Source organism: Paramacrobiotus metropolitanus, unplaced genomic scaffold (assembly GCF_019649055.1).
Source record: "Paramacrobiotus metropolitanus isolate TYO unplaced genomic scaffold, Prichtersi_v1.0 Parri_scaffold0000082, whole genome shotgun sequence".
NCBI lineage: Eukaryota > Metazoa > Tardigrada > Eutardigrada > Parachela > Macrobiotidae > Paramacrobiotus > Paramacrobiotus metropolitanus.
Window position 1 is genome coordinate 421,246 of NW_026570302.1, and position 106,275 is coordinate 527,520.

The 106,275-nt window shown below is 42.4% G+C and overlaps 13 protein-coding genes across 22 annotated transcripts; 7 read left to right on the forward strand and 6 right to left on the reverse strand.

Annotated features, from left to right (window-relative positions):
* Nucleotides 1-7,401: 7,401 nt before the first annotated feature.
* LOC129595725 (uncharacterized) lies at nt 7,402-11,981 on the reverse strand. 4 transcript variants are annotated; one of them, XM_055492808.1, is made up of 6 exons: nt 9,803-9,978; nt 9,642-9,701; nt 9,324-9,510; nt 8,321-8,439; nt 8,165-8,228; nt 7,402-7,869 (listed from the first exon to the last, which is right to left on the reverse strand). In XM_055492808.1, the coding sequence occupies exons 3-6, from the start codon at nt 9,477-9,479 to the stop codon at nt 7,552-7,554; spliced, it is 657 nt and encodes a 218-aa protein (XP_055348783.1). In that variant the 5' UTR covers nt 9,480-9,510; nt 9,642-9,701; nt 9,803-9,978; the 3' UTR covers nt 7,402-7,551. The 4 variants fall into 4 exon arrangements, with proteins under 4 accessions (XP_055348783.1, XP_055348780.1, XP_055348784.1 ...); XM_055492805.1 differs by lacking the exons at nt 9,642-9,701; nt 9,803-9,978 and adding an exon at nt 11,886-11,981; XM_055492809.1 differs by lacking the exon at nt 9,642-9,701 and having other exon boundaries at nt 9,803-9,980.
* A 1-nt stretch (nt 11,982) lies between these two features.
* Nucleotides 11,983-22,843, forward strand: LOC129595724 (protein argonaute-4-like). 2 transcript variants are annotated; one of them, XM_055492803.1, is made up of 13 exons: nt 11,983-12,241; nt 13,759-14,306; nt 14,961-15,156; nt 15,783-16,139; nt 17,112-17,229; nt 17,302-17,487; nt 18,318-18,655; nt 18,995-19,159; nt 19,593-19,892; nt 20,240-20,408; nt 20,618-20,691; nt 20,986-21,191; nt 22,259-22,843. In XM_055492803.1, the coding sequence occupies exons 2-13, from the start codon at nt 13,771-13,773 to the stop codon at nt 22,389-22,391; spliced, it is 2,778 nt and encodes a 925-aa protein (XP_055348778.1). In that variant the 5' UTR covers nt 11,983-12,241; nt 13,759-13,770; the 3' UTR covers nt 22,392-22,843. The 2 variants fall into 2 exon arrangements, with proteins under 2 accessions (XP_055348778.1, XP_055348779.1); XM_055492804.1 differs by lacking the exon at nt 11,983-12,241 and adding an exon at nt 12,454-12,777.
* A 478-nt stretch (nt 22,844-23,321) lies between these two features.
* LOC129595737 (calexcitin-1-like) lies at nt 23,322-26,158 on the forward strand. Its single transcript, XM_055492825.1, has 8 exons — nt 23,322-23,642; nt 24,111-24,130; nt 24,226-24,283; nt 24,777-24,865; nt 25,111-25,215; nt 25,338-25,365; nt 25,457-25,554; nt 25,736-26,158. Exons 1-8 carry the CDS (start codon nt 23,585-23,587, stop codon nt 25,904-25,906), a joined length of 627 nt encoding a protein of 208 aa, XP_055348800.1. The 5' UTR covers nt 23,322-23,584; the 3' UTR covers nt 25,907-26,158.
* LOC129595736 (uncharacterized) lies at nt 26,030-27,917 on the reverse strand. Its single transcript, XM_055492824.1, has 7 exons — nt 27,752-27,917; nt 27,635-27,663; nt 27,349-27,572; nt 26,874-27,051; nt 26,774-26,804; nt 26,641-26,707; nt 26,030-26,539 (listed from the first exon to the last, which is right to left on the reverse strand). Exons 1-7 carry the CDS (start codon nt 27,805-27,807, stop codon nt 26,288-26,290), a joined length of 837 nt encoding a protein of 278 aa, XP_055348799.1. The 5' UTR covers nt 27,808-27,917; the 3' UTR covers nt 26,030-26,287.
* Nucleotides 27,918-29,135: 1,218 nt separating this feature from the next.
* On the reverse strand, nt 29,136-32,399 carry LOC129595772 (uncharacterized). Of its 2 annotated transcripts, none has more exons than XM_055492878.1 (8): nt 32,179-32,399; nt 31,778-32,082; nt 31,561-31,639; nt 30,864-31,274; nt 30,354-30,607; nt 29,741-30,138; nt 29,524-29,660; nt 29,136-29,460 (listed from the first exon to the last, which is right to left on the reverse strand). In XM_055492878.1, the coding sequence occupies exons 2-8, from the start codon at nt 31,794-31,796 to the stop codon at nt 29,268-29,270; spliced, it is 1,491 nt and encodes a 496-aa protein (XP_055348853.1). In that variant the 5' UTR covers nt 31,797-32,082; nt 32,179-32,399; the 3' UTR covers nt 29,136-29,267. The 2 variants fall into 2 exon arrangements, with proteins under 2 accessions (XP_055348853.1, XP_055348852.1); XM_055492877.1 differs by having other exon boundaries at nt 29,741-30,141.
* Nucleotides 32,400-34,379: 1,980 nt separating this feature from the next.
* Nucleotides 34,380-38,198, forward strand: LOC129595792 (uncharacterized). The gene is made up of 8 exons (XM_055492902.1): nt 34,380-34,541; nt 34,668-34,982; nt 35,250-35,328; nt 35,634-36,089; nt 36,672-36,925; nt 37,034-37,424; nt 37,710-37,846; nt 37,919-38,198. Exons 1-6 carry the CDS (start codon nt 34,415-34,417, stop codon nt 37,312-37,314), a joined length of 1,512 nt encoding a protein of 503 aa, XP_055348877.1. The 5' UTR covers nt 34,380-34,414; the 3' UTR covers nt 37,315-37,424; nt 37,710-37,846; nt 37,919-38,198.
* Nucleotides 38,199-38,625: 427 nt separating this feature from the next.
* On the forward strand, nt 38,626-41,437 carry LOC129595739 (72 kDa type IV collagenase-like). The gene is made up of 8 exons (XM_055492827.1): nt 38,626-38,873; nt 39,115-39,244; nt 39,300-39,505; nt 39,567-39,715; nt 40,034-40,338; nt 40,415-40,620; nt 40,690-40,831; nt 40,887-41,437. Exons 1-8 carry the CDS (start codon nt 38,769-38,771, stop codon nt 41,156-41,158), a joined length of 1,515 nt encoding a protein of 504 aa, XP_055348802.1. The 5' UTR covers nt 38,626-38,768; the 3' UTR covers nt 41,159-41,437.
* LOC129595738 (uncharacterized) lies at nt 41,328-48,469 on the reverse strand. The gene is made up of 5 exons (XM_055492826.1): nt 48,226-48,469; nt 43,855-43,902; nt 43,692-43,775; nt 43,074-43,552; nt 41,328-42,853 (listed from the first exon to the last, which is right to left on the reverse strand). The coding sequence occupies exons 1-5, from the start codon at nt 48,260-48,262 to the stop codon at nt 41,603-41,605; spliced, it is 1,899 nt and encodes a 632-aa protein (XP_055348801.1). The 5' UTR covers nt 48,263-48,469; the 3' UTR covers nt 41,328-41,602.
* A 756-nt stretch (nt 48,470-49,225) lies between these two features.
* On the reverse strand, nt 49,226-54,264 carry LOC129595743 (prostasin-like). The gene is made up of 13 exons (XM_055492843.1): nt 53,815-54,264; nt 53,272-53,362; nt 53,122-53,204; nt 52,096-52,156; nt 51,955-52,029; nt 51,755-51,867; nt 51,402-51,494; nt 51,258-51,306; nt 50,864-51,048; nt 50,350-50,508; nt 50,119-50,243; nt 49,867-49,959; nt 49,226-49,538 (listed from the first exon to the last, which is right to left on the reverse strand). Exons 1-13 carry the CDS (start codon nt 54,058-54,060, stop codon nt 49,247-49,249), a joined length of 1,665 nt encoding a protein of 554 aa, XP_055348818.1. The 5' UTR covers nt 54,061-54,264; the 3' UTR covers nt 49,226-49,246.
* A 172-nt stretch (nt 54,265-54,436) lies between these two features.
* Nucleotides 54,437-58,315, forward strand: LOC129595775 (kelch-like protein 12). Its single transcript, XM_055492884.1, has 7 exons — nt 54,437-54,768; nt 56,282-56,471; nt 56,541-56,784; nt 56,862-57,143; nt 57,291-57,484; nt 57,561-57,688; nt 57,764-58,315. The coding sequence occupies exons 1-7, from the start codon at nt 54,531-54,533 to the stop codon at nt 57,958-57,960; spliced, it is 1,473 nt and encodes a 490-aa protein (XP_055348859.1). The 5' UTR covers nt 54,437-54,530; the 3' UTR covers nt 57,961-58,315.
* A 1,175-nt stretch (nt 58,316-59,490) lies between these two features.
* On the forward strand, nt 59,491-63,026 carry LOC129595767 (probable G-protein coupled receptor No18). The gene is made up of 2 exons (XM_055492870.1): nt 59,491-60,523; nt 62,062-63,026. Exons 1-2 carry the CDS (start codon nt 59,491-59,493, stop codon nt 63,024-63,026), a joined length of 1,998 nt encoding a protein of 665 aa, XP_055348845.1.
* Nucleotides 63,027-63,664: 638 nt separating this feature from the next.
* LOC129595733 (trehalase-like) lies at nt 63,665-68,730 on the reverse strand. Of its 5 annotated transcripts, none has more exons than XM_055492818.1 (11): nt 68,531-68,730; nt 68,009-68,110; nt 67,494-67,833; nt 66,623-66,816; nt 66,250-66,560; nt 65,242-65,427; nt 64,947-65,182; nt 64,726-64,846; nt 64,553-64,659; nt 64,286-64,442; nt 63,665-64,160 (listed from the first exon to the last, which is right to left on the reverse strand). In XM_055492818.1, exons 2-11 carry the CDS (start codon nt 68,104-68,106, stop codon nt 63,973-63,975), a joined length of 1,938 nt encoding a protein of 645 aa, XP_055348793.1. In that variant the 5' UTR covers nt 68,107-68,110; nt 68,531-68,730; the 3' UTR covers nt 63,665-63,972. The 5 variants fall into 5 exon arrangements, with proteins under 5 accessions (XP_055348793.1, XP_055348792.1, XP_055348791.1 ...); XM_055492817.1 differs by lacking the exon at nt 68,531-68,730 and adding an exon at nt 68,293-68,524; XM_055492816.1 differs by lacking the exon at nt 68,531-68,730 and having other exon boundaries at nt 63,666-64,160; nt 68,009-68,524.
* Nucleotides 68,731-80,563: 11,833 nt separating this feature from the next.
* LOC129595768 (uncharacterized) lies at nt 80,564-85,060 on the forward strand. Its single transcript, XM_055492871.1, has 4 exons — nt 80,564-82,826; nt 82,891-84,701; nt 84,761-84,904; nt 85,043-85,060. The coding sequence occupies exons 1-4, from the start codon at nt 80,564-80,566 to the stop codon at nt 85,058-85,060; spliced, it is 4,236 nt and encodes a 1,411-aa protein (XP_055348846.1).
* The last annotated feature ends 21,215 nt before the right edge of the window (nt 85,061-106,275 follow it).

Below are 106,275 nucleotides of genomic sequence, written 5' to 3' on the forward strand. Positions count from 1 at the left end.
TTGCGGTTAGTATACTTCCATTGTACTTACAGCAACGTTACTTACTGTACTTATTAAACTTACTTACTGTACTTATACTTACGGCAACGTTAGTATTTTCTTGGAGGCGATTTTTGTCAGGTAGTCAACCCTAGAAACGCCCAGTAGCTTCCATATCTTTCGCAGTTTCGCTAGCATGAATCGAATGTGCCATCCTCGTCATGAATGACTGTAGGCCTCTTTACTTTAGGATACCCTCTTTACTTTATCGTCAAAAATCCAATTAGTACGTATATGATTGGCGGTTATTGCTTGATTACGGTTTAGGTGGTGAACGAGTTTTTTTTTAATTTTTTTTATAGCTAGATACGTTGTACATACGTTACATATCAACCGAAATGACCGCTAACTGGTATTAATTTTATCTTTAAGCATTTTTCAAAGTTTAACGCTGTGCTGTTACAATAAATCATTATGAATGCCCACATGCAGTGTATGCAGACAGACATCCCTAATTGTCGCGTGTTCAAAAATATAAGAATCGATTTTATTTGCTGCTTGCAGCGTGTAGGGATAATAAAACCAGTGTAAGTATTCTATAGATTTTATAAAATAAAAAAAACACTGCGCATTTGCTTTTCATGTGGCTCGGAGCACTGTAAGTATCTGAATATTGAAATTACGGCTTGCCTCCAAGGCGCGCGCACCATGTTCTGCCGGTGGATATGCGGCAGCACTTGGCGTTACCCTCACAGAAAGCGTCATCGCGACACGAATTCGAGCAACTGTCGACGTAAATATTTTCCGGTTTAGGACACTTTCCGGATCGATTAATTTCTGTAAATTTTTTGCGTATCATCCATTATTCAGGACTGCGAGATTGTGTTTATATAAGAATACCATTGCACTGGGCCTTCACGGTGCAGATGCCTTGTGCACCACACGAATCTTTGACCTTCACGCAACGGGTACCCGGATGGCAGACTTGTCCCTATGCAAAGGGTTTATTGTTACTAAATAAAACTGGAACCACGGGGAATCCGGGAAGCCATTATTCTTACCACGCAAGGGTCTGAAAAAAGTTTGATGTCACGAATATTTAATGTAATACGAACACGAACACTTGTAATACAAGTTGTTTGATGGTTACCGTTTATTAAGTTTCAGTACTTAGTACCGTAATCTTCGCATCTGGCCAAGGGCGGAAGTGACACTCCGCCAAAGTGATGTTCACTCCAGTAGCTGGCGTCAGACTGGCAGGCCACTCCATTTGGGCAGGTCACGTTCTGTAATATTTAAATAGCATCAGAAATGGTTCATTTACTTCCGTGTACTGCATTAACAAGTAACGTTACATATGTGCACGTTAACAATTAATAACATTTCCGTTACAAAATAAATAAAGTTTTAGATTGTTGTGTTAATTCAGCCGAATAAATTCTTTTTAAATTACCTTGCACGCATCCGGGATAAGAAGCCTGCAGCTCTCTGCAACGGGAGAAATTAAATCGGTGTATTGTACTTACAGTTAGGTTGCAGCATGCAATACTGGAAGTGCGCAACATAAATTTATCCGTTCGTACTCTTTATCTCCGGAAATAGAAAATATCCATATATTTTTACAAACTTTGCGCGTTATACGCACCTCACTTGCATACAATTACACACTTCTTACAGTTAGTGGGTATTAAACGTCAGCACACGGGCCCGAGGAAAACTTCCAGGAAAAACAAAAGTTAAACGTTAGTTAACGGCCAAAATTGAAACACATCCGTTCAGCTACTCTAGCGGTAGTAACACGCTTAACTAACGTTTATCCTACAAGCTGTTTCACTCGGCCAGCGGGAGGACAACCCCTTCCACAATTCACTATCACAAAAAATAATCTGCCGATTACCAATTTAAAAGAGCAAATCGATACCGAAAATATAATTATACCACTTACCAGCCTGGTGACCAAGGAATGCTAAGAAAGAAACTGCCAGAATCCACGCAAGGATGTTCATGGTGCCGGTTTTCACCTAATCTTCGAAATTATTATAACGGAAGCCCAAAAGTAACACACTGATTTTGATAGTGTTCGCTGCTGACCTTCCAAAAAATCACTTATCAATGGGCGGGTGCCTGATTATTGCGCATACGTTTTACAAAGGTACTTCGATATCCCAAAGGTCAAGTGTTACTGGTGTTGCAAATTGCCGCTGGTGAAACAATTCAATCGAATAAATGTAGTAATCGGTCGATTAGAAATTCTGTGCCAACAGCTCCGTATAGACGACATGATAGAGCAGAAGACTTTTTACCTGGACCGGATGTTTGACAAAAGCGTACGAGTAGTATAAAATGAGGTTCCGTGTTAAAGTCGTAATAATGTTTTGTTTGAATTCCGTTATCTGCGTGTGCGCATAATAAACAAAACCGGTATTTGTGCTGTATTCATACGCTATTGTGTAGTGCATGCTGTGCATCTTATTCCCATTATATTTATATGTACTATGAGCAACGTAAAACGTAACGTAAAACGTAACATACTATGAACAACTTAAAACGTAACAACGTAAAACGTTGTTTACGTTGTTGTTACGTACGTTTTACGTTTACAACATTGTTATATGTACTAAGAAAAGCCAAATAACGTAAAATAGTCGACTGTGATATGTTTAGCGGAGATAACTGGTATAACCTGCAGAACTCAGTAAACTTATTCATGCCACTTCCATAGGTTTTTCTAGAAAAAAGCGCAATAATATTATGATGAAATCGTAATTTAATAACTGTTCTGTCAAGAAAATCTAGCGACGAAGCGCATGATAATTGAGCAGATCGATTAGTACATTTTCCGGTACATTTAGCGGTAATAAGTCCGCGTTTGGTGCTAGGCTGGCAAAGCGCTTCATCTGAAACCGTGATAAAGAGTCAGCAATGCTGTTGTTAATACCAGTTAATGTTACCGCTTCCGAACTCCACTGGGGGCGCTGGAGCCCCGGCAGCTGGGAGGCTGGTGCTCTCGGTGATCGGCTGTGTGCGGTGACCGTGGGTCAGCGAAAAGCCGGCCGACCGGAGTCGGCGGAAGAGAGCGACCAGTGCCCTGCGCAACCGAAGGCCCCTTTATTGAGCAAGTGCGAAATAACAGCAGAAGAAGACAGTAGGGTGTGGCGGGTGGTAAAAGAACAGTGATCACTCGCGCGCACACGACTCGAAGGAGCAGAGACAAACAGCAATGTAGAAATGCAAAACCAGTGCGAGCGCACGAACAGTGCCAAGCGCAAACAGCATACCCGTGCAAGACGGCGGCCGCTTTGATCTAAGCGCCACGGCGACGCGCAGCGCCACCAACAGACTCACGTAACTTGCTACACGTGGGGAAAGGAGAAAGAGCGGGGGCGCATGTCCTCCAGCTAACATTAACATCAATTAACTCGTTAATTGTCATATATATGCTTAATAGTAATAAAAAAATTAAGTTGAGCTGCGATGGCCACCATCCGACGCATTATTTCGAGGACAATTCGGCTACGGGATTTGTAGTTTTCCCAAGCTTGAGAAGCACCCAGGTTATCGCAGTGAAAAATTACTTTGCGCCTGCTCAACTTTAAACCCCATAGTGTTAATAAAAGCAACAAGTATGGGAATCATCTCAAGGCACTCTATAGATAATTGTGCATCCCATATATAAGCTGGCCAGCGATACTGAAACCATGAACCATTAAAACAGCCGGCACAGCCGATGGTAGCTGATGCATCGGTGTATAGCTGGATCGTATCACAACGAGTCCAATCTGGTTCCAAAAATTTAGCCGTACCATTCCACTTTGAATAGTGTAAATAGTTTAAAAAGGACGTATTTACACTATGTTATTACGTATTTACATTATATATAATATGTACTATGAACAACAGAAATACGTTACATATAAAATTGTTGAAAGGTATGTACGTATTATAATGCAATGGCAGTTATGCAATCTGATTTACGGTACTCGATCACATTTCTAGGGTGTAAAGTCAAGAATTCATCTTTTAAAAATACTCGTAGTATACAATATTATTGATTTTGTAATTTGCATACTCGTAGTCGTGTCTTGTTGTGAACACATACATTTCCTCACAGTAAATGCATCTACAGTGCTTCACTTGGCCACTCATTAATAAGGCACCTTAGTGAAATGACTCTAAATTAGATGTTGAACAGTACAGATACAAATCTTTTGGCTACAGAATTTCATAAAGCAGTAGAAAAAAGCGTTGGGGAGTGCGCGACAGCGATAGTTCGCGCAGATGGACGCGAAGTTGGCTCTATATATGTACCGGGGCACACCCCTTAACAAAAACTGACCGATATTTCACTTTTCTACAACTTTGCTGCCGGAAGTTTTGCCGAAATTATTTCATTGACCGACATGTTGCGTATCTGTTTGGTTTCTAGGTTTGTTTTTTGGCGTTCGGTGCGTTTTTTCTTGGATTTCTTATGTTTCTCACTGAGAATTTCTCCGTGTCTTCTACGTTTAACTGAGCTTCTTTGAGTGCTTAAGTTTCCGATGCATACTTGTGTGCCTGGTATCAGTGGTATGGTTTCTCTGTTATTTTTGCGTACGTGTTTCTTTTGTCTTCCCAGTCACCTATCATAATGGTCCAATTAAGTGTCACTGCGAATGGTACGGGCAATCAAATTACCGAATGACGAAAAACAAAAAGAAAAGTAAGGTTTTAATGACTCCATTGTTCAAAATCGTCGCAACAGCCATGTGGCACGTCCCTTGAATGCTAATAAAATTAAAGCAAGAGCTTCCTAGTTTTTCTTCCTCTTGCACGGTAGCCGATCTTGTGGTGGCCGAAGGGTTCTTAATAGGAATTTTCCTGAGCATGATCGCATACGGTAAGTACTCAGCCTTATGCGTCGCATAGCAACCTGACCTTTGAGACGATATTATCATACTGAACAGCGTGTTTATTTTTAATCGGCGTAGTACATAATTCAGCAACCGGAAGTTATGCGCACAACAATTTTTTGGCCGATGAATATAGATACAGTATACAGATCACTCGACTTAAGATACATGTATAACACTCGTATGATGGTGGATCTACGGAGAATCCACGGACAGAGACAAAAACGGAATCTATCCTGCTGAGTGAGCAGTGTTGTATACTACGAGCTATGCGGAAATGCAAGACACCCGACAATCAACTGCACACTTTTATATCCCATTCACATGACACTACAGATGCTCCCGCAGCAGAATGCTGCGGGGCCAAAAGTACAGCAAGTTACTCAGACGACGATGGCTAGCAACTGAAGAATCTACCAGATTGAAGATCTGGTAGATGAAGAAAGTTTACATCACAATACAGCAAAACAACTTAGCACCCGCACCAGTGCGGGTGTGCGGGGAGGCCACTCCTCCTCACACTCGTATCGAAAAAGTGAGTTGGGTTATATGAAAGCAAATATTGCGTTAAACGAACACGGATGCTACCCGCACCGTGTACCACGCCGGATGGCGATTAACGCGAGGCATCATTCCAGTGTTCCCACACCAGAAAACAACCATGACAGTGCTGAATGTTGAGCAAGTTTTACAGTACGGTTCTTGATGCATGATTCGGCTTGCAGAAACGAGCATATTGACTAACGTAACCGATGTTGCTGTAACGGCAATGTTGCCGCCACGAAAGTTTAAAACGGTAATATTATCAATGACCTTCTTTGCGAAACAGTGTTTCTATCAATGAACAGCTTCCGATAAAAAGTTCGAAGATATTGTACTTAACAACAACAGAATGCGCTCGTCAACACGGGCATTTAACATATTCAGCATGTAATTAAAGGCCACACATCAAAGTGACCTGAGTGCTAACGGTTATTTTCATTCATGATTCAGCAGTGAGTCTTATGGTAAGTTTATCAATGTGATATGAGAACAGCGTGGAAAAGCGCGGAAAAAAGTACGATTCACCTAAAGAACTGTTAAGCCGGTTGCATCGTGCTCTCTGGAAAATCAGTTACACTTAAACAAAAACAATAGCGCCAGCTAGTAATAACCGGTTACGCAAGCGGCATGTAATGGAAGTTCCCGTTTCTCAAAAGTGCGGATACTTATTTGTGAGCCGGGCAGAAGGTCTAGGCGCGGTATATAGAACTAAGGACCTCGCTTAACGATCATTGCTGTTTACGACTACCTTCGATTACTGTATTAGGATAACTGTGGACTCAGTAGTCTCCACGGCTTACGTTCTTGCTTCCACCATGAACAGTTTTCTTCGCTGGTTTTTACTCTTCGTGGTCGTCCTGTGTTCTCTAGTAAGTTGCAGTAATACAAGAACCATTGGTTTCTGTAAACCATTTCACCAGTTCAAGTGGATATACTTTAGTGTTCATTCGACAATTATTTTTACGCACGAAATTTTGTTTTTCCTACACTGAGTTTTAGTTCCCATCTATTTGCAGGTCGCTTCCACGCAAGCCGGGTCTGCAAAGAATGTCGGCGATAAATGCGACAGCAAGACTCAGTGCACCTACCCCAATTTCTGCGTTAAGGGCAAGTGCGAGTGCTGTACGTGGTAATGCAGCAGATGTGATTGGATACTCCGCCACGTGTTAATTTTTGCGATAACGCGAAGGATGGAATTAGTCGTCTCTCGTTTAGTTTTGAAGCTGTCACGTCTTGTTTTGTCGCTGTGGTTATGACAAACTGAAGAAACGAAACTTACGTTTGTATTTTTTGCTAGCATCAAAAGGATGGACGCAAATAGTTTCCCAGTTATTAATGTTTGTACGATACGTTAACTGTACGTTTTTTTGTATCTTGTGTATCCTGGTGACGGAATATAGCAGTACAGTACGTAAAGTGACGGCTTTACTCGTACATTCTACTTTCTGGACGTTTCTCTTTTGTTTTCGGATTTACTTTTGGTTGTTTCTACACGGATGCGCCGTGTCTATATAAGTCCGTGAGTGGCAGTACTTTGGATCATCAGTTCTCTCATTACGAGTTTTGGCAGTTTCGGAGTTATGAATTAAAATATCGTCGGAGATGCAGTTCTCGCTTCGCTTAGATTCGTAGACTTAGCTATGCCACATTGCGATTATTAGCTCATTCTCTGTCGTTGAGTAGGTCGGTAGGATAGATTATTACGGTAATTATTCCTATCGTACTGATCTCTCCGTCACTGGTTCGAGAAATGTGGAAAATGTGAAATTAACGAATAAACATGCAGTTCGGAATCTCAGATCAGAGAATGCTTCGGAACTCTTGCCGTGATTCAAAACAATGCACTGTAGTGTATTCTTTTTGAAGAACCTAACGTACAGCAAGGACGCAGCCGCTGAGTTGGCTTTAGCGTACCTTTTTTTCCAGAACGAGTTCTTGATTGGTTTCACGCGCTTGTCACGAAGTACAAAGTGTTGCTGTGTTTAGTAAGTCTCCGCAGCGTTCACTTTAATATTCCATAATGCGTTACTTATGGGTATTAGACACTCTTATTACGTCTCATATTTGCAAAACATTTATAACGACAGGAAGCTGCTTGCTGGCATGCGACATCGTAACGGAAGCGAACATTAAAAATAAATCACTTCTTCTTTGAACAAATCTCCTTGAGCGCCTTCTCACCGTCGGGCGACAATCGGAACTGCGTCTGTCGTCGTCGTACGTCCATTAATCCACGGAACGTCCTAGCAAACCTACCCTCGATTTCCTTGATGACTTTAGCATCCTTCTTCTGCTGTCCCTTGGATTTGGCCGGTAACACTTGAGCGGCGGACGAGTCCGCCGTGTGGCCGATGACCAGATATTTGCCCTCCAGCGCCTTATTCTGCAGCACGTCCACCACGGCTTCCGGTTTCATAACGAATAACCCATTGGAAGTGGTCTCGTCCAGATTGGCAGTCTAAGATGTAAGCATTAATAAAATGAAATTTCAAAAATGTATTATAGCGAAAATACACAGTACTGCAAGCTTAACCTTTAGAAAAAGTTTGCTGACGTTTGGAACATTTGGAATATTATTATAATAATATATTATCGTTTAAAAAAGTAAGCTGCTTGAAATAATAGTTAACCATATTTCGCGTTAACGAAGAGCAAATACCTAATGTCGAAAAATACAGAGTTCTAGAAAGGTCGTACAAATTATTTTCCAACAAAAAATATGACTGTGTTTCGCAGTAGTTTTTGCTTTTTACCTGCTTTCCGGTTACGGGATCGCACACTACTCGTTGGATATCCTGCTCTGTCAGTCGCTTAGCCCTAAGAAACCATAGCAAACGGAAGGAAAATTCAGTGCCAGGCTTATTAATCTGGTATTGATTGGGTGGTATAAGTATCCAAGCATGCCTTACTCTTGTGGATCCAGGAGCTGATTGCGAATCTCCTGCAAGCGACGGGCACATTTGCCGGCATTACCGCTGGTGTCGGCTACGACAATATTCAAATCGTTTTTCACCACGTGATCACCAGCCTGAAAGGTAGCATGTTGTAAGTTTGTAACTACTGTTTTGCATACTACCATAATGATTTACGAGTGCTTAATGGCGAAGTTTTTTAGCATCTTCGACTTTTTTCGACATCGATTTAATTTTTCGACATCGATGCAGCATTTTCGACATCGATTTCAGTTTGCCAACTTGCGGCGAATTTCAATGACGAATTAAACAGAACAGCTCCGTAATGTTTTCCACGGTAACTACAAAATATTTATTCGGGGATGTTGGTAAGAGAAGGAACTCGGTACATGTAACCAATTTGGGCACTAGCACACGACAATTTACTTTCCCGCACTCATGAATAAGTTTTTGCGCTGTTTTAAGCTTTCTGAACCAAATGATTCCGGTTCTTGGGGGGAAAAACAACTTGTAAGCGCAACATCCGGTTGCCGAAATAAAGTTACTTGTAAACTTGCTGTAGTTCCCAAAAAGATTAAACGCAAAGTGGTGCCCCGAAATTTTTATTATAATTATATAAACCGATCTTTTTCATAACTTTTTACATAGGGGCACATAGGTTTGTAAATAATCGTTCTACAGACGTACATCGAGCTAGATCTCCGTTTAGGTCACTCCTTTTAACACAATGTCAGAAAACTTACCCAATCTGCGCATAATCGCAATACTGAAGCGCTGAAGCACAGTATTACAATTATTTTTGCGACCAAATGCGATCGCATAAATTAATTACATGCACTTATGCTAGGGACATCCTTACATGGACATCCTATGAGAATGCAGAATAATTTGTGCAGCATACATTCGACGCAATGTCCAGCATCTCCACCATCTCCTTTCGGACATTACAACTGCAGTTATTATGAAACAATAAAGGAGCAACATCATCCACGATTCATACCTGTACCGTGGAATCGCAGAGAAATGGCTGTGCTACACCCATCCATACCCCGTACACCTCCTCCGGGGTGGCTCCCATCGCTGCGGCATACTTGGTCACCTTGTCGCCGAAGTCCGTGCCCACCAACTGACCGACATTCATCGTGTTTTGAGCCATTGAGTGGACCAACGCTGCCAGAGCCTCGAATCTAGATAACATCAGTACGATTACTCGAATATGCGTGCAAAGCAAAGGACTTCGGCAAATGAAAATGCAACCGTTACCGCTAGCAAAATTTTGCCTGAATTTGCTAATAATAATAATTTTGCAGGCTCCCACCTTGCGTTTCGCCTGACAGTTGTAAGGTACACTCTCGGCGTTGAAATAAAAGTATCGAAGCTAGAAAGGATCAAAAATTAAAAAAAAAACTATCGAGGCTAGCAAGCAGTTAGGTGATAAAAATTCAAAGCAAGTTAGTACTCAGTACTTTATATACGTACATACAGTGCCAGGTGGAATCCAAGAATTGTTTTAATAAGTAAAGCAGTCTTTGCACACGGCGGTGGGGCGGAAGTAAGTATGTATGAGTACAACGTTACACCGGTGTCAGCACTACAGAGTATGGTACAGCTACAGTACAGTATATAGAACACTCCATAGCACCCACTGTGGCGCCATCTTTAGAGTTTTATAGGTACTGTGATGTACACTCCGAGTCCGCGCAAAGTGGAAACACAGTACGAATGCTTTAGTAAGTTTATATACAATAATACAAGTGAATCCTTTATAGTTTTAACGGCGCCATGACATTTGGGCCACCTGACACTTGGGCCACCGGACATTTGGGCCACCTGACACTTGGGCCACCGTACATTTGGGCCACCAATACTTTCAAAACAGGAACACGTAATAAAATATTTCCGATACGAATGATAGCTTTTTTATTTTTACTGCAAGTAAAAAATTAAATATTGGCTTAATAATAAAAGTTCTGCAACTTGCAGCATTAAAAACGTACGAGTAAGTACACAAGATTCGAAAACGAGCGTGCATTAATATTATGGAGTGTTTGTAGGCATACTGTATAGCGGATACACAGGGCTGCATGGGTTCGATCATTGTACTCTGTAGCAGCATAAGTAAATCGAACTCATGCACTGACGATGTTAGCAGTTGCCGTTGAATTTACTCCGCATCCTTTTACTTATCAAACATCTTCCGGATCAGATTTCTATTTGATCAATATTTCAATTAATACATGGCGCTAAAAACCTAAGAAACCTAAGAAAACTGAGAAACATAAAAACTACAGGGAAAGAAAAGAGTTACAAGAGACCGTAATGTGCGTTGGCCCAAGTGTCAGGAGGCCAAAATGTCAGGTGGCCCAAATGTCAGGTGGCCCAAGTGGCAGGACACCGTTTTAACGGCTTCCTATTGTTTCGTCCACCATTCATTTTGTCCACCATTCATTTTGTCCACCGTTCATTTTGTCCACCATTCATTTTGTCCACCATTCATTTTGTCCACCGTACGTTTTGTATACACTGTAAGCGTACTGCAGTGCAAATCGAATTCCTTGACGTGATACGTCGCGTCAACGAGTTCGATTTATGCGGCCCACAGCGCACACTGAACTGCAACTGCAAACTTACAGTCTAGTGTCTTAAGTCAAACTGGCTTCTTACAACCAGTAAGGATTAAGGGACACGTTGTGAGCGGATGGTGGACGAAATGAATGGTGGACAAAATGAACGGTGGACAAAATGAACGGTGGACAAAATGAATAGACACGGTTTTAACAGGATGGTGTTTTACTGTTCGATGCAGTTTTTTGCCGAAAAACTGGAAAAATAACAGTGGTAAAAGAGCCGGCAAGCGTTACAGTTATCGTAGCGCAGGCAATTATTGCATAATTACCGTACGGTAAAATAACACTCAATAAAAGTAATTAGTTTTGCCATCCATTCTGCTTTCTGCAGTAAAATAGTCAAATTATTTAATCAAGCAAGCCAGCTATATAAACAATATTTCGACACAGATGCATGTTCATAATGCTGTTTCTATTAATATGGCAAAAATTTACACACATTGTATTATTATTTAAGTTGCCAGTATTTATTTACTTTGAATTACTTGCTACTCTGGTATTTTTTGTATGAAATTATTTTGATGTATCACAGTGAGGTACTTATTAAGGCACCAAAAGACCGAAGCGAAGCCCCACTTCAAACGTTCAAATAAGTTGAACGTCCAAACTTTGCAGCCAGATTTATTAAATAATAGCAGCTGAAATTAATTTTAATTTTTAAAAATTAGATTTCAGAATATATTATTCATGTTTTTAATTCAAATAAAATTTACGAAATTACATAATCAAAATATTTTTTTTTTAAATTTTGTGCGTGACCGACGTGAGGACTTCGCGTCGCTTCGGTCGATTATTTGCTTGCTAGTATGAGTTGTACTAATTGCATTATCAACTGTGCTGCACTGCGCTGTATGGTTCGATACTCGGAATCTGTATGGTTCAAACTTTAAACTCGGAATTTTAGTTTAAGCGAATCGTGTAAAAATTTTTCTCACCGCCATATTACAGCGTACAACTGTACATCACTGATACACAGCGCGCTGTGACTAACGTTGCCAAGCACCCGAATGATGCAGTACTGCAGTGACATCACGTCGTTTTGCCGGCTTGAACGCGCAGGTGACGCAGACAATCTCACACAGGAATCGGGAGTCTGCAGTTTGCATCTGTGGAGAGCTCACCTGCATTCTGCATCACCAATCGAACTACCAGTGTGCACGGCGTTCGATTGCCGATAGTTTCAAGTTCCAAGCAAATCGTTTTTCGGGTTCTTGCTGTTTGTGTAGTCCTGTGGCCGGTGACGTTGCTCGTGGAGACGAAGGAAGAAGACTCGTGGATTCGTTGGCCAAAGGTAAGAAGAAGCCGTAAAAGGGACATTCCGTTTTTTAGTCTTCGGTTAATGGTGATGATCTGATGATGTAGGTGATAAAAGTGATGTTAGTAAGCAGTATAATAGCATAGTCGGTTTAGTGTGAAGCAACGTGGCAGTCTTACTTACGCACTGTAATCCGTCCTGCTTTCCCATTTAACCTACCAGTTTAAAGTTTTCATTACGCTGTTGTGGTTGTATCATCAACTTGTATGTAGAACATTTTATTCTGACGGTTAGCCGACGGTGGAAGTTTAACCGTTTACTGGAATACTGGTGTACAATACATGATGTTTCGAAAATCTCGACCATGCAAACGCTTTTCAGCTGCGCTCGTAGTCGATTGCTTTGCTTGATCTCCCTGACAATGTAATAAGCGCATAACCTGTGCTTGGAAACCTGGAAAAGCAACAGAACAAGTGAAGCTATACGGACTACAGTAAATACTTCGGTTGCAAGCGTCGTTCTCGGTTCTCCTGCGAGTACCTTTCGCCCGCGCAAAGGATAGGAAAGGCTTGGTACTTGGTAGGACTCTGGGTGCTTCTCGTTGCAGTTCCATCCTGAATTCTTCACGATCTCGTGGCTGTATCCCTACAACGCTCTGCTTAACCTGTGCTCCACCAAATGGTAGAACATTAAATACTTGGAAAATAATCTTACTGAAATTAATAACATTCAGTTTTAATTAAGTGAAAATTTGATAGGAAAGGCTACCATTTGGTGGAGCACAGTAAGCAGAGCGTTGTAGGGATACAGCCACGAGATCGTGAAGAATTCAGGATGGAACTGCAACGAGAAGCACCCAGAGTCCTACCAAGTACCAAGCCTTTCCTATTTTCTCTGTACCATTCTAATAATGGATCGCTAATTTTGTTCAACAAATTTGTACTATCTTTTTTACGTAATATTGATCAAAGATTGAACAAAAATTTACGTGAAAAAATTTGCTTATGAAAGTACATAAATATGCTGGTAAAGCTTTTACCACTCTCACGATCCGCTAAACTCTGGCATTTTGCATCCACTACACTACGTTCGCTGCGTTGTTTGCGTTTCGTTAGCAGCTGGCAGGCTTAATATTCGAGAAAAAAAGCTCCGTTAATGATAATAAAATTTTCTAATGTAGGTTTTAATTGTATACTCGTACTGTGTATATATGCACTTGAAGTTTTGTTAAAAATGGTAGAGTTTCCAAGAAGAATAAAAAACGGAAGTTTTTATTTTGGAGAAAATTTTTTGTTATATTTTGGTAAAACGTTTGTGAATAATAAATTAATGAAAAAGTAAAAGTTTCACCTGAAATTAATTATCTATTATTAAAATAAGGTCAATTCTATGCGCCCCAAATTTCCGGTCTAAATTAAAAAGCCAAAAATATATTGTGTTATACGTAGTACGATAAAACACGGTGCGCCCAATATCTACTTTTTCGTCTTACCGAAATACCGACGATTACAATTTTGAAATTATACCGATCATTTATACCAATCATTTTTCAGAAATCGTGAAAAATGGAGATGATCTCCATCAGTCGCCCAGGCGCGGGCAAACTGGGCCGGCCCATCCGCCTCCTGGCCAACCACTTCAAGCTGGAGCTGCCCACCGAGGGCTTCTTCTACCATTACCACGTGGAGATGGAAGCGCTGGTGTGGCGCGTCCCGGAGACCGGGGGCGGGGACCGTGATCGCAGCCGACAGCGCAGCGTCGCCGATGACCTGGCCCAGCTGAGCGTTGGCGACCGGAAGGAGGACCGCCCCGAGCGGGTGCTCGTGGAGCTGGGAAAGCCGGTGCAGAAGGACACCCGGCGGCGCGCCATCACCCGGCTGGTGGAGGAGCACCGCGGCGGGTTGTTCGGGGGCAAGGTGCCGGTGTTCGACGGTGAGAGCAATCTGTTCTCCGTAGAGGAGCTGCAGGATCCGGCGCTGCTGTCGTCGAAACGGGCAGACCGCAATGTGGAGCTGATTGTGGAACTGCCCAAGGAGGGTCAGTACCGACGCGCGACGTTGCGGGTGACCTTGCAGGAGTGTAATCCGCTAAAGATTTCATGGTATGGGTTTCGCGGTTAATACAAATTGAATAAAATGTTTTTCAGATTTAGAAAAAAATGGTTTTAGATTTAGTAATATCAGTAAATTTGCTATATCTTTTTTCTGAATTTAGTGGGTTGATTTTTCGTTAATTTATTTAGTCAAATAAATTAATTTTGCGTTGGTATCTCAGATTTAATTGACACCAGTTGATCTAAAATTTATCAGTAGGTGAATTTCGGTTACAGTATCTGCAGAGTAGTACTTAATTATTTATCAACAAAATTCGAGCAGTGTTTTATAACCATGTTGTTTATATCTGGCCGTATATGTAAATGCTACAATATCATAAATGCGTAGGTTTTTAAATATTCGAAAGGCGGCTGAGTCTAGACTATTTGTTGTTTAATCGTTGGCGAGAAATAAAATTAATAAAAAAAATGTAATCCGAAAGCTGTACAAAATTTACAATTCAAAATCAAAATATTTAGCCTGTGCTTGTAGTAATAGTAAATACTAGTATTCGAAAAACGACCATCCAAAACAACAGCGACGCGTGCACTTTTTAAGTTGTACGAAACAATGTTGTTGATGACTGTGTAGAGGTTTACATAAGCCGGAAGCGGGTGACCTTTGCTAACACGGTTTTCATGGTGGCATCGTGTTTAATGCAGGGGTGTGTTACGGGAGGCCATGGAGGGGCGTATCACGGAGCTGCCGGTGCACGTTATCTCGTGCATTAACACCGTCCTGCGGGAAGCGGCCCTGTCCGTCAATCAGAACGTCCCCGCCGGCCGGTCGTATTTCAGTCACGACAAGAACGCCATCTTGCTGGGAGAGGGCCGGATGGCTTGGCTGGGCTTTTATGCGGTACGTATCTCAAGTAAATAGTACCGCAGATTAAATTAATCTGCGATTAATTAATTAATCTATACATAATTAATTATTTTAATTCAATAATTAATTTACATTTACATTTATTTTTCTCAACATATTAGCTACTGCATTGAAGCCTTTCTTTTGTTTCAACTCTGTAAAATTAATTTACACACTCATTTTTAACGCGGTTATTTCTTTATTGATTAGTTTTTTCGAAACAAAACTGTACATAGAAAAATTACGTAAAATGTTGGTGGGTAAATGGTTGGCTGCGTAATCAAATATTTTTGATGGACAATCATTCTTTAAAAAAAGATACATAAACTGTGTGCGTACGATCTATCCCTTTTTCTGAGTAGACGTTTTTTGAATAAGTGAGGATCATCGTAGAGTAGAGGCTAAGTGGGATCCATGTGAGTGGGTTTAGAGCGCCGCTAGCGAAATGCTAGTACGTACACATACAAATTTAGTAATTACTTTTTGATTGCTTCAAAAATTTTCTTAAATGTACGATACATTTAGATAATTGTTTAGATTTTTTAAATTTAGATTAAAATGTAATAAATTTAAAATTTTTTTTTAAATTTAAATTCTGTTTCAAAAGAATGTTTGTGCAGAGCGCGCGGCCGTGCGAGCTGCATATGTCGCTGAATCTGGACGTGGCACACTGCGTGTTCTACGCCAACATCCCATTACACCATCTGATTATGGCTATTGTGCGTCATCGGGAGAACGCCCCGCCGCTGTCCAGTATGAACGAGCAGCAGCGCCGCCAGGCCATGGCGGACCTCAAAGGCCTGCAAGTCAACACCGGGGTCGAGGGCAAGATGCGATACTATACCATCGCGAAGCTGTCGCGCGAGGCGGCCGACAAATGCGCCTTTGATATGAAGGGCGAGAAGGTCCTGGTGGCCGATTATTTCGCCCAGCAGTACAATTACCGGTTAAAGTATCCCGGACTGCCGATGGTGGAGGTAGGCAAGCGCATTGCATAGCAGCAACATAAAAAAATAAATCGTTTAAAAATTTATAACAAATAAAAACGTTAAAAGGTCAAGAAAACTATTTTTAATTTTTATTTAATTATTAGGGAATTATTAAAGATGATAATAATATGATAGACGAAAAATAAAACGTAGTATCGTTTTTGCAATAATATTTGTAGCGACGATGTAGCAATATCTTCCAAAGAAGGTTAGCAGCAACATAAAAAAAAGATTAAAAATTAATAGCATTAATAACGTGTAAAGGTGAAGAAAATGATATTTGGTTTTATTTATTAAATTGGTTGATGTTAAAGGTAACAATGAAATAAAATAGAAATTTACAATCTAGTGTCGTTTTTGCAAAATTACTTATAACGACGATCTAGCAATATTATTTTTTTAGAGGCAATAATTTTGTAGCAGCGCCTATGAATAATTTTTTCCTTTTTTCTTTTCTTTTTATAGTTTTTACAACCCTACGTAAATCATGGAAACTGTTTCAGTTGCCAGTGGGAAATTTGAAATTTTCAAAATAATTCTTTTTTATTTCCTTTTCTTCGTGGGATTAACGAAATTCCAATGTCATGCTGAAGTCAATTGTCGTTGCATATAGAATTATTTGCTAATTTAAATTCCCCCTTTTTATCTTTAATTCGGTTAAAAAATGTAAAAATTATGAAGATTGCATGCCATTATTTTTCTATTACATGTAAGCCATGAAAAAATACTACTACATAAGTTTTAAGCAGTTATAAGTTGAAGTACTTCATTTTGCTAAATCGATACATGGCAGCATGAGCATGAACTGGATTAATTAACAGAATCCACCATACTACGTTTATCCGCTGATTTAATGAACAGTGCCCATTTCCTGGTCGTTGCGATTTTCTTTTCCTTTTCCTGGTACAAAAAATGACACGAGTTTGGTTGCAGTGATAATTTGAGATTGTATATTTGCAGACAACCAGCAAGTGCTTCCTGCCGATTGAACTATGCACAGTAGTCGACGGGCAAAAGGTCAAGCGGAAACTGTCGGACCAGCAGACGGCCACGATGGTGCGCGCGTGCGCCAAGCCCGGTAATTTGCTTTCCGATTTTATCATATGCATAATAATTCCCAATAAATTGTTATAATATTTTTATTACTTAGCCTCGATCCGCAAGCGCCAGATCCAGGATATCCGGGCGCATGCGGTGGGCTATGACGGCAGCGAGCATATGCGGCAGTTTGGTATCCGGGTGGCGCCGAAGATGCATGCGCTGGAGGGCCGAATTCTGCCGGTGCCGAAGATTGGACAGCGTAACGACAAGACACTGAGTGTGGATGAAAGCCAGGGTATACTTTTACTTTAGTTGTATTTTCAATAATTAAATACATAAACGAACAAAATAAAATATTAAAATAGTACGAAACAAAATCAATAATACAGTAAAATAATATGGAAATAATATGAAATAAAACAAATTAATATTATGGAAGTTAACAGAAATTTAATTACAGTTACAGATTTAAACAAATTTTAGCATTGGTCGTATTTAAATTTGAACTACTTCGAAGTATAGATTAGTGTGCCATGTGCACGCACTGGCAGTGCTCGAAAGTTTAATGGTTTCGTTTATTAAAATATCTATTTTGACGGGTCAGTTGTATTTTCGCTAATGAATTCCGAATAATGTAAAAACAAGCAAATAAAAACCGCCGGTAATTGTTACATATAAAGTATATCAAAAAAGCAGCGAAAGTGCAACCCACATCGGCTGCACATAATCGCCATAAATATAACAGCAGTATTTACAAAAAGTTATAAAAACTGCGTAATAATTACTGTGTTAAATCAGCGATCGTTAGGTGGGAAAGCGTCGATTAAATGATTATTCCAATTGATTTTATTATCTGATGTTTTCCCTACATCAGTTCGCAGTAAAATTGCTGCAGTAAAAATCGGAAGACATTTTATATGATTTTAGTATGAAACCGGAGAAGCCATTTTCTATGATTTTAAACAGTAATATAAATTGTATTTTATTTAAAAACTTTATATAAATTATTTAAACATTTTATGTAAACTTTACATAAAATGTTTAAATAATTTATATAGTAAACTATTTAAAAATTTAAATGCACAAACAAATTATTTACACATTTTATTATCGGTTTTGCTGCAGGTACTTGGGATGCGCGCTCCACGCAGTTTGTTCTCCCCATGCCGCTGGAAGCGTGGGCCGTGGTGGTGCTGGATGACTTCCAGGAGAATCGCGTTCTGGATGACCTGTTACGCAAGCTGACGGAGCTGGCCGGTCAGCGCGGGATGAACGTCAAACCGCCGTACCGTTATCGCGCCGATTCAACGTTCCCGGATTTTATAAAGGTCATCGGGGAGATCGGTCGGCATTTTGGCGGGAAGGACCAGGACGTGCAACTGGTGATGGTGCTGGTCGGTCAGCGGAATTTGTACGCCGACATCAAGAAAGCCGGCGATGTACACTGGGGCGTGGCCACGCAGGTTCGTCTATTCGGCTAGTAAAATGCCATTGAAAAAATATTAACGAAAGAAAACTGGCAGTTTTCGGTACATTAATTCTGAAAAAATTCCAAAGCATCGAATTAATGTCTTCGGATAAAATATGTACAACGTCTGTTGCTTAGGTGAAATGTTCGTAATATCTGTAAATTCAAATTATATTACTCTGCCGAATTAATTTAATTTAAATTAAATGTCTCGCAAAATGTGCATATTTCGTTACGTTTTCCATACGAAAATACTTACAGTATAGTCGTATTTTAATGTAATGCGCGGTTATTTTTAGCTTTATTTGTATAGTAAATATGTTTTGTTCTGAAGGTGGTATTGATGAAGAATTTGATGGGCAGCCACCAGAAAGGGCTGGCACAGTATGCCGGGAATCTTCTGCTGAAGATGAACGCGAAGCTGGGCGGCATCAACAGCATTAATGACACACTGGATAAATGCCCCACCAGTTCTCCGCTGGCGTACTTTGTGGACAAGGTACAGTCTGTTTTAACATCGATCGGCGTGATTTAACTGATGTTACATGAAAAACAGTGTATAAGAATGTTAAAAATAATATCATATTTTAGTACTATGTATCGAATCATATTATAAAAATTTATTATTATTTCAAATAATTATGATTTCGTTCAAACCATAAAACAGCTTGTATCCTACGAAATAAATAGTAGCGACTAAAAAAGCATGATTTGAGTAAAGTTTGCTGATAATAGTAAACAAAATCATTTTTCCACTTTATTTCGTTATGAATAATAATTATAAAATTTTCGGCATTGCGGGGTCCGATTAAGTTATTAGTGTTAATATTTTATCAATCAAACAATAAATATTAATATATGTATTACAGTATATTTAACTTTGAAAAATTATGTAGAATTATAATTATTATTTATACAAATTATTTTTATAGCCGACCATCGTCTTCGGGGCGGACGTGACGCATCCGGGCATCGGTGAGGACGTGACCAAGCCGTCGATCGCCGCGGTGGTGGCCAGCTGCGACAACACCTTCACCAAGTACATCCAGCGTGTCGGCGCGCAGTACAAGCGCAATCCCAACTCGGAAAAGAAGTCGGCCACGCAGGAAATCATCAGCAACCTGACTGCCATGATCCGTGACCTTCTGGAGGAGTTTTACGATCGCACGAAGACCGAACCGGAGCAGATCGTGTTCTACCGGGACGGCGTATCGGAAGGACAGTACAAACAAGTACGCAGATATGTTAATTTAATTAGCATATTCTAAACTATTATTATCGCCAATATTAAATTAGTAACAGAAGTCTCATTATTATTTACTATTTTTAAAATCTGTTATTTTATTTATCATGCTTCTTTATCAGCAAACAGCATGCAATAATATCCCAGCACAATTTTGAATTAATTTTGTTTATATCAGTTTTATATGCAGTATTTCTAAATTATTATACATATTGTATTATTGAAATTTTTTTATTTGGGATATTGGTAATTTATTACTACAAATATTTTTTTTTGTTTTTGGAAATTTTATCGGGAGTTGCACGTAAAATACCACGATTGTTTGGATGTATAAAGGTCATGGAGCGGGAGGTGAACGCCATAAAGCAGGCGTGCCGCGAGCTGGTGCCCGACGGGAAGTACACGCCGCCCATTACCTACATCATCGTGGGTAAACGTCACCACGTCCGCCTCTTCTATGAGGATGAGCGCCAGGCTACCACGAAATCCGGGAACGTCCCGCCTGGTACGAAAACCTTAACAATATATATTTAGGGCTAATAAAATTATAATGTTTTTATTTATATTATATGTTGGTGCGTGCACTACTGTTTTTTCAGTTTTACTTGCTGAAGTTAATTTTTGAAATATTTTGAAATTTATAAAAAATTAATTTTGTAAGTGGATGTATTTCGTAGTTGTCGATTCTTTTGTTTCTGTATGATGTTTTTACAGGCACTATAGTCGACACCGGGATCACGCACTTTAAGGAATTCGATTTCTACATGGTTAGCCATGGCGGCATCCAGGTACGAGATCTGACCAGTTACCACTTGATTATAAATTTTATATTAATTTTTTATAAATTATGCGAGGCAATAAAACGACAGTTTCCGATTTTTCAAAAGAAATGTACACACACAATGAAATTACTCTAATTTGTTTTTTAATGTTGCTTAAATTTTAAATTTTAAATTTGTATAAATTTTTAATTTTAAACAAAAAAACGGAATTTTTGAAACAGTCATTAGCAGTTTTTCCCACAAAATATCCTTAATAGAATTTAAGCGCGTGACATTGAAGTATTTGATTTTTTTCTGCAGGGCACCAGTCGTCCGGCCCACTATCACGTGTTGTACGACGACAGCCGGCTGACGGCGGACCAGATCCAGCTATTCAGCTTTTATCTGTCCTTTGTGTTTGCACGGTGCAACCGCAGCGTTAGTATTCCGACGCCGGTGTACTACGCGCATTTGGCGGCGTTCCGGGCCCGCTACCATCTGCAGGATAGCGGCATGAATTCGGACAGGTCAGTTCCGTAAATATATATCTTGACAGCGTCAACCGAGGCGAAAACAGAATGTATTAAATCAGCGATAATTAAAAATTCAGAACTGTTTTGCACTTTTCCCTAGTTCATTTATAACTTCTTAAAAATAAATAAATAAAAAAATAGAAAACAGACAAAATAATATAAAAAACAGAAAAATACAAAATTATTAATAAAAATAGAAAAAGCAGTACGGCCTGAATGTACAAAAGCCTACTTTTTTGAATTTTAACTTTTTTAATCTCTGTTGAATTAAAATGCATGTTGAAACAACGGAAACTCAGTACATTTTGTTCGACACTGCACTCTGTAACACCAGAATGCCGATTCAGATGCAACTTGCAAGCATTTTGTACGGAAAAAAATGCGTACTTAAAAATAAAGGATTCAATGGATAACTGTCTGAATTACATAACTCACCATTTTCGTTTGCCGTGTGACGGCCCGTGTCATAAAGTACCTGGGCTATGACGTTAGCCGTTGTACTACATTTACCTGTAACTGTTATAAGGTTAGTCGAGGGGAAAATTAATATTCTTGAGACTTTTTGACCAGGCAATTTTATTACAGCAACACGAAGTTTATTTCGCTAAACTTTATGAGAATTATAAATCGAGTCTGCTGTTTAAGCCTTTAAAAAGTCAGTTAAGCCTTTAAAAAGCCTTTAAAAAGTGTAAAGTGTTTAAGCCTTTAAACTACATATTTGCTATTTATTTTAATTTTCCTAACCATGAAAGTCAGTATTAGTAATACTGAACTACCAATAATCTTTGTAACATAACATACGTAATTATTTTTTAATGCTTCTCAATTCTTTCTTATTTTATTTCGTATGTAAACAAAATCATCCATACATAATAAGCACTTTAGTAAAAATTTAAAGAAATTGTTGCAGAAATTAATTAAGATGAATTAGTTCAATAAAATGAAATTTTTTGCAGAAATGAAGCAGAATGAATCAGTTAAATTGTAAAACGACACGACAATTGTAACATACATAATAAATTATGTAAAGTTCATAGTACGATGAGTGTGCTTTTTTACAGTGTTAGCGAAGTGTCGTCCGGGCAAAACCGCGACCGTGAACGCGGGAAATTCGGTCCAGCGGCACCGGACCTGGACGTGATGAACAAGCGCATCCGCACCAACAAGGAACTGAAGGGGCTGTATTACGCCTAACTGCCGGTTATGTACAATTGTCCTCCATAATTTTTGGACGCCGGGAATGTTTTCGTATGCAGTAACTGTTGTTTAATATTTAACATTAAATTGTGCAGAAACTGCTTATTTATCGTGTTTAAAATTGCTAATGATTGCCCAGTGTTTCCCTGTAATTATGATTTTTGTCGGGTATAATTGTTATTCGTTTGGGCTTTTTGTCGAGAATATTTTCCAGTGCGTTTGTATCGCGCAGCCTTGATGTGTTTACTCGTTAATATGTAAATTATTTGTGAATACTGCATTATTAATTTATAATTCAAAATTTTTGTGTTGTTAATTGGACGCTTGTCCAGTGTACGTCTTTGCACGACGTTTGCTATAATTTTGTAATGTGTGTTTATTAAATTAATACAAATTATTTATACATAAATGAGTGTGGTATTTACTAGTCATAAAAATTACTGAGCGTGCTTGTTATAATTCTGCCCAGTAAAATAATAAAAATTATATATTAAGCAGTATGGTAAACAAATAAAATATTAAAAATTACTGAAGCACGCTGAATACACTGCCAGTGAATTCTGCAAGAAAGAATTGGCGCGCTTTCGACAAGCGTAAACAAATGTAGCCGTAATTGTACATGACGGCGGAATGAATGAAATCTGAGTAATAATTCCCGGCGCGCTCTAAACAGCAGCTGCTGATGACCGCAATTGCGGCGTTCACGCGCATGCGACGCAACTGTCTTTATAATAATAAGAAACATATAACTGGTTGGGAAAATCAGATGAGTGAGCTGCATAAATTAGCCGGAAGAATGTCGGCCAGTTGACCGATGAGCACGATACTTGTATATAAAAATATTCCGTATGAGTATTAGTTATTTTACGGTAGCGGCGTTATATTAGTCAGCCGGTATTTATAGCATACCACCACGGCGACAAACAACATTCAGAGCGGTCAACACCGCCGCAGAAATCATCCTCCCGCGTCAGCCGAAGTATCTTCACCGCTTTTAAACGTGCAGACACACAGTCGCTATTTAAATGCTGCATATTTGCTGTTTGGTCTAGATAATTATATACTGGGTAAAGGCAGAGGAAATTCCGTCTGTTTTCATGCTAATAACTTGCGGAATTATTTTTGGGGATTACTAATACCGTGTTTTATTTGGCTACTACTAATTTTTCATCAGTATCTCCCCATTCAATATGGCAGACGATAATTTCTTCCGTCACAAACATTTGTTTATTTTTCTGAAGCAGTGGGGTAAGTTATTAAGCTGCCATGGTTTCCTATTAATTTTTCATTGATAAAATTTTCAAATCATTTTCCAGTACAGACAGCGTGCGCACTGCTCATTAGATTTTATTCCATTTAAATACTCATTTATGCACTACTAAAAATGTGAAAAATTATTATGTTGACCTGCATTGGGCTAATTCTTTAGTTTTATCATTTTAAAATTTTAAGCGCTCACAATTTTCGCTATCTGAACCATTTTTAAATTTCGGCAGCTGTATAATTGTCGTTAGCCAATAATTGGATGATTTAACATGTATCCACATTACCCTGTGCATACGAAAATTGACAAAACTGCTTCTAATTTCCAAAGAATTTAAATATTTTGCAGATTGTAATGTAGGTTGACGGTAGATGCTCGAATTAAAGAGGTCACGACCCGCACAATTTCAGCAGTTTGATTATTATGTCTATGCTGTCTTTTTCTATTTTTAGATGTGGACTGCGATGGCGTGGTAGGTTTTTAAAAGTGTAAAAAGTGCTTAATAAAATTACACAAGTCATGCTAAAGAGACAAAGGCGAAACATTGAGAATCTAAACTCTTTCTAGCTCAGTTCCGAGGATTTTGATCTGTTAGCCCAAAGGTTTGCGGTCTATCAAAGACATGGTAAGTGAAGATTTACATTAGCAGTAATTTATTATTTTGACAATAATATTTGAAACCGTAGGGCAGTATTCGTATTATAAAAAACGAATACTGCCCTAGATATATTTCTAAATAAATTGTGCCTTATTTTTGCATTGTAGGGGCTTTTTATGACCCGCACAACTTGTACTGTGCTTTTGTACCGCAGTATTAATAACACTGTAATTTTGTTTAAAAATTTTAATATGACTTTCGTCTATCACATTACAGTACTGTACTTTATTTATCGTATATGTACGTACTTGTACAAGTATATGTACGTACTTGTAGTTGCTGTTAGTGTGTTTGATGTTATTATATTACTCGTATATTATACTCATATATTTTCAGATCAGGAAATTGCAAACAGAACTGTATGCATGTACATACTTTTACATATAAAGTTCTCTACGAAGACTTATATAAATACATATAGCATTATAAAAACTGTCGTGACGTGATATTTTGGTGGCAGGAAAATTCGAAAAAGATGTCGTGGATCGATGGCGACAAATTGTGGGCGGATGGTGGTCCAATTTTACCGGCGCCGCTGACGCTAATCAAGTGTGTACAATACCGTCTGCCATATTATAAAATAGTAATATGTGAAAATGTCCGTAACGTAATTGCTTCACACTTGTATATTTTTGTCGTTAATCACAGTTTGCGGCTACGCGCTGTACACATGCAAAATTAAGACTTAAATTTATTATTTTTGCATAGCATAATTTCAAATCACTGAAGATGCATACCTTATAAAATATTCATACTAGAATAGTTTACCTTCAGTAAAATAATAATAACTTTAGGACAAATCCATCACTTTCGAGGAATGGCTGGCCTTCTTCAACAATTTAGCCCAGACGACGAAATCCCATACCGAACTACCTGATTTCCTCAAAATGTACCTCAAGGTACGATAGTGTTGTCATCTAGTCGCACGCCTCGCCGGACTGGTGATGATATTATGTATTATTTATCCCCATTTTTTAATTTCGAATATGGCGCATAAACTGTGTTTTCGGTCGCTTTACAGATCTCCTTCACATACATCGATTTTAACAGTAAGTCAAAATAACTTCCCAAACTTTTGATAATACAATTATCAAATTGTATCATCAAAAAGTCATATTGTAACTGGTTGAAAACTTGCAGAAGACGGAATGTTTGATATCCGCGATTACCGCATGTTGCTAGCGTCATCCAACGGAGATCTGAGACGAGCGGATGCGGCATTCGATTCCATGCTTACGGTAAATTTTTTGTTAACATATTTTTTATTAATTTTATTGATGAGAAAATTATTATTTATTTTACATAAGTAGCAGTATCTTGCAAAACGCGTGGTAGTAATAAATATACCTGGCAACTGATATCAGTCGAAATAATTACCAGAAATTCAGCACTAATTTAATGTCGTACGTTTTCATACAGGAAGCTGAAAAGAAAAAGGGCACTTTGAGCAGTGACCGGTATTACGAGCTTATGTACGACTTTTGGACCAGCAAAAATCCTAATTCGCCAGGCCGATATATTTGCGGCATCTATGATTATTTGCCTAAAGAGAAACTGGACCATTATCACCAGTTGCTGACAGGCAAATAAGCCAAGTTTATTATTTTTGTTCGCAAATTTTTCTGTACGATTATTTCACCGTTTTTCTTATCCTCGTTGAATTTTTTAACATTATGATTATTATTTCAGTGTATCACTAATTTTGATGTTTTTTAATACTCATGCAATTAAACCATAATTATGTTATGCTTAATCTGTAGCATAATCTGTATGCATCACCAAATGTGCCTTTTTAACTAGAATTAGTACAACTAAAATCGAACTTGTTAACGTTTAGAATAAAAAGCTATTTTTTCAAAACTGAGAACATCGAAGTAGGTATCATCATTATTCGACATCAGTTTCGAACTGTAAAATATAATATCATTATGCAGCGGAAAATTTACTGCAAAATTGGCACCAGAACTTAACCTAAATTAACCGGTCGGTGGCGTACACGGGGCGACGTGCCGGCGCGTGTATCGGTACAGCTGCGGGTGCCTTCTGAGCGTAGCCGCGGTTGGACGGTGTACTCATGCGCAGCAGCTGGTCAAAGGGCACGGAATCATACGGACCTAGTAGATACTGCCCGTAACAGTTGGGGTCACGGTTGGTCCAGTATTCGAAGAAGAGCTCGTCGAAGCGCTGTCGTGTAAGGATGCTTTCGTTGCGGATGTCTTGACTCTGTTCACGAAATCCAGAATTCCTTAATAATATACTTTGCTTAAAATATTGGGAAATTATTTCACACATAAGAATATAATTCACGTTTTTTATAAGCTTACCGTTAGCATAAAGGCGAAGCAGTCGTTGGCACGCATAATATCCATATTGCTCTGCGCCAGGTACATTCTGCAGTGAATACCGGTAATAAACTTAATTTCAAGTACTTTCACTAGCCGATCAATCAAGATTTACCGGTAATCTTTGACGCAGATCAGTCCGTCTTCTGTAAAAGCAATTAATTCAAGAGCAATATGATCGTCAAGTAGTACTGTAAAGAAGCGTTTGAACGTACTGTTGCTGTCCATGCGGACAAACAGAAGATTAGCGTAGGCTCGAAGAAAGTCCGGTAGTTGGTCGTAGTTGTCCGATAAGATGCTGACTTTATTCAGAAAGCGCATCCAGTCTTCAAAGGACACCCGTACGCCCTCGTCGTCATTGGTCGCCACGGATGAACTGTCGGTGAAGCCGCGCTAAAAATGGACCAATGAACAAGCAGCTAACATTGCACTTTTATGAAAATATAGTCATTTTATTACAAGTTTATACAATGCAGCAAAAATGTTGGTATATGAACTGAAAACCGCACGGGGAATCGTTTTTAACCAACTCAGTATACTGTATTCAATTAAGAAGTATGGTGTGAAACTGGCCTGAGCCTGACGAAACAAACACACACCCAAAAAATGCAAGTAGTTAATTGACACTAATATTGGGCGGTAATGAAAGTAACGCACAACTGTTAGCGTAAGAAAATAGGTAACTTTTACCGGGCTGGATGTGCGTCGATGTTCCACGGGGCCGGAAACGAACCCCGGTGTCGATAGGGCGATGGGGCGTGTCTCCGACACCAAGATATCCCACCACCCACGCAGGTATTGCTTCCACCGTTCCACAACATCTTCCTCCCATTTCCCGTGACGCTGCAGTACCGAGAGTGTTTCCGCTGTATTATCAAAATCCTCCGCGCTCAACCACCCATCGTGATCCAGATCTATAGAAAACATCAGCCTAAACGTGTCTTCCTTCAAAACGTCTAACAAAACTACTCCTTACCCCAAACTTTATGGAAGAAATACAGGTGCCTAAAAGGGAATCAGAATGCGTTAGTTGTATCTTTTCTAAACAAGTTGTTGACATACTATACAAAGTAAAAAAATGTTATATACGAACCGGTGAGTGTATTTGTCGGGAAGCGCCATCCTTTGAACGAAGTACTCAGTTTTCATGCGACTAACCCAGAAAAGCGTTTATGACAGGTAAAAACTCCGACCGAACTGTTTCCCTCCGCACCGACTTTCACCGCGCGCCGCAGCGTCTGCTACTGATTTTTCCCACAAAGTCAACATGGCAAAACAATCATGTCGGGCTAGAAAAGCCAGTCAGCCTCCGCAATACTGTATGCATGCTGCCTGCTGTTACAACATTAATCATCGTCGGATTATGTAAGTGGCTTTAATGTGTCGGGTATTAAGACGGCTCATAGTTGCGCATCATTCACGTTGCACACAAAACAGGTTTCCGCCGACGTTTTGATGGCTTTGTAAAACGATGCAGTTGCAGAGTATTAAGCGAGTATTTAGCGCTAAGCGGGGAGCGGCGGAAATAAATTACCGGTGCACTGGTGAATGCAATCAGTGGTAACATACTGATGATAGAGCTGACAGTAATTTAATTTTCCAGATGGGACAAAAATGCAAATTGCATTTACCGGTATGTGATTTGATTAATGATGGTATTATGCAGAAGAACTTTAGCGAATGAAACACGCTGTATGGTTTCGGAAACTAAAGAACACAGTGTCCTTGCTGAAACTGGACTTTCCATTCCGCCAAGTAAAGCTCGATTGTGTAAAGTATGATTACTGTGCTTCAGGAACAAAAACCAAAACCATGACAAATCGGTCCATAAAAAACAATTTTCTTTAAGAAATTTCCATTAACAACATTAAGGAACGTATCCGTTTGTGAAACATGACTACATTTCCGTCGTCGGGAAAACAAACAAAAAATACTCGAAAAAGTATTTTAAAACCGCATGTCCAAATGGTGCATGGCAAGCTGACAACCGGAATTGAATTGACCAGCTGTAGGACACTTGTAGCGATTTCCCCTTTAGCCACTCAGAGTAGAGGCGGACCTTTGCACGTGGAATGTGGATTGCTGCTGGGCAGTATCTCTGCTCATAAACGGTCACACATAGCTGATCAGTTTTCTGTTCTCCCGGCATCTTTGTCCTCCCAAAAATTAGATGCGTGTGCTTTGGGCAACGCTCATTGTCAGATCTTGCTGGTAATAACAGTTTTCCAGTTAAGTCAGCTTACTACCTCTCTCACTTCTGTATCTGTACGATACGAGATTTTGTACCTCCTTTGTTAGAGACACTGCCTCGGTTCGCTCGGCGGAAGCTACCGAACAGTCGTGTCCGTCAAGATGGCCACGCGCGATGATAGACATTAAGATACACATATACGAGTACGTTCTTCAGCGTCTCGTGTGGGCACGCAAGGGCAAACCTCTACGATTACTGACGACGTTGTGAGTCAACATTACGCGTATAATCGTATTTATTGCACCGGTAATTACGGTATGAGTGCAACTGACACGTTTCTCTGCACAACTTACGGGAGTCATCAACCCTCCAGAAAAGAAAACCAGACCATAAATTTAAAGTTTACGCGTCGGAAGATTTATCCTTTGGTCAGCGTACTGTTTAGGCTGTCATAATAACTACTAGTGTCAATGATTGGATCACGTGCAACTTTAAATCTGATGGGATAGAAGGCCGCGTCCAGTTCGGCATCGGTTGGCATCTCGAAGATGCTCCACGACAATTTTGGCTCTTCCAAGAACAATCCAAATTCCAGTCGGACGGCTTCGTACCTGAAGACGACGAGAAAGTTCAAGATAGGGTTTTATTAACAACGCTTGAAAGCTTTTAATTACATTCGACTAGTGAGAAGCCCATCGGTGCAGGTTGTTAAGGTCACGTTCAAGATAGCATCGTTTATGACGACGGTGTTAACTTTGTTGAAGGCATACACGACTGCGTTCAGAAATTTATACCGTTGGTATTCATTGGCCTGCAAGAAAGTTTTCAATTGTTGTAGCAGAGGTATTAGAGTAGAATTTATCGACAAATCTTTAGAAGAGAACAACATACACAAATGTCTTTGCTGACGACGAAATGATCCGTATTGATCGGCACTACGCTCACTACCAGCGAACGTTTGCTGTTAGGACAAGTGTAGAAATCAGCATTTTTACATCGGTCCAAATCCAGCATCTCGGCGTCGGTGTAGAGACGCTTTCTGGGGACAATGGAGGATACAAGCTGGTGATTAATTTCATCGCGGAGCTGACTGCCATAAAGGATCCGTTGGATGCCGGCAAACAACGGCAGAGCGGCATTAAGCAGGAAAGCCCCGTTTGGATTGCTGGTTTCGGCATGCAAGGACACAGCAAGCTGTATGGTGTCAGTGCAATACGGAGGTGGTTCCATCATCAACGCGTTGACCGAGAAGGAGATCTTGCTGGCTCTCAAAGCGTCGGCTGTGCTGTCTGCTGCGGACAGCAAATAACTCTGGTCTCTGGGTACTTGTACAGTTCAAGAATAGTATCCTTTTTAACGTTCTTATTTGAGATCGATTTGAAGTCTTTTGACGATATTGTCATAAAAAGCCGATTACGGGATGCAGCACTAATTTCTCCCACGCTTATTACAGCTGGTCATTTATTACATGCCAAATAATTTTATGACAAGAAGATGTCAATACCGTTAAGCGGTTGTTGAAGGGCTTTTTTTATGTAATCTGCCGTTGGTGTCCAATAGCGGGGCGTTGCAAATTGCGATCCCATAAGGTAAGCCCAGAACAGTGTTGGGATGGGATCAATCCGGTACTGGTCACCGTGTGCAAATATAAGCTTCACTCCCGCCAGTCCATTGCCGTTGATAGTTTTGAACGGAAACGGTCCTTGGTACGTTTTATTGTTGACGGTAATTACGAACGCCACAGCAATGTCGTTGCCACTAAAATGTATCAGACTGATAACCGGCGGTGTCATGTACGTAAACTTTATGAACTGTGTACACAGAAACCGAAAACGGAACCCAAACTGAGCTTGAGAAATTTTAGAAACCGAAATTGAACTGGGAAATATTATAATGTTGAATAAGTAACATACAATAAATATCACGCATTTTTGCAGTAATTGGAATTGTGTTTACAGTAATTCCATCACATAAAGGAAATTTTGTGTGCTGCTTTATCCTTATTTATCCTTACTAGAGCTGATAGTATCTAGAGGCCTTCATATCACGCACCACCGCCGGATACGGATAGCCAAACTGAATATCAATTTGTTGGGCACTGGCTCCTCCGTTGTCCCTGGACGATGTGCACGACGAAGAACGGAGAAACGCCAATAAATAATCGCGTACCGGCGCTAGAACCTTGGAAGTATTGTATTCACTTGATTCCAAAGAAAATAGCCACGATACGTTGGCATTGCGAATAATCAGCGTGTAGCCGCGGAAAACCGGTCCAATGTGCACGTTGGCTATCTGACCGTCAGTTTTATCTTTCATTTGGTCCAGGCTTAGCGGCTCAATCGCCGGTAGCATTGTACCGTTAATAGTACGGTTGAGGATACTGTCATCCAGGGTCAGGGCAAAGACGATCGAGATAAGAGCATCCCTGCAACGCCAAACGGTAAAGAAAGTTAGCCATGTACGTAACGAACCGTTCTGTACAACAAAATGCCGGCTCTGCAAGCTAGCCTGAATCTACAAGCCGGTTCCCATTAATAAGAATATGACCATTCGAAAAACAGCTGTAGAAGGCACACCTGCCTGAGAAACCGCTTACAGTTGTTAAACATTGAAGAATAATAATTAAACCACCACTATTTCTTCGTAGTGATGCCATATTCCTTTATTTGCGCTTTTGAGCAAGCTATTATAACCGCAACCTGTGATATTACCCGGTTGAGGTAAACCAGTAATTTTCCACACAATCCGTAATGACGACACGAACGGAGGATGTGGAATAATTGGCTTTTTCTGCAGTTCAAAAAGTTAATACATCTTCTACTCTTCTACTCTTGTACACTACATCTTTTACTCGATCATTTCACACGAATCTTTAAGCTTCACAAATGGCAATCAGCAGTTTTTGCTGTCATTATTAATTTTATTAACCTATTTGCGGCTTCCACATCTCGTTGAGGTGTTGCTCCAAAATTTATTTCGGTCCAGGGATTGCACAGGCCGATCCTTGAGATTCACTATGAAAATCTCATACATGCCCAGTGTACCGGTAAAGTTGACCAGCGGACGCATATCCGGCAGCACCGCCGACATATGCCGGCTGTAGTATGTGTCGATCATGCGACTGTCGCGCGGCTGGTCAGCAGAATGGATCTCGGATGCACTTCGTGATACGCTGCATAATGCCGGATCTGTTGCGCCGGTGTACGGTGTCCGGTGGCGAATCACGGGTGGCACTGAAACCGGAGAGATTTAATTTTGTTCGGTACACAACTGCTATGGGCTTCGGCTGCGATATTTGTTAAATGTTGTTTCATCCAGTGCTTGTTTACCAGATTGGCGGTTTGCAGCGTTATCAACACCACGCGCAGCGCTGCTCGTTAACAGTGCACAACTACCATCACCAAGCGTGATGGCTACCAAGCAAAGTACTCTCAATAGAGAGCGCATTTTTTGTTCTCATATAATAAATCATAAAATAAAAAATAATATGCCTAAAAAACAGCAACAACTGACTTTGATAATCCAGCGCTATCGTGGCGTTTGGAATGCGGAAGTGTATTTGGCGATGGGCAATCTTTATCAAAAGAATCATCGCTGGGAAAGTTACAAAAGTTGTATCAACTTTTGCAATCAGGCTGACCAACTACCGGTTGTATCAACTTTTGCAATCAGGCAATCAGGCTGACCTGTAACTTCTGTAAGTACCATATTTATGCCAGTCACACGCGCGGAAGTTTTTTAAACGGACAAAGCATTTGGATAACGGACAGAGCATTTGGGCAGATTAAACATTACAAAACAGCTGATTTAATTTGGAAATTAGTTTTGAAAGCGCTCTAGAATTTTAAACCTTAACTTCTGGTCAGAAAAGTTTTCCTTCTTGAAGACATTCTGGGGTAAAGTTTCTAGAAGGTCGGTAAATAACGTAAGTCGTAGGAGTTTCGATCGTTTCCATTCGCCACACATCTAAACGGCTGGAAATGACGGGGTTTGCCGGAAACGCATGAAAAAATTGCAAGCAAATGAATAAATAGGATCATGTAGTGCACGAGACACCGTACAATAGTCACTAACAAAAATCGGCAGCGGATAACGGGCCGCAGTAGACCATTGTGTACTTTCTAGGTTCGGTCGCGCCGACGTGTTGAACATTTTCGGCAGCCTTGTTTTACTGGGATGTGCTCAAGATGTCACGCATACAACTATCGCGGCAGTCGACCGGCTGAGCTCCCGTATAGACCACCCGCCGTTAGTTATTTTCCTACAGTAGGGTCCGGATGCCGGTATTACGCACGTACGTGACATGACGTGCGTCTTGTTAATCTCTGCATGATCGTAGCGTCACACTAGTAACGGGGTCGTCGATGACAATGGTTACTAAGTCGCGCTGAACATGTGTATGGCCATGTTCATTATGTTCGGCCTTTGGTTGACACAAACCTGAAACCAGGCGCCTTTCTCTACTGCTTGTTGGTAGATGTGTTAATGAAGATCAGAATCCTAATTTTTTCACATCTTACCGCCCGTATCTCATGGTCAGAAACATCTTAAAATTGGACTTGCTGCAGGTTGGTCGGAATCCTGCCAATTAATTCTTGCTCCCGTTATCTCGCTATGCGCTTTCCGCTCTTCTTGCCGCTTGCCCCGTGCTTATGCACCTCTTATCATCAGCTTCTGTGCTCGCTGAACTTGACTCCTTCTTGTGCCGAGAAGTCTGGGATCAACTTTGAATTGCCTACCGTTGTCGAACTGAACGCGGCTGTTACTACTTTGTAGTAATGGATTTAAAATGATGCTTGACTCGATAATCGACACAAGAAGCTGTTACGCTAACCGCTAACGGAAGCAACATTCGCAGTGAAATATCCCCAAGCCTGTCACCGTAATCGTACAACTTTCGAAAAACTACGAAATGTGGTTTTCGTTTCTGCAGCTATTCAGTATCCCCACCACTAGTTCCAATTTCTGTTGGGATTGTTCCTTATTTAAATGCGCAAACATTACTTGTCTTTCTTAATTGTACATGCACTCAGTGGTTTACTCTGTTACCGAACTTAATTAATGTGACCGGCTTGGACTGAAAAATAAACCAGATGTTGAGTAATTGTGGTTAGATATTAAATCCGTTTTTCTTATTTTTCCAGCTTTATGACACAAACGCTAAGCGGAATGCTGAGTAAATACACCGTATTCCAGCTATGAACTCATAGTGTTCTGGGTTTGGGATGGCTTGTGAGAAAAATCAAATACACGTCCATGCCAAATTTCAAGAAATCCTCTTGCTTTATGGCAAAAGGGTGCAAATGAAACTGATGAAATTTCTTATCATTTATCAAATGTCTGCCACAGCTAAATGTGAATGGCAATAATATTATTGAGAACAAACTTGTGGATGTTACGATGCCCTTGATTAGATTTTATGACCAACCTTTCGTTTTACATTCCTCTACATACATATAAAAATAGCTGTTAACATCGGCCTCACGAGCGGAATTAAACTGTCGTTATTTTCACGTTTTAGGATTTCATTTCATAATATTTATTAGATAATTAAGAAATAAAAAAATGATGTGCCTAATAGTAACATGTTGTGCTTTAATTATTGGCTTCGAAGGGGGCAGTAATGCAGCACTGGTGAACAGCGCGAACAGTCCTGTTCAGGGATATGATGACGGTGCAGAACAATCGTCCGGTACAATTGCATAATACCGTGCCATAAATTCTTAATAATGCATTGATCCAGAAAATATACGCCTTTACAGAAAAGCCGCTTTATCATCGTTTAGATATTTAACAAGTGAGTCTTCTCTATTTTTAGCACAACCTGTGATTCGCCATCGGGCAGCATATGAACACGCTGCTGATGCGGCATTATGCAGCGAATCAGATAGCACGGAGACATCCGGATGGCAGCGGGCTGACCAGCCGCGCGACCGTCGCATGATTGACACATCCTACAGCCGGCATATGTTCGCAGTGCTACCGGATTTGCGACCCTTGGTCAACTTCACCGGCACTCTGGGCATGTATGAAATTTTCTTACTGGACATCCAGGAGGAAATCAGTTTTATGCGCCGTCCCACACCAGAGTCAGTGGAGCAACAACTCAACGATATGTGGAAACCCCAAATAGGTCAGTTAATTAATAAACAACAATTTTTCAGATTGCTTCACAATCGCTGCCGATTCCTGGGAACGGAGAAATTCCGTAGATATGTAATCCCTTTTTTGATGGGGCTGTATTTATCATTCAAGACTGCCTAATCTGTTAGCTAGAGTGAACAGAATTTGTAATTTTTGGAGGTTTTCATTGATTCTTTAGATTTTTTCGAATTTAACAAACGGAGGGAGATGTATTACGTATATCAATCCAATTAAATGAGCATTGCATGTTCTACAGAAAGCGCCAATTATTCTACATCGGCCGTACGTGTCGTTATTACGGACTGGGTGGAGCACTACTGGTTTTCAGCATCTGGGTAATGCACTCGTATTTGAACCAGGATACACCAGAACAGTGATTTTCTGGTCAATGAAATTTTGGCAGTTTGTTTAACAAGTTAAATTCTCGTTACATTGCTTATTTTCGGAAGGATTTAGGAATATCAAGCAGTTGAAATGCCAGTTGCCCTATGATTTCTTTCTGTGCATTTGCTCAGTGGTTGCAATAAAAATCTAAAAACTTGCAGTAAGGAATAACTCGATTATGCGATTACTTATGAAACTGTCGAGCTAGATCCTATCGCACAACCTAACATGTTTTTGGCCATATTATTATGTACAGGCAGCCACTTATCTCGGTAGTCTTTGCCCTGGCCCTGGACGACAGCGTTCTGAACCGTACAAGCAACGGTACCAAGATGCTACCGGCGATTGTACCACTCAGCCTGGAAGAGATGCAAGATTACTTGGAAAAAGCAGCTGCTGCTGCCGGAGTCAACCAATACTCACCCGACCGTGGTTGGTCAGCCTATACGAGTCTGTCGTACATTGGACCGGTATTCCACGGCTACACGCTGGCTATCCGCAATGTTTCCGCGTTGATGCAGGTTCACAAAATTATGTCTCCCGTCGAGGCTCCAGCGCTCCTACGGGATTATTTGCTGGGTTTTCTGAATTCTTCACAATGCGCATCATCTGGAGACAACGGAACGAGCACCGACCAAATCGATATTAAGTTCGGTTATCCGTACATGGCGATAGTGCACGATCAGCCGGCATACAGATTATACCGCTTATAGTAAGGACGCAGCGAAACCAACCAATAAAATTACTAATTTCATTAATTTCCATAATTATAATAGTTCCATATAATCAATATCTACTGCAGTTTGCTAAACAGTAATATTAAATTTGTCTCGATCTCTGCAGAGCTGCGGCATTTGCAGTATTTTTAAATTGTTTAAATTTTCATGTTTGTTTTCGGTAACTTAGTAATATCTTGTTTGGTAGTGTGCCGAAATTTTTGAAAGGAATGAGATTTGTTTATGAATACTCTCCAATTTTTGAAGATCTGTTTTCGCTTTTTTCCAAAAATAAATCGATTCGTGGTAGGAGTATGCCTTTCAGTGTCAATGATCAAGGATCTATCAGGGAAGGTGATCAATTTACTACGTCAACTGTTGGTTTTGTTAGCATGCAGGTGTTCAGCCCGGTTTTCGTTAAGTGCGAGAAACTGTTTTCGCACAATGAACTACTCGTAATAACTTACTGAGCCTCAATCGAACTTTAATAACCCTAATATAAACCACCTACAGATATATACGAGTATCTAAGAATTTTTACAATCAACAAATTTCTTTCGGTGACAATTTTTTTGTAGCAATAATGACCTGGCTGTCGCCTTCATAATTACTGTCAACAACAAAGCCTATCAGGGTCCCTATCCCTTCACGAAGATTAAGGAAAACGGATTAACCGGGGTCAAACTGATGTTTTTGCATGGCGACCGCTACCGGATTGATCCCTATTCAACGTTTTATCCGCTTAATTTCATGATGCCAGAGTTCGTCACGCCGCGCTATTGGGTCGCCGTTGCTAAACTCGCAGAACGGGCACTTCAGCAGAAATTAAAAGGTATTTATGTAGCAAGTATACTCGTATTATCATTCAGTTAAGAATTATTAAAGTTTAGACGCAGCTGTAAAACACTACAGTCTGTAAAAAGTTGGTAATGTATTGCAGAAAGTAATACCACCGCATCGGTAGCCAATGAAATCACATTTACGGTCAGCGCTCTCATGGTTTCCGCGCCTCCGGATGCCGGTGAAATGGTGCTGTCGGTGCATGTGACCACTTCCACCCCTCCCGGTGCTTTCCTAATGAATGCCGCTCTGCCTTTATTCGAACGCATCCAACAAATAATCTCCGGACTGCGCCGTGATATCCTATACGCCTCATATCAAGATTTGCTCTCTCTGGAAAGCGGCAATCTCTGTACACCTACAACGAGATGCGGAACCTGAGCACCTGTCGCCATATTGATTTTTATTCCTGCCCTAACACGAGCCGCACCATGGTTGTGAACGTGGTGCCGGCCGGCAGCGATGCTTTCGCCATTACAAAAGGAGTTTGCGTAGGTTGATTACAGTGTGTAATGCGAACGTATTCACTATAAAAATACTAATATATCATTAGAGTATATAAATTTTCAAAATTCGTCGGATGGCATGTAAAAATTTGTGCGCGCTTGCACCCCGGTAGTCGAGCAAAGGTCCGTGCTTGAAGTTTACGTCAGTTTACTATCAAATTTATTTTAGAGTCAAGCGGTCTAATGTTCGATAAACGTTTTTTAGTTTCTCGTATAGTGTTTTTGCTTAATGCTTGTTGGATATAGCGTACAGAGTTTGTCTTATTTCAGTCTAACAATTACCAAAGGCAGAATATAATGAACACAGTCATAAAAGCCTTCAACACAATCAACACCGTTATCATCGACGACGCCATCCTTAATGTGACGTTGAAATCGTGCACTGATGGACTTCTTACTAGCAAAATGTAAGTGCGAATCTTCTTCGGTTTTTAAAATTAGCATGGATTGATCTGTAAGCCACTGTATTTCTTCGGCAGGACGGAAGCTGTCCGACTGGAACTGGGACTTTTTCTACTGGAGCCTAGATTGTCTTGGAACAATTTCGAAATACCTACTGCTGATGAACTGAACGCGGCCATGGCTAGCAGTAACGGATTCAGAATGACACTGGACCCGATAATCGACACAAGAAACTACATGTATTATGCTAATGCGAGCGATACTCACAGTTAAACTGTTAAAAAGACTGTTAAAAGACTGTTAAAAAGCTAAAAATATTTTCGGGGTGATCAAGCATTCTTGTTTTGAGCCGAGGGCGAGCAGCAGGGCATTTGCCAGTGCCTAGACTACGAGCACGAGGCGAATGCGCTATAATTTTGGTTAAATAAAGTTTAATAAGGCACCTGTCGGAAAAAAAAGGTTTTCCGTTTACGTAAAAAAAAGAGCAAAGAAAAAAAATAGCGCCATCAACAGCGGCACTACTAGATAGTGTGTCAAAGGCCCGACGATGTAAACTGTAAAACACAAAACAGTTACTAATGACGTTGTCGCCGCGTAGTCTGATCAGCGATACAGATGCTCTGTTTATCACGTTTATGGTGTGGACTATCTATCACACAGGCTGATACAGCATTGCCGCTACTTCAGCGTCAGCCGATGTTACGACATTACCGCTTTTATCGTGCATGCGCATCTCTTCATGACCTGTACTGTCGTCAGCAGCCTGTCAGTCGGACACGTTGATCATCGCTGAGTATCTGACTACAGACTTATACGCTACTTTTTATCTTTCTTACTGGTGGAACATGCCGTGGACGTAATGCAAAATGTTCATTCTATCGAACTGCGATTTTTTGCTTCTTCTACCGTCATAATCTGGAATCAATAATGTACAAATTGTTGACGGTGCTCTTGCTAGTGGCATCAACGTCTGTGTTGATAAAGAAGTTCCCGATGGCATTTCCGATACATTCCGCAATATCCGAAAGCGAGGTATGCAGACGGCATTTTCTGGCAGCCATCGGTTGCAAGTAGTGGTAATTTTGCGCGAAAGCGCCGCAGTTGTATGGCTGACCTAAAGATATTTTTTTTACTTAATTGTCTCTTGAAACTCAGGGGGACGGCTGTACCGCTGCGCGTGTTCTCAAAACAAAAGCAGGCCGAGAAGCTAGAGTAGTAACAACGGAAAAATTATTTTGTCACTTACAAGAGTAACTTTGCCGGTTTTTCGTAGACATTAGATTATTTGCAAAAATTCGGGTATCTACCGTCATCGGATCATAAATCGGCTTCTATGATTACGGAAGAACAGTTCAACACAGCGTTAGCTCAGTTCCAACGCCTGGCTAATATTCCAGTAACTGGTAAGAGTGCACTTCCCGTTTGTGTGTTCTCTGATTAATACAACCGCATCTATAGGCGCAATGGACGCAGCTACGCAGCAAATGATGACCGTTCCGCGCTGTTCTGTCCCCGATATTCCAACTGAACCGTTGCGGCATCGCAGTAAACGCTCGCTCCACCGCGGAAAGTGGCTGCAACGAAGAATTACGTGGGCTGTTACACAGCCGACGGAACAGCTGCCGCTGGATGATATCGAGGACGAGATGGCGCGCGCGTGGCAGGTGGGTTCAACCGGATTGTATGATAAAATGCAGGTTTGATAAGATCGTAAGTGTGTTGCAGGTGTGGACCGAGCACACGGATCTCGATATCCGCCGGGCGATCAACGATAAGCCGCCGAATATCGACATCCGATTCGCACAGTACAGCCACTGCACCAGTGCAGCCTTTGACGGGCCGGGCGGAGCGGTTGCACATGCATTTTATCCAAAGTTAGATATTGTAAAAAAATACGAAATGTAAAGGAAGTTGATACATAACCAAAACTGTTAGTAATACGGACTGACTTAATCATGACATGACACAAAGTTGACCTTTAGAAATTTAGTGTTATTTCCCTGCATATTTTGATGGTAGCTGATTTTATATTTAATGGTATGCAGCTCACTATATTTACTATTAATCTTATAACCCAGATCATGGCTTATTTTGTTTTGTAGTTCTTATCTTCTGCTACGCAGAGGACTAAAAGGATTCGATCATGAATAGATGTCACGATAACTTTTGAAGGTGGTGATCGGTGGTTGCAGATTTGGCGGCGATGTCCATTTTGATGACTCCGAAACATGGTCAACCAGTGAACAACTGCGATTGCGACTGCAGTATCGCCCAGAGCGCCCCAACCGATTGTACTTAAACCAGCGGCCCGATCCGATCGGATTGAACCTTCTGTATGTCGCAGCGCACGAGTTCGGTCACGCCCTGGGATTGGAGCACCCTCGAACTCCATCCAGAGGACTGATGAGGCCCTTCTACCAACACTGGGTTGACAAGGTGGCACTGGCTGCCGATGATATCAAAGCACTACAAAATCTCTATGGACCGCCACCATTAGGTACCAGTGGTTTTGAATTTTAGTATTTATTGTGATGCTACCGTACAAGCCGCTTAACGGTTCGATAACTTGACAGATATCTGCAAAGATCCGGTCATCGATGCCGCAACAACAACGGCCGACGGGCGCACCTTCGTTTTTAAAGGGGAGTTTTATTATGAACTGGACGAGGACGGTGTTATGCCCGGATACCCGCAACGCATTAGCGAAGACTGGTGGAATCTGCCAGGAAATCTGGATGCGGCGTTTACATGGAACGACGGGACGACGTTTTTCTTCAAAGTACAGTATCAGAAAACTTTACGCACTGCTTACAACTGCATTAACGCAACTACTGCCCCGTGAATTTAGGATGACAAATACTGGAAGTTCGAGAATATGGTTCCGGAAAAAGATTACCCACAATTGATTAATGATGGATTTCCGGGAATCCCGAATAATATTGATGCAGCGTTTACGTGGAACGGCAATAACCACACATACTTTATTAAAGGTGACAAAATACACCAGTCACGAAAATTCATTGGATAACCTATAGGCGTCTTTAGGTAACAATTACTGGCGCTACGAACCGTCTAACAAAGCAACGTGGCGGTTTGGCCAGGATGCAAATATACGGCTACTTAAAAGCGAACATTATCCTCGCAGCCTAACGAACTGGAAGGGATTGCCGAGCAAAATCGACGCGGTTCTCCCGTGGACGAATGGTTACACGTACTTCTTTACCGGTGCAGTGTATTATAAGTTGAACGACGCTAACATCAGCGTGGAGAGCGGTTACCCACGGCCGACAGGATACGCGTGGTTGGGATGCGACTAGCTGGAATAAGAGAGTGCTGTGCATACAACTTCATGGTTCCTTAAAAAATGCCGGTTGGAGAGGTGCATTCTTTTTTGACTTGCGGAAAACTCGGGTGAAATAATTATTGATCTCATTGTATACTGTATATCCGATTTTCGGATCTGGCGACGTTTTCTCGTTTCTTATTTCAATGCTGCCAGGTTTCGACGCAGATTATGAAGCTTAAAATTAATAATACAAAGTACTAATCGAGCGAGCGTTAGGATTGCCAGTGAGACAGATTGAACAAAAACCAGTATCAATTTCCATTTACCAACCAGGAATAAGAAAATGCTTAATAATATTCATGCATCACATCGTACGATAACCTCTTGAGTGATTTACTTAAAAAGGAATCCAACGGAATCAGAATATGAGAACCAAAAGCGGAGATGCAAAAAATAGCTTTGTGATACTCGTATATTAGCTCCCTTCCATGTCACAGAACTGATCGGTATCGGTGGTTTCGCCCCATGTATCTATCGCGACCACCTCCTCTTTGCAGGCGCACTGCGGCTCGAGTGGAGCGAACTCATCCTCCTCGAATTCGCTGGCTTCGTTTATCGTGGCACACAACTGCTCCAACGACTGCCGTCGCAGCAACTTCTCTTCCTCCACAATTTCTTGCTTACTCTTCCGGCGACTGTGCGACACCACCGACAACCGAACCACGATATCCCGTAGTCGCGCATTCTCATCTTTAATCGCCAACCACCGCGGCTCCATATCGGCGGCGATCCCGGTCTGCTCCGCCAGCTGCATCTCAATCAGCGGGACATTTTGACGCTGCACGTGCATGACCTTTAATACTTTCGGGTCGATCTTCAAGATCTCCTTCCGCTCCATGTATTCCCGTATCAGACTGGCTAGAATATCCTCCCGTTGGTTGACATGCCACAACACTTCGGTATGGGTGTCATTGACGGTTTTCATATACTGGAATCCCGTTGCCTTTAAATTGCTCAAACTGAGTTCCATCTGTGATAGTCGCTTCACCGGGTTGGCTTTCTCTTCGGGGACCTGGACGTTCTTGGAGAGGTACGCCAGCGCCTCCGCTACTTGAAGACTGTGGTGTGAATTCCCGTCTTGGAAGACATACAAGCCGATTTCTTCGGATAGATAATTCATTTCTTGCCGGATCAGCGCTAAATCTTTCCGCCGCAGTTCTTCATCCTTCAGCGCTTTCTGGTACAGCTTCACGGACTCTTGAAGGAGCCGAAATGTTTTCTTGATCTCTTTATTGGCTTCGTACTCCTCTTTGCGGTATGCGTTATTTCCCATCCTCAGCTCGCGGTGGATACGCCGGTGTTCACGGAAGAGTTCCTCGCGCTGATCCAGCAATGCCGCCACGATGACCATTTTCCTACGGCTAGTATTCAGTTTATCTAACTGTCGCTTGGACGGGCGGGTGCGGTGTAAGCGGCCGTAGCGTTTCTCAGCTTCCGCGGCGATCGTCTCCAGATCCTTCACCCGGAAATAGGAATCCTGCTTCCGGCGTTTCAGTTGCAGGAGTTGAGTTTTCAGCGTCCTGTTCTCTTCGCACAGTTGGTCGTACTCACACTGGTATGCTTCTATCTGTTCGTCCATGTAGTCGATCAGCTCCTCACCGGCATCCAAATCCCAGACCAGGAGAAACTCTTCATCGTAGTCTTCGATCTTCTCGAAATCTAAATTCTAGCGATGAAACAAAATTTAGGCTGAGTACAGTTTAAGACAACAAAGTGGAAAGTGGCCAGTAAAATTGGTAGCAGAATTAGAATACAGTGTGCAGCAAAGCAGGAACTCATGCAGCGTATATAAGCAACCAGCACTGAATTCGGACAGACAAACGCTTGTTTGTGCAATATGCGTTAAAACGACGCACCTATTTTTGTTATTCTTAATATGCTTTTACCTGTAATATGGCGGCGTTCGTTGTTTTTGAGGACACCGCGAGTTTCTTCTCGGCCACCAAACGTTCTCGGTCGGTAAACAGTTCCAGCGCTGTGCGGTGTGGCACGTGCGGGTCCACACCGAGGAGATTAACAAAATCCCGAATGCGGAAGTCATTCTCGGTGAACTGCTCCGAATCGCTTTTGTCATCTTCATCCGGACCAACGCCTTCCGATACGTAGGTGGTGAGTTGCGCGTTGGACGGGACTTGGATGCCCACTTGATTGCCGAGCTCCTCCAGAACCGCCTTATCCAATTTGTGCTTGGTCACGCGGTCGATCTTCTTCTTCACTTGCTTCACGCGGCGCCGTTGGCGTATTCGTGATAGCAACCGCGTCACAAACCCCGGCTCACGCAGTTTGGGGTTATCGGTGCTGGCGGCTACCATTTCCGGTTTTGGTGTAGGGGGCGGCGTGGAAATAGAGGACGGTATCGGCGACACTAAACAAAAGCGTATAAAGTTCAAATGCAACCGCAATTTATGGAGAAGGCCAGTCGAAGCAACAAAAGTTGCAAAAAAAAAGAAAAACTTGCGAAAACAAAAAACGAAGAAATAAACGAAAAACGTTCTCAGTCGTACTGCTGTTTTGCCGGCAACGACTGCTACCCTTCTGGGCACCCCGCGATACAGTGCTTCGCCTTGGCATACTTTCTTTTCTGGTACCTACAGCCCCAAGTACACGATATTCAGTTTACAAAATCTGTGACGCTAATGCCAGGGCAATTTAGCTTAGAGAACGTACCGGCGGTAGATAGGGAGGAGCGTGGGAGAGACTTCCGCGCTTCATCGCCTAAAAAATAAACACATAGTCCACTACTTCTTTTGGAAATATTAGGAATTATACAGATACAAAGATTTGATTCAACGATTTGCTTGTTTTTGCGGCTGTTTGCAGCCCAGTGCGCTGTTGCAGATATGAATATTAAAATCAAGGTTTAAACAAATCAGTAAGGTATATATTTTAACACGAAAACTTTTAAAACGTAATGTACTGAACGATGCTGCAAAAGCTGGGCCATCTCACGCCGAACTTGATGTCTTTAATTTCGTGCTTGGCTTTTAGCTGAAGTAGCTTCGGAAAGAATAAAAAGCCGCTAGGATCGCCATTATCAAAATCGGAAGAATACCGGATCACAGGCTGATTTTATTAGTTAATACTCGTGCGTAGTGTGCAACCACAAACTACTGTACTGTATACGTTGCATGGGACGACCAAATTCTTGGAGTGCAACCTCACATCTATCCAAATTCAGATCGATATCGCTACGAACGGGATAAACCAGAGCCAACAAACCAGAAAAGACCGATCAAAACAAATATTATATTTTGAAAAGCCCCGGCAAGTCGGGCCAGATAGTATTCGTTTCCTACAAACTCTATGAGAGCTAGCGTACGAACTACCACTACTGTCCAGAGCACGGAGCCGGCTAGGTGAGTCTGCCTACTGTCCAGAGAACAAAGCCGGGTAGGTGAGTCTGCTCGAACTACCACTACTGTCTAGAGCACAAAGCCAGCTAGGTGAGTTTGCGGCCGAACTAGACGATTAGAACTTTCTAAAATGGAAAATGTAAAACGCTACAAGCGGCAATAAGTGGCCAACTGGTTAAAATCGGGATTTGGTAGTGTTCCCTTTTAGAGAGCTTACAACGGACCTTCCGGAAAATTCTCCAAGTGGCATTTTTTCATAGATTTCTTTATAAAATGTTGAGTAGCCCAAAAGGTATGTGATACGGGTTAGCGAAAAAATCTTGACTCATCGATGCTCGAAATGACCTCGAAATAACTTCTGTCTCCCAAAGACTTGCATGTTATAAGCAACCTGCGGAATGAAGTGGTTACCTAACGCAGAGACGTAGATAACCTTGAACCGATATATTCCGCCAATGAAACATTGGTCAAGTTACACCATTTTGGTGTTTCTATGGATATCTGCTACACGGGTAAGGAGATGAAAGTGTCGGATAATCGGAAGAAAAAACGAACAAAGCGAAAAGCAAAAAAATTTATATTAGTCGTTTGAGTTTTCCAAAGCGACCTGTCTCGCTTATTGTGCAGATGGCATTCGTGTCCCGTTTACAAAGCAAATTAGGTAATTAGAATTACAGGGGTGCTACGCCAAGTAAGGGCACTTTTTTCCAAAAATTACCATAGGGCTCTTGTCAATAATTACGAACTTATTAAATTTTTATATCATCATCGTACAATGGACGACAAAAAGAAGTTGAACCGATCGGTCGGTCCGCGGTTCAAAAATAACCTCGCAACGACACGCCACCAGTAAAACTTGGACGCTTACTTTCTTTGTTCGTCACTTTCAAACGCTCGCGCTCCTTGAATTTGGGAGTGAAACTATGCAAGTTGCATATCAAAAGGTGTAGAAAAAAATTCATAACTTTTTGATATTAAACATGTGGCTATTTATAGCGAACAAAACAAATTCTAGTCGTTGTGCTTTCTCGTAGGTACAGCATAGGATCTGTGCGCAGAACCGTTTGGCTTGCAATCTATGCTTAAGTCTATGAGAAAAACAAACACAGATAATTTGTTTCATTTCCCATGAATTGCCACTTATTTGGAATCAAAAATCTCGTAATTTTTTTCTGGATCTTTTGGGATATTGGTTGAGTTATTCTGTTTCGTAATTCAGGAGAAATGGGTGGTAGAACTGACTTTACGACACACGCATGAACGGAGACCAGTTTGCAACAGGGAAAACAGCCAGTGCGCACAATATGTTTTAAAACCGAGCCATCAACTTCTTTTTGTCGTACATTGTATGTGTCCAACATCGTTCCATGCACTTTTGTATTTCTCGCTTGTAGCGTCTTTAGAACTGGAGTGAATGCAAAATTGGAGCAGACCTGTATCAGAATATCTGTACATATCGTTCGACTCGTCTACCGTGTGAGCCTATAATGTGCTTAAAAATTGCAGTAAGGCCTTAATCCAAAGAAAACGAATTTAACGTTTTTGTCGTTCAAGGCTGTGGGGAGATGTGTCCAAGGTCGTTCGATTTCAACCAAACCTGCGCGACCTTTGCAAAATTACTGTGGGTGTTGTTAAAGTGGAGGTTTACCTCTTGCGCACGCTTGCCCTGAAACCGCGGGATGTTGTCAACGACCGATTTTCATAAAATTTCATCTTCAGGGAATTGAGCGTTGATTACCTGCGAATCCTGTAATTCTAATTACCTGTAAGTAATTAGAATTACAGCACTGTGTGCTGTAATTCCCCTGTAATTCAAGCACCCCTGTAATTCTAATTGCCTACTTCACTTTTGTAAATTAGACATAAACGCCGGTTAAATCTGAAAGTGCTAGAGAGTTTCTTTGGCCAAAGAAAACTTTTTCATGCTGTGACAGTCTTTCGACGGAAAGCGTTTAGAGAAAGCAAAACGTTCAACTGCTTTTTATCATTCATTTGTAACACGCGCATATATTTCACAGGAGCAGAAAAAATGTTAATAGGAATTTAGGAAATCAGATTTAGCATGTGTATAACACAAACGGAACGAAATGCAAACCTTACTGAGACTGACCCTATGATTGTTTCGGTCTCGGTCGCATACAACCTTTAAAATCTTTTAGGCTAATAAAATTAGGATATCGAGGAAGTAGATCTGTATTATGATCGGCCGCCCCGTGGAACGTGGCTAAAAAACCTCTAAACAAATTAAAAAACCGATTTCACCATTAAACTCAGCATGTTTTGAAAGAAGTCCCAAATGCATTGTGTTTGCGAAAATATTTGCCCTGGGATCATCGCTCGAATGTCGGAACCGGTACAGGCATTAGTTAAAGGTGACTTGAAAGACCCTTTAAAACATTCTTGAGTGGAGCAATTTATACTCAAATACAGCCCGGTGCGATAAAAAAAAACTTTTTTTTTCAAATAAACTTCAAAAAATTTTTCACTTCGTTTATTTCTACAAAATTCTCTATAAAGATGAAGAAAAATTCATTGGACAGCTCCCAGAATTGTTGTCAACAGAAACGAAAAACTGCAGATACAGTACTAGCTGTATGCAGCCCGTTTCATGGATCGTCTGTAGGTAGTACCGAAGAAACTAAACTCTGCAAACTTTTATCGCCCGGAAACCTTCACAGGGAGAAGTGTGCCGGTATATGGAGCCAATTGATGTACCGTATTTTACGTGCACGGAAACTTAAGATTTCCAGCGCTCTCATACATTGTCAGTTTAAAATACAAAAAACGTTGTTGAAGCTACGAGTGTAGTACTATTTACCGGCATAGTTAAGTTTAGCGTGCAGAAGACGAAAGCGGACTTCGTCCACTCGGTGGCAGAAGCCAGTACAAGCAGTGTCTGACCATAGTTTGCAACTAAACTTCTCATGCAAGTTTTTGCCATTGTGTGTTCAGTACGCGACCAGCTGAATAAACGGAAATTACAGGAACTGGTTCTGCTGTTCCTAAATTCAGAACATTATTATGAGAACGGAAGGGCTCGGTGCTAATAGGGTAGCTGAGCTGCCGAATGAACAGAACCGCGCAAAGCGTCACACAATCCACTGACCAAACGGTCCAAACCTACTCAATAACATGAAACGTACGTGTCCGCCGATATATCGGGCCTGTTGAGTTAACGGGAGTTTATGTTACGAGAAAGAGATAAAAGCGGAACCGTTATCATTGCCGCCCAGCGCCAAGTTTATAATTGTCCAGTATTATTGTCCACGATCAAAGTATGCTTACACCATTTACACGCAGCGGAGCAGATATCACATGTAGAAACTTAGCTCCGCTCTTCGATTATCAGTCGTGCTGCTAACACTTTATTTTACATAAAGTGAACCTATCAGCTGCTACTGTTTCCTGATCAAAAGCAGGCTAACTCAAGCCACGGTACGAAAAATTCCTACCAGTACTCATGTAAATATCATATAAAAGCGCACAACAACCAAGCCTGAAAATAAATTACCCAGAATATTTTTCCCGTAATTGACTGTAGACCACAAGAGCATCTAAAGCGAAGCCCAAGATGACTCTTGTATGTAAATATTTCAGTCTAGCAACTTCCTTCTTGTTAATCACGGCAATGTGGCTGTCGAAAATGAATTACGCTATTTATGGTACAGGAAACGTATGTCTTTACCGTTTGCTTGGGTGCGCCGTTTTACCGGTTCGTCCATTTGGGTAGAATGTCGTCTAGATAACGCAGGTTGGTATTCTTGGCAACTGCAAATTTGTCGACGGGGTCACATTTGCCAATTTTGACAAGTACTGGGTAGGGTTAGGTCAGTTCTAAACAACTTGTCGTACCAGTGAGTTTTATATTTTTTACTATACCATGCCATCAACAGTAGGTATATCACTAGAGTACTTACTATTTTGTCGTCAGAGATTTTACAAACCTTACAAGTGATGTAGAATGTAAGTGCTGTATTGTAGAATGTAAGCGGTGATGTCAAAATACAGTAATACAAAGTACTATACTTGTACTCTTGTTTAACTTTATAGTAATTTATACGATTTGTTGTGCCTATAAGCTGTTGCTATGCAGTTTGCAAATTACAGTTGAAGAGAACGTTTTGCACGTCTTGACAGCATCGATCACAGATCGACTGCAATATTTTGCATAAGTACAGAGTACTGTACTCGTACAAAAGCATGTTCGTGACTGTACGCCGCGTATCTTTGGTCGTAGATAAATTGGGATCCTATCGGATAAATTGGGATCCTATACATTGCAAAAGGACCGAATGCAATAATGGCATTTCAACATTCAAAATTAATCTTATTTATAGACAATCGAACGGTAATCGCTTGCGTGCATTCCCCATGGTTTCAGCTGCGCTCGTATATAAACACGAGTCCAGCTGTCACTTTCCATCACAAACTAACGTCAGCGTTTTTAGCTAGAAATTTAAGGGTAAAACGTCGAGAAATAATATGACGCGCTTTCTTACTCTTGCGGAGTTATCCCACCCACTCCCTCTCAAATCGCTAATGCTCAAAGGAAATTCTGGTTAATGAAAAGCAAAAACCGGGCAGTTTCCGCGTAACGCATTAATTTTTATATTTACCATGAAATTCCGTGAACTTGAAATTTATTTCACACTTGTTTCTCTACCGTCAATCGGGAATACTGTTAGTTAACCGAAACTTCACATTTATCAACAGTGGTTATTAGCAAAGAAACTCAGTACTGATATTGCCACACCGTAAGTAAGCAAGTTTATGAGTAGTCCTTGAGGTGCGCTGCGGTTGACGTAGATCTCTTTGGTCTTCTTGATAATAAGCTCATATTCACTGACCGCCGGCTGCTGAACAGTTTCCCAATTGATTTCCGGCACGGTTGTGTCGCTGAACCAGCCTTCTCTTTTAAAGTCATACAGAACATCAGCCACGAAAGCCAGGGCAGTGCGGACCCGGGCGTATACACCGGGTGTTCCGCTGGCGCAGCCACTAGTTAAACAACCGAAAGTGCTTGGTTATTAATGGAAGTTACCATAAGGCATAAACACTAAGGTTTATCTTTGTTTGCGAAGAAAGTCCGATTAAAACATCTCGTTGAAATAGTATAGCGAGTGCTTCAAATTCGTATCAACGTTTTCCTTACCGGAAGACGCGGCTTAACGTTACACGTACACTGCTGATGACCTATACACTTGATTTAGCTAACATTAGTTTGAGACAATAAAACGTGTAGTCGTCTAGTCGTGGCTGGTACTCAATATGCGACGACATCTGAGCGCGTTGAAAATACTGCAGTAATATCGGGCAAAATACTTACTATCCCCAGGAAGTGGCGCCGAATAATTGCCACTGTAGTGGAATGGAATTTGGTACACGACAGCTCAGTGGCCCGCCACTGTCACCGGAGCACCTAAAAATTCGCGAACAACAATATCAAAGGCTCACACTTTCAAAGCGCTTTTATGGTCTGGCCAGCGAAAACCTATATGCGCTGACAATTACATTTTGACAACAAATGAACGTCATGTCTGCCAGCTGGGTATGTTTTCCTGACGTTATTATCACTCACGTGTCTTTGTTGCTGACATTGCCACTATTTGCGCACGCCATATCGGGAGTGAGTGACTCCATACTCTCACCGCTACTTCCCTTTCTTTGGCAGCAGTCCTGGGTTTGCATTAGATCTAAATCTACCTACATAAGATGTCTAGTGTCTGTTGTTAGGCTGCAGAAAAACCACTCGTAATACGACGGGCAGATCACAGCGCCGCGTACAAAATTACCACACGCACTATTTCACCTGTAACGGCACCCGACTGGTGGGATCCTTTTTGCTCTCATCTTTGGCACTCCGCTGCTGGGTTTTCCCAAATCCGGTGGCATAGCACTTAACGCCCGGCACCGGATCGGGATAGCGCGGCAGGCAGATCGGCTGAATCTTGTTGCTGAACTGGATGGTCTGTGCGGAAAAGGCTTTTTATTATGAGCTACGCAGCTACTCCGGGAAGTCGTTAGCGAATCATCTACTGTAGTTAAGTGAAATCGGCCACAAATAGCGCACCATGAGTTGTGCCACTGCAACCATAGTTGACAACTTAACGGCTGAAGGTATGGCAACGTTTGTACCTAAGCGGCTAAGTCTGATACATGGATGGGACGTTTTCTCTGTAGATTTGTGCGTTAAACTCAGTGCCTCCGTCTCGTTGAGTTCGAGATAAAACTACTCCATTAACGTTCAGAAGGGTAGAAAAAAATTCAACAGTTTCTCGGTAGTGCATAAGAAGCATCTCGAAAACCGCTTAGATAGGTTTTACCCTGTCCAACAGAAGTAGGCAGTAGTCGCACTGAAAGTTTTCCATTGGATTGTAACGTGGATGGACGAGAATGGTCTTCACTTGATACGTGTTCTCCTTGTTTTTCTGATCCAGGTTATGAATGCCGAGGGTCACTTCCATGTCCTCCGCTTCCAAGACATGCATCGGTGGGCGTGCCGTTTTATCTATCGTCACATGTCACACATGGCATTTTTGTACCGCAGTTGCTACCGCGGTCATTAATCGTAACTGCAAGCATAAGTATTTATCCCTGTGGGCTGTGGTAACACGTTGCTGTATTATGCTCTGCTGTCGCGCTTTGGCCTACTACTGCCAAAAAACTGGCCTATCTCGAAGAATCTGTAAACAGAACGAGCAACCTTGCATACATACCCTGTTTCTGCGCAGCAGTGTGCCGCTGTCAGGATCCATTGCGGACCAATCTGTAATATCGAAAGACGAAAGTCACCATACCCTCTTTGGATATTTTGCCTGCTTTGGATATTTTGCAGTCTATTGCGACGGAAAACATTCATACCACTGTACCGCCACAAGTGCTTTTACTGCCGATGTCCCGTCCAGAGTACCATACACTGACGTGCGCTTGCCACGGCCAAGTGTGGGGATCAGACTAAAAAAAACCCAAAAACGGTTGTCTCACTAAATTTGCTAAAGCATGAGCGACCTGGAACCGACCAATAAGACACCCGGCATTTTGGTTCTTAACAGACCAAAGCGACCTGGGACCAAAAACCTTCTGCCGTCAAAAATTTGTAGCCGGTTCAGGACTACAATTTACGCCGGACAATTAGGTTGCCCGGAGTTTTAATCGGTTACAAACTAACTGTCGCCTGTAAACCATGCCGAAGCAACAACGAATACTAAGTTTACCTCGGTGCCACCGACTATGCGAACCGGTGCTTCTACTTCGCTGGAAGGAATTGGTGGAACTCCACATTTCATAGTGCAGATTTCGTCCTCGCCGTATGGGCAGTCCTTAACGCCTGAAAAGCTGTACTAGGTTTTGGCAGTACGAGTTGATACAATAATTTATGTAGGCAGTGCAATTGTCTGTGAAGTATGGGCAGTACCATCGCAAATGTGGTTGTATGATATGCACATTCTCCTCTCCGATGGGCATTCAAAGTTTCGCAGTCCGCACGCTCCTACACGAAACAAATTCATTTTCGTAATCTGTTTACTTATAAATTATTGGCGACCACACAACGTACGGGTTACGGTGATGTTGAATCCCAGCGACCGACTCTTGCCGGTGGTCCGATAAAGCAGCACCTATCCGCGGTTACCGACGGTTACCGGCTTATTCACACTGGAAACTGTTTACAGGGTAGAGGCGCAATTTGGGCAGGCTTAATCATATTCAAATATTTTGATGGTTACACGTTTTAGAGCCGTGCCATTTACTGTTTCTCGTCCCCAAGACTAAGACATCCGTCAAATGTTTTGGTAGTTAAACGATCAAAAGACTGTTAAACGTCCACGGGCCAAAAAAGTCAGCCGTAAATTTTGCGCCCAATCACACTTTAGTTGGAACACGCTACCAACCCGGACACTTTGGCCAGAACGCGATATATCACAACTGCCTGAACACTTTTGAGTTGGATCGCCATACCAGCACAGCATTCCCTTTGGTCTCAAAGAAAAACCAACCGGAAGTTCTGAACACGGTGGTCGGACGCCGTTAAGTACATGTAGATATCGCACACTTCGTTTACCTTCGTTACTACTGTCCCTGCCGGTTCGCTGAATCGGAAGGAAAGTTTAAAAATTGTCTAAAATCACGGTTTAAAGTACTGCGGCTTCGGCTTTATTGATTGTGATTCAGAGGCTACATGCCATCTTTAATTTCGCAACCACTCTAAACTTAGGTTCACTTGTGTCGTTTTTTCGGGACCCGCGGGAGTGGGCGTTCAAAATCAGAGGGGGCGGTAATTGCTCGTTTAATTTGGGATTTACGGTACTCAACTATTTTGGCCGTATCGAAAAGCGCGGAAAAAGTGGCTAGGCAAAATTTGCGGCGGGTATTTTTTCGCCTTTGGACGTTTTGGTCGGTGTAACCACTAAAACGTCCGCCGCCCGCTCAGTTGACCGTACGCTTTTGTCAGTTAGGGACGTAGTTTAATATCAAGAACACTCGAATTTTAACTGGTTTCTACACAGCCGCTCTGTAACTTACAGTTCTTTAACAACTACAGATAATTTCGAGTGCTTTTAATAACGGTTTTGGCTGACCTTACCGCATTGGCACTATACGTAACAACGTCCAGCGTCTGGTTTCCACAAAAGATCCCCAGGGCAAACCGCGGTAATATATTCAAGTCTACAGGAAAAAAAGCGTTGCATGGGTGAACCGCGTCCTCTATCACAGAACCCGGAGGTGCCCTTACAGTGTGCGTCAAATATAATCACACTATCACTCTCGCTGCAATATGGATGTGTGCCGATTGTTTGTCCCACGTCAAAAAGTGTGCTACGAAACTATAAAAGAAACGTTAGGTATTTTTTGATGATTTTCGTACCAGAAACGCATCTGCTGTAAGACCTTCATAAAATGCAAAACTTTCCGCACTCGTCCATAACGAACAATTATTTTCTGTTACTGAACAGTCACATAAATTATGATAAATATTACGACTGCTGAGAAAGTTTATTCCAGAAAAAATGCGTAAAAAGATAGTGAAAAAAATACTAGTTACATTAAAATTACGCTTAATCATATATCTTTGTTGACTTTACTCAGCCATTTTTTTTAAGTGACGAATGCAGGTAGGCGCAGCTAAATGTCTTTATGCAGAATCATTTTTCTAATGCCACAGTGCCACAGCCACAGTGCTTTTTTCTAGTATTTACGTGAGTTTCGTCAGGAAATAAGTATGGAAGATGCACCAGCAGAAATTGGTACTCCAAATGTCACCGAAATGTGCACGTACTCTCAAGCCACGTAGCCCCATCAAGTCCGGCTGACTCTGCACGGAATAGTAGCGCGCCACAAATTTAGCTTCCCGGTTGGGGAAACCGGGTGATGCGAAGTGCGCGCTGTACTGATCATTCAGCTGGATAATTTCGACCGTATCACTAGGTAGCAATGATTTGCAAGGCTCCCCGCAAGGTCCTACCAAAACAGCGCTAATCCGTGCTGCTATATAACAGATGCAAAACAAATCTAGCCACGACATCGTACGCCATTAGTTGCGGCATTGATGTCTGCCAATAAAGTCAGCCGCAGGATCACTATAACAAAGTTAACAATCATTGCTTCACTAAATTTTAAAACAATAAATTTGTTTACAATTGCTGCTTGTTTACATTGCAGAATCTGAGAATTCCGTGTAAAGCATCTGTCCGTACTAAATTAACGTACATCATATAAATGCTTATTAGAATACGTAAGTAAACTATGCTTGGAATACTGTATGTACGTAAAGTGTACTTACGGTAATTAGTTGATTGCAAGCAGATTTTAACATGACTGTTCTTGTTGCTAAGTGTTTCTCTCGTTAAACTCGAAACGCTGCAAAGGAAAGTTCACACAGCCAAATTGTGCGCGTCTGACACAAACGTGCTGTTTTGCTTTGTGAAGTTGATGGATAAACTTACCAGCGTAATATTGTTCTGATGAATTAAATCGCGCTCCCTTGTATTTTGAATGACAGTGTTAACAACCATGAGCACGAATTCCGATTCCACGGAGGCACAAATCCGCTGGCCTACGGATTACGATCGTAATCCCTATCAGCAGCGCATCCATCAGCTGAGTGGCTTCCCACCGAATAATCGCCCTGTCCGTGTGGCATCCACTTCCTCTGTCCAGCCGCCCCCTGACAACTATGACAACAGTGGCACATACGACGATTCCGGCCTTTTTCCAGACTCGGATTTCGATGGTACAATATCGTGATTTATTGGGAATTATTGATATCTAACCAAATACAGAGTATATAGATATGTTGTGCTGTACATAAAGTCAGGACCCATCACTACCTTTTACTCGGTTCACAAACTTTCGTGCACAGCCTTTTCTTTGCACTGTCATTTTCCTCCGTTAGCTGTTTATCGGCCAGTGCGAAACGGATTTATTTAGTGACTTAGTACCTAATTTCCGCCCAGTTGTTTGTTTTAAAATTATTTCGATCTAAGGTCTGTATATATTCATAATATAGCTCTCAAATTACAAATAGGCATTTATATCGCCTTCGCAAACAGTTCATAATACCAGGAATTTTCGAACCCAGGAATTTAGGTATGAATGTAGTATTCTTATCATTATGTAAGCTTTGAACTTTACAAATTCTGCTGGATGAAAAAAAATCCAAGGTGTTTCATTCATGCAAGAACGTCAAGTGCAAAAGCTAGAAATGGTAGTGAACGGAGTGAATGATATACAAGGTAGTGAGCGCAAAAAATGGTGCAAGGAGCAATAACGATAGCTGGCTGACCAATTAAGGGAAGGTAAAAATTTACCAAAAAAGATAAAATAGATAAGTCAAGCATAGTTAAACCATGCATAATTAATACGATTACACATCACTACGAGTACAGCTTTTTATAGTTGTATGTATTCATACAGATACTGATATGTATTTTGTCTGCAGTCAGTGGAAAATATCTACACGGATTTTTTTGTGTTAATATTTATGCGACATATTTATGTATCTGTAAGTTTACGCAGAACCGCCCTTATCGGATTTGATTTTTCCAGGATTTTTTATGCACTACAGTAAGTGCTGCGCAGAGTAAGCAATTTCTTTTTCAAAATTTTTTATTCAAAGGTCATTTTGTACGAGCATTATATTACTCTGCCGGATTTTTGCACAATACGTTCTGGAACAATCTTTTTCTACAAAATTTAATGTATTGTACAACTGCTTGGTGGCAGTATACAGATAATATTGCGTTTGCTGCCGCAAAACGTAGTTGCATGTGGATAAATGCGGTAAATGTTTGTGTCGGGTTCCTTATTACTCCGTCATGCAGGTGCATCTGTAGTAGAAAAACCATTTCTAATGCGAAAAACATCAAAGTAAATTTAACCATTGTTTAAATAATCGTAATAAGCAATTGTTTACGTAATAATATTAAACTAGTATTTAAAAATTTTTTTCTTACTGCACAGTCTGCACCATTACACTTTTGTTTACAAAATACAAGTAAACGAATACGTAATTATAGCAAATAAATCTCATTAAATTTATCCGCTTCGCCCACGGTTCCCAATACAGATGCCGCGTTCCCTCTCTGAATTTCCAGAGATAATCGTTGTCGCAGAAATTCATTTTCTTACTTAAATCTTGGTTTACAGCCTTATTTAATATTTTTCTTCTTTATCTAATTAAACCGCTGGTTTTCTGTGGCTGACTTTTGATCCATTTGGTTAAGTGTACACTTTCACTGTTTTAGCATTCATCCAGTCAAGCGAATCCGGCAGCGAGAGTTTCCGGGAAGACAGCTACGTCTCCGGGGCGGCAGCGGGTGTGGACGCCTTTGGGTTCACTGCGGCAACGCTCGATGAACAGCGCCCGGAGAAAACCGCCATCCAAATCCACGTGGAGGAGATGCTCGGCAAAGAGCAAAAGCGCCATCTCATGCAGTAAGTATTTATGAGCGTTACTTCGGCGTTGAATTTTCATGGTTGACTAAACATCGCACAGTGTTGCAGGATCCACCAGACGTTCGTCGGACTGTGGCGTACCGGGACACTGTGTGATATCATCCTGAAAACGGTGGATTCAGTGATCCCTGTCCACTCTGCCGTCGTGGTGGGACATTCGGGGCGCTGTGAGAAGGAAGCCATGGACTTCCATAAGACGAAGACTCTACCCATTGTTATCGCGCTCTCCAATGAGGTCACGCTGGGAGCGCTACGGCAGATTGTGGAATTTATGTACCTGGCTAAACTGGAGGTATTCGTTAGTTAGCCCGATTTGCTCTCACCGGCACTCTAAATCCTGATTTTAATAGATCTTTATTTCAATTAAAGATCGAGCTTGGTTCGTTGGTCGCTATTTACAAGGCCGCGAAAGAACTAGAAGTGTACGTGGTGGTCGCCCGTTGTAGCAAGATTCTTGACCGTCTGCTGGAAGACCAGAATATCATCCAGACGATACAGGCGGCGACTGACCTTGGCGTGGAAGACCTGCAGGAAATCGCCTGGTCCAAGTTTACCAAGGATTTCAAGCTGTTCTACCAACGGGAAGCCTTCCTGGAACAGAGCCTGCCAGCTGTGACGAAGGTTCTCAGCTCCAATTTTTTGGTACCAAAGGTGAGACGTGATAGAATTTCCGTCAATAAAGAAGACGGCATGTTACTCGAGTTAAAATCAGATTTTGTACTAGTGCAGAGTAGTAACTACTGCATCCGTTTCCGGTGATACTTACGATTATTGAAATGTGAGATGGTTAATTTACAGACAGAATTCGAGGTGTTCGAAGCCGCGATGGCATGGATCAACCATCGACGGCATGAGCGCCTGAAAGAGCTGCCCAAACTCATGGCGTGCGTCCGCCTAATTAACATGACTGATGAAGAGCTGATCAACTGCATGCAGTACGATGAAGCGTTCGCGGTGTCTCCGGGTCTTGAAATTCTCGCGCAGGCCAACATGTAAGCAGTACAATTCTGGAAAAATTCTGTTGCAGCAAGTACAGCATACGCATGTGCATTTTTAATACCTTTAAAGGAATAAAATGCTGAAAGATCGCGGTGAATTGCCTCCTGATTTCAAACCACCCAAACAGCGCGCCAGGACTAAACAACCTCAGACGGTTCAGCCGCCCGACGAAGGGCGTTACGGAACGTTCCGGACCAGTACGTCCCAGCACCGAAACTAATTTGCTATGGCATGCTTCATATATTTAATGAACCAGGATAATATTATCGCAGGTTTGATGGCTCCAGGGCAGCCGAAGAATACGTTTACGGGACTTCATGCCTTTCAGCCCACGATGACGCACAACAACCCACAGCCCGGATCCCGCCTGCCGCAAGGCGGCCCAGTCCTGATGGCCCAAGCGGCCAGAGCCAAGACCGTGTCGCTCACATCATCGCGCAGCGAAACACCACACCAGAATTTTTACTAGAACCACAAAATCCAGGAGACAGTAAAATATCTGAGAAAAATGAAACGTTTCGTCTCAGCGAGCGCTTGAATGAATTACGTAGCTGCATTATGTATATTGAAGTGTGTTCTGTTGATTATTCATAGTGCTCTTATTTTTGGAGAAAAGCCTGAGCTAGTTCATTGGCGAGATAATAATTATGATTTCATACCGGCAAATAAATGGGTGATAAATAAATTTAATTAAAATTTAAAAGATTACCTGTTTCTTTCAATGTACTGAACTATATTAAATGGAGTCTGCATGTTCTTGAGTGTTGCTTATTGTTAAGCATATTGCTACAGTGAAAAATGAGCTGTCCAGTAGAATCGCAATAAAATCGATGCGTTGTAGCAGCGCCCTTTTGTGCTTGCTGACCTTTCTGTGTAGTTTTACACAGAGCGTCGTTCTGCGTCATGCGTGGACAGTGTCGATAAGCTGGATTTACACTAACGTATAGCAGGTGATAAACAGCTGCGCGCAAATGAACATCATTGTGTGCTCAGGGGTATGCAAACTGGCCAAATAATGCCAGGGCGGGATTCATACCGAGAAGCGCTACCAACTACAACCGCTAAAACCGTCCGTCCCCGAGTATACTCTCCGGAAAAATCGTCCGGGTAAAAAATCGATCCATCCAGTGCGTAATATTTGAAAGCTGCAAAAAAGCCTGGCGGATAAACTTTACTTTGGAAGTTTTGCCGGCTCATGGACAAAAGCGTTCGGCGGACGGTTCTTGCGCTCGGACGTTTTGCAGGTTACATGCGTAATTTCTGAATACTACATGTGTTGAACCCTACATCCTTTTTGAATCCTACATGTGGTTAACAACCCCAGTGGCTACTTTCTTATGTGAAGGTACAGTACTACCGGAAAAGTATATCCCCACCAATTACTGACTGATTGTCCGGCAAAGTCCGGGTAATTTTAATTATTGGTCATAGTCAGTGGTAGTCGTAGCGCGAAGTTCTCAGGATATGATAAACTTATGAAGACTATAAATTATTTTCCATGTCAGAGCACGCAGGTCTATGTAAAACATGTACGCGGTTATCCATATTCTATGGTAAAAATTCCAAGGAAACGTATCAATAGAATCAATGCAGAAATGGAGCGTACTTTGAGCCGGTCTTATGATCCGTGAATATGTCGGCGGAATTCAAGCTCTTCATATAACAAAAGAGAGCACCATATCTGAATATGTATGACGTTTCACAATCCGCCCGCACCGTTTGTGGACGAAACCTTTGGCATGTTTGTGGACAATCAATCCGCTTTAGAAAGCCAAATCCCTATTCATACTGCCATTGCCACACACTTGGGAAATCTCACAATGCTGTACGCTTTCCGTCAGCAGAAGACCCACATATTTCCGCTGGATAGCGTGAGAGCATTCGTCACGATTCTGTGCTTTTTTGACGTCTGATGAAAGCCGCAAACATCTTCTGAGCCATTCCGTCGCTCCACTCCACCCGATAGAATCATCCACATTTTCCTTAGCATTAAATTAAAATGGCCAACAACACGCTAGTCTTACTGCTGAACGTAACCAATCCAACCATCTCCTGGACTTTCGTCCCGATCTTAGGCGTCATCGTTCTTCCCTTAACCGTACTTTTCAACGGGTTAATCTTGATATTATTCACCATCGACAGCAATCTCCGCACGCCGTTCAACGTCTACCTTGCCAACCTGCTTTTCGCCAATATCCTATACGCTGTCCCGGTGATTCCGTTGGACATCTTGAATTCCCTGTTTCGCCGTTGGGATCTCGGGAGCGCAGCCTGTGACGTGTACATCTATAGCAGCTACCTGATGGCCACCGTCACCGCCCACTGTCACCTGCTAATCACCCTCAACCGATTGTGGGCGGTACAGTGGCCACTGTCCTACGCGCAGCGGCATTCCACAAAACTGGCCGTCGGCATCTGCGCCGGGATGTGGCTATACGTTAACGCGGGACTCTTACCGGGAATCGTATTATATTTTATGAAATATCAAAAGCCGGTGAATTCCTTCGGCTGTGATCTTTTATTAGCCGGTGACGCACTAGCAGGTTTTCGGTACTTTAATCAGCTTTACCTGTTCGATCTGGTTAATCTGGTTATCCCGGCGGTGTATCCGTATTTGTGGTATCGACGACGGAAGATTCATCCCGTGGAGGGTGTCCGGTATGCGGTGACCTCAGAAAATCAACCGTCAAACGAAGCTGGGACCGGTGCAACGCGAAAATCAAAAGGTCATGACGGACGCTATGCGGTGGCGTCGGAAAATCAGCCGTCTGAGACCGGAGGGGCGCGTAAAGTAAAAGGTCACGGTCGGGCATTCGCCGTGTTGACGATCTTGACCGCCAGTATTACGGTGTGTTGGACACCGGCTGCGGTGTTCTTTACCGTTAGCATGTTTACGGATGTTAGCTCCTGGCCGACGGTGATTTATATTGTGCGGGGATTATTTGCGGTACAGCCGGTACTGGATCCTATTTTGTTTGCAATGACGCTGCCGGATTTGCGGAATGCACTGCAGAGCAGATTATTTTGTCGTAGTATTTAATTGCCGACTGTACTGTATGTCAAAACGTACAGTCCCAAAGTACAAGCTGTTCCTCCTACGTTTCCAGGGCGATCCCAGCAGTAAATGCACAAGATTCTAGTACTTTCGCTGGCTCCTGTGCGCAACAGTTTAATTTACACTGCAGCCTTATTTCATTGTGAAATACTGTCATTTTTTTAAATCCCGCTTCTCTACTGTCTGCTAAAGCGGAGCGGATTACTCTGTCAAGAGTTATTTATGACTGGTTGCTGCGTGACCCTTTTGTCGTTACTGATATTATGCTTTGCACAGTTTTTTTCTTTTCTGTTTGTGCGTATCCTGATTACCTGGATATCAATTTAATAACATTGTATCAACTTTGTTAGGCTAAATCGGCATATTATAACATGCGGTAGCGGAGCGCACACATAGGCGTACAACACACAGGCATCCACAGTAAAACCTACCAAAAATTACGCATGAGATACTTAATAACAAGCTTTTCATCCTCCACTGAGTAAAACGCTTACACAATCTTCAGAAAAACGTGTTCAAATTATAGTAATTTAAAGGGAGCGCCGACATTGTCAAGCAGTTGAGCAGATATTGCTAAGACCATCATTTCGTTGTCTGGCTTAAACTTGTTCCAAATGCATCGCCCCCTGGTAAAATAATAATTATCTACTTGATTGATACCGGATCTGCTGTATATTATTTTTAAATACTGGTGCAGTACACACCCCTAACCCGGAGCATATTTGTATCAAATTAACTATCATTTTTCTACGGGGTCAAAGTTCGTGTGTAATTAGCAAACTTCGAATTCGACTCTCAGGTCATTTGCTTTAAAGAAAAAGCGACAGCAGCAGACAAGTCGAACACTCTTGACGCATTGCAGAGATACAGCCGGGCGTATAATTAACTGTCATCCGATAGCCAGGTAGCAATGTCGCCACACCGACACGCTATGCGGCCGGCAGGCTGTATTCTACGCAGGTACTGTATCCCACAGCGGGTCGCCTTTCAAGGAAGCACTGCGCCGGCACAAAGGCTCACACCGCGTAAATAAGCCAATAACGACTAAACACATATTATAACCAATATAATAACATTGACGGTTTTTATGTTTTCGTCTTTGATGTCTTAAGCCGGCAGAAAAGGTGAATTAGGTAATGAGCGGAATTTGCTGGTTTTCCCGGCAGTTTATTATAAAGCATAATCCTTACTATCCCTAGGAATTTGATGCGCTGGTATCACGCAGTCGGTGAATAGGCTGAACAATATGCAACATATTTTTCTTTCAGTCTTTCTAACGGAAACATGAAACTATTACGAACGATTTCCTATACATGAGCCTTTTATCGCGGAAGCGTGCAGCTCAGCTTACGGTTTGGAACTGCGGAAATTCGCATTCAGCATTTCGTATTTGATTGTAATCATTTTATTTTGCCACGTCCGCACGTGTTTCCGGCACAAAGTAATTATTGCTGGTTCACCGTTCGTTTATAAAGGAGCCGGGAAGAATAATTTAGTTTAAAAATCCTTGGCAAGATTTTTTTATCATGGCTAACATTTCTTCTATAACTAACGCCACTCTCCCATCGATTACATGGTCATCTATCCCGATTCTGGATGTCATCATCCTGCCGCTAACTGTCCTCTTCAACGGCGTCATTCTTCTCCTCTTTCTTATCGACAGCAATTTACGGAGTCCGTTCACCGTGTACCTCGCCAACCTGCTCTTCTCCAACGTGCTGTATGCCGTACTGGTAACCCCGCTGGACATCCTCCTCTCCCTGTTCCCGCGGTGGATCTTCGGGAGCGGAGCATGCCGGTTATACATCTACAGCAGCTACCTGATGGCCACCGTTACCGCCCACTGTCATCTTTTAATCACCCTCAACCGGTTGTGGGCGGTGCAGTGGCCGCTGTCCTACGCGCACCGACACTCCACGAAAATAGCCGTTGGCATCTGCGCCGGGATGTGGGTATACGTTAACGTTGGTTTATTACCAGGGATCATCACGTACATTGTGAAATACCAGAAGCCGGTAGAGGTGTACGGCTGCAGCATACTTTTAGCCGATGAGGCACTGCTGGGGTTTCGCTATTTCAATCAGCTGTATTTGTTCGATCTGGTGAATGTATTTATCCCGGCGGTGTATCCCTACCTGTGGTATCGGCGCCGGAAGATCCATCCCGGAGAAAGCGGTGTGTCGTCGGATAAGCCGTCCGTGGAGGTATCGACCGGTGCCAGCAGACGAAGAATGAAAGGTCAAGCGCGGGCGTTCGCGGTTCTGACGATGCTGACGGCCAGTATCACGATCTGCTGGACACCAGCAGCGACGCTGTTTACGTTAAGTATGTTTATGGATGTCAGCGGGTGGGGCCTGGCGTTCCAGGTGGTGCGGGGATTGTTCGCGGTGCAGCCGGTGCTGGATCCCATATTGTTTACACTGACGCTGCCGGATCTGCGCAGGGCGCTGGAAATGCGGTTGCCGTGGCGTGCATGGTGAACTGTCTGCGGGAGAGAATCCAGTACTTACTCAAATAGCGTCTCTCTTACAATAAGCGAGTTACATTCTTCTGTGGCTGTTAGTCGATCAGTTCTGCACAATGCTTACTGTAATGTTTTGCTGGTATTATTTTACTTGTCGTGGAGAATTTAATATGTTTGTATTTAATTTACAGCCGGTTGGCGGTAAGTATTGCACATTTACATTGGTGCATGCATGCAAATTTGCTGCGTTTTTTTATTATGCTTTTGGTTTGTAATAGGTAGTTTTATGTCTTCCTTCGCTGAACGTATTATACAGAACTACTATAGCACCAAACCTGTCAATTTTAGGATTAATTGTTTTTGTTGGGTTTCAACTAAATTTTTTTAGGTATTTATTCAGTGCTAACAAACTGATTGCTAAAAGACTGTTTAATTGCTAACAAAAACCAGTGTTGTGAGGTCAGTGCAATTTACAACGATATGACTGGAGCGCTTCTGTCGACCCTTCTGTATAATTCAGTTTAAAAACTGAGTTTGTGCGATAGCATGTATTACTTCTATCTTCTTCAAACTGTGTGCTGACCTCGATTCTATATGCTCGTAACTGTCAAGTCATAGTCGCTATACATGGGTTTTTACCAGTTTTAATTACACCAGCTCACTGTCACATTTATTAAGCATTTCTGTGTGGTCTGAAATTATGTGCGCCCTGATAATTATTGTGTTGTTTTGGTTAAATCTCGCTTAGCAATACTGACTGGATAAGGCGTAATGCACCATTACGCAAAAAGCTATGCACATTAAAACAATAGTGTCCATAGCGGTTAAATAAATTATACAAGCACATATCGTAAAGTCGGCCGGTGATAGATTTCTGGAAATGACGATCACTTTAGCGCTCTTTGGTTCAGTATCCCTCACAGATCGCTGATTGGTCGATTCTTCATCGCTGGCTTCCATTGTCACTCAGTCGACCGGACCAGCGACAAATCCTCCTGACTGTCGCGCTTTGCCTCGATCTTAGCCGATGGCTCCTTCTTCGTTGGGAATTTGATCTTTTTCAGCACGATCCCACCGACGACCAGTAGGCACACCACGCCAAATGCCGCTAAAGCGACGTATTTCCAGTTGGCATCCGCCATGAATCCGCCTGCGGAATAAGACATATTTACAGTCAGTCGAGCTGTTTACACCCAGAGTAAATTTCAAGCGGTTAAGGTGACAAGGTCAAATAGCATTAGAACCTCGGACACACAGCAAACAAACGCGTTTAACCTCCGGTATGACTGGACGGGGTGTGGTTGTAATTGACGGTTAATTCGCCGGGGAACAGTTCGATCAGGCGCAGTATACCGCCGTTGGTCCAGCCGAAACCTTCTTGTACTTGATATTCACCGCCGCCGCCATATTTTCCCGGATCATTCACGTCATACTGTAATTTAGACATCCACGTATAAAATAACATGTTGATGTAACAAAAAAAAAGCGCAAAATAAGTTGACGTAACCCCGGAGATCTTAAACATTGTAAATCAGCGCTGACCTTTTCGAAAAAGTACCCACTACTGTTATAACCAGCATAAACGGCGGAAAAATATTTCTGCGCAAACTGCAGCGCAGTGGAACGAGTTTCTGGAAACTGCGCGAAGCCTGTTCAACAAACATTAGGGTCAATTTAAAATGTAATCACAAGTTGCGGAGAAGTTGGTAATATACTTTCGACCAGCATCAGCTGATGCGGCGGCCAAGCATTAGCATAATCCCACTGCATGTCCGGTCTGGCATTCTTCGATAACGACTCGGGGAACCCACCGGGATATGCGCTGATTTTTGTAATCTGCAATGCGGGTGGTTCGTTAGCCCAGGTTTTAAGAAAAGCGATTTTATGCTAAACTAAACAATGGATATTCAAATTAATTTATTTTTTGCGACCTTACATCATCGCTCTTGAGAACTCTATTTGCAAACTCCGCCGTGGTGATATTGACCCCCGATCCGGTGCACTGCGTAAACAACGGAGCAATACTGCTTAAATAGAAATCAGTCCTCTGCCGGCCTTCTTGTAGATCATAATCCCGCCACATGGATAATTCCTCGTTCCAGAAAATATCGTGCATGGCGCTGCCGCGGCTTTTCGCTTTGGAATGGTACAGTGCGGATTTCTTTGCATTACCTGTGCAACAGTATTTATTTTAATGTTGTTTTTAAAAAAAATAAATAGTTGGCTTATACCAGTGAGATCATAGAAAGTGCCCATTAAGCGTTCCTGTGCGCAGAGGAACGCATTGAGATCCACCGGGAGAATGGTTTTCGTGCGGATATTGTTGAACGGGGCATCTTGATTGTCCAGCCATCGCGTTGAGAAATCAATGCCACTCTCCGCAGCGGCGGCAATATTAGAGTACAAATCCTCGTGACCTTGTAAAAAAATAACGTTGATTGCCACTGCAGTTCACCAAAATAAAACAATTCGTAAAGCAAGCTGGAAGAGTTCTTAATGAGCATCATCTGTTGGTTAATGTGTTTGGATCCGATATTGTAAAAATTATGCTTATGGTGGTTTTGATCTTGTTGCAGAAACGTACGCTGAGTATTTAAAAAAAATATGTTTAATTTACTGTTGTTTAGTGACGCTTTCGTTAGTGGATGTTATAAACCGTATTCCGTGGTGTTTAATCAACATTGTACGAGGTAATACACACTAGTACGTAGGTACTTAGCCATTTTCACTGCGTAATGATTTGATTGAGATAGCACATGATTGGGAATAACGGTGCAATAACGGTTAATAACCCTACCGCGTTTGTGCCCGTGTTCTACGATTACTACGGGGAGAATATTTGTGATTGAGTCGGTAGCGGTTTGTGTCGCTGCTATGAGTTAAGCTGAACACCAGTTCCGTAATCCGTTAACGTAATAGCCAACAGTGCATGGTTGAACTAACCAACCACTTGCGCAACAGTCAGCCGAGTGGAGTGGACTGTTCATTTCCCAGCCGCAGCTGTTGGGTTGTGCAACCATCCACGGTTAGCTGTTACGTCAATCGCTTACGTAACTGGTGTTCAGCTTAACTCATAGCAGCTAAACCGCTGCCGATTCAAAGCACAATCCTCCTCGTATGCTTTTAAAGCTGAATACAAGAGCAATAGCATTAGTTAATTTAATGTGCTATCGTAAATTCTGCCAACTCCGGAACCCGGTATGCGGTTATACAGCTGAACCTTGATCGCGTTTCCTTACTTCGCCCGTTTTTGAGTAATGCTGCCTGCTCCACATCTTCCCGGTACATTTCCGGTCGCGGCTGGTTCATCCCGCCGCGATACCGGTTCATGGTGTAGATCTTCCCGCGTATGGACACATCCACCCGGCGTTCGGTCATCCAGAATTTATACTCCTTTTCCAGATACGGCAGCATCTCTTGCACCACGGCCAGACCCTTCTCCCGTGGTACGCTAGGATGCTGACAGAATGCGTCGACCATCAGGGCGAAGACCGGCGGTTGGGAGCGTTTCTGGTAGTAGACACGGTTGCCGTTGGGCATATGACCGAATCTGTTAAGTAATTTTTGTATTTATGCAGTAAAAGATTGCGGGCTTTGCAATAAAGCGTTTACCGGTGGATTAAATGCGCAATGTTGCGCAACATGCCCAGTGCGGTGTCGGCCATATTGGACACCATCAGACCCTGGATAACCCAGAAGGAGTCCCAGTAGTAGATCTCACGGAAGCGCCCGCCGGGAATAATGAAAGGATGCGGGACGTATATCAAGGAGTGCTGTTCCGGATGTCTCGCCACCGATTCTGCACACTGAAGGTAAAATGTTTAGCAGTTTGAAATACGAAATAAATGCAAAAAAATTCATTTGTTAGTGGCACACTATTAAACAAAGTCATTATTTATTTGTTTATGACATGCTGTCCATGATTATTTTATTGGGAAAATCCCTTGGTAATCTTTGATTTTTCGTAATTTTGAACGGCTCAATAAGTGTATAGGGTAGACTGTAATGTATAGACTCACTTCACCAAAAACTATTGGAAGACTGCGTAACACAGATGAGCTAATTAGTTGCAAGATAAGGTGTGAAAAGATTCCTTCTGTTGCTGAAAAATCTGAGGTAACCCGCATCTTCTGTGTTTCCTCTAATGTAACTTGGCCGCAGTTGGCCTCTGCTGCTCAGCACGTGGAAACTTCCGCGACAGACAACAAAGATTACTACCGTTTATTACAGATCACTGTCTTTGTTGTTGCTAGACTGTCTGGTTGTTCAGTCTGCCAATTGTCAAAGCTAATCAAGCGCATCAGAACTAATGATCCAGTACAGTTATCTTGAGCCAACGTATTTGTCCATTTTATAAATAACCCATTGAGTAAAATTAGAAAACTTATTTGCGAATTTGTGACCATCAAAATAACAGAAATTAGTAATCACCGCCACACTTACAAAATTAAAAATTTGATTGTGAAAAATTGTTTTCACTTACGTAACGCCCAAGATCGTCCCATTTATTATGGATGACCGCGGCGAATTTGCGCACGGCCGGATCCTGAATGTCGTGAAGCAGCGCCAGGCCGCCCTCCCGGGCCAGCCGGTAATCTGCTGGTCGGAACGGCATCATTTCCGCGCCACAGGCCATAAAGTTCTCCATAATAAAGTTCATTAGCGTAACTTTGGTCAGAGTGTCGTTATCAATTTTAGCAAAATTCTCTAGGATCTCCTCTTCCGTTCGATTAAACATGGGTAAATCCACAAACGTCTTAGAGTCATTGTACAGGTGCATTCTTTGAATGGCTTTTAATAGCGGCCCACCGCAATAAATTCGACTGTAATAATAATTTTTTTTAAAATTTTATGTGTGATAGTAATTGATAAATAAATCATGCCCACTTGTTGCACAATGTGAGTTAAGTAATGAATATTACTGACAAATTGCAAGTAGTAAATTCTCGACCGGAAATAATTAATATATTGATGCATTGTTTACTTGATTTTTCTCACCTGGAACACGGCAGAATAATTTCCGTCACGTTTTTCGCCGTTATCCGCGTCGACAAGAAACAAATCAAAATGAACGTAATAAGGAATAAACGGAGCATTTTCCTAGTACACAAAAAAAGTTGAAAAATCAAAACAAGATGCAGTCTAATGATCCTAATTTAAATTTTCTCGTAAGAATAAACATCAGCAAGGAAATAAACATATAAGCATTACAATAATTGCTATTCCGCTCGCATGAATTTCCGTAATTTTAAATCAAATCGCAAACAGTCTCCGCTTCACACTTCAAAATGCCAGTAAGACCGGAATTGATATATCCGTTTTATAACAAAAATAATTGTATCATCCTTGATTCCCCTGAAGATAGTTTAAAATTTTTTACGTAGAAGTCACATTCTTCTCACCGGTACGGGAAACACTGTAACACTAACGACAGAATAACACTGCTGTCATTCGGTTAAACGCTTGACTGGTCCGATAGAGCCGTGTGTGTAACAAACAATTTAATCTCCAATTGCTTACGGATGTTTTGCATGACTGTGTGCAGCCAGCGGTACGTGGAACGCCTGACGTTTCAAGTGGGAAAAATACACCGACTCAGCGCCGCCGCTAGCGGAAAAACGAGCGAAATGTCAATGTCAATACAAACGGTTCACACATACAAGTGGAGTGGATCACGAGACCCGCGTTTATGAATCAAACCATGAGAATATAACTATTACACATACAGAATAATAAACCGCCATAATATGCCGGTATATGTAACAGTAAAAAGGAAAATAACCTTGCAATAGTTACCGGAAACGCGCTGCTTTTAGACAGCAGTTTATCGGTTGTTATGGAATTTTGCCGGTGGCTTGTCTATTGATGTCGATTGATTATTGTTGACAACGGTTTGTAGCTGTTTTCTGTTACATGGTTGTTGTGAAGAGTTTAAATGAAGAAAAGAGAATGATTCAGCGGCGGTGTGTCGCCGTCGACCAGTACACACTACACACCCCCAAAATTGTTCTTTCTAAATGAGTTGTGTAGCGAAACGACAGTGCAGCATTTATTGGTTCTTTTTCAATAAGACTAAGAGTACTTATGTGATATATCGGCCAAGGCTAAAAAACCCCTTGAGTATGGTGCTGTACCGGCCTTTCATTTCCGCAGAATTACTTCCGAAAACACTTTTTCGTATACAGGAAAAGAACATAAGAACTTTTCTGTACATAAGAATCACACTAGCCACATTGTGCGCATTCTGCCAAAATTTGGACGGTTAGAAAAAGCCGTTAATCCTGTAAATTACTAAAATGACCTACAAATATTTTTTTAAAGAAGGCGATTGCGAAATATTTTATTCATAAGTTTTACTAACCAGGTAAAATTAGAAGTGCATATACTATCAAATTTTTTAACGTCTTTTAGCGTTGCCGCAGCCGCATTTTTGCTATTCGGTTGGCTGTTGCTTATATGTAATGGAGAAAATTATTAAGATCTACGAGTATTTTTTGTCTTTTTTTTTTATAAATCTCGATACCTGCAATAACTGGTGCAGCTGGCACACTTCCGGAGTAGAGTCAAAACGCAATTACTACTGTAATTGTTAAATTTATTAACTTGGATAACTTCAATTCTACATTATTGTACAACGAAAGTATAAAACCGTACTTCTATACGTACAGAGTTACGGCACTTTCTACAGTGAGAGTGAGACAAACTGGTAATTAATTACGTTTTTAAATTTGTTTTACTGACGCTCCGTAAGGGATTAGGCCCAACAGCGAGCGCTTTATCCGCACTGACACCGCCGAGCGCCGGCCACCCCAGAATGAGCGGTGTGTGTGTGAACGTTTGATCATGAGCTGAACCTGTCGAGACAAGAAGCCCAACCCGCTCAGAGCGCTGCGCAAGCACGCAGTCTGCAGAATTTGCGCTGAACGTCATTTACTGGATTTCCAGGTCAACGAAAAACCTGATCATTTTCGTCGTTTTGTTTAGCGTACAAAAAGACATTATGCGCCAGCTCGCAGCCGGTCAACCCTCCATTCCGACTGATTGTAGAATAATTTTATAGACGATAGTTTCGGTTTCTAGTAGGCTGTTGTGTTATTGCTGAAAGTTGGTATTTGAGAGCAGAGGGATCTCGGGCTTTTGCAGGCCTCAATGATGTCTGGCTCTCTCTTGGACTCCTTTGACGTGTTGGGCGAGGACGGTCTATTCCGCCTTGGTCGTGTGGTTGACTTGATTAACACAGGGCTCTTGATCGATTTCCTCTGTCGAAAGACCGCGTGAATTCATCCCGTTCAATCGCGTTTTCCGGAATGTCAAGTCGCTGATGATAGACAACGACCTGACCCAGGCGTACGTTGGCGCCAAACCCGACATGGCAATTCCCGTTGACGCCCTCATGCCCGAGTCACCTGGTGGTGCGCGGACGTGGTTCCCCGTCGAAATTGTCAATATTATGCGCGGCATCCGCTGCGATTCGTGGCGTATAGGCCGGATGGCCGTTATCCAATGGGGGAGTGAATTGCAGTATACCGATATCGTTTCGGCTGCGCTGGAGAGTGGCGAGCGACTGGTGGAAAAGCATGGGTTTACAGCCTCCCGACCAGTCCCCATCGGTTGCCTGGCATGGTGACGGCTTTACGATGAGCGATTTGAACGCATTCCCGGAGTCCGTTGCACCAGAGACCTTCGAGAAGCACAGTCTGCCGTTGCCGGAAGACTGCCATCGTATGGATGTTGATAAACTGCTCCAGGATTTGAGCGACAAAGCGTGTCATCGCCCCAAGCCCCAAGCTTGTTAACGGCTTAATTTCGTTCGTGAACATTGAGGGCGGTCGCGTGTGGTACATTTTTCGGAACGATAGGACTTTTCAGGTAAAAGTAAAAAAACTATTCAAAGCGCTGGCAGTACTAGGAAATTGTTCGTACAGACACTATACTTCCACTCTTATCGCATTCCGGACAGTGGACACTTCCACATGTACTAATTCGCGGACCGGACACCATAGGCCGGGTGTCCTCTTTGTTGTTCCACATTAGAAAACTGGATAATTTGTATTAATCTCGTGTACAATTGTGCAATCCATTGTTGACAAGCTCTTGTCAAGTAGAACAAGGCAGTACCGCGTCTCTGGTGTCTGTTACGGGTAATGATATTACGGGGAGTGCGTTGACAACTTGTAAAATCTATGCATACAAACAAGTGACGTAGGGACCGCTCAGAAATCGGCTTGTATATATGGCTCCCAACGTGTTTGAGCGACCGGGTGTGCGGAGGTGCCAGCCTCGCATGTACACATACAAGTAGCCGATCGGCATCTGCCAATCGATCTCCAGAATTTGGAAAACTTATCTTTCGTTTATCTCTCAACGGATCTTGCCAAACGACATATCAGAAGATGAAGAATTTAATTTCAAACTTTTTGATAGCTAGCAGGTGACTATTTATGGCGAATCAAGAAAGTTATGGCTGTTTTAGTTTCTCGTAGACATAGCATAGGGCCGTGCGAGGGGGCGTTGCTTCCATCCTATGTTAAGTCTACGAGAAACTAAACAACCATAACTTTCTTGATTCATAAATAAATAACCTGCTAGCTATCAAAAAGTTAAAATTTAATTCTACATCTTTTGGTATATCGATGGGCCAGATCCGTTGAGAAGAAAATGGAAGACGAACGTTTGAAATTTCGAGATCAACTGGCAGCTGGTCCAGCTACGTGTTCGTATGCGTGCAAAGGGGTGGAGTTACATGCATACACGACTACACGTAAGGGCCTTACGTGGATGGATTTTTGGCACCGCTTTCATACACGCATACATCTAGTTTGCGCGGCAGCAAATCGCTGCATCGTGGGTTCGGCCGTGACGTCACCTGTTTGTATGTATAGATTTGGTGTATAGATGAAGTTTGCAAACGCTAACCCACTATTGTGCAAATGTTTGGAATACGAAAATTAAAGTGTTGGTTATGGACATATGTGTGAGTTGGATCAGTAAAATTAATTTTTCTACAGAAATGAGAAAACATTTCAAATTATTTTGATGATGCACCTACCGTGACCTACGTGTGGTTTCCGTAGGAGGAGTTTTGTTTCCGGACAACTTTGCTGGAGGACATTCATGTACTCTACAAGACGGTAATTTCATGGATACGAGAAATAACTTGGATGGCTGCCGAAGAAAAAGCTGTGTTGTTTGTGGAGCACGAAGAAATTGATGATCTGCATATGCTATCGTTGGACGTGTTGCTCGAAGTATATTCCCAACTGGATACTCCAACGCAAACTAGATTGCGCGCCGTCTGTTTTAAGTGGAACTCGATCATGGAATCGCCTGTACTGACGGCCTGCATTGTTGTTACAAATTACTATGAGGCAGACAAACGCCAGCTGCCTTACTTTTTGATGGTTTCCATTTTTAAATGCCTCCGCAAATCTACACAACACATCATTGTGAATGGTCGCAAAAGTTGGACAAACACCGACGATTTCGTGATGTTGACCCATATGGTACACTGTATTGGGCTGAAAATAGGCAGCCGATTGCGAGCGATCTATTTAGTGGGAGCTTACCTAGCCACGAGATTCGGGAACACCCTGGATTTCGTCGATTATCCGTATGATAAATGCCAAAATGCATCCCTACAACGCTAAGGAGACCCTTGAATTATTCTCGTTTTACCCTGTTCTGGTCGATTTCGCCGCAGCTTGCGATGGCCTACCGTGCGATGCCATTCATCTGGTCAGATTTGATATCGATATGTTTTTTGCCCAAGCAGACCCCAGTACGCTCGTCGAGCTGTGGATTAATCTGCCGGTGGTTCGTTTGCCTTCGAGTGTGGATGTTGGCAAAACGGTCTGGGCCGGACTTGAAGCAGCCGTGCCGAGGCCCAGTGGGGAAGAGCTCGCCACGTTGTCAGAGTGGTTGGCGTCCATCTCAACCGACCAGCATCGGCGCGCTGTATATGGACTAGTCTGCAGGGTGAGTGAGATCGGGTGTTGAGTAATTTGTTTTGTTAACTATTGTGGATAGCTGGTAAATTTCAATAATAAATTCTGAGGATTTTTCCGAAAGTGGATTTGATGGAAAAGATACCAATTTTAACCGTGATCGCACGTTTTGCGATTTACGGTACGAGACTACGAGTGCTGTACAAGCTTGTCCGGTAATTTCCTACGTAAAGATACAGACAACACATATTTAGCCGTTTAGCGCGAAGTTAGCGCTATGGCAACTGCCACTACACTACGTCGCAAATTTGGATATTTCGCTGTACTGATTCGTAAGAAATTACCGGACAAGCTTGTACTCAAGTAACCGTCTAGCTAAATGCAGAGAAATTAAATGTAGTATAAAAGCATCGATAGAGGAACAATACACTGGACAATAACGTAGGCATCATCCATTGTCTCAAACACTCTGCACATAAGAAAGCCATGCTCTGCAAGTGTTTGTCATTACAAACGCAAGATCGGTGTTATTTTGTAGGCATTGTGTGCAGCGCAGACAGCTGATCCACGTCCGTCCTCGCATTACCGAGGCAACGAGTGGTGCGTTGACGGCTTGAAGGATCTGCGGCTGGAGAATCTGTCGTCGGTTGCTCTTCATTTCCTTCTAGAACTGGCTGACTATTTTAAAGAACCGTCGAGACGAGCAATGACGACTCGGATGTTTCTGAATTTTAGCGGTTGCATGGCGTATGAAGGCCACTTCGTTTTGGGAATGTCTATGTGACGACTGTTTAACGTTTTTCTAAAGTTTTTATGATATACGATAATTTTTAGAATCCTCGTATATAACCACGTTCTGTCTTCGGACGGTATTGTCCTTATCAGCTATCGGTGTGCTGCTTTCACTTCTAGGTGTGTTCCATCTATTGCTTTTCTGTTGTTATTTTTTGTTGTTGCCTGATATTCTACCTATCTGCAGCGATTAGTATATACAGTAAGATTGCGAGTAGTATTTTGGCTGCTGAGGCATTAGAAACCTTCCCCGGTTCCGCTGCGCTTCCTAATCTTACTGGAGGCTTATTTTTATCGAAGGTCGACGATGAGTAGTGACGCCGGCGAAGGTGATGCCGCGGCTGTTACACCACTGAATTAGGAATGCAAGGGTTTTAAGATAATCGCAATACTGCGCGTGTCATGGAGTGGAATGACGGTTTGCTTAAAGCAAGTGGGCTGGTACATCGTACCAAATCTGACGGATATCGCGGAGGCGTACCAAAAGTCTCATTATCAACCGATCCTATTCAAACTCTGCATGAAAACGCAAATTACCATGAAGATCGTTTTTACACCGAACCAGCCTTTCAAGCATGTTTTTGAAACTTTAATAAGAATTTCAAAAATTTTAAAAATTAATTTGAGATTTGAGAAAAAATAGGTGAAAGCTGGTTCGATTTAAAAACTATCTTCATAGTAATGTGCGTTTTCATGCAAATTTTGAAATTTGAATAGGATCGGTTTATAATGAGACTTGTTTAACACCTCGCATTTAAACTTTTGGAATTTTTTTTCACCGATAATTTCCCAACCGGACGTCGCACGCACAAACGGTTTTCGCGCCAATGTATACAAATCACTGGCTATAGAATGTCATAAAACAATGCAGAAAATGTCATAAAACTGAAAAGATAGTTTTAGCAAACCCAAATTTTTACCATGTAAATCGCTTCAATATTATTTATTATCTGTGCACCCAGATAAGGGCAACAAATGAATGCATATGTGCAGTACATTGCGCAGTCCCTTTCTAACTGTACGTTGTGACAATATTTATACAAACCTTATTGTTAAGGGAAGTGGGCCACTCAAATAATCGTAATACGAATAACTAAATGCGGTACAGATACCAGTACGAGTAACCTTCGATTCTGTGAACGCTTCAAGTACTGGGTGGCAGAAAACGATAGCGGTCTCCTCTTTTGGTTTTTCTCTTGCGGGCGCCTTGTGGCACTGCCAACTAGACTCGCTCGATATGACATTTTAATTAGCTGCAAAAATAAACAAAACCATTAATTTAAAAAAATCGAGTCGTGCTCGTTTGCAATTGTGTCGAATGCTCGTTTGCAATGGTGTCAAATGAAATTGTGGGAATTTTTTTATGTCCAGCTCGCAAAACCGAGGTAGATTCTCATAGCATTACAGTAATGTTGATTTACTACTTGAAAACTGTCAACCGTTTCTTCGACAGCAGAGAATGACATCTCTTTTCAAAGGAAAAAAAGTTTATTCTTCGGTTTTATTTGAGATTCTGATGATGTAGGTTTTCTGGCTTAATGTATGTACTTTGATGATATACGCTTAGGTTTTATTCTGCTGATGTAGCGAATACGATGTTTCGAGGGCGGGAGATATGACGCAAGCATTTGGCAGCATCTCATACGATGTTTCGAGGGCGGGAATAACCAATGAAAGCAGGTGGCCTCAGCACTCTCATACTGCAGCAGAAGATAAGGAATTCTTCGCAGTTGTCATGCTTCGGCATTCACGTTTTACAGCATCGAAATTCTACGTTTCATTCTCCATTTTGCAAATTCTGCTGCGTGTTACGATAATTTTTGTTTTTGTGTTTATCGTATTGTGTCCTAGTCGGACGCTGATCATCCAGCCGGATCCTTTCTCATCAACACCGTACGTAGTCACAGCTTATAGGCTTCAAAATCATGTACTGTACTTATTTTCCAGGGCCGCATGCCGTTTAGATCTATTCGTTCATTAAAGAAGATATCAAGTCGGATTTGGTGCGAAATTGTAGTTATACTAAATGCTAGTTCGAGTATAATTAATGTGTACATCTGTTTCTGTATCCGAAATCATTTTCCTAAAAGTAAACAAACTGCGAGCGCTGTTTTAAAAAAAAATAATACGAGTACGAATCGAAAAACTAAAGATCACTCAATCACATGCATACCTATTTTTGTGGAGTTTGGTTTTTACGATTCTTTGGCTTTCGCCAGGTGATTAGTCTGCTGACGACGGAGTATTTTCAACTTTCAAGCTATGGAGATATCGGACCCCGCCTATGTCGGCCCATGCTCAAACTCGGACTTGGACTCGGACTTGGACTACTAAAACTTGGACTTGGACTTCACTTGGACTCTAAAACTTGGACTTCACTTGGACTCTAAAACTCGGACTTCACTTGTACTCTAAAACTTGGACTTCACTTGGACTCTAAAACTCGGACTTCACTTGGACTCTAACTTGGACTTGGAATTAGGCGTTCCTTATGTTTCTCATGTCTTCTTACGTTTCTTCATGTTTTCTTAGGTTTCTAGGTTTCTCAGGTTTCTTAGGCTTCTGAGGTTTCTTAGGTGCTTTTAGGTTTCTTTGGTGTTCTTAGTTTTTTAGGTTTCTTAGGTTTCTCAGTTTTCTTAGGTTTCTCAGGTATCTTAGGTTTCTTAGGTTTCTCAGAATACCAAAGAACACCCAGATAACGTAAGAAATGTTAGTAATCTCAGAAACCTAAGAACACCCAATAAACCTAAGAAACCTAAGAAATCCAAAGAAACCTACGAAACCTGAGAATCCTCACAAAACATGAAGAAACGTAAGAAGACATGAGAAGCGCCTAAACCCAAGTCTAAGTCATAAAGTCCGAGTTTTAGAGTCCAAGTGAAGTCCGAGTTTTAGAGTCCAAGTGAAGTCCAAGTTTTAGAGTCCAAGTGAAGTCCGAGTTTTAGAGTCCAAGTCCGAGTCCAAGTCCGAGCTTCAGCGCGGGCCCTTCTAAACCGGAAGAAAAAACACCTGATATACGGAAAATCACATAGTCTTTGAGAAATTTTTACAAAAATAGTAGAAGCACCGTTACCCATTCCTTGTAAGCCCGCATTTACAAAAGGCGCCCGGTATGCTTTAGTTAAAATAAGTATAAAAAGTAAGCAAATTATATCTTTTCGTTTTGCGTGGCATTGTGTGTCATACCCAAGCAACGAGCTGACCAGCCCTTCATCCCTCATTTTTGTAACAAGAGTACACAGCTACGTGTGATGACCTTTGTGATATACGACGGTCTGATGACCTGTGCGGTGCTGTGAAACTGAATTCTGCACTTTTAATAAAATAAGAATGATTTGCTATCCTCTGCCGCTAGCACAATGCCACTATAAATGAGACCGTGTAGCCGCACGTCAGTTTATAGTGCATCCAGTTCAAATTTCCATCAACTGTCCCCTTGTTATCACACTTTCAAGCATATTGTAGCCGTACAAATAAGATCTGCAAGATCCGTAAGATCTGCAGTGTTTACAGTAATTAGGATAGAAGAGTACTCGGGGGAAAGAGCATGGATTTTCCCCGTCAAATAGCATCCCCCGCCCCTTTTATCCCCGTCAAATAGCATCCCCCGCCCACGCTCGTACAAATAGCCTGGACTTCCGGGCGGCGGCTCTCTCTCTCTCTCTCTCTCTCTCTCTCTCTCGGTGTGTGTGTGTGTGTGTGTGTGTGTGTGTGTGTGTGTGTGTGTGTGTGGGTGTGCGCATTTTCCCTGTCTGTGCTGTGTCTGTGTGTCGGACAGAGGGCAGTGGTGTGCACCTGCTTGCTATGCACCTGCTTGTTAGGCTGGCTTGCATAACATTAGTTAATGCAAGCCAGCCGTTGCAAGCGCCATTTTTCCACCGTGTGGATGCAAGTTGGTTTTTTGAATCTCCTCGATTCAAATCGCTAAAAGTAAGTATTTAATTATTAAATTTTGTATATTTGTATGATTATAGTTTATATAATATTATTCTGTTTTCAGATTCCGTGTGTATGTGTTTGGTGTCGTTTGTGGGAACGGATTGTCGTGCGTGAGCTCCGTTTGGAAAACGTATGTGCAATTTTTTCTTCCATTTATTTTATACATATATAATTATAATAAAGTTAATATTTGATGTTATATGTTATAATATGATGTTATAAATGTTACAATATGATATTTTATACACTAAAATGAAAATAACACAAGATTTCTTATTTACAGTGCGTATTTGCGTTTTTGTACACAAGCATTCGCTGTGTGTCTGTGTCTGTGCGTCGTGCCTTCCGACCACGTTTCCGCCAACGGAATAATGTTAGTACCATTTAAATTTAAATACATATTATATATATTTCTACTGTTTTCTTGTCCACAACAGAAATCCTTCTTCACTTCCGTTTTTTTTGCCGTCTATATCGGAACCATTCCGGATCGCCAACGGACAGACGTTAAGGTAAAATCAATGAATTTCCTATGGTATTTTCACACGACTTTTATTTCTTAATTTTTTCGCAGAAGCATTATTTCTTTATTTATAACATTATAGGATTTTCTTGGTAAATCTTCTATTAGAATATAAAAAAAACCAGTTGCATATAACATGGATACAAATTGCAGTAGAATATTTAATTTGAATGACTGCGCCGGAAGTGTGTGCAGTTGGTGTTCTCAACTGGAAATAGAACCAGTGTTCCCGACCTCCGCATTTCAAATAATGTTCGCTCAGGTTTCACGGAAACCGAGGAAAATAAATTTTTTGAATGCAGCAGGGAGGCGAGGAAATCGGGTTTTGGTTTACCCGAATGGGGAAACCTCTGCCCGATTTTTAATGTGAGGGCACGTTCACGTATCACGGTGTAGTCTAGGGGGCCCCTGCGGGTCTCTCATTTCCAGGGGTCATACAAGGCCTCGACTCGTTACTGTTAAAGCAACGTCTGTGGGCGGTCGCCATTGAGTTTCTATGCAAGTACAAGGGAACTCAGGGGCTCATAGGGATTTCTATCCGGCATGGCCCCCAATGACGATACCAACGTCTGCGGGCGGTCGCCATTGAGTTTCTATGCAAGTGCAAGGGAACTCAGGGGCTCATAGGGATTTCTATCCGGCATGGCCCCCAATGACGATACCAACGTCTGCGGGCGGTCGCCATTGAGTTTCTATGCAAGTGCAAGGGAACTCAGGGGCTCATAGGGATTTCTATCCGGCATGGCCCCAATGACGATACCAACGTCTGCGGGCGGTCGCCATTGAGTTTCTATGCAAGTGCAAGGGAACTCAGGGGCTCATAGGGATTTCTATCCGGCATGGCCCCCAATGACGATACCAACGTCTGCGGGCGGTCGCCATTGAGTTTCTATGCAAGTGCAAGGGAACTCAGGGGCTCATAGGGATTTCTATCCGGCATGGCCCCCAATGACGATACCAACGTCTGCGGGCGGTCGCCATTGAGTTTCTATGCAAGTGCAAGGGAACTCAGGGGCTCATAGGGATTTCTATCCGGCATGGCCCCCAATGACAACACCAAATTCTGCTGGCCTCGAACCCGGTTCTCGACCGCGTTATGTACTGTATTTGCTCAGCGTGACATAACGGGTCGAACTGAAGTTTTTTTTTGTGCCTTCTATTACAGGCATATCAACTTTTCTTTTTTTCGTTTTTAAATAGTGGGTACCGTGATGGTACGCCCAAAGCTAACTCCGGTTCGTAACCGGAGTGTGCAGGCAAATGTTTTGCTGGAGAAGAAGAAGAACAACATCATCCGAAAGTCTATGACCCCATCGTCACAAGAAAATATGAAAAATTGCCCAAAGTGTCGTCAAAAACTTGTGGATAACCATATAATTCGAAACTGCCCTGAACTCTCCAACCTGTTTGACCAGCTAGTGACAAAAAATCCAACCGAAGCTAAGTACAATGAAAACGCCCTTAACGAACTTGATTGCCCCACCACGGGATTAACTGGATGTTTGGATCAAGTTACCAGGGCTCTTGCCCGCCGTTCCGGAATAAGGTGCACCAACATGTACGATACCAAACGATACAACTCACATATCCCTGGTCGCTTGTTCGGCGACAAGTGGGATCTCGACTTTCTCGCGAGTTCACTCAAATTCCCTAGCGTTCTCAAAATGTTTGAAGCTTTAACCTTGAGAGGGAATTTCATGATTTTCATGAAATGCAGTAGCCGACAAATGCTGAAGAGAAACCTTTTTCACTCTGCAGTTATGGTTTACTCGAACACAGGTTAGTAGATTTCTTTCCGTTCTATTATCTTTTTTAAACAACGAAAAAAAAAAAAAAAAAAATTTGACTGTTTTAGGAACAAAAATCAACATTTCAGTTTTCGATGGTAGCGGAAGTTATGGCTCGATCTCCAGCCAAATTGTGTGGGATTCATCAGGACAGTCCTGGAAGAATCTAAGGTGTTTCCAACTCTTCATAAATTCTTCGCGGATCAGTGGCTACCGACAATTCCGCGGAAGTTCCACAATTTTCTGCCGGATAGTGTCCAACACGAAAAGCCTGTACTTGGAAAAGCCTGTACGTACCTTTCCAGATATTTTGTTCATACCGTTATGGAAAAGGTCATGGCAGGCCATGACTTGCAAGCTTCTCTCCGCGAAGTCGGCGTCAGTGTTCAGTTGATGGGGCACCGAGTAAATTTTAGCCGTCAAGTCACATCGCAACAGATTACCGAGATCTGTAACCATATCCGAAGTGCAATAGGAGGCGACTACTTCAGAAGGGCGTATGAGAAACTAAGGTTGGTAGATCGGAATCTATTTCGCTATGCTAGAAGGCATTTAGTACATAATAGATATGGTTTGCAGACCTACAACCGTGTCCTCGGCAGCATCTAGTTGTCAGATCGTCCGTACGGAGATGAACCACGAAAACGATCCAATGAACGATGATGGATTTGAATTCCATTTATTCACAAATCCTTACTCGCCGCCTGGTCAACAGCCATCCACAACACATTCACCAACCAATCCATTCCGATGGTCGCAAGTCTACACACCACTGCCGCAATCCCCAGCAGCTACTGAGGCTAATAATCAGTCTCCTCAATCACCGTCTCAGGATGTCGATTCTAGCATGCATTGGTCGCAGGTCTTCACCCCGCCTCAATCTCCTGCCGCGGTGGCACAGTCTGCTGGTGGTGGTGCACAACCCGCGAATAATAATCAACTAAACGCCGATGCGGCTGCAGCCATTGCAGCGAATATGGTATCGGACAAAGAACTGCTTAGTCCGGCTGTTCAAGAGCAAGCCGGAACGTCTAGCCCCCAGCCAGGACCGTCAGCGCCTCCAACCATACACGACTGGTCTGATACGTTTACGTTAAAAAAGGTGGCCCACAACCGGAACAAGAAATTCAACCACGATCAGTACTTTTACAGCCTAAAGATCAAATCGCTCCCGCAAGAGTTTGACACGGTGACGTCTTTGCAAGCGCTTCCGGAAATTTTTCAGGCCGTATGGGAGCTTTGCTCGAAAGATTTCAACCCCAGTGATGCTGTCTGTGTGACGATATTTACGAAAACCATGGAAAATCCCATGCATCTCAAGATGCAGTTTTTCAGTAATTTTAATCCGCGTGACCTGACAGAAATGGTGATGAAGATAAACTCTGGTGGCCTTTTTTGTATCGACGACTCGTTGCGCTTGATTATTCAGCGTACCGTTATCCCTGCCGGAGGCGCTGCGAAGCGTAAGCATATTCACTCATCACACGACCGGAAAAGGTTTGCACGATCTATTGTGCAGGTGAATGTGGGAAAAAATCTTTGTTTGCCAGCTTGCCTTGTCCTCGGGCAATGTCATCACGACCCGAACAAGGATCGCGCGTACTGGCGCACTCTCACCAATAAGACCAGCTTGAAATTAGAGAAGAAAGCCTGTGAACTTGTTAATGAAGCAGGTCTGGATGTCGGGAAAAAATTCTCAATCCTGGACATTGATAAATTCCAGAAGACGGTCTTGAAGGACTACCAGATCAAGGTAGTCGGGGCTGAGCAAGGAAATATAGTGATTGCCAAATTCCCCGAAAAGCAAGAGAAGCGCAAGGTCATTTATTTACTCTACGAAGATGGCCATTTTGATTTAATCACCACACCGTCTGGATTTCATCAGCGTGCATATTATTGTCACAGCTGCGATAAGGCCACCGACCACAAAGAAGAGCACCGCTGTCCAGGATATTGTCCAAAATGTTATCGGCCCCGAGAGCAGTGCCCGGAACCGGAGCCAAAGGATCGCGTGTTCTGTCAAAAGTGTAAGCGGGAGTTCAACAACAACGACTGCTTCGACATTCACGAAAAGCAGCGTCAGAACGGACGCACCTATTGCCAGGATTTGTTTATATGTCCCAAGTGTGGAGTTTTTGTCAGTTTCCTTACTCGTAAATTCAAAATTCATGAATGCGGTGAGATGTTTTGTCACCCATGCCAAGAGTGGGTGAAACAGGCTACCCACAAATGTTACCTGAAACCGTTGGAACCACGCATGCACGGAGAGCAGAACCGTTTCGTTTTCTTTGATTATGAAACTTATTTGGACACGGAAGGGATACACAAGCCTTGTTATGCAGTCGCGCAATATTCTACTGGAGAAGAGTTTCGGTTTCCGCCTGACGGGGTTCCGATGGCAGGATACGACGTTCAGAAAGAATTTGGTGAATGGGTTTTTTCCGAAAAGCATCGTGGAGCCACATTAATCGCCCACAATTTCCGTGGCTACGACGGACACTTCCTGTTATCTTATCTCATTGAAAACAATCTTAAAGGAGTGGAAGTCATACGACGGGGGAGTCAGATTCTGGACCTTCGGTATCCTGCCCTAGAGATCTGCGCTCGTGACACCTTAAACTTTGTCATGACAAAACTTTCGAACTTTCCGAAAGCCGTGGGTCTAGCCGAATGCGAGCAGAAGGGGGACTTTCCCCACCGTTTTAATAAGCCGGACAATTGGGATAAAGTTCTGCCGTTTCCAGACCTTGAAGACTACATGATCGATGGTTTGAACCGCGCGGATAGACGAAAGTTTGAACAGTGGCACACCGAGGAAAAACACGCGAAAGGTTAGACTGTGAATTTTATTTTTCTAAGGTTTTTGTACCGTTTTTTCAGTTATTTCTTCTACAGGTGTTTTTGATTTTCGTGCGGAAATGGCAGGCTATTGTTCGAAAGATGTTACAATCCTGAGGAAATGTGCTCTGCAGTTTCGAGACAACTTTATTGCCATGACGAACGTTGATCCTTATCAAAGCGTTACGATCGCTGCTGCTTGCTCAACTTATTTCAAGACTAAAATTCTTAAAAAGAAGGAAATTGCTGTCATATCCGCAAACGGATACCAGCCGAATCGTAAGACAAGTGCAGAGGCGACTCAGTGGCTTGAATGGCTACGGTTGGAACATCCGAACATTGAGCACGGACGGAACGGCAAAGAACGGAAATTTGATCGGTATTTTGTTGATGGTTTTGACCCTGATACGAATACGATTTATGAATACAACGGCTGTGTCCACCACGGACATCCTACGTGCACCAACGAAGATGACCGGACACCGTTTTCGCTCAAGAAAATGTCAGAAGTGTACGAGCAGTGGATACGTAAGAAGCTATATTTGGAAGGAATGGGGTACAATGTGGAAGAAAAGTGGTCTTGCGAATGGCTGCAGGAAAGAAAAGATCCGGACATCCAGCAGTTCCTGTTCAGTCAGAATCTGCGCGATCCTCTGCAGCCTCGTGACGCGTTTAAAGGAGGCCGCACCAACGCGTCATGCTTATTCAAAGAAATTCAAGACGATGAGCAAATTCTTCACTACGACATCGTTTCCCTGTACCCATTCATCAACAAGACAGCCGAGTATCCAATTGGACATCCAAAAATAATCGTATCCAACTTCAAACCCGTAACTGAATATTTCGGTCTTGTTAAATGCAAGGTCCTGGCACCGACCAGGATTCGATACCCCGTGTTGCCAGCAACCGTAAACAATAAGCTGATATTTACACTTTGTCGAACGTGTGCGGAAAAAGGGTTGAACGATTACTGTTCGCACTCGGATGAAGAAAGATCATTCGAAGGAGTGTTCTGTACTCCGGAATTGCACATGGCACTCAGACAGGGATATCAGGTCAAGGAAATATATGAAGTGTGGCATTGGAGTGAGACTCGGGTTGGCCTGTTCAAGGAATACGTGGATAAGTTTTACAAAGAGAAGTTGGAAGCCAGCGGATTTCCTGCAGGCTGCACCACACAGCGACAGAAAGAGTTGTATGTTCAAGAAGTTGCCCTCCGCGATGGAATTCTTCTCGATATCAATCGTATTGAAGATAATCCTGCCAGGCGCGCCGTTGCTAAACTCATGTTGAACTCTTTTTGGGGAAAATTTGGTCAAAGAGATAATTTGCAACAAACCGTGTTCATCTTCTGCGTGAAAAAATACCTCGATCTGATACGATCCAAGTCCGTCGAAATCCACAATGTTCATGCCGTCACTGCTGAGTGTATGATGGTAACTTACTCTCAGAAAGATGACTATAACGAAGGTAGCAACTGTGCCAATCTCGCAATCGCAGCATTTACGACCAGTCATGCCCGCATCCAGTTGTTCAAAACCATGGCCAAACTTGGCCCTCGGCTTCTCTATTTCGATACAGATTCGGTAATTTTTGTCCATAAAGAAGGGCGTTGGCTTCCAGATATCGGCAGCGGTCTTGGCCAATGGAGCAGTGAGTTAAAGCCAGATGAGCACATTGTCCGGTTTGTATCCTGCGGTCCGAAGGTATACAGTTACGAGACCAATACCGGCCGAATCCAGTTGAAGGTTAAGGGTATGACACAGAACGGATACACTGAAGATATCTTGAACGACGATCTTCAGCGCACCGGACAGAAGCTGGATTTCGCCAAACTAACCGAAATCCTAGAGGGCGCTACGCTACCTGTATGCATTAAAACAAAACTTAAAAACTTCTCCAGTAATTACTATCAATTTTTGCGCAGGTTGTGTACCCAGAGTACATTAAACGGAACTTTAAAGCACAAGAAATTTCCACCATTCGTCTTAAAAAGCATCTACGTATGGTGTACGACAAGCGTGTGCTACTGGAGGATTTCACCACAGTACCTTTCGGTTTCAAGAACCCGGTAAGCGTGTTCAGTCACGTCTGTGCCGCTGTGTCAGATCAATAGTCAGATGTTAATGAAGAATGCGATGATACAAAACACTCAGGACGGCGTGCAGACTTTTATGCTTATATTTAGTTTTCATTTTACTACTCACAGGACCCGCAGCCACCGTAATGGACTTGTATCTGGAAGACGCAACGACCGTGTGGTACGAGATTAAACGTGACTCGTACATGGGATTTCACAAGAAGACCAGTGCCGTATCATTCTGCAAGACCTTTTCGACTGAAGCTGACCAACGCTTTGTGTATACTGCCATGGAATTATCTTCGTCCGTTGTTTCGCAAATACTTCATCACATTTCTGATGGCACTATTCAGGATCTTTTGGATTCTTCAGTGTTAAAATGTAAGCCGATGGAACTTTTCTTGCATGGTGATGGGGCTAATGATAATCTTAAGATTACTTTCAAGACTGGAAAATTTTTCTGCATTTATTTTTCTCAAGCCAGGAATAAAGCTGTGTTGAAGTTTTCGCACGATAAATTCTCTACTATTTTTTCAACTCTTCGTTTGATGTTTTGATGCACTTATTTTTATAAAAAAGAGAAAAAAGCCCAAAAAAATTAACAAAAGAGAAAAAATTACAAAAAAAAAGCCTTGTTTAAAAAAAAATAAAAATGGAAAAAAATCAAAAAAAAAAGCAAAAAAAAAGGTGTGGGGAAAATGATAAAAAAAAAATGGGGAAAAAAGGGCAAACCCCCATCTGTACCTGTGTTAGGGATGCCTGTTAAGGCAATCTGACACGGCTACAGTTGAGGAATCATTGCTCGAAAATCTGTAATTTCAGTTACTGATTTACCAGTGGCAGAAGTTTACGAAGATTTACAAGTCAGACACAGTCGCAACTTACGTCAGAATTGAACGAACTAACATATTTGAAAATATATCAGGGACAGGGTGGTGTACAAAGTAAGTTTGACTCTCTCTTTTTCTTCGGATTTTTTCTGTTCAATTGCAAAAAAAAAATGGTGGATCCTAAAGATTTGGAACCTACGTATACGCATTATCGTCGTGACTATCAGGACGAGGTAGTCCTTTTCAATTCGAACATGATGGACGTGAATAAGCGCATAGAGACGTTCTTTGGCTTTTTTAAATCTGTTCCCTGGTCAGGATATTTACCAGATGGCTGAGGCAGGGTTCTATCACCGCGGTGCTGGTCGGTTGTATTGTTTTACTTGCGGATTGGGGGTTGAAGATCTCCTACCTTTTGAGGATATCAGTGTGCATCACGCAAGATACAATTACACGTGTGAGCATCTAAATACTGTAGTTAGCAAGAAATTTATAAAGAATGTACTGGATGTGCAAGAGCAGCTAAGCGGATGGATGCTTAGTCGATGGAATCGGAGAGTTTTGAATTTCCACTGTGGTTGCGATGACTCCGAGGATCAAGTTGATGGGCCATATGCTCATTCCGATATGGAACTGGACAATCTGCCGGATGTCAGTGAAGTGAAACCCGTTGATGGTGTCGATATCTGTCCCCATATCCTTAATCATACTTTTCTTATGGGTAGAGGCGAATATGGCAGAAGTATGTTGAAAGTTATCTAGCACGGCGTTTGTGACACATATTTTACACTTGCTTTTATTTTTGTTCTTCTTGCAGTCAATAATATTTACCTTATCTTACACAATGGATTTTCCCGAACTGAAGTACCAGTTTCAGGACGGCAACGTCAAGTGCTATGAGATCACCAGCAAATCTTCATTATGGTTTGATACAATCGGTAACACTGTTATTCTTGCCCGCAGTCCCGCTTCTGACGGACTTAGTACTGCCCGGCAGAAAGGTATTATACTGGACTTACCTGCCATTAATAATCTACTCCTATTGCTAAACGAAGGCAAAATTCGATTGGGTTTGGACGCTGCGTGCATTGGACAAACCCCAAAGTACGCCCACATAAAAGATGCCAACGATACGGTTATCGATATTAAACTGGCTTACCACGCCTCCTTTGGACGTACGATCTCTATCTCGCTTGAGGGAGCCTTAATTATGCTGGGATACCGGAATTTTCGGAGCGTGTGCAAACTGCTTAGCCAACTTATTCCTAAACCGTAAATAAATTTGTTCGAACTACTTATTTCCTATTATTATTTGTGGAGTGTAGCGGATGGGAAGGCTACTTCCACATATGGAGACGCACGGAACCAGCGGCGGCCCCGCCTGCATGCAGCTAATAATAATCTCTCCGCCGCTTAGCATGAAGCGGCGGAGGGATATAAACATGTTGGGATGCTTTGTGTTGGTGCCCGGGAAGTCAGTCAATAAAAGTGAGAAAAGCCAGTCAGCGCGTTTGTCTATAAATAAGCCTCAGAAAGTCGTAAGATCACAAAAGTATCGGTCAGAAGCAGAAAAGAAAGAAAGGGAAAGTGTGCAGAGAGTTAGTCCATCGTCAGTTCCGGCCTTTACACTGTAGCCCACCACGGAGGATTGCCATTGAAAAGCACAGAAAAATTGCCTGGAAACGTAGCCAACGCCAAATAACGGGAAAAAGGTAGGAAAAAATATCAGTAATGAATAAATTTTTTTTTTCTCTCCATTTTGAATACAATCTAATCGGATTATTATTATCTGGTTAGTATGATATATGGTGTGCAGTAATACGGCACTGTTGTACGATCGATTTTAAAGGCATAATTCCTCTGTATTTTCGACAAATATCGGTGTTATTGGCATAATTACGGCTTATTTACGCATGCGGCATAATTCATCAGTAATTCTTGGATATATTGTTATTATTGGCTTAATGTTTTATGGTACATATCCCGTGGCCGGTAATAGTGCAGTATATGATTTATGGGCACATCAGCGGTATATTATTAATCTATAAGTGTGTTCATTATTTGCTTGTGCATTTTATCATCAGTATATTCCGTGTATTATAATTATAATCTTTAGCGCTGTATGAATATTTAACCATAATTACAAGCTGTATTCAATTAATTACGGGTGTGTTGAGATATCCGGCAAAAATAACGTGTTAATGCATGGAAGTCATAATGCGCCAGTCATACTTCGAAACTATGGGGTGCGCATTGAGTCAGTGTTGAGTTGAATGTATGGAGTGCGCATTGGGCCAGTGTTGACGTTAGTCTTTACCATTATTCAAGGGGCGGTTGCCCGTGTGCTGCAATATTTTTCCCGGGGTTTCCAGTTTCATTGCAGCTGTTTCGAGGGGCGGTTGCCCGTGTGCTGCAATATTTTTCCCGGGGTTTCCGGTTTGATTGCAGCTGTTTCGAGGGGCGGTTGCCCGTGTGCTGCAATATTTTTCCCGGGGTTTCCGGTTTGATTGCAGCTGTTTCGAGGGGCGGTTGCCCGTGTGCTGCAATATTTTCCCGGGGTTTCCGGTTTGATTGCAGCTGTTTCAAGGGGCGGTTGCCCGTGTGCTGCAATATTTTTCCCGGGGTTTCCAGTTTCATTGCAGCTGTTTCGAGGGGCGGTTGCCCGTGTGCTGCAATATTTTTCCCGGGGTTTCCGGTTTGATTGCAGCTGTTTCGAGGGCGGTTGCCCGTGCTGCAATATTTTCCCGGGGTTTCCGGTTTGATTGCAGCTGTTTCGAGGGGCGGTTGCCCGTGTGCTGCAATATTTTTCCCGGGGTTTCCGGTTTGATTGCAGCTGTTTCGAGGGCGGTTGCCCGTGCTGCAATATTTTCCGGGTTTCAGTTTGATTGCAGCTGTTTCAAGGGGCGGTTGCCCGTGTGCTGAAATATTTTTCCGGGGGTTTCCGGTTTCATTGCAGCTGTTTCGAGGGGCGGTTGCCCGTGTGCTGCAATATTTTTCCCGGGGTTTCCGGTTTGATTGCAGCTGTTTCGAGGGGCGGTTGCCCGTGTGCTGCAATATTTTTCCCGGGGTTTCCGGTTTGATTGCAGCTGTTTCAAGGGGCGGTTGCCCGTGTGCTGCAATATTTTTCCCGGGGTTTCCGGTTTGATTGCAGCTGTTTCAAGGGGCGGTTGCCCGTGTGCTGAAATATTTTTCCGGGGGTTTCCGGTTTCATTGCAGCTGTTTCGAGGGGCGGTTGCCCGTGAGCTGCAATATTTTTCCGGGGATTCCGGTTTGATTGCAGCGAGGTTTAGGGGTGAATTCCCTGTGTGTTGCCATAAGTTTTTCCAGGTGTTCCCGGTGTGATTGCAGCCAGGTTTAGGGAGTACATTGGTAGTTAGCTGCAAGCATTCAGGTGATTAAGGTAGCGTTTTGATTAGAGTTAGTGGATCCTGATTGGGGTTCAAGTTCAGGGTCAGTACGCAAGCAAGTGCGACATCGGAGTCTGAGTCATCAGGCTTAATTTATAGATTCTCGCTGCGCTCTTTTAGTTCTGTGTTATAAGGATTGCCTTATAAGGGCACGGTAGGCAGTTCAGAGATCTAAGTCAGAAGCGATTACGATCATTCAGGGCAGAAATGGCGAATGACGATGATGTGTATCCTAATCTGGACGAAAGCGTGCATGAAGATGAGCACCATTCTGTGGATGGTGATTCGGTGCTAAATGCAGCAGATAATCGCAACGAGGATCCTCGTGGATTTGACGACGCTGCAGCACAAAGAGCTATGGTGAATTTAGTCAACCTAAATGAAAAACGTTTTGCTGAAAGCATTGCCAAAGCTCTTGTGTCGGCACCAAAGGGTCCACCTCCGGTAGCGCCGCCTACATTTTCAGATGATGCGGAAGAAGATATTGGGATCTTTTTGAAAGACTTTGAGGTGAAAACGGAGGCACAGGGTTGGACTGAACAGCTCATGGCCGATCGCCTGCCGTTGTATCTCAAAGGTACAGCTTTGGCTTGGTATCATAGGAATAAGGCTCTAATTCCTAGACCAGCTTCTTGGAAGATTTTAAAGGCGCTTCTTACGCGCCAGTTCCGTCCTCCAGGTTATCTCGAGCATCAGATCCGGGTCCTTAATCGTCGAAAGTTTAAGTCCGACGAATCAGTTCATGACTATTTGGCTGAGGTCATGAAGCTCTTCGATATTCTAGAAGAGTTAGGAAAGACGTACTCGGATAAGGAAAAAGCGGATAAATTGGTTGAAGGCCTCAGCGGTGAGCTATTAAAATATGTAACTTTATTGCAGCCAGAAACGCCGCAAGAGTTTTACAAACATGCAAACACTGCCGTCCATCTTATCAAAAAATCAATTCAAACACCGCTTCCGGTGTTAAATGCCCCGGTAGCTGTAGATCTACCGTTAGAGCAAATTGAAAGTATGGTTTCGCGGGGCGCGGCAAGAGCTCAAACGCGGGACAGAGGAAATTTTCAACCGAATCGTGATGGTCCAAGGCAAGGACCTAACCAGCGTAATGGAAATCAAAGATCAGACCAAAATTCCAGGAGTTCCGACAGGAATACAGGAAATGGTTTCGGAAATTCAGATAGGAATTTTTTTAATCAGGATAATAACGGTAGGTATCAAGGGCAGCGAGGTTTTCGAGGACGAGGAATGAATAATCGTTATATGCGAGGCAGGAATAATGATTTCAACCAGTATAGCCATTACGGACCGCCTCCACCTTGGGTCTACAATCGGAACCAGGGCAATGATCAGCACAACAGTAACAGGTCCGATCAGCAGCAGGCCCAGCAACCGGTAGATAGATTCGAGACTCAACAACTTCAGAATGCGCTTCCGGCGCCTCCGCAGCCTCGTCAGTTAACAATAACGTGCTTTAAGTGTGGAGGTCCACACTATGTTGCTCAGTGCCCGGCACAGCAATCTTCTGCGAACGGACCGGTGGCCAGAAGGGAAGCTTCACGGACTTTTATGATAAAGGTAACACGGAATGAGTCTTCAGAAAGTTCGGTGAAGGATATTGTTATGGCAAACGAGCATCCGGTAATTAACGTACAAATTTTAGCAAAGGAAGTCAAGGCCTTGCTAGACACGGGCAGTGCCATCACGTTGGTGTCAGAAAACTTTGTGAGTGGCCTTTTGCTCGAGGAATATATCAATCCCAGAGACGTAGTCGAAGGCCAAACCTTCAATGGGCATGGCTTTGTGACAAAAGGATCTATCTTTTTACCGGTAACCATCGGAGCGCAAACTTTTGCCATTAAAGCCGATGTTTGCAGCGAGGTTTCGAGTCAGTTTGAAGTCATTATAGGCTGGCCAGACTTACAGAAGTTTTACCCCGCGAAAATGGTAAATTTAATTAAGAAACTGGAAGCAACGGAACAAGATAGTCAAAGACTCGTAACAGGTCATTCGAAACAGGACCCAGTCGAAGGGTCGTGGCCAAAAGAGGAACTTCAGGTCGCTTCGCCCACCTCTCCGAGTACCACATTGGGAAAGGCAAAGGTCGGTGAAACTTTGGATTCAGGAGCCAAACGCTTAATAAATCAGTTGAGAAAAGGGCCAGTAGATGAAAAAGGACACCTGACGGAATTAAAAGACCACTTTACATGTGGTTGTGGCCAGGTATTGACTTCGAAATACCAGTGGCGTATTCACAGGTTTTCCTGTAAACATACGGAAGCAACCGAGGAAGAGTTGCAGTATAAGTGCGCTTGTTGCCATAAATTCGGTACGAAAGAGAAATTTTTGAATCATTTAAAGGATTGTCCAAAAAATAACTTAACTACTGAACATTGGAAAATCTGCCCGTTTCCTTATTGTTTTTTTGTAACGGACTCGACTAAAATTTTCCAAAGTCACAGGGAAGATCATTTTCGTCAAAATGAAGATTTACTAGCTCCATTCACAGTTGAAAAGAGCTTGGAAACTGAGAAACCAGAGGAGAAATTGGGTTTTTACGAAAATCAGATAACTTTAGGGCATCAGTTGACCCCCGAGCAAAAGGAACAGTTGCTTCAGGTTCTTCGCGAATATGCCGATCTGTGGCCGACAGAGGAAGTCCCGATGGGAGGAGCTTTAGTCCCTCCGATAACCTTGGAGACAGAGCCAAATTGTGCCCCAGTTTGGCAGCCAGTGAGACGTTTAGCTGAAAAAGAAAAAGAGATCGTCGACAAGGAGATTAAAAAGCTAATAAAACAGGGGATTTTAAAACCTAGCAAGTCTCCTTGGGCGTCGCCCATTTTATTAGTTAAAAAGCAAGGGCAAAAGGATTCTTACCGTATTTGTGGGGATTTTCGTCGTTTAAATACTAAACTAAAATACGATCGATACCCTATGCCTACGATTCATGAAATTTTGCAAAATTTAAAAGGATCGTATTTTACAGCTATTGACCTTTCTCAAGGTTTTCATCAGCTTCCCATTGCGGAAGCGGACCAAGAGAAATTAACGATTATAACAACTTCCGGTAGCTTTAAATATGCACGGTTGCCATTTGGTGTCCATTTAGGACCTAGTGCTTTCCAGCGAACAATGCATAATCTCTTTGAAAAGTTAATTCTTGAAAAGAAAATGCAAGTCTTCATCGATGACATTACAATTACAGGAGATACGTTCGAGCAGCATTTAAAAAATCTTGAAGAAGTGTTTGAGATCCTCCGCGAGGCAAATTTTACAATCAATGGCAGGAAATCAAAGTTTTCCATGCCGTCCTGCAAGTGTCTTGGTTTTATAATTTCGTCGGAAGGGATCTCACAGGACCCGGCGAAAACCTTAGCCGTCGAAAAGTTTCCGGTCCCAAGGGATTATACCGAGTTAGCCCGATTTATCGGTTTAACTTCGTTTTATAGGTGTTTCATACCTGGTTTTTCTAAAATCTGTGGTCCGCTCCACGATTTAGCGAATAAATATTGCAATAAAAAATCTGCTAAATTGCCCTGGGATCCAACGCATCAGCAGGCCTTTGAGAGCTTGAAGACCTTGATGACCAATGCACCAGTTTTAAGTTATTTTGAAACAAACTTACCAGTAAATCTCCACGTCGACGCCAGTGATTATGCTTTGGGGGTCGTGTTGGCCCAGAAGCATGACGTAGGCGAAAAACCTATCGCCTATGCTTCCCGGAAATTGGGAAAAGGAGAGTCGGCGCTCAGTACAACAGAAAAGGAATGTTTGGCGATCATTTTCGGTGCCGAAAAATTTCGGCAATTCATTTTAGGCCATAATATAACGGTCTTTACCGACCATTTTAGTATGGTCTGGCTTCAGAACCTACGAACCGAAAATGCAAAACTCGCGCGATGGAGTTTGCGGCTTTCGGAGTTTGAAATTAAAATTATTCATAAAGCCGGAAAGGCAAATGCGGATGCAGATGCTTTGAGTCGGGCCCCAGTCTCGCCGGCGCCTCCCGAAGGAACTGATATCGATTTTCCAATTTTTACGATCAGTGCCATAACAAAGGTTCAAAGGATCGATTTACGGCAAGAGCAACTAAAAGACCAGTTTTTAAATGCCATTATTAATTTCAAGGAAAACACGCCAGCAGTTTACACGGAGCGAATAAAAAGGATCGCATCGTTGTACTACTTGGATGATGGTATTTTGTTTTTTCTATTCAAAGATAACGGGATTGAAAGGTCGTTGCTTGCGATACCGCAGCATATGCGTCAGGAAATCTGTGAGGCAGTCCATGATTCACCGGTAGGTCTTTGCCACCTTTCGTATCGGAAAACGCTGCAGGTCATTATAGATCGTTTTTATTGGCCAAAGATGGCCAAATACATTCGGCAGTATATCGCGTCTTGTACGGTTTGCCAAACCAGAAATCCAGTCTACACTAAAAAGGTCGGCCAGCTCCTTAGCCTTCCAGTCCCAAATCGGCCTTTTGTCAGTTGGTGTATTGACACGGTAGGGCCGATTACGACCTCGTCAAAGCAAATGAAATATATTTGCACGGCAATCGACGACTTTTCAGGCTTCTTATGCGCAAAAGCTACGCGGACGCATACAGCATTGGAAATGGCTAAATTTCTGGTGTTCGAAGTGTTTTTGAAATTCGGATTTCCTCTGGCGATCAGATCGGACAGAGGAAAAGAGCAGTTAAACGATCTCATCAGCTCTATTTACCAGTTGTTGAAAATTAAGCACCTGAAGGGTGCGGGATGGGCACCTCAGACTAGCGGAAAGGTGGAACGAATTCACCGACCGCTGGGCGCAATGTTAGCCAAAATGTGCGCCGAATCGCAGAGAGATTGGAGCGATTTTGTACCGTTTGCGGTGTTTGCACTAAATAATTCTGTCAGCGACGTAACAGGATATACTCCGTTCTTCCTAGCGCACGGAGTATCTTGTTTGTTTACGTTTGATAGTAAGTTCGATACAGCGTTGTTAAGCGATCCGTTTGTGGAGGATCTGGCGGAAAATCTTGCTAATGTGCATGCTGAAGTTAAGCATAATTTGCAAGAAGCGAAAATTGATCAGGCGGCGTATTATAATGAAGGACGTAGGGAAAAGGAGTTTCAGAAAGGCGATTTAGTGTTACTCTTTAGTCCTATTAATAAACCCGGCAAATCAGCGAAATTAATGCATTACTTTCATGGGCCATACGAGGTACTGGAAAAAACATCACCGGTTAATTATAGGATATCTTATTACCGTTCGAGTACGGAAGAGCCGGCTGTGGTTAATGTCTCTCGCCTGAAGAAGTTTGTTAAACGCGAATCCGAAGAAGATGACCAAATAGGGGTGCATCCCTTGCTACAGTTAAATGTAGCAGATGCTGAGTCAGAGCCAGGGTCAGATGATGACTTATTTTTAAATACCAGCGGTAGCGGGGTGCCTTGTGAATTAGCAGCGGCGGAAACAGCTTATAAGGAGACAGGCAGAGGATCGACAAAAATATCGCAGAAGAAGCAGCCTAAAAAGCCGACTTCGAGTTCAGCGCTTGTGCCAGTTAAACCGTTAGCAAAGCAAGTTCAGTTTGATAAACAACCGGTTTATATTGAGGCCGAACAAGAGCAGGTTGTACTGGAAGTAGAGCCTACACCACTAGTAGATACGCCTCAGAAAGTCCTGAAAGTATCGGATCCGGTGGTGCCCAAAGAGCCCGAAACAGCACAGGTACGTCGATCCGAAAGGCAGCGAAAAGCGCCGAACCGGTTGATTCAGACTATGGCAATTCAGATGGTTAGTCGAACGGTGCAGAAACCACCATCGGCAAGGCCGAGGTGGAAATTGCATTTTAATATTGGAGCAGTGTCTGCGGTTTGGTTTTGGTTGATAGTCTTCGGGTTGGGATTCGCATTAGCACCAGTAGAAGCTTTGTCCGCCTCTTTGTGTGATTGTTCACAGCAGACTTTTGTGGGGGTCCTTGACCTTCAGCGTTATAAGGCGTGCGAACCGCTTCCGCCGGATGCAGCCTCAATGGAGATAGATTACTCGTTGTACATGATTCGTAAACCGTCGACAATGTTCCCAGGTTTGGCTTGTTCAGCGGTCATTCGGGATATGGTTATTACAAAGAGTTTTTGGGGTACTCTCGACCATGTACCATCATCGACGGTTCGAGAACTATCAGAGGCCGAGTGTAGGACAATTGAATCCACAAAGTCGTGTTTCGGGAATCCGATGGTAAAGAAATCAGGGTCAGATGTTTTTGTGTTTAATGAGAATCCGAAAAATGATTATGCATGGTTAACAACGACCCGGAATACAATTGTCAATTGTATTCTGGAACCAGTCTCGTTAACACAAGAATCGGAAACGTCCGATATTTACAGTTTTGCGGGGAAGTTACATAATGATCGCAAGAAAGGATACGCGCTACACTCGCATGTTACGTTCATATGGGCTGTAGCGGATCAGGGAAGAGAGGCACGGTGTATTGTTGACAAATTACCGGAGGCATCTGCTTTGTTAGTAGATATCGGTAATAATCAGTTTCGAATCAAGGATACAGTAAAGCAGATTGAATTACTTATCAGAAATGAGACAGTTAGTCATAATTGTACCTTTCCAGAACCGGTGTATAAGATTTTAACTGGGTTCAAAGATGTTTATGTGGGGTTTCGAATAACGGCAAAATTGGAACGTCACAATATCTTGGAAGGTCTTATGCAGCCAGTCGTTGCACGACATGCCCGTAGTTTAGCCAGTGCGTTGCAGGAATTGGATGCTACGACGCATCAGCCTATTGTAGCACGATTTGATCTAGATGCACCGGTACAGATTAGTTCTAATGTCAACTTGGATCTAGACAGGCAGGAACATCGACCGGTTAGCATAACGGTAAACCTGGATGACGTAGGAACGACAGCTTCAGCACGGGTCCAGGTTAGCCAGGTAATCAGACCGGCAGTAGCAATCACAACGCAACCGACGGTTATGGATACAACAGCTGAAATGAGTACGGAAAGGTACCCGGAGGATAGGGTTGAGGAAATGATGGAGACAACACCTGCAGCGGTATGGGAAAGACAGGAGATTAGGACACAGGAATCGACACAGCCATCGGCTACGCAGTTTGTTCAGCAGCATGCAGTATGGCATAGTGATCAGGTTCAGCAGGCAAATAGGCGCAACGGACCTAGGAAGCGCCCGATTCCGCGTAGAACAACCATGTTCCCCCTGGCGACGTCAACACCGAATATTACACGGTTGTCGATTCTTCGTCGACTGTATATGCAGCGTAATATCTCTAAGCCTTGGTTTTCGATTCTGCCCACGCTTTCGCCGTTTTTTAATCCATTTGCTCCTCTGCAAAGTCGGCCGTCCAGACAATCGAATTCAGAAGAAGATGAGCAACTGTCAGAACCACTTCCGGTCGAGCAAGGTTTCTCAGGATCTTGGGTTCCTCCAGGAGCGTATTCGCAGTATACTGCTGATCATATGTCCTTAAATAGGGACTATTATCTAGCAGCCCATTTACAGTATTTGAACGATTATCAGACAGGTGCAGCTAATTTATTAGTAACGGAAATTCATAATTTGGATTGCTCACAGCGGCAGAATACTGCTGCGTTGCTGCATTTACTATCCAAGCAGTCTGGCATACGAGCAGCCAAGCTAGTTGGATTAGATCAGTGTAAATCTATTGTCTCCCATGGTGCGCAGGCACTGGTGTATCAGTGTGAGCCGACCTATGTGGAGGTCAAGGCGAAATTAACGAAATGCGGTATGGAACCGCTTGTTCGGGAAAATTTTACGATAGCCAGTGATGGGCTGCAACTGTATAAATTTGTTCCGTGTCTGCACAACAATGGTTATGCTCAGATAGGTGAACATACTTTTCAGTATAATTCGTCGATTTTGGATTGGTCGTTGGCACAGTCGACGGTTCAGATTGACCACGCCCATTTAAAGTCGATTTTTCAGTATCAGGCAGATAAATCGGTAATAGAGGGACTTATTCAGCACGATCCCCCTAATCATCAAGCGCTTGATATGCTCGGGGAGTTGTCAGCAATGGCTGATAATACCCGATCAGGATCGTTAGCGGATGTCTTTGAACAGGAGTCGCAGAGAAACAATTTACCCAATATGGGCACATGGATGGTATATACCACGCCCCGTAATGTGATTATAGTAATTATAGTCTTACTGGGTATAGCGATTATCATCCGAGTGTTATATCGCTACGGATTTTGGCATGCAATGTACAATCTATTTTTGGAAACGAAGAGTCAAGCTCGTAACACATCAACGTTGCAGCTAGCAGCAAGTCAGAACCCAGCTAGAGGAAGGCAGAATCCAGTGCGATTTCAGAATCGAGCCGATCCGAACGTTTATTTTGAAAGTAATAACCTACTAGACAGTACTGTAAATTCCCAGCAATCGACGTTGAATTCGGAAAGGTCTACGTTACCACGAAGACAAGACCTTAATTCAGGTCGAATTGTGGTGAACCCGAAACGAACCGGAAATAACTCCGGTCGATCAGGGAATCAGTCAGGAAAAGCAGGAACTATATCACCACGAGGAGTGCATAATCTCAACGGTGAGTTCCGTAACCTGAATTTCAACCCCAACGGAATCTGGGCCTGAGTTCAACGTTGCAATGGCAACAATTAGTTTAGTTTTGTGTTTTTTGTTTTTTGTTGTGATGTTTTCCGGTGTTTTTGGTGGTCATTTTCCGCATAAGCAGCAGATCCCGACGCCGCCTCCAATAGATGAGGTGTTTAAGAATAAGACGCGTTCTCAGTATCTTCCTTATTTGGCTGGGAGAGTAGCAGATTGTATGGAGTGTGCGTATAATAACTATATTTTGTCTCAGCATTATACGGAAAAAGATGAATTGAATGTGTTTTTGCGCTCGTTGCACCTGGAACATTATCGAATTCAGTATCAGTTGCATTTGGACGATGTCGTACGTATGAAAACGGTGCTGCCAGCATCTCCTTATAAGGAGACGATTTATAACGGTACAGTTGAGGGGTTGTCGCAGTTACAACGTAACGTGTTGAAAACAGTGATTACGGATGTTCAGCATTTTACTCCTCCCTTAACTACTATTTTAGAACTTGAGAAAGTTGCGCGGTTTATGAATCATCAGCGGTACCAGGAAATCTGTCATTTAATCCGTTTTGTTGGCCATGTTCCAGCGATCGTGTATAAGTGCATTCAGTACTGGATGCTATATAATCCTACTTTGCTCCAACAGTATGGTACAGTTTCAGATGTGCAGTTGCATTCGACGGCGTATATTTCAGACTCTATGATCGCAGCCTTACGGGCGAAAGGTTATCGATACACATGAGAGCTTGAGACAGTTTTAGAGTGAATAGTCTTGTTTGTGATCTTGTAACCGTTTAAATACTTAAGGAAAATACCATAAAAATGACTCCTATTGTTTGGTCCGTTAGTTTGGTCTTGAGTCTTATGATCGTGGGTGGTGTACATACCCGAGCGGCAGATATGCCCTTTCATCTGCGACCGGATGTTGTTCGGGAGCTTTATTTACCGGAGAATCATCATATTTTCCATAAATTATATTTGCTTAACAGTGCTATGAAAGAAATCTCCTTACCTCCGCCTAAGAAATTTGGTACTTCTATTGGCCCAGGACCAACATCTCGCTGGGAAGCTGATATGCCTGAAATTGCAGTGAACGCGACCTTCGCACCTTTGACATACGAAGAAATCTTTTTGCAAGATCGCCCTTCTCCGTATATTATTGTTTCAGACAGCCAAAAGGTGGCAGGTATTCTGGCCAAAGAGTTTTGGCATAATTATTGTACCAATACAGTGAAAATTAACAGTCGCCTGTTATTGCAAAAGTGCTTACAATATTTCATCCTCTTTGATCAAAAGAAAATCGGCAATTTACGGTCTCTACCGTTTGCCACTAAAGATGAATACTGAGCAATAGTCTCAGCGCGCGTGTGCAAGTATTTTGTTGTGGTTAGTTGTGAAACTTACAAAACGCAAAAAATATCTTTGATTGTGTGAGTGAAAATGCCTACTCCGCCTGTGTTGGAGCAACCTTCATATTTACCCAGCATTAATAAATATTTATGCCTTTGTGGAGCGATAATTTCAAATTATTTAGATTTTCTTGTGCATTGGACGCGCCATCAAAAAGGGCGCATGGCTTCGCGTTTAACTCTGGATGATAATCCTATTATGTGTGACTTTGATTTTTGTCATTACGTTTGTGATAATGCGCAGCACCTACGGGCTCATACGGAAAACCATAATCGGTTTTATATTGCCTTTCAACACAACCCGGCAGTTTTTGCCTTAAGACTTCCTTTATTTATCGAACCAGAAGCAGTCGATGTTGAGAGATGGGCTCTGTTATCGGCCCAAACTCCGTTGTTGACAACAAGTGCTGTGCCAAAAAGAAAAAAAGAATAAAACGTTTCAAATGGCCAAAAATATTTGGTGTTAATATATTTAGATTGATTTGTTTTGTTATAGTATGCCAAAAATTACAAAAAATCCTCGTATTCGATGTCGATTATGCGAATCCACTTTTGCCCGGAGCGAAGATTATCGAAGACATAAGGAAGAACGTCACTTGCGGTTAAATCGGGTAAAATGCGGTGTGTGTAAGAAAGTTATTCTGCGAAGAGTGATGTTAAGACATCTTCGTACGCATCCAGAGTTGGAATTTTTTTGTTCGAAATGTTATGGTGGATTTCAGAACGACCTGCAGTATCGTTGTCATTTATGTGAGAAGTGTCCGTAAATTTTGCCCACATGGTCAGTTATACCGGGCGCTAAATTTTTTTTTTTCTGCCTAATAGTTATTTGTCTTTCGTCGTCCTTATCCGTTGTATTAATAATGTTTCAATTCTTTTGTGTGAAATGTGGATTTTGGACGGATCGATACTTTCTCGCGTCACAACATCATCAAGCTCATGCCAGAGGACAGTTCCTTATGAAGCAGAAAAAATGGAGGATTGACATGCCTCATGTTTGTTGTCATAACATAATGCAATACAAAAACGGGAAACTGTCCGAAAAAGAAGGTACAACGTGTACTTTTGTCCCGCGGGATTGGTCCGAATGTGTCTCACATATGAAGTTACATACTGCTTATTTTATTGCGGTGAATACTTGTGACAACTGGCGCACTATTAAAAAAGAAATGAAGAAAATTACTATGGAAAGACGCGCAGAAAGTTCGCGCCGACGGTATATCCAGTTACAGATCGAGCGACTGGATTCAGAAATCGTCTCCTTGACCAAACGTCGCGATAAGTTCAAAAATTCCATATTCTTGGATTAGTTTCTCTTTATTCACAATACTGAAAAATGGTAAAAAATAAGCAGGTACCTATGGATACGTTATATCCGGTACATTAACTATTTTTATTTTGAGTAATATTGAAGTTTAAGTTCCAATTTTCATCCTGGTGAAAACTGGAATTTGAATTGATTTGGTGTCATGAAAGTATTTATTTTATCCAGCAACTATGAAAGATATTCTGCAAAACATCATGCCGAAATATCGGTAATAAAAGTTTGTTTTGAGAATGGTGACCAATCGTCGAAAAACATCACCATGGTCTGAATAACTCAAGAACTAAATTACGTATGAGGTGTTTGAATTGCTGAATGTCCTCAAATTTCGTTTAGTTGACACCAGATATGGTGTTAGTATGCATTTTTCGATCAGTACCATTGGATTTTTATATCCGGTACAAATGTCGTAATTTTAGTTATTTTTATTTACAGTTTAGTCTGTGGTGTTACTTATTTTATTAGATTTTTCAAGTTGGCCGCAGTTCGGGCGTATTTTATCACACATATCGACTAATAAGTCATACTGTTATGTTATAGATGTGGCATTGCGACTGTGGATTTGTCACCAGTAAACCGAATATGCTCGTTGAGCATCAGCGCCGCCACGATATGGGACGGTATGATAAGAACAGTCCTAACAAATGCAAGATACTGTACGGATTGTGTAATTATGTGGGTTGGACAAAAGCGGAAACGACAGCGCACCAGCAGGTGCATCAGACGCACGAACAGGCCCGCCAACCTTACCTGGCTACTACTACACAACACGACACACACATGTTGAAATTGTCGAATGATTGCGCGAAACTCTATGCAAAATACCAGCCACTTAACCCGACGCGGAAGCCAATTAAGTATCATCCAGCACTGATGGTAACCGAAATCGAAACTGAACCGGAACCGAACCAGAACCGAACCGATGACGAACCGGAACCGGAAGTTCCGCGAGAGGGAGACGGCCATGAACAGTCGCCGGAGTTGTAGTTGCAGTGAAGTGAACGTGTTGTATCGTGAAAACCGGGGGTTTGTAATGGTTCAGTATTTTGTAATGTATTTGCTCAGTATTCTGTTGAAGTCTTGCCGTTTGATAGTATTAGTGTTTAAGTCTTCGTAATTCTGTTGATTGTTTTTAACTAAGCTGCCATTATATCGCACGAGGACGCGCGGCTCTGAAAAGGGGAGCAATGTGGAGTGTAGCGGATGGGAAGGCTACTTCCACATATGGAGACGCACGGAACCAGCGGCGGCCCCGCCTGCATGCAGCTAATATATCTCTCCGCCGCTTAGCATGAAGCGGCGGAGGATATAAACATGTTGGGATGCTTTGTGTTGGTGCCCGGGAAGTCAGTCAATAAAAGTGAGAAAAGCCAGTCAGCGCGTGTGTCTATAAATAAGCCTCAGAAAGTCAAAGATCACAAAAGTATCGGTCAGAAGCAGAAAAGAAAGAAAGGAAAGTGTGCAGAGAGTTAGTCCATCGTCAGTTCCGGCCTTTACATATTTATAAAATCATCTAAGAAAAATGTAAAACCATAAAAAAAAATAAAAAAATAAAAAGAGGGCGTTGCCCCAAAATCTGCATTACTCTTAGCTTGTCTGCGGCCAAGCTGAAAGTATTGTGGTTTCTGGGTAGCACTCTAAATTAGAAAGTTCCAGATTTCTTTAGAAGGCGGATCTTGACTTCTGATTGGCTTACGGTGCACGGAAATTCCTGCTTCTGCTCCGCAGATATGAACGATGAAATGCATATAAAAAAGGGTATGAAGGAACAGGTCTGAAATCAGTCTCACTTCATTTTCAGTTTTGCACGGTTCTTATTTCATTCTACTTGGAAAATGATTCACCATATCATAACTGTTGTTGTGTTTGACTGCAAGTTTGATCTGCAGAAAATTGCATCGTCCACTAAGTGTACATCTGTGAAGGATTTTAAGGCGCTCAATCTTACATCTTATGATGGGAGCTATTGCCAAGTTTTCAGTTCGGGCAAAGCGATCATCAATGGTGGTACTTCTGAAAAAGAAGTACGCACACTGTTGAAGCGATACCGTTTTCGCTTAACCCATCTTGGTTTTTCGGCCAAAGTTCTCAGCAAGCGCATTGCAAACATCATGGCGACGTACAACCATCAGCATCCTATTAATCTGTATAAATTTGCGAAAGCCAACAGCCTGTATTACGAGCCAGAACTGTTTGATGCGGCCAAAATGCGATACGACGATCTTGGAATCACGGTTAAAGTGTTTAGTTCGGGAAAGTGTACGATTTTAGGCGCCAAGAGTGTCAAAGCAGTAAACACTTGCATTGACCGCCTCCGATCCACTCTCCCTTCTAATCCGCCACCGTCTCCTGACTTTGATGTAAGTGCCGTGCGCAAAAACGAAAATCTGCTACCTCGGACATTGACGAGTTTGTCAGGAACTTGAGGCGGAGCTCATGTGTGAGTCACTGGTTGGTGCCACCCCCACCACTGCTACTCAAGGTACACAGACCACACCTCGCAAGCGCAAGCGGCTGCCGGAGGCAGATATGATGTGCGAGTTCAAGATTAGTACTAAATCTGTTAGTCGAAATACGCAGACCACACCTCAGAAGCAAAATCGGACCAATCCGGTTAAGGCTGATTTGAGTCAGCCTGTTCAGGAGGAAAAGTCCAACGAGTTGGAAGAATGGCTGAATGAAATTGACAAATGTGGAGAGGAGGAGCCAGTCCTTACTTTATCACAATGCGATAAACTGGTTGCACAATGGGAAAATAATTCCATCGGAATCGACCAGCGTGACGAGTGCAAAACGGAAGAAGATGAGCCAATTTTTACGTTAACACAGTGTGAGAAACTGGTTGCGCAGTGTCCTAATAGAACTGTCGGCTTGTTTACCTTGCCCGAAGAATTGTTTTGAAAATTTCAGTTAATTTGCACGATTCTATTAAAAAAATGAGTTTTTCCATCGCAAACTTTGACTTTTACGACTTGACGTTTCCGTTGACTCTGCATGCATTGCTACACATTTTCTGAGTTTTCCACATACATGTTAGGCAGTTATTTGTATTCATTGTTCTGTTAAGAAAAACTCCATATATTCGTTTCAAGAAAATGCGAAAAAAGAGAGCTGAATTGCTCCAAATCGGTAGAAGTTTTAACTTGCCTGCGGTCAAGTTGAATCTACTGCTGTTTTGGTAATTTGCTCATTAAGCTGGTACAGGCTGCTAGGTTGCGTATATGTTGTAAACACAGTGTTGCAACTTAACAAGGAATGGAGCGTGTAAATTTTGATTTTCGTTTCAAGACACCGTGTTCGGTGTACGTTTGTGGACCCACAATGTCTGGCAAATCTACTTTGATTATAAAGTTACTGAAAGAGCCGCACAAGTACTTTTATCCTTGCCCCAAGCGTATTGTATATGCATACGGCAGTTGGCAGAATTTGTTCAAAGATTTCCCATCTTCTGTTGAATTAATATCTGATTTCAATAAACTGTTTGAAGAAGGATTTTTCAACCCTGTTGTCCCAACGTTACTCATTCTTGATGATTTGATGGAAGAATTAGCAAATAATGTAAAAGCCTCAACACTGTTCACGCGAGATGTGCATCATAAAAATGTGACTGCCATTTTATTTCACAAAACTTGTTTAAACAAGGAAAAAGCATGCGTGATATAGCAGTGAATTCTCAATATCTGATTTTGTTCAAAAGTGTGAGAGACATTCAACAAATTCGTGTCTTGAGTCGGCAACTTGGCATGAAACATTTAGAGGACGCATACAAAAAGGCCATTAAGGAGCAATACGGATATCTGATTATAAACTTGCGACCTGAGACTCCGGATAATCTACGACTCCAATCGCATATTTTTAATCACAGACGTATTTATACACCATGAATCCATCAGAAATTTTTGATATAGTTCGCGCATTGCAAACAATGTCACCCATACAACGCAGGAACTATTTTGCACGATGTACCAAGAAACAAATGAGTGCTATAGAGGAGGCATGTTTAAATTTGCTAAAAATTCAGCCAGTCTTAGCAAAACAGAAGTCCACCAAGCTAGAAAATATGCAGCAAGCATTAAGCGACTGGCAGACCGCGATATTCCGCGAAAACGGAAACAGAAAATTTTGCAGCAAAAAGGCGGATTTCTTGGTGCCTTACTACCAATATTAGGAACACTGTTATCTACATTCATTGCAAAATGAAGACGTATGTGCTCGTACCGGAGACAGAATATAATACGGTGATGAAGCCGTGTCCAACACCCTGGACGAAAGCGTATCAAATTCGGAGCGAGATCGAAAGACATTTGCAGCACCAAGACAACACCGAAAGAAACCCTAGTGTACAAAGCCTCTCAATTGGATCTCGTAGCCTCGCAACCGACACCGGTATCAATCCAAACGGAAATCCCTAGTGCACCGTTGCGGTCAACCATTACTCACGATCATGCCGCACAAGTGGATACCGTACCCATGGTTCAGTATTTTCCCGAACCTAAACCTCTAACGGTAGACACTCAAGCACAATCCGATCCAATCGAACCTACGGTTCAGTATATCGAAAAGGAAAAGCCTGTATATTATCCGGTGTCCGTGCCTCAGTATATCAATGTACCGGAAGACCAATTGTGCGGCATGTTTATAAACCTCAGCCAAAGAATAAACGGATTTCCAAGCAGGCCCGTATTAAAAGTACATCTAGCACGATGCGGCAACCAAATCTGTCTAAAATAACTAAAGGACCAGCATTACCTGCCCTGTCTTACAACACCCTAAACCCGCAGCCTGTGTATCAAAATGTTCCAATGCCCACAGCAAGCAATCCGTACTGGGAATTACGCAGTCCTTCTCCTACGCTGGCTTTAGCTGATAACACTACTGTACCGAATGTTGAATGGCCAGAAAGTGACGATGATTTAGATTCTTTATATGCGATACCATCCGCAGCCTTAGTACAGCCTTTAACGTACGAGCAGCCGCAGCTACCTACTAGTTCAAGCCGGAAAGCTATCACATATGCGCAGCCACAATTGCCAACATCTCAGCAATTGGAAGCTTTGACCTACGAGCAGCCAAGTATTGCAGCACCTGCGGCCTGAAAAGCACTTACTTTTCAACAGCATAGTTTGCCAGCACCGACAGTCACGCCAGCATTGACATATAGGGCACCAAACAAAACCCCGTTCCAGCAATTTTATACAAGCCAGAAGAAATAGTGCGCTGCGAAGCAAGAAAGCCAGGAGTGATAACCAGCCTCCAACAAAGAAACATAAAACACAACACCAGACAGGCGGTGGTGGTTGGATATCTTTTGCATAATGGTTTCATTGGATGATTTGTATTTGGACCCCTCTAACCCAGGTAGCTTGGGCGGAGTTCAGCGTCTGTACGCGGAAGCTAGTAAACACGGAATCACAAAAGAGCAAGTTGAACGATACTTGCAGTCAAAAGACACCTACACCGAACACCGGCCGCACCGCTCAAAATTCGAAAGAAGAAAAATCATATGTGTCGGCGTAAACGATCAACATCAAATTGACCTTGCCGATATGCAGAAGTTTTATAAGGAAAACGATGGAGTGAAGTACCTGTTAACCTGCATAGATTGTTTCTCACGATATGCATGGGCGATTCCTGTAAAATCGAAGAAACCAAAGGAGATCGTTCGAGCGTTGGAAAAAATCTATGGAGATTTACGTACACCGCCGCTAAGATGTCAGAGCGATAATGGAAAAGAATTCACAGCAAAGGAAGTTAGAGATTTCTTTCGCGACTGTGGAGTTAGTTT

Coding starts and splice junctions, on each gene's coding strand:
- LOC129595743 (XM_055492843.1), bottom strand. CDS start 54,060: ATGTCGTGGCTAGATTTGTTTTGCATCTGTTATATAGCAGCACGGATT. Junction 52,157..53,121: donor TTACGTATAGTGCCAATGCG/GTAAGGTCAGCC, acceptor AACCGCGGATAG/GTGCTGCTTTATCGGACCAC. Junction 51,307..51,401: donor GCACTTGTGGCGGTACAGTG/GTATGAATGTTT, acceptor TCGATATTACAG/ATTGGTCCGCAATGGATCCT.
- LOC129595737 (XM_055492825.1), top strand. CDS start 23,585: ATGGCAGACGATAATTTCTTCCGTCACAAACATTTGTTTATTTTTCTG. Junction 24,866..25,110: donor GCGCCGCTGACGCTAATCAA/GTGTGTACAATA, acceptor TAATAACTTTAG/GACAAATCCATCACTTTCGA. Junction 25,366..25,456: donor CACATACATCGATTTTAACA/GTAAGTCAAAAT, acceptor GAAAACTTGCAG/AAGACGGAATGTTTGATATC.
- LOC129595739 (XM_055492827.1), top strand. CDS start 38,769: ATGTACAAATTGTTGACGGTGCTCTTGCTAGTGGCATCAACGTCTGTG. Junction 39,506..39,566: donor AGATGGCGCGCGCGTGGCAG/GTGGGTTCAACC, acceptor AGTGTGTTGCAG/GTGTGGACCGAGCACACGGA. Junction 40,339..40,414: donor CTATGGACCGCCACCATTAG/GTACCAGTGGTT, acceptor ATAACTTGACAG/ATATCTGCAAAGATCCGGTC.
- LOC129595733 (XM_055492818.1), bottom strand. CDS start 68,106: ATGCTCCGTTTATTCCTTATTACGTTCATTTTGATTTGTTTCTTGTCG. Junction 67,834..68,008: donor ATTATTCTGCCGTGTTCCAG/GTGAGAAAAATC, acceptor TTATTATTACAG/TCGAATTTATTGCGGTGGGC. Junction 66,561..66,622: donor ATTGCGCATTTAATCCACCG/GTAAACGCTTTA, acceptor ATTACTTAACAG/ATTCGGTCATATGCCCAACG.
- LOC129595736 (XM_055492824.1), bottom strand. CDS start 27,807: ATGAAAACTGAGTACTTCGTTCAAAGGATGGCGCTTCCCGACAAATAC. Junction 27,573..27,634: donor TTTCTTCCATAAAGTTTGGG/GTAAGGAGTAGT, acceptor TGTTTTCTATAG/ATCTGGATCACGATGGGTGG. Junction 26,540..26,640: donor GCTTCGCCTTTATGCTAACG/GTAAGCTTATAA, acceptor TTTCGTGAACAG/AGTCAAGACATCCGCAACGA.
- LOC129595738 (XM_055492826.1), bottom strand. CDS start 48,262: ATGGACGAACCGGTAAAACGGCGCACCCAAGCAAACG. Junction 43,903..48,225: donor ACGGCGCACCCAAGCAAACG/GTAAAGACATAC, acceptor TTTATTTTTTAG/GCGATGAAGCGCGGAAGTCT. Junction 42,854..43,073: donor CGAACGCCGCCATATTACAG/GTAAAAGCATAT, acceptor TTTCATCGCTAG/AATTTAGATTTCGAGAAGAT.
- LOC129595768 (XM_055492871.1), top strand. CDS start 80,564: ATGGTTTGCAGACCTACAACCGTGTCCTCGGCAGCATCTAGTTGTCAG. Junction 82,827..82,890: donor CGAGGAAAAACACGCGAAAG/GTTAGACTGTGA, acceptor TTTCTTCTACAG/GTGTTTTTGATTTTCGTGCG. Junction 84,702..84,760: donor TAGAGGGCGCTACGCTACCT/GTATGCATTAAA, acceptor ATTTTTGCGCAG/GTTGTGTACCCAGAGTACAT.
- LOC129595772 (XM_055492877.1), bottom strand. Junction 29,661..29,740: donor TCGTCAGCAAAGACATTTGT/GTATGTTGTTCT, acceptor ACTTTCTTGCAG/GCCAATGAATACCAACGGTA. Junction 29,461..29,523: donor GGGCTTCTCACTAGTCGAAT/GTAATTAAAAGC, acceptor CGTCGTCTTCAG/GTACGAAGCCGTCCGACTGG.
- LOC129595725 (XM_055492805.1), bottom strand. CDS start 11,980: ATGTCACTGCAGTACTGCATCATTCGGGTGCTTGGCAACGTTAGTCAC. Junction 8,440..9,323: donor TCTGCGATTCCACGGTACAG/GTATGAATCGTG, acceptor GCTACCTTTCAG/GCTGGTGATCACGTGGTGAA. Junction 8,229..8,320: donor CAGCTCCTGGATCCACAAGA/GTAAGGCATGCT, acceptor ATGGTTTCTTAG/GGCTAAGCGACTGACAGAGC.
- LOC129595792 (XM_055492902.1), top strand. CDS start 34,415: ATGATGTGCCTAATAGTAACATGTTGTGCTTTAATTATTGGCTTCGAA. Junction 34,983..35,249: donor TATGTGGAAACCCCAAATAG/GTCAGTTAATTA, acceptor CATGTTCTACAG/AAAGCGCCAATTATTCTACA. Junction 36,090..36,671: donor TACAGATTATACCGCTTATA/GTAAGGACGCAG, acceptor ATTTTTTTGTAG/CAATAATGACCTGGCTGTCG.
- LOC129595775 (XM_055492884.1), top strand. CDS start 54,531: ATGACAGTGTTAACAACCATGAGCACGAATTCCGATTCCACGGAGGCA. Junction 56,472..56,540: donor CAAAAGCGCCATCTCATGCA/GTAAGTATTTAT, acceptor ACAGTGTTGCAG/GATCCACCAGACGTTCGTCG. Junction 57,689..57,763: donor TTACGGAACGTTCCGGACCA/GTACGTCCCAGC, acceptor ATATTATCGCAG/GTTTGATGGCTCCAGGGCAG.
- LOC129595767 (XM_055492870.1), top strand. CDS start 59,491: ATGGCCAACAACACGCTAGTCTTACTGCTGAACGTAACCAATCCAACC. Junction 60,524..62,061: donor GAGCAGATTATTTTGTCGTA/GTATTTAATTGC, acceptor ATCCTTGGCAAG/ATTTTTTTATCATGGCTAAC.
- LOC129595724 (XM_055492803.1), top strand. CDS start 13,771: ATGGAGATGATCTCCATCAGTCGCCCAGGCGCGGGCAAACTGGGCCGG. Junction 20,409..20,617: donor ATCCGGGAACGTCCCGCCTG/GTACGAAAACCT, acceptor ATGTTTTTACAG/GCACTATAGTCGACACCGGG. Junction 20,692..20,985: donor TTAGCCATGGCGGCATCCAG/GTACGAGATCTG, acceptor TTTTTTCTGCAG/GGCACCAGTCGTCCGGCCCA.